A 143,609-nucleotide genomic window follows, 5' to 3' on the forward strand; every position below is an offset into this window, starting at 1 on the left:
GACTACACCTCTGCTCAAGAGCCCTGGAAATTACTGTAAATACAAAATTACTGTGAGGGTGATGTAGAGCTGCTAGGAGTACGAGTGAGACACTGGTTGACTTCTTTCAGCTGCCTCTTGCTGGCTGGAAAACTAATTGTAACAACTGAGATTTTTATATCGCTGGTAAAAATACGTTATCTGGCACATGTTGTTGTTATTCAACTTCTAAATGACTCACTTGTGTGAAGCCGCCTGTTCGTTTTAACAGTCGTCTCTGCATCACAAACGCTGCGGCATTTTATAATTCAAAGGGGACTTCTCAACAAACATATTCCACCCGCAGGAAAACTGCTTGAGTAAAGAGAAGTAGAGCCTCACTAACGGCGACTAAAAAAAACACTCAACTCACACTACAAACCACAGCCTCTGAATGGCCATCCAGCTGAATCAACACTTGACCGCCTGCAGCACAGCTGACCTTATGAGTTTCACCAAATTGTATGTATTTTGTTATTTTGCCCACAGACATGATTTCATTTAGTGCTGCGACTGTACAGCATGTCTGCCATTTCAATCAGTTAATAATTGTGTGGCATTTTTAAAGCATTAAAAATAAGTAATTCTTGCAGTAAATGACATGATATCATTAATGAAACTGTGCTAGAGATAATTATAGCCTCTGTGGCACAGCAGAGAGATATTGTATTGTAAGTGCTGGACAATTATAATCCAGTTTAGGTTACGACCACATTTCCAATAAACCATATTGCTTCCTGTTGCGAAGGAGATGGCCACTGTCCACTCCCCCAGGCATTACCCCGGATTAGTTTGTTAGAGTGGGATAAAGCTGATAATGGATAGAGCAGGTGTTTCATCAGTCTTTCACTCACACCACCATCTGTTGTTGGATGAAACCTTCAGCGGTAGGAATACTGTCCTGTCCATCCTTTGTGCCATCAGTCAACCTCTTTGTGTCATAAACGTAGAGTGAAGTAAAATCCCCTTATACAGTGACTTACATCCAGGGGAAAAGCGTGCAGACGTTTCCACTTCCTTGTTTTCTTTTGTTCGGGTATTACGGTTAATCAATGTCTCAACATATCTTACAGGGTTTTGTTATTTGGTCAAATGTACTGTTCGCTGCCTTAGACTTCCTGTCCCAGTAAACATTGACCTACCGTGGAAATCCTGATCTAAACCACTCTGTGCGATACACAATTACATTCGGCTTGACAAAACTGGCATTGTTTTATCGTACAATAAGCAGTGAGCGTCAAGGAAACAGAGATATGTAGGGAAGAAATATTTCTAGGGTTGACTGGCATGGTGCAAAAACATAAACAGAAGCATGAAAGACATTTTTTGGGTGAGTTGCTACCTTTCGCAGACATGCAATATAGTTGTGATGTCCCATGAAACAGATGTGATAATGGCCCTTACAGCTTAGAGAAGGTAAAAAACAATGAAAAACTGCCTGTAATAATGACTGATAATGACCGATGATTACGGTTATAGTGCAATGAGGCACCTTTACTGTAAATTCAACTCATCAATACTTATAGGTTTTTAAAATACTGATAATTGATAGATAGATTGAGAGATAGATCGATAGATAGTTATATATATAGATAGATGGATGGATAGATCCCTGGACTCTTCCCATGTCAGACCTCTCAAGCTGGTTTCTTATTGCAGGTCTGTTCTGTTGCCAAGTAAATTTTCCTTTATTGAGCTACAGGAGGATTTATCTCAAAGTGGATCTTTTCCATCATTAGTCCCAGTCGAGTCTCCATCAGCAGCAGTGGAGAGTAAATTCTTGATCCTCCAGTAATGGACCTCGACAGCCATGGAATTGCAGTCTTCTTGCCCATTAGTCTTCTATGCAAGCCTGTTGAAAACAGTCTGGCTAATGAACCATATACCAGAAACTTCAAAAAGAAAAAATGTAATCAACAAGAGAAAGAAGAGAAAGAGAGGACATCATGTGTGATATATTTGAGTGGACTAGAGCTAGCATTCAAATCATTCTACATTGACAACGCGGGTGAGATGTGTTGTTCTGTTGTATTATGGAAGAGAGAAAATGGGTATTCAGGGGAAGATGAGTTGTCTTTTATCACAATCAAAGTGAGAAAGATGTAAGTTATATATATGAAGCGATAGCTGTTCAATTTTTCATGAAATAATAAAGTCTGCTGCATCGTGTTTCCTCCAGTCCTGACAAATTCACAAATTGCCTTCCATTTAGGTGTGTGTGTGTGTGTGTGTGTGTGTGTGTGTGTGTGTGTGTGTGTGTGTGTCCTTTTCCACGCATTTTCCACACAAAGACTGAGGAATTTCTGTCAGGTGTGCAGTCAGGAGTTGAGCAATGTTCTGTGGTGAAAATCATAATTAACATCTGAAATCCCATTTGAAGTGTGTGCATTTGAAATTTCCTCCGCTACATGGTTGGAAATTGCTGTGTTTCGCTGTCTCTTAACCGTCCTGCAGAGTGAGCAAATTAAGCCGTGATGTTTAAAAACTGGGTTAAACATGGGGGTCGCTGCATTGTGCGATAAGCACAGATATTGCAAACATTGACACTTTTCTTTGTGCTCTCCCAAAATTAGACAAGCTAGGAATACAGGAGAAGTTACATTGAGACCTCTGAATGGTTGAGAAAATAAGACCTAATGACTTCTGCAGCTTAACACAGGAATTTAAGGCACAATGTGCATTGCAATCATACTCACACACACCCACGCACACACAGACACACGCACAATGAAGGAAGTATTACCTTCCGGGGGTTGCTATTAAGATGGTTAATCCGTGAGCCTCTAGAGGAGCATGGATAAAATATTCCTGAAGGAAGCTTTTCACAACAAGCTCCTAGGATCAAGTGCATGAATAAATTACAGGCATAATTAAAGGAAATGTCAAATGGCTGCTGTATGGAGCATTATTAACGATGCCCTGGCCATGTTGAAGGAACCTGGGTCTGAAATGAAGATGACGAATGTAGGTTTAATGGGGCTCCTAGTAGACTGAGGGACAGCAGGGTCCACGATGATACAGTTAGGTGTCACTAAGGCTCAGTACACATATTGACCTGACTTTGATGTACACATGGAAAACATAACGGTGGTAGTAAAAAAGAGGGATTTAGTGTTTGTGACAAAGAGAAAGAAGAAATGAAGGACAGTTGACATTGAGAGGGAGGGAGCGAGTCGGAAGAGAGCAGTTTCTTTCCAGTCCTGTCATGGGAGATACTGTACATCCTTTCATCATGAACCAAAGCTGTCAGCGGATGCTTATCAAACAGGGAAACGTCAGCACAGGCAATTTTGTCTCCTCGGAATGTGTGCAATAATACAACACACTTTTTTCATACCTATAAACTCCAATTAGATAAGAGCGGGGAAAAAGCTTTAACAAGAAGTAACAGAGAAACCTCAGTAAGAACAATAGAGGATGAAACCCTCTTCCAGGATCAACAGACATGTAATATCTGTATAAAACCCTACATTACAGTTTTAAGAACAAATGGCAATTTTAGGAAAATTACATGATAGTATATCCTGAAGTAAAGTTAAAAAATAAGAAAATATTACGAATGTCCGGCCAAATGTAGAGCGTGTGTTGCTGTGGATATATGCTGCATAATGGTGCAGGTGGTGGCATAAACAGGCTTTTTTCAAAGCAGACATTTTGGTGCGTCGTATCGCATGAAAAGCACAGGTGTTCCGAATAACATTAATGATGGCTCCGTTCCATTCAATACCGGCATCCTGAAACTGAAGCAGCTAGATTTAATTCATTCTATTTTTTCGCATCTGTCTTTCCCCTGCTGTGACACGTCAACATGTCAGTGAAAAGGGCCAATTAAAAAGAGAGAAATGTCAACAGCATTAATACCATCCATTTGTATGTGTGTGTTTTAACCACAGGTCCCAGCTCCATTGCATTTCTGTAACAACCAGGCCTGTTATTTGTGTGTGTGTGTGTGTGTGTGTGTGTGTGTGTGTGTGTGTGTGTGTGTGTGTGTGTGTGTGTGTGTGTGTGTGTGTGTGTGTGTGTGTGTGTGTGTGTGTGTGTGTGTGTGTGTGTGTTTGTGTGTGTGTGTGCAGTGAGTGGCACAGTGGAAAACAGGTTCAGTTGTACCAACGACACTTCAGTCTCCTCCACTCACGAAACTAGTTTGAGTGATGTCACTCAAGCCCACAAGAGTAATGTTAACACCCTACTCTGCAGCTCGATGTATTCAGCCACTTGCAGCTCATCATACTGGTTGCCAACATGTGTGCTTCAGTACCGATGGCTCTCTCTGACCCCACATATTATAACTGGCAGCCATTCCTGACTCATGAGCCGATTGTATATGTTGCCCGACCAGCATAAAGAAGGGAGGTGAGAAAAGCCACCAAGACTAATGTGTTTTAGGAATGAGTTTTGTAAACGGTACGCCCCCTTGTGGTCAGGAATGTCTGCTTGCACTAAATATGCTTCGTGACGATGCTTTTCCTCTATAGGCTGGACAGTTTATGATACGTCTCATTTAGCACCTGAGTTCCTTAGAGACGGGTTCTCCCCTGTCTTTCTCAAGAACTGAAAACATGTTCCTGTCTATATTGTCAGTTGAAAAACACGGTACAGTAAAATGTGAACGTTTTCATTTTAACCAAAACACAATTATCATTTGTTGCGTTAGCATGCGAAGATGTGTCCTAATGGTCCCACAAAAGCTGCATTCTTGTATTTTAAATTACATAACTGATGACGGTTATAGATGGCAAAAAAGAAAGAAAATAAAATCCCGATGATTCAGGTTTTCAGAAAGACTGATTAAAGAACACAAATAATCCAGTTAATCATAATTATTGGTTGGAAGCAGCTACTTATTTTGGAAGTGTTTCCTATTCCGCTGTAAATTCACATAGCCTAATGTGTTTTTTTAAAAGACATTATGCAATGTGTTTTTTTAGATTTTAAAATGGTCTTTAAACTAAAGCGTTGCGGGAAAAGCCTACTAGTGGTCAAATATTGCTTATTGCGCCTTTAATAATCCACTTCCACACCATATCACTGCGATTCAGTTTTATTTTTAGGGAATGTTCTGCATCATTAAGTATAAGTTGCGCTGCATGATTTGGACTCTATCGTCTTTTTGCACCTTCCCTTTGTAGACTAATTATATTTTTCATATTACCAAATATATTCTTTAGAAATGAGCTTTTTTTCATACTTGTGTTGTCTTTCCAACACAAACCACGGAGGCTCGCAGTGTCGTTGCAACGCCGTGGTCTGCCGCAGGGGGGCGCACCTCCCCGCCAGGTGCGTCTTCCTCGCTCCCGCACCTTCCCATCCCGTCGCTGCTGGCTGTGGCTGCTCCGTCGCCTCCTCGCCACCGTGCAGCCCACTTCTTGTTCGCAGGGGATCTGACTTGATGTGCATAATAAATCATCTCTGCGAGATTCCCTCTCAAGCCCAATTTCAGAGCTGCGCGCATTGGATTTGAGAGCGTAAACACAGGCGAGAGTCGAGCCTCTGAACTGGGGATGTTTCTAATGTGATTCAACACCGCAAACAACGTGGGTGTTGTGTGTGCGCGCGCGTGTGTGTGTGTATATGTTTTGCTTCTTTTTTTGGGGTGGGGAGTGGAGGAGAAGTGGGAGCGCGTGTGTGTGTGCCTCCTGCGTTACGCGTTATCTCTGACTGACCACCGGCTCAATTCTTCACCTGTATGAACGACCTTGCGTTTGTGACCGAATTTTTTCCTAAAAAGGTTTCCATGGAGGATCAATCTGTCGCTTTTTCCGCGAGGGCTGCATTTGGTTCCTGCTGGTCTCAAGATATTTCAAGATAAGAGGTAAGACAATCAATATAAATAAATATATTTATATTATCCCCTGAGCTTGGAAATTGTGAACGTGCCCAAATACAGAAAGCTAAATTATTTACAGAGTGATATTTATCTGCTAGAATATGTATTGACTGTAACCGGCTCACATGTCGATCTGTCTTGCCCACTGTCCCGAATTGGCCCATCAATTCCTTTGATAATAATGATTTAGGACGGAGTAACGTGACGTGCCCTCCCAACTGCAGCCAATTCCTCCACACTAGGGCAGTCTGCTTTTGGAGGGGCATGCATTCAGACAGACACGTTGGTGTGTTGTTTACAAAAAATAAAGAGCTCGGCCGTGCCTTTCTTTGTCAAACTGGTGTGTAGACGCTGCTCCATTACTCACGTTGTCTCGCCTCTCACTGCTCCTGAGGTTCCCACCTGGTGTGGTGCAGCCACTTTGACTCGCCCTCTCAAATGTGCTGCTGCAGGCCAACACAAACACGTTTTGTGCACACACACACACACACACACACACATATGGTGCTAGTGTGCACAAAAAGACACCATGCATGTTCAAGTGTTGCCAGAGGACCTGCTTCCACATGTATCAGAGGGAAGCAATACATGCAGCAAGCCTTGAGAAGTGGGACAGCACTGATTGTCTGTGTGCCTACTGGGATACTGTAAGTGTAAAAGGTGCACACACACACACACACACACACACCATGTCTGCTGCAAAATTCACCAGGTAATTGCATACTGGCATGCCACAATGTCAGCTGGAATATCTGTGATGAATGTAGCTAAGGCCTTCAACGTAAGTACACTCCCGCTCTGCCAGCTGGGCTATTTGTTCAAGCAGCGTGTTACTTGGATGCAGGCGGAGTGAGATGGAGGTGGTAGATATCGTGATTATACATGATTTAACCCAGTGGTGTCTTGGTACGGGAAGGATCCCTCTGTAATTGATAGTGATTCACCCTGTAAAGCTTTCTCACCTCCTCCTAACATGTCATCGTTGGCACCATTATTCACGAGTGCAAGCTGCGAGTGGGGGTGTGTGTAAACAATCTCATAAAGTATGTACATGCAAATCACAGAGTGACCTCCTCTTTGTCATATCACTGACAGATATTATTTTGCGTTTGTAAATGATTTATTAGATCTGAATGAAACAAAGGAACTTATTGCATCAGCTGTTAAGCGGTAGCATCCCTGACATAACCCCATTACTGAGGCAAACCATAACATGCATAGTCAACAGTACAGTGTAATACCCACTGTACCTTCTTCCACACACCAATCCTCAGCCCTGAGGTGCCAGCAGTTTGCACACTGTGGACCTATCACTGTGGTTTGGCATGCAGGACTCGTCTTGAGAGGAAGCGTGCCAATCCAATTTAGCAGACTTTGGGTGGAAGAAGAAAGGCCCGAGCACACATGAGAGGTAGGGAGGAACATTCTAGTTGAGACCCCATGTGTCTGATTTGACATCCAGTCAGCTGACAAACAATTAGGCCCTCAATAAGTAGCGCTCTGAACCGGGCTCGCCCCAGGATTAGGCCCCAAATGAGCCGCACATCACGGCTTATGTCTTCTAAATGGGAAGCGTGTGTGTGTGTGTGTGTGTGTGTGTGTGTGTGTGTGTGTGTGTGTGTGTGTGTGTGTGTGTGTGTGTGTGTGTGTGTGTGTGTGTGTGTGTGTGTGTGTGTGTGTGTGTGTGTGTGTGTGTGTGTGTGTGTGTGTGTGTGTGTGTGTGTGTGTGTGTGTGGAGCCAGGGTGTTATACGCGTTGTTCACGCGGTGAGAAAGTGTGTTTGGTGTGTAGGTGTATGTCGACTGTGTGACATTTAGCAGATTGGTGTTATTATCTGTCTTTGCCCTTAATATATCTTGAACACCTCTTGGAGAAGTGTGTGGGGGGGGGGGGGGGGGTTTGCAGACCGGCTCATTCACATGCTTTCATACAGGCGCACATTGTTGTACATCAATCTGCATGTACGCTGCACACGTGAACGTGTGTGTATGTGCTCACTCAGCTGCTGTGTTGTCTATATGTTTGACATTCCATCATTGCATCGTTACTCGCTCAGTCTCCTGCAAGAAGTTGGTGCATCGCAATTTGCAGCACATGTTACAAGCAGACAGACACTTGCCCTTGATTATGGACCTGGATGGAAAGGCTTCCTCATCAGACTGTCTTGATTCACCGCAGCATGTGGGGAGACACATGCTGCGGTGGGTGAATCTAATTGATTGGATGGCACCCAATTCCCAGGTCCAAGTCTCCTCAGGCAGCCAGAGAGGTTCCAAGTGAAGGATGAGCTAAGGCGTTGTTCGCTTCCTTAATAGATTGGCATGGGCTTCTTCCCATATGCCTCTGGTATCCCCCCTCAGGCATCTCTGACAGCAAGTTGGCCAAAGCCCGGCACAACGTGACACTACCTGGTCAGAAATGTGAGAATGGACAGAAGTCATGAGACTTGCAGCAAAACCCGAAATACCATTTTCATCACAGCTGTATTTCCACTACTAAAATGTACACTTCCCCTGTCTTCTACTGATGGATGATTACAAGACATCATGTTGAAAGTGGGACAACAATATTGGGGGTTCGGCGAGTTTAGTGTTTTACAACAAAGTCCTTGTTCCGACAGGTCAAGCGTCCCTCTCTCGGAGAACACGAGTGCCATTTCAAAGCTTATTGGATGAAAGTCCCATTTGCCCCTGGCTGCCAAAGATGATGTTGCCATGGAAACAGCTTCTACTGTTATCAATCATCGACTGTCTGGCAGGTAAACCACCTTTTTTATATGAGTAATGATTCCTTCCCTTTTGGACATTTACAGTTACGGAATGATAGCTGAAGAGGCGAAAATCATGTCAGTGTCAGAGATGATAGGATGGCTCAGGTTTAAAGGGACACTCCTCAGTATTGACTTCCATTTATAACACAGAAACAATACTCTCAATCTTCTTCTTCTTCACTCTACGCTGTGATTGTAACCCGAGAGTTTTCTTCCTTTGTTTTTGATGTTTTCCTTGATTTAATCAACACAGACCACACAGCAAAGAAAAGTATTACAACTCATTGTAATGTGTAGGAATTCACCAATGGACGACAGATCTTTCATCATATGGAAATGCAATTGTTTTAAATGCATAGGAATGGTCTTATCAATATTTTGCATCTGGTTTTCTCTGAAGAATCTGCATGAGGAGACAACTCGAGATATTATGAAACTTACAGTATTTCCTCACTTCCCATTTTCAGTAATGCCAAATCTTCCGTTGTGAGAGAGCCTCTCTATTAGACCTGCACATCCTATTTCCCCCAGAACAACAGAGAATTATGGTGTTGTATTGTTCCACTCAGGCTGTTACTGTTTCTCCGACAGATTGTCTGGACAGTGGACATGGTCCAAGATGGAGGATGGAGCCAGGTGACTTGTTCATTCCCATCGACTCCATCGAAGAAGACGCTACTCTGACCTGTGACGCAAAGGGAACGTCGCCTCCTCAGTACAGGTGAGACCACATTCAAGTTAAAGTGTGTAGAAGCAGTAAGAGTTCCAATTTGTGTTTACTTTAACTATTGAACCAAGTGAAAGTCAATAGTCCTTTATATCTGTCTGACAACTGATTTACAAAAACACAATTTGCACCACAAAAATGCTGCATTTTATTGAGTCGGTCGTAACCATCCCCATCTATTGCTTTTCTTTGTTCAAACTCAGAGGGACTCCAGCACAGAATCAGCAGCACTTTCTTCTCCTTCTCTCTATTCTTCCCTCTCGTCACACTCAGTGTCTTGAGAGAATGTGTTTAATGTAAAGTACTGTGATCAGTAACCTCTTGGTGCATGGGGACATAAAACCCCACTCACATCACCGATGACTAGTTATCGTGTTAGATGTTGTATTCAGTAACACGGCGTGCGGGTTGTCTTTTCCTGGTTTTAAAGGCTGCATTACAGCAAAGAGATGTCATTTTACCAGACTGATCTTACTCTTCTATTATTTGCCTTTATTCACATCGTCATTACTGATGACTATTGATGAAAAAACCCTCATCGTGTCCACTTTACAATAGCGTTGCAATATAGGTATTAATGTTGGTCAAAAGCATTGTGATATTTAAATTTGATCCATAACGCCCCCCATCCCTAAGATATGTGAAGAACAGGCATAGTTAATTTGTTATGCTTTGAGTGGAATGATGAAACATTCTTTCAAGATGCTGTGAATGAGAGAGTATAAAGATGTTTCACATGGAATAGGCAGGTGTTTGCGCTCCTTTGCTTTTTCTCTAAATGAGACGCAGATGCACACAGACACTCATTATGGCTTTGCTAACTCATATTGACTAACGCTCTGCCAATCTGCCTCTCGTCTCGCCAGATATTATCTTTAGCGACACACGTGCAGCATCGTAATGCATCTTTAAATTTCCTGTCATACAACACTGTGAGACCAATGCCGGTTGCTAGACACCAGTTGGCCCGAGCAGACATTGATTACAAGTGTCTTTGGCGGTCTGCAGCGGAGTTACTGCGGCATAGCTACACGACAGACGAGCTGAATGATAGCGGTGTGGAGTATGTACACTCATTATTTCAGTCTTTTCATAATCCCCCGCCTCAGACCAGATATTTCCATGTACTGATTAAAGGTGAGATGAGCATGTTTAACGTGGTGTCTTGTCAAACTGGCTGTGCCGGGCTCCGCAAGTCCTCGACACCTCTCTGGCTCCTCTCTTGAAGTGTAAATAGGCTCACACGGCTCCCTCTCCCCTCCTCTCTTTTCTCCCTTCTTCTTTCCTCTGCCAATCCTGCCACTCACAAAGCGATGAGGCTGTCATAGTTGGCACACCGCAGTGGCATTATAACTCATGGGAGAAAACCACATCTTATTGAAAAGCATCTTCTCCTCAGCGGGTCGTAAAAAAAAAGATGCTTTTTATTTATTTGGGGTGACATGCCTTACCTTTACTTGACCTGCGGTTTGAAGCCTGAGGCAGCAGGATGATACAGAATACCTGAGTCTCAATGCGGTCAGATGGTCCGACATGTGTTCACAAACGAGTCTCAGGCAGGGTCATTTGGTTTTGGAGTTGCTATTCGATCACCTGCCCAGTGCAGGTGAGTCTTTGGTAAAGAGCTGAATGCACTCGAGTGGACACAGACATCTAAACACACATATTAATGGAATACTAGTCGAACCAAATCTAGTATTCATGGAACAGACAGGTCTCTCAAACTGTATGGTTTCAACAAATAGGGTTAACGCCAATACATACAGAAACAAAATAATATCAAGTGTTGATGTCTGGAATATGGCAGCGAGCACTCATCAACATTCAATGGTTTGGATATTCTTTCAGAACATTCTGTTGGAGGTTAGATTTGAAAGCTTCTGGAACGTTGGCCACTATGGCCTCCATGTTTTTCATTTCCACTTAAGTGAAGTAGAATAGCAGAAGGTGACTGAAGGAAATAAATTGATAATTTGTATGCTTTGAGAGCAGCGATGGAACATTTTTGAAAGGTGCTGTGCCCTTGAACCCACCACTGCACCATGCTCCATTTCTGAAGAGCAATTACAAAGAGATGATTGTTGTGGAAGAAAGTGTTTTCTTGCTGAATAATGTGTCTTGTTTCAATCAATTAATTAATCTAATGTTTTTAAGAGTTCTTTTAGGGGCTTCGTTTATCTTCGTTTATTTGATAACACAATCTTAACCTGCTGTGCAAAGTATTTTTGTATAAGGATGGATGTGATGGCAGGTGAAAGGAAGCATAAAAGGTATCCTTTGTCACACAAGCCCAGTATTACCTCTCGCCAAGTGCTAATGTTTTGTCTTAATGAGAAGTCAAAGGTGGAATAATGTCACATTATGTAAATATAATGTGACAGGGAAGAGGTGATTATGGTTAAGACTGATGATAATATCTAGGATGGCTTCTAAAACCTTTATCTCCTACTTCCCCTAAATAGCCAAAGACAGCTTTGTGTGTGATACTCTAAGATTACATTTTAATGATCCCTGTGGGGGAGATGGGATAGCTGCAGCAGCAAATAGTGGTAGAGAAAAATAAAGAAAGATAGAAGAGAAACAGAAATATACAATATAAATAAGAAATGTGCGTTGTAAGAGTTATATAAACAGTTATAAAACCAATAGCACCAGAGTACGTTATAGCATTCTGGACTACAGAACAATTAGATCACAGGGACAAAATAATACGCAACAATCGTGGAACATGTGCAGAATATTATAGGCAAAGCTTGAAATCATCAAGAACTAGGAACAGTTTGTAAAAACGTGAGTCGACAACAATTTAGATAGATAGATAGATAGATATATACTTTATTAATCCCCAAGGGGAAATTTGTCGAGTCAGTAGCAGCAACACACAAGAATAAAAAAACAAAACACAAAATATAAGAAGGGTTAGGGTGATCTGGCAAGAGGTGAACTGTTGTAGAGCCTCATAGCCGACGGCAGGAATGATCTCCTGTATCTCTCCTTGTGGCAGCGGAGCGTGAGGAGACGTCTGGAGAAAGTACTCCTCTGTCCCTGTAGGAGGTGGTGGAGAGGGTGGTCCGGGTTGTCCAATATGGACACCAGTTTCTTCAACGACCTCCTCTCCACCACCTGTTCCAGGTGCTCCAGCTGGCAGCCGATGATGGAGCCAGCCTTCCTAACCAGTTTGTTAAGACGGCTGGTGTCACCGGCTCCGATGCTGCTCCCCCAGCAGACAATGGCAAAGTGCAGCACACTGGCGACAACCGACTGGTAGAATAACTCCAGCATCTTGCTGCACACGTTGAAGGATCGAAGCTTTCTCAGGAAAAGAGTCGACTCATCCCCTTCTTGTACACAGCGTTGATGTTGGCCTTCCAGTTCAGTCGGCTGTCGATGGAGACGCCCAGGTACTTGTACTCCTCCACCATGTCCACGTCCACTCCCAGGACACTCAGAGGTGTAGGAGCTGTCGCCTTCCTCCTGAAGTCCACCACCATCTCTCTGGTCTTGGCCACATTCAGCCGCAGGTGGTTCTCATCGCCCACTTTACAAAGTCACTCACCACTGCCCTGTACTCCTCCTCCCGTCCATCCCTAATACACCCGACCACTGCAGAATCATCAGAGTACTTCTGCAGATGGCATGACTCCGTGTTGTACTGGAAGTCACTGGTGTACAGGGTGAAGAGGAAGGAGACAGAACAGTTCCTGTGGGGCTCAACATCACTGACCACCGTTCCAGACAGCACACGGCCCATTCTGACAAACTGTGGTCTGCCTGTGAGGTAGTCAGTGATCCAGGAGATGGTGGACGCGTCCACACCGGCCACCGCAGCTTCTCACTCAGCAGCAGTGGCTGGATGGTGTTAAATGCACTGGAGAAGTCAAAGAAAGTGACTCTCACAGAGACACCGGTTCCATCCAGGTGCGACTGAGCTCGTTGCAGCAGGTAGATGATGGCGTCGTCCACTCCCACATGAGGCTGGTAAGCAAATTGCAGAGGGTCCAACGATGATTTCACCTGCGGCCGGAGGTGGGCCAAGACCAGCCTCTCCAGCACCTTCATCACATGGGAGGTGAGGCGACCGGTCGGTAGTCGTTGAGGCCAGATGGTGCTGACTTCTTTGGGACAGGGACCAGGCACGACGTCTTCCACAGCACGGGACTTCCCCAGCCTCAGGCTGAGGTTGAAGAGGCGCTGCAGGACACCAGACAGCTGGGTGGCGCAGGTCTTTAGGACCCTGGGGCTGATGCCATCAGGACCTTCAGCTCTGCGCTGGTGTAGTTTCTCCAGCTGTCTTCTCACCTGGTCAGTCGTCACAGAGAGAGGGGAGGGTGGAGGAGCCCATTGTTATTGAGGGCTCGGTGGATGTGCAGCTCAGCAGGGGGACAGAGGGGACGGAGGTGTTTGGGAGGTGTGATGTGTGGAGGAGACGGGGAGGGCTGTGAACTGAACCTATTGAAAAACAGTTCAGCTCGTTGGCCCTCTCCAGGAGCCCCTGGCTGTCTCCTCCCACCTTGAAGCCAGTTATCTGCTTCATGCCAGACCACACCTCCTTGTGTTGTTCAGCTGGAGTTTGGCCTCCAGCTTCCTCCTGTAGGAGTCCTTGCCTCCCTGAGCTTCACCTTCAGGTTGCGCTGGGCTTTCTCAGCTCATCCCTGTCTCCAGACCTGAAAGCAGCTTTCTTCATGTTAAGAAGCGCTTCAGGTCCCTGGTGATCCAGGGCTTGTTGTTGGGGAAGCAGCGCACAGTCCGTGATGGGATGGTGGTGTGTTCACAGAACTTGATGTATTCCGTGATGCAGTCGGTCATACTGTTGATGTCCTCCCGTGCGGTCCACACAGCACATCCCAGTCCGTTGACTCAAGCAGTCCTGTAGAGCGTCGTTAGCCTCCAGAGACCACCTCCTCACAGTCCTGGTGGTCACCGCAGCCTCTTCACCAGAGGAACATACCTGGGTGTCAGCCGGACCAGGTCATGATCAGACCTGCCGAGGGGAAGGGCAGTGGCGCTGTATGCGTCCTTAGTATTAGCATACAGCAAGTCCAGAGTTTTATTGTTCCTTGTTGGGCAGTCTATGTATTGATGGAAGGTTGGCAGAGCTTTTTCCAATGTGGTGTGGTTAAAGTCACCAGTGATAGCCATGAATGCTCCAGGCTGATGATTCAGCAGAGCAGACACAGTGGAGTGGATGGTGTCCACAGCTTCCTCAGCGTCAGCTGATGGCGGCACGTACACGACAACCACAATGGCGGACGTGAACTCTCTCGGCAAATAGTACGGGCGCATCCCCACGGCCAACAGTTCAATGTTCGGCTACAGAAGCGCTCCTTCACGCACACATGGTCCGGATGGCACCACCGTTCATTCACATAAACAGCGATCCCGCCCCCCCTCTTCTTACCGCTCTGTGTAGCGTCTCTGTCAGCCCGAACAGTCCTGAAGCCGGGCAAAGACGCGCTGTGATCCGGATAGTCCGCGTGTAGCCACGTCTCAGTGAAGCACAAGAGACTGCTCTCACGGAAGATCCTCTCGGTCATTACCAGCGCGCCGAGCTCATCCGTCTTATTCGCCAAAGACCTCACGTTCCCCGTTATGATCGACGGTACCGAGGGTTTGTATCTCCTCGTTTTAGCCCTCCGCTTGACACCCGATCTGCAACCGCGAGCCCTCCTCCGTAGCTCCAGCGGGATCACAGGTCTGTCTCCAGGCAGAAGCTTCGGCCTGCACAGCGCGATCAGCTGAGCACGCGAGTAGACGACGGTCCCCGTCATTGTTTAGCTGTGGCTCACCGATACTCACGACAAAGTGAACAAAAGCCACAGTAGAAGTATCGAAAAAAGTAGTTATGGTCCAGTGTCCGACCGTAACTAAGACAAACGTGAAAGAAAAGAAAAAGAAAAAGAGAGGAAAAGTGCAAAAAAGACAATAAAATAAAAGCAAAACGCCACTACTGAAACAAGCAGCCGTTGGCACAGCGCTTCACAGTACTTCACAGTACATCCATAGGACTGAAACAAAAAGACAACAGAGACCATTAACATGCTTATCTTTGTATTTACTTTTCACAGATCTACACACATTTATTTCTGAACTGCCATTTCCAACTTACTCTTTATGACGATGGAAAATACTCGAGAAAATACTTTTGTTTGAAACTTTGTTTGGAAAGTTGAAGCGGTGCAGGAAAAGAACAAAATGAAAAAATTACAACCGTAAAGTTCGTGCTGTTCTCACTTCAACCTGCGAGCCTGAAAATTCTTCGACACCGGCACAAATGTACAGCGTATTATTCTTGCTTCAAGCGAGTTACTTCTGTGAGTTGTGTTCTCCCCTCACCTTCTGTCAGACCACCTCGGTTCGGGAGAAAGAAGGGGACAGCGTGTTTTTCCAGGGACTGATGGTGTCTTTGCCCCCGCAGATGGTCATTGAATGGGACTCTCATAAATCTGGGCCTGGATCGCCGGCGGCGTCTGTCTGGGGGCAACCTCATTATAAGCAGTCTGGACCGCTACCAGGATGTAGGAATGTACCAGTGTATGGCGTTCAACACTGTAGGAGCCATCCTCAGCAGGAGAGCAAGTCTGCAGTTTGCCTGTAAGTTGAAGTCAGCGTTTGTCACTTTTTATGAAGAAATTGTATGGAAGTGTAACTGCACTTAGCAAATAATGCCGACACATGCCGAACTAGGTGGTTGATATTTGCAATATTTATGAGTGCTGCCACTAGATGCTAAAGTAACACGGGGCCAGTTTGAATGTGATGTTCTTTACTCCTGATCGTACATCCAAACTAAGAATGACTACTTCACTTTCCCTTGCTTAGCTGTGTGGTGTTTTATTGGATGCACTCTGGGGTAAAGTAGTCGACCTAATTCCTAAATGTAGTGCATGAAGAATAGCTCAATAAGAGCTGAAAGCATAGTTTACACTGACAACGTTTTAATATGCCTCTTTCTCCCAACATAAGAACGAAGAGTAATGCAAATGATTAAAATAAACTGCAATCATTGCTTTTTAAAACAACTGCATTTCCAAAAAGATAAGACTGTATATACAAACTGTGATTTCTCTCACGTCACATTTAATTGGTGGTGAAACCAGCAAAAATCTCAAATGAATTAAAAAAGAAATACCTACTATTTATGTTTCATCCATTGGCGCCCTTCTATTCATGCACATCTCAACTAAATACAATTCCACAACTTCTCTTGGTGGGATCTGGAATGCAGATATTTCTGCTGGTATTTGACAAGCTTTTAAGAAATGCACTGCGGAGATATAATGACTTTAAAAAAAATCAACCATAATGAGGGCTTGCAAAATAAATGGTCTTACAATGTATTATCTACACGCCTCTCTGATAAAAGTTTTACCTATTTTCACCTTCAAATGAATAAAGTCCAACTGAAAACTTTAAAAATGATTGAAGCAAAGTCTGTGGATTGTACCGAGTGACCAGAAGTTATACCTGCATGGCTAAATACCTGCGTGGCTAAATACCACCGGGCGTAGCTAGGACAAGGTGTGTGCGCCAATTGTGATCCTCATCCTTTCATAAGCCTCTACTGAAAAACATATTAGATAATCTATTATGTGCTTTTTATGTGACCGTATAGAATGATACTAATAAATTACAGCTATACAATACATTATACCATCGCTTTAGCCACCTTGGTCTTGAAGCATTCCTCACTTTTTCAACGTTCTCTTCATGGTCTAGGATTTGCAGCCGATGCCGACATGCTAAGCTTTCTGAGACTTGTACACAACTGGAGTTATAACACATTTTCACTATTCTAGTTCTAATATCGCATCCAGGTCCTGAGCTAAAAATGTGTGCTTTACAAAACCCCTCATGTGAAGAAGCACTTTTCTGTCTCTCGGTGTCTCTCCCTCTCTCAGGCATTCGCCGAAATGCAATTCCTTACGGGCCTGTGCCAGAGTCTTGATGAAAGCTTTTGCTCAGCTCTGTTTCCAGCCAGATATGTGAGATCCTGCGGTGATCTTTCTTCTTTTCCCCCTCAGACTTGGATCATTTCAAAGTCCACACCAGAAGCGCGGTGTCAGTCCGCGAGGGACAAGGAGTGGTGCTTCTTTGCGGAACGCCCACTTCCTCAGGAGGTAAACGCTCGTCTTAATCGCTGTCCGTGCACTTCTCAAAAAGTCTGGCGTCGTCTCGATTAGAGTGCCATCGTGTCCACCTTTTTATAATCTCATCTGATATCACGTCGTATTCTAACCACGGTGGTTTCATTCGTGTCCCTGTTTGTCTTCCAGACCTTACGTATGTGTGGGTCTTCAATGAGTACCCGTACTTTGTTCAACAAGACAACCGGCGTTTCGTCTCCCAGCAGACGGGAAACCTTTACATTGCCAAGGTGGAGCCCTCTGATGTGGGGAACTACACCTGCGTCGTGATGAACAGCATCACAAAGGGCAAAGTTCAGAGCTCACCGACGTCTCTGATCCTCAGGACAGACGGTAAGACACAGCCCACGGCCGTGATGCGCCTCTCGGCCATGCATTGAAGACCTGTCCTTTCAAGATGGCTTTAATCATGGTACTTGCCTGAGTGCTCTTTGTCCTGTCGTGCCTCTTTGTGGTTGAGGCACCAAGCGCTAATGCGTGTAAGTAAATAGTTGCTCCTCAAATGTAGGCCAGCAAACAAAGCACCCAAATCTCTTCTTTGCTGACTTGGCTGTCTTATAATTCGCAGTCCCTTTAAAAGCTTTCCCTGTGCTTTGACTTGCATTCTCAAGCCGGTTCTCTTTGCTCTGTTGTTCTATTCTCTGTTACGCCTTCATAGAAAGAGTGAATAAAGATTGCCTTGGAATGAATTAAACATGAGCCATACGTCACTGGACCATTACATTGAGTGTTTTGGTGGCTCAACCAGTTAGTTGCCACTCAGTGTACTGTACATGCAGCTGAATAGATTTAAATCTCATCGCATCAATTGCTTATCCTGGTCTTAAACACTGATGCAAACAATAAAACACTAGCAGTTGCCCACTCAAGCTTTGAAATAACAGCCAGACTAGCTGAGAAATAAAAACAAGATTTCAAATTCCACTCTGTCTATTCCACCAGGAAGATATTCAAATTATTCCTTGCTGGTATTTCACTGCACTCTTGCGACTGCACATTTAAGTGATGTACTACTTTGAGGTTACCCATGAGAGAATGTTTGCTCATGTGTCTTTTATTTCTCCTCTGTTAGTTGAACAGTGCTGTTGTTTGGTCCGTAATGTAAGCCATATTGCCTGTAAGTCATGAATAATGGGAGACTGAGAAATTCTTGTGCTTGCTCTTCACAGGAGTGATGGGCGAATACGAGCCCAAAATAGAAGTTAATTTCCCAGACAATGTTCCCGCCGCTAAAGGATCAACAGTTACGCTGGAGTGTTTCGCCCTCGGGAAGTAAGCTGAATTCCTTGAAGCATGTTTTCAATCTCCTGCTGTCTTTCATTCCAGACCTCTGGATTTCTATATCCTAAAGTTACCGTGGCAATTATATTCCTTACAATGTGGCGTCAAGACATGATTGGTCTGAAAGCATTGTGAGACAGCTTTTCTTCAGTTCAGATCGGGTTCACTCCAAACCATTCATCAGCGTGGAGAAAAAAAAACGTGAAAAGGCTTTTAAGCTCAATCAAATACTTTATGGCAGTCGGATTATTACACCTGCAACCTGAGTGACAATCTTGAAAAATACTTGAATCAGAATCTCTGCTGAGGTTTTCTTCCTCTGTCTCTTCCAGCCCAGTCCCAGAAATCACCTGGAAGAGGGCTAACGGCGTTCCCTTCCCCAGTAAAGTCAAAATGAAGTACTCTAATGCGGTGCTGGAGATCCCCAGCTTCCAGCAGGACGATACCGGAGGATACGAGTGTGTGGTTGAGAACAAGATGGGCAAGAACATCATCACTGGTCGACTGGCATTCTATGGTACGCAGCTTTTTGTTTGGCTGGATAAGACGATTTAAACATGTTACTGATATGAGGAGTTGTGTTCGATCTTTTTTTGGTTCCATCATCCTCCTGTTGCTGTTAGCGCGTGACACCAAGAAGTGGTTAATGTGGTTGAAGTGTTTGCGAGTTGTAAATATAATAATAGTTATAATCTCAACAGCCGGGGACAAAGGCATTACCTTCTGCTCGGATAATCGTCGTTGTTGGTTTTTAATTTAACAACAGCAGTTACATTTGTGTGTTCCTGGCTCACTTCAGCCACTGTGAATTTGTGAGAGAGGGAAAATGACACCTGTGAAATTGGAACCGACGCTATGTAAAGTGCCTGCGAAGTGAGCTGCGCTTATTATCAGCACAACCCTCCACCCATGAAAATTCCTGAAAAGCTGTAAATATGTGGTAAGACGCTACGGGAGTTGTGTGTGCTGGATGGGAAACAGGCCGGGGTGATCTTTATTACACACACAATAAAGGTGACAGGTTGGGTGGGGTGAGCGCAGGCGTCGGGTGCACTTCAGCCGCCATGAGAGCTTTCTGATTTGTGGCGCAGTGTTTCATGCTAATCTTGAGTTCCCACAGGCTGCTGACACATTTAAGTGATGAAAGTGAGTGATACCCTGCATTCAGTCCTCTCTCCTCTTTAAAGACAAACCCGTTCTCCAAAAGCTTTATGATTTCCACTTATTCGAGGTGTCAATCCCCGCACGCTTTCCTTTGAACTATTCCGGATGAGGAATACGTGGTGAGATAATACTGCTCCTTCAAAATCTGTCCCCCCGGTGATTATATTTCTGTTCCCTCAGCCAAGCCTCAGTGGATGCAGGCCATGAAGGACACGACCCTGGCTATAGAGGAGAGACTATACTGGGAGTGCCGAGCCAATGGCAAGCCAAAACCCTCCTACACATGGCTGAAGAACGGCCAGCAGCTCTTCTCAGAGGTAAACTACTGCCTGTCTTCTGCCACCTACCAATGTTTCATTTTAATGACTTAATCCGCAGCTTGAACTCATCCTTTCATTCGAGAGAGCCCGGCGTCAAACACGCGGCTGTTTTTCAAAGTGCAATTCAGAGCGGGAGGAGAGGAGAGGGTAAACATCTGAGGGGTGCCAGTGATGAGACATGGATGTAACTGTCTCTTATTCCGCTCTACCTTGGCAGATTACACAGTTTTAGAGAGTGGATCAGTGTAGTCCCTGGGAGATCGCTCCATTTCATCTGAATGGAGAGTCGGTGGTTGTTTTTCATTATTCATGGTGCATGTTTTAGCTCCTCCAGATTTAGGGACAATGGGTTTAATCTACTGTGAAATATTCTGTTTACCACTGTATACCTAACCGCGCAGACCACCAGGGAAATACATCACGTTAAACTTGACTTGACCTAAAAAATAATCTTGGTAGCGTTTCAGAATGCTCAGAGCAAGTCAGGTTGTTTCATTAAGATAACTTTATAAAATGCTATCCTTAATTTGATTTTAAGAATATAATTACAGTTGCATGATTTAGAATATGATCAGCATTTGTTTGCTGTTAAAAGAGCAGTGTTGTCTAGTTTTCATGATTTCAGTTTCATATTCACAGTATACGGCTCATGATGAGCATACCGAGCTTAAAACCTCACGCACAAAACCAAAATCATATAAGATTGAGCTGGGATTCGTTGAGCAAAAACCTTACACATAGCACCTCAAACAACATCTGTTCTTTCAATAATGTCTGATGATGCATGCACATGGAAAAATAAATTACTTTTTTAACAGGACCCTTCATTTAGCCATACACAAGTCTAAATGCTCAGTTGTCACTACACGATATAATTACAAGCTATAAAGACTGCTTCGCTAGACGGAGAGAACAAACATGTTCGGGAAACAAAATTGTTGTTTCATTCACTGCAACATAATCCCGTTTTGATCTACGCCAAATGACAATGCTTTGCACCCAATCCGATGCTTATTGTGTGAAGAGCTACCTTTAAGGCTGAAGCAATCATTGCTTTCTTTCATCCTTTTCTTCACAGGACAGAATCCATGTGGAGGATGGAGTCCTGTCGGTGGCGGCGCTGACACTAGCCGACGCTGGCATGTACCAGTGTGTGGCGGAGAATAAACACGGCGTCATATATTTCGTTGCTGAGCTAATGGTTTTAGGTAGGATGGCATTTATCTCTCCTTTAAATCCTCCAATCATTGTTGTCAAAGAATCTTGAAGGTCATTTTACTGTCATTCTTAAAGGTTATCTGGATTAACGGATAATGGGGTCAGCAAAAAGGGTTTTGTGGGGCCAAACACATTAAAAAAATCTTTTCCCCTTCACGATATCCTGATTTACTTTGATGTTAAGGTGAGGTTGGGGTGAATGATACAGAATTCCTAGTTTAACAATAATACACAGTAAAAAACAATCAAAAGATACAATATGTTTTGGACAGATCCTCATGAATCCATTTTATAATAATAATCTCCAGCATTGATTCGATTTTATATATATATATATATATTTTAAAAAATTCACATCACAAATGTTTAAAATGTCTGTCTCCATTACTTTACGATTTGATGATTTTTGCAGATCGAACTGAAGCATGCCTCAAATGCCCGTGAGATTTGCTGCGGTCCTAAAAACAGTTTGCTATTTCCACACAGCGTCTCCTCCAGACTTCACAGGGAACGTCCTCAGAGCTTTGCTCAAAGCCAAGGGAGGAACCACGGTGACTTTAGAGTGTAAACCCAAGGCCTACCCCATCGCCAGCATTTTATGGAAGAAAGGAAACCTGCCTATCCACACCAGTGACAGGTGATGCTCTGACACCACTTCTATGAGGCCATGAGACCGATAAGTCTAATTGGTTCATATTCACTGCACTGACACAAACTGCTCCATGTCTATGACGACGTAGTACATTGACATGTAGACAAATCAAGAATCTGAGTTTATCTCATGATAACAAATATAATTTTTGGGGGGGATATTGGAAGATATTGCAAACTGCTGTCTCTGTTTGCGCCCTCCTTTAGGATCACACTTTCCCCAGATGGAACATTGAGGCTTGCCAACGTGAGCAGGTCTGATGCAGGCAGCTATACGTGCCTCGCTAGGAATAGATTTGGCATGTCGAGCACAACTGGAAGGCTCCTTGTTACCGGTAAGCTCGGCTGTGAAATAGCAGAATGAATGCTTGTGCATCCCACTTAGTAAGCAGAATTTGCCGCTCAGTATGGATTAATGCAGGGGAGAGCTACTGTACCGTGAGGACTTGAGTCAATAACTGGTGGCTCGAAACATAAACAAATTTCAGGTTTTGCTCTGAGGAGTTTGTCAGAACGAGGGAATTCTCTGTCCACGAGGGACTTTACATAATTAAGCAACAGCCTTTAATGTTTTTAGATACATTTTTTTAAATGTCATTTTTGTGTTTTATTCAGTCATCTAAGGGGGGCGTAGTGGTTACACAAAATCAAGTGCAACTTGCTCTTGTCTGTCAGTCAAATGATTTTGAGTTGTTTTGTGCGGCTGCAATATGCTGCGGCTGCTATAATGCACTTGGAAGGTGTTTGAGAAAATACTCTATCATTGTTTTCCACAAAGCATTTGAAACAACCCATTTACTGCAACAAATGTTGTGCCCTGAGTGGATGCAATGAAAGCACGAGTGAGGAGGTGTTACAGATGCTGTTATTGTCGCGCGTGATTCCAGTGGAGTGATAGTTGAGTGTTCTCTTATTGGTTTTATTAATGTGCTGAACGCGTCTGCAGCAGTAACTGCCAAGACCTGTTATTTTTGTAAATAGCTGGGTTATTTTCCAAGGCCTTAATGACACAGAGCGATACAGCGCCATGACCCAGACATTGATTATCACCAGCCGAAGAACCGAGGGGACACTTTATATATGTGGTTCTTGAATCCCTCGGCATTTTAGAAAAGGTAAGATGTACGAGTGCAAACCCTCTTCCTTTGTGCTGCACCTTCGTTTTTTTTATTCCAGCAGATTCATAATCTTGACTTTTGAAGCACGGCAGATTTAGCCCAATGATTACTATTGTAGGCTTTGAAGCAGTGCCCTTCATTTCGCTCGTGGAAGCACAGAGCAGCCCATTACATGATTTTTGTATCTGATCTGCAGTGTATTGTAATTGCTATCAGGCTTTGAGAAGATTATTCTCGCTGTGTCAGCTTGGAGTATTAGGCCGTTTTAGTAGTGGCAGGCTGCGTGTTATCCCATTATTCTACTCAGACTTTCATGAGACCTTCTTTTATGTAGATAATACTGCCTGTGACTCAGTGTATTACAGAGCATGTTCTCCTAAATCTTGGCTCACTGTTGAGCTGCTATTTCAGGAAAAGTCAACAATACGCTGTTCATCTCGTTTCATTTCGCAATTAAATGTCTCATGTTCTGTGTGAGATTGGCAGTCAGAAATGAATCCCTCTCACAATGTTTTTTTTTTCATTTTGTTGGGGGCAGATCCAACCAGAATCACCCAGGGGCCAGTGGACATGGAGATCATTGTGGGCGAGAGCATCGTGCTACCCTGTCAGGTCGCCAGTGACCCCGTCCTTGACGTTTCTTTCTCCTGGGCCTTCAACGGACAACTCATCGCCAAGGGAGACGGTCACTTTGAGCTAGTGGGCGGGGTGAGTGACCCGCAGTCATACTTCTTCAGAATGTGTGAATGGGCAGTTGGCACCTCTTCCCGTCTTGCTTCACTTCATCCGTGCCATTAGTTAAAAGAGGCAGCTTGTGGTTTGACATGAAGATTTACTGGGGGTCGTTTTCCTGCAATGGGTGTGAGACCATCATTTCTGGCAATTCTAAAGTGTTCATGGAGGCATATCAAGCTGTCGGAATATGAACATCCTTCGACTATTGGATCATCCAGCCTCCATTCAGCTTCCAATTGTACTTTTGTGAATAAAAACATAGCTATGCTATGTCAAAATATACTTCCTACATCAACACCATCGTGTAGTTTTCTCTGGCATTGTGACAAGTTATCATCTTTTTGAGCACACTTCTCCTCCTCAAGCTCATCCTTCTGAAATAATCCATTCTTTCAAATCTTGATTCTTGAATTATTCTTAATTCCTACTTTAACATAGCCTGCTGCACAGCTCCTCATAACAGATACACATCATCAGAGGTGTCTTGGCAGAGCCTCGAATAACAAAACACTTTCAGAACACCCTCACACCCTGAGCGATTACCATTCTTCATGTGTGTGTTTGACTGACAGTGTTCCTATCTGAAAAGAGACTTCCCCAGAAATGTCCCCAGTCCAAAGAGATTATCAACTTAACTTTGCTGCTTCAAGGAAATGTAATTTCCATAATTAAAGCATGTTGGCTCTTCTGCCACGTTTCCCTGCCAATACCAAGAGAATGATTTTACCACTCATTTACCGTTTGCTGCTTATGGGTGTCCTCACAGATGAGATTTCAGAAGGCCTTTATTTCTTCTGCAGTCGAGCAAAAAACAGCAGAACTCGATAGTAAAAGCTTATTTGTGTAGTTTCTCACAGGATTTGAAGGTCAGGATGCTGACCTCTGTAAAAAGCAAGGGGAATAGCAATAGCCTTGTCAGACACCAACATCCCATTTGCTGCAGACAATTTTGGCCGTGATCCTTTTCATCCCGGCGCATTTTTTAAGTATGTGACTAAAATGTTGCGTCATATTCCGGATTTTATCGTTATGTTTTCCTTTTACGGCTTTGACTTCAAGAACTGTCAAGACGGGCAGAAATATCCTCGCTGTAAAATGTTTTTTGAAAAACAGGATGGATTTTCCTCTACAAAGTGCTCGCTAAATAACTGCAGGATCTGCTAATGTTTTTTGGTTCCACTATTTACTGTACCTTATATATGCCTCACTAGATTCTTTAATTAGCTGTCAGGAGGTCTGTTATATTTTCTGCTACATAAAGCTTTTTTTCCTCCTTGGTAGAGAACAGCGGGAGATCTGATGATCAGGAACATTCAGCTTTACCATGCCGGCAAATATATCTGTGTGGTGGACACAGATGTGGAGAGCCTGTCAGCCGTGGCTGTATTGATTGTCAAAGGTAAGAAAAACGCCTCTTCGCTCCGCAGGCACTAATTAAAACTGGGCACACAGCCAGGATTATTTTTGGGTTCCTCTTTTTTTTTAATGAATAAATTGGAGGTAAAGTGTACTCTGCATAGATCTAAGTATGTTGATATGTCTTCTATCAGTTCAAAAGAAAGGGGAGATTGTTAAATCTTCACTAAACTATAATAGGTAGACGGTAAATGGACTGCACTTTTTTACCCTACCGAGCGCTTTACAACTGGCCTCTCAGTCACAGGCGGACTCACACATGGAGGCAGAGCCGCCTCGCCAGGCGCCAGCCGGCCCTTTGGGAGCGACTTGTGGTTCAGTGTCTTGCTCGAGGACACATAGATATGTAATAGTTATAAAGTGGGTAATAGCTGTAGCCAACAACAAGCAATAAAAACATGTCTGTACTCTGTGAGGGTTAACAAACAAAGCTCTGTTTATAATGAATATCTTTGGTGAAATTATATGAATATGCATTTCTGAGAATATGAAGAATGCTGGACTGTCAGGGCATGTAACGTTCACTCTGGGTTTTAAACTCAAATGGGTTCGGACCAAAATACTACTTATTATACATCCTCACAAAAATGATTACCTTCGCATTGAAAATGCCGGAAGGTTATGTTTTGATCGCCGTGTATTTATTTATTTATTTATTTATTTATTTGTATGCGTGTTATTCGCAAAACTCAAAAAGTATTGAACCGAATCGCATGAAATTTGGTGGGATGATTGTTTATTATCCGGGGACCAGTTGATTAGATTTTGGGATCGATCGGGTCAAAGGTCAAAGGTCATGAACAGGTCAAAATCTTTCGCAGAACTCAAAAGTATTGAACCGAATCGCATGAAATTTGGTGGGATGATTGTTTATTATCCGGGGACCAGTTGACTAGATTTTGGGATCGATCGGGTCAAAGGTCAAGGTCAAAGGTCATGAACAGGTCAAAATGTTCTTGAATCGCATGAAATTTGGTGGGATGATTGGTTATTATCCGGGGACCATTTGATTAGTTTTTGGGATCAATCGGGTCAAAGGTCAAGGTCAAGGTTATGGAAAGGTCAAACTCTTTTTTTACCATAGCACGATACATTTTTGTCCAATTGGCATGCAACTAATGCCAAAATGTTCATAATTCAATGCCCAATCTTGTGATATGCGAAGGTATGCGCTCTACCGAGTGCCCATTCTAGTTGTAGATGTCTTCTGACAGTCCACAGTTTTATGCCCTGCTTATTTTTAGTAGCAGCCGCTTGATTACTTCAATTAGAGGAGGTTGGCTCTCCTTTTGTATTGCATTCAGGGATATTTGTGGAAGATAACTTGACAGAGTCGTGTAAAAGCGTTCTCTCTTTTTTTTTGAATGACCAATTTTCATCATTGTGGCAATGCACTTGGCAGAGGAATGTTTAGATGCCTGTCTGTGCTCACTCATGCAGTCTGTATAACTCCAGAGAGACACGATTGTCAAGAGCTACATCGGGCAGAAGTAAATAGAACAACTTTTGTCTTGTGTTTCGAGTCGAGGCAGATTGTTTGTGGTGTGCAGAGTGAGAGGAGGGAGGGATATGGCTTTGATCAATACGTCAAGTAGCCCAGCAAATTGAGATAACGCAAATGTCTTAAATGTCAGATGAGGTGAGGGATGCTTTTGGTGTCTGTATTTGCAGTGGTTGGATCCATATCTTTTATCGTATAAGGATGCCCACCAGAGATTCAGCTTGGCATGTTAAAGAGCTTCAAGGCAAATGCCATTAATAAGCACTTCTTTAGCTGAGGACTAAGTGGAAATCCGGCTGTTTCTCAAGTAGAAGCAATATCAAGGTCATGGAAATGGATTGGCCCTGTATCGACTGGAGATAAACTTCTCTGGGATTCAGATTAGGCATTATTTACACTTCCTGCTCATGGCAGCTTTATACGTACGACCCATAAAGGAAATTCAAATGGGGAACACGTTCAATGTGCAACACCAATTAAATTCTTGCAGTATATGAACCACCCAAGATACAAGGCTTTGGTGGCCCACTTTACAAAGATGAAAACATGTTTCTCACCTCCAGTGTTATCTAACCATAAATGTACTTTTTTATTTGCCCAGGTTGTGTCACATTCAATTTTGAGAATGCAACACCTTAATATAATGGATCATAGCCCGTGGTCGAAGAAGTAAGCCGACTCAGATACTTAACTCCAATACAACAATCTATAAATAATTATTTACAAGTAAGAGTTCTGCATAAAATGTCTGGCCTACTGTAGCTTTAACTATTTTAGGTAGTTGTTCCCAACCCTGAGGTTGGGCCTCACAAAAGAGTCACATATCTGAGGGGAATATGAAATTTTTGATCGGTTGGAGAAGAAGGAAAAAAAACAGTTATCAACAAGATAAATAGTTTACATTTGTTATTACATTTTTGCTTTTTATGTAATATTGGGGCGACTGCTAAACAACTCATGAATAGCTGAAAAAAGCACGGATTGCACAATGTATTTACATTACACACATGTATTTACATTAAGTCTGTGGAATAATAACTATAAGGAACTAGAATGGGCACTCGGTAGAGCGCATACCTACGCATATCACAAGATTGGGCATTGAATTATGAACATTTTGGCATTAGTTGCATGCCAATTGGATACAAATTGATCGTGCTATGGTAAAAAGAAGATTTTGACCTATCCATAACTTTGACCTGATTGATCCCAAAATCTAATCAAATGGTCCCCGGATAATAACCAATCATCCCACCAAATTTCATGCGATTTAAGAAGATGTTGACCGTTTCATGACCTTGACCTTGACCTTTGACCCGATCAATCCCAAAATCGAATCAAATGGTCCCCGGATAATAACCAATCATCCTACCAAATTTCATGCGATTCGGTTTAAAACTTTTTTTGTTATGCGAATAACACGCATACAAATAAATACATAAATACACGGCGATCAAAACATAACCTTCCGCATTTTCAATGCGAAGGTAATAAGAACTATGAGATAAATGCAGTTGAGGGGGGAAAAGCACACTGTATCCATCTTATATGTAGTAAAGTACAGCATTAGTACATGAGTACATATATAAAATTGAAGGTTACATCTCTAAGAAACACTTTGATGCCCCTCTCCCCAATTGGAACTACCAGAAACAAATCCTTTGTTGTGTGGAAAAGCAATGTGGACACTGCATCTGGACAGAGATGTTGCTGTTACTTTTTTTTAAATGTATTTCTTCATGTTAAAAAAAATCCATTGACGCTCTTTTCAGAGGCAGATGGCTCAAAACTGTGACAAACTAGAATGGGCACTCGGTAGAGCGCATACCTTCGCATATCACAAAATTGGGCATTGAATTATGAACATTTTGGCATTAGTTGCATGCCAATTGGACAAAATGTATCGTGCTATGGTAAAAAAAAGAGTTTGACCTTTCCATGACCTTGACCTTGACCTTTGACCCGATTGATCCCAAAATCTAATCAAATGGTCCCCGGATAAGAACCAATCATCCCACCAAATTTCATGCGATTCAAGAACATTTTGACCTTTCCATGACCTTGACCTTGACCCGATCGATCCCAAAATCTAGTCAACTGGTCCCCGGATAATAAACAATCATCCCACCAAATTTCATGCGATTCGGTTCAATACTTTTTGAGTTCTGCGAAAGATTTTGACCTGTTCATGACCTTTGAGCTTTGACCCGATCGATCCCAAAATCTAATCAACTGGTCCCCGGATAATAAACAATCATCCCACCAAATTTCATGCGATTCGGTTCAATACTTTTTGAGTTCTGCGAAAGATTTTGACCTATTCATGACCTTTGACCTTTGACCCGATCGATCCCAAAATCTAATCAACTGGTCCCCGGATAATAAACAATCATCCCACCAAATGTCATGCGATTCGGTTCAATACTTTTTGAGTTCTGCGAAAGATTTTGACCTGTTCATGACCTTTGAGCTTTGACCCGATCGATCCCAAAATCTAATCAACTGGTCCCCGGATAATAAACAATCATCCCACCAAATTTCATGCGATTCGGTTCAATACTTTTTGAGTTTTGCGAATAACACGCATACAAATAAATAAATAAATAAATAAATACACGGCGATCAAAACATAACCTTCCGGCATTTTCAATGCGAAGGTAATTAAACCAAAACGTTCTGCGTGGCTATAAGGAGAAAACACTCTTCCCTCAAGTGGCTGATGTTTACATGGGCTCAAAAAAGTCAACAATGTGAATATCGCAGCACTCATTTGACTGTGATAACGAGTGTGTCAATGTGTTTCCGCTTTAGAGCGAGTGTGAGCGCAGCAACATATACAGACTAGACCAGGGGTGCTCAATACGTCGCCGCGATCGACCGGTCGATCGCGGCGACCTGCCAGTCGATCGCGGCGTAGTATTGGTAGATCGCATGACATTTAAAAAAATTGGCCCGCCCCCCCGTCACTTTCTCTATAGCGCCACATTACAGCAGAAGCATGTCATTTCTGTCTCTACGTGTTGCGTTGACAGTCCTCTGCCCGCCGTCTCGTGCGCCGCGGAGCTCCCGGCACCGGTTTGCGCGCATCGGGACGGACGGAGCAAAGAAAAAGTCACTAGCACCCCCCCCCCCCCCCGTCAACAACTCTTCTCGGGTCGCGCGCGGTAGGTGAGCACACTTACTAGCACCCCCACCGTCCCGTCCCGTCGGTCGATCGCCTTGACTTGGTCACATAATAAGTAGCTCGCATGCTGAAAAAGTGTGAGCACCCCTGGACTAGACGATAATGCTGGTTATTGGTGTAACTGGCAATGCATGCATTATTGCAATCATGTCATATATCAGCCAGTGAAAGCAGCTCTGTCAATTTTCAGGGTGCTATTCCCGACCCTGTCTCGCTCCCCTCGTCTCGCGGCACTGAAGGTCAATGATAATCGCTCCTGACACAAAGACTCTTGAGTGATCATCTGGGTGCTTGTTTTTCACAATGGCAGTGTAACATTCAAGATTCAAGATGTTTTATTTGTCACATACACACACAGGGTGTGCAGTGAAATGAAAGTGGCAATGCTCAGCAGGAATGTGCAAGGGCAACAAGTACACACTATTTACAATAAAAAACAACACAATATTTACAGTACAATATTTACACTAAGTGTGTGTGTGTGTGTGTGTGTGTGTGTGCCTAAGAGTGGCAGTTGTGTGGGTCTATGTGGGGGTCCTGGTGAGGTCGGAGTTCACAATCCTGATGGCCTGAGGAAAGAAACTCCGTCTCAGTCTCTCTGTTCTTGCATGACTACGGAGGCGCCTGCCTGACCGCAGCAGCTGAAACAGTCTGTTGTTGGGGTGGTGAGGATCCTTCATGATCCTGCCGGCTCTGGTTCTGCACCTCCTGGTGTACAAGTCCTGCAGGGTGGGGAGTGTAGTTCCAATAGTGCGCTCAGCCGAACGCACTACTCTCTGCAGAGCCTTCCTGTCCTGAGCGGAGCAGTTGCCAAACCAGGCTGTGATGCTTCCTGTCAGGACGCTCTCTACAGCTCCAGAGTAGAAGGACTGAAGGATCCTCTGGGAAACTTTAAATTTCCTCAGCTGCCTGAGGTGGTAGAGGCGCTGCCTTGCCTTTCTCACCAGAGTGTCTGTGTTCGTTGACCATGTCAGATCCTCGGTGATGTGGACTCCCAGGTATTTATACCCGCTCACCCTCTCCACAGTAGTCCCGTTAATCCCCAGTGGTGAGTACGTCCTCTGTTGTTGTACCCTCCTAAAGTCCACAATCAGCTCCTTAGTTTTGGTGACATTCATGAGGAGGCTGTTGTCCTGGCACCAGAGTGACAGATCAGCAACTTCCTCCAGGTAGGCCTTCTCGTCGTTGTCGGAGATCAGGCCCACCACCACTGTGTCATCCGCAAACTTGATGATGGTGTTGGAGCTGAACCTGGCCACACAGTCATGTGTGTACAGGGAGTACAGTAGGGGGCTGAGGATGCAACCCTGGGGGGATCCTGTGTTCAGGGTGAGGGGGTTGGAGGTGTGTCTGTCCACCCTGACCACCTGTGGCCTGGCGGTCAGGAAGTCCAGGATCCAAGCACACAGGGGGGTGTTCAGTCCCAGCTCAATCAGCTTGCCGGCCAGTCTGGAGGGGACTATGGTGTTGAAAGCTGAACTATAATCAATGAACAGCAGTCTCACATAGCCCCCCTCTGGCTGTCCAGATGAGAGAGTGTGGTGTGCAGTACCTGGGAGACAGCATCATCCGTGGATCTGTTTGGGCGATAAGCAAACTGCAGCGGGTCCATGGAGGAAGGGAGGAAGGCGCAGATGTAGTCCTTTATCAGCCTCTCAAAGCATTTCATGACCACCGAGGTGAGGGCCACGGTCGGTAGTCATTCATACATGCTGGAGAAGCATTCTTGGGCACAGGGACAATAGTGGATCTCTTGAAGCAGGCGGGGACCACGGACTCAGCCAGGAGAGGTTGAATATTGTGGTGAACACTGGAGCTAGCTGGTTAGCACAGGTCTTCAGTACTCGCCCAGATATGCCATCTGGACCTGCAGCTTTCCTGGTGTTCACCCTCAACAGAGCCCTCCTCACACTGTGCTCGGTCACAGAGAGTGTGTGTTCATCCCCAGCGGTAGAACTCACCTCGGCTACGCTTAACGGTGTTGTTGTTAGCGGCGAGCTAGCGCTGTTGTTGCTAGCCTCAAACCATGCGTAAAATGAGTTCAGGTCGTCCGCTAGGGATGCGTCGGCGCTCACCATTGCGCGGGGACTGCTCTGGTAGTCTGTGATAGTCCGTAGCCCCTGCCATAGGCGCCTGGTGTCGCTGCTCCATCTGTGATTCCACTCTGTCTCGGTACCTCCTCTTGGCCTCCTTCACCGCCCTCCTCAGTCCATAGACCGCTGCCTTGTACTCGTCCATGTTGCGGATACAAGACCGGAGTTATAGGCAGCAATGCAGGCGTTCACAGCTTCACGGATGGATCTATCAACCCACGGCTTTTGGTTAGGAAAGACCCTAACTTTTACCGTGGGGACGATGGTGTCCGCTAAGCGTTGCTATGAGGCTCATTGCTACGTCCGCAAACTCGCTGACGTCACTGGAACTGGATTGGATCATGTCCCAGTCGACGACACGCAGAGCGTCCTGTAGCTCAGCCTCTGATTGGTCAGACCACCGCTTTACGTCCCTCGTCACTACCGCTTCCCGTGCTATCCTTTGTTGGTACTCCGGTAGCAGGAAAATGGCGGTTTTAGATGCCACTCCACGAGGCCTCACACACACTCCACTGGGTGGTGGTGGTTATGGAGAAGGTCATGTCGTACAGATAACATCATAGTCATTAGCATACAAACCACTCAACGAGCACTTGTGCTTGTTTGACGGTTGCATCATCATCATCATCATTGTCCTCCTGGATGACAGTACAAAGGCAAACATGCCAACTATTTAGTATTTAGTCTGGTTTTGTATCACTTGTATAACATACTATTATTCAGATTCCCATCTGACGATTGTTACGCAGTATCACACACAAATGGGTAATATTCAGTCCACAGCAACATGTCTGTAAGTATTCACAATATAGCCAGATATTAATGTTCCCTGTGCCAAGTTCACAATAAAAACCAGACAGCCTGTCCATATTAATAACAGATTATTTGAACAGCCTCAAGACACTGACAGCACCCTTTTGCCTCAGCCAATGAAATATAATTAAGAGGATAAGGAATTGATCCTCGATTGTGTGCCCCATTAATATGTATTACTGAAGCCAGTGTATTAAAGTTGTTGTTTTTAATCAGGAGCTGCTAATGAGTTTTACAAGAATCAATATCACTAAAGGCGAAATGTATGTTGGCTGCATGGTCAAGGCTTCTGTAAACAGTTACTTGTTTAGCACACATGCATTTATAGATGGGCACGTGCATGCTGCATAAACCATTGATTGTGTATTAAAATAGTAATTTAACGTATCAATAATTATAATATTTTGCCTCAGATTAGAAACCTCTTCTGAGCGGTAAGGAGTGTGCGCGGAGCTACGGGCGTTAATATCCTCTCTAGTGGTCTATTATTTCTGATGAGCCGACACGTTCATTAGGACAGGAAACAGAAGATGGGGCTAAAGTAAAACATCACATCACTTAATTGGTAGGATAATGAAAATATATGATAAAACTCTGGTGCTCCAGGGCTATGAGGTCCTTTTTCATCTTTTACCTTTTAATTTGACTCCCTGCATCTCCTTACTGGGAGGGCCACGAAAAGGGAAGGAATACAAGTTGGTTGAATCTTGGAGGATAAATCTTGAATTAACTCTTCATTCCTTGAGAAGGGCATAAACTTCTCCTCAAACTCAAAGCTATAAAAAATAACACGTCTCTCTTTCTTTCTTTCAATCATTTTATTTTAAGTTTTTACAAGTTACACCAGAGAACCAAAAACAACAATGAATAGATAAAAATTACATAACAACCAACTATACGAACAATCAAACAAGGACAAAAATAAAAAGACAAACATAAATCATCATCTTCCATAGTGAACCTACTATAACCATCATTCACAGAGTCACTCGGCTCCCAAGATTGCAAAGCCTCTTCTTATGGTTTCGGCATAGTCCTCGCCAATAAAATCCATTCTCTTTCTAATGTTGATTTCAAGCTCTAAAGGCATCGTAACCCTCTTGAAAGCGATGTAGTTTCGGCGGAGGTGTTTTTTCTGCAAAAGTGTTTCGCTGTTCGTGTTTTGTGAGCGCACACGTCCGCGTTCTGCAGACGGGTCTGTGCGTCTGCGTGTGCGAGTCCCTCACTGTGTCGCTTCCTGTGATCGAGCCAGGCCCGCCCGGTCCTCCAGACTCTGTGACGGTGGAGGAGGTGACAGACAGCACAGCCCAGCTGGCCTGGAGTCCCGGCAGAGACAACGGCAGCCCAATCACCAGTTACCTCATCCAGACGAGGACGTTCTTCACCGTGGGCTGGCAGAGGGTTAATACAGGTTGGCAACGCTTCCATCTTATTTCACAGCAGATAATTCATGGGTCCCCAAAGAGAAATTGTCGTATTTCTTTTCCCGTCAGCGGGAAAGTGAGCGTCGGGTCAGCGACAGAACAAAGGCTCAGGTGATGGTCGGGATTCAGTGTCTAACTCAAGAGAACGAGCGGAGGTCATCGTTGCTGCTTTTACATGAGCTCATCCAAACCACTTAAATGACCTTTACATCCTCCTCAATCAATACCAAAACCTTTTTCATCCGCTGTCGCCAGTGTGTCTCCTTGAGCTCTTGATGCTGTGGAGCTTGAATCGCAAGTTGCTGTGGACAAACGTGTCTGCCAAACAAATGTAAATAAATGAAATAGATTCTATTAGTTTATTTGACAGAGGCAGTGCTCATTGTTCAACAGTAAAGTGTAAATGAGCCAGAGTTATGAGCCTAAAAGGTTCATTTTTATTTGTTGTCTTTTGCTAAATGTTGAAAAGGCCCCCATTAAATTGTCTCTGATACAATTAATATACAAACCATTAACAAAACCCATCCACCAATAAGTAATACAAATATATAACACACAGTAGTTCGCTACAATCCTTGCTAAATAAGCAAAGAAGAGGAGAACAAAGTTTTAAATGCTATAATAGATTATTGTTATTCTAACAAGGGATCACGTGACAACGGGTACTGGTTCACCTGACTGCAGCTCCCCTCAGTTCTCTAAACCTTTTTGCTTCACTCTCACCATCAGGCTATTTCAGAGAAGAATGTAGAAACTAACAGGATGGAGCATTGAGCAGATACAGAGCCAGACACTTCTCTCAGGGGACAGCTCACCTTTGTCGTCCGCCTTTCGCTCTTCCTTAGTATTAAGGAGCCGTGAGCTCGCAGCGTCCTCCTCTGAGCTTTCAGCATTTTAACACTTGCACGTCAGTTATTTTAGGGTTTCCCTGCACAACACCGGGTAAGGAAAACAAGACAGTGTCCATGGCAGACCTTTTACAGACTCCAAACCAAAGCTCACCTCGCATTCATCACAAAGTAAAAGGATTTTTAATTTAAATATTTTGGAATTGTGTATAGATTTGTATGTTTCTATTTACATAGCATATGTGTTGTGTTTCATTCCAGTCCCAGAGCTAATTGTTGGGAACACGTTAACAGCCACTGTGGTGGACCTCAATGCCTGGGTGGAGTATGATTTTCGGGTTTTGGCCAAAAACAGCGTTGGTGTTGGAGAACCCAGCCCTGTGTCGGTCAAGACCAGGACAGAGGACGCAGGTACAGTAAAACTGATTCACTTTTCACCCTCAAATAGTAAGTGATCTTCAAAAATAAAAATAAGTTTTTTAGGATTGCTATCCAATCTCGTTTCATTCAACTTTTGCAAGCCTCAAGTGTTTCTCATACGGAGGTCTGCGTTATGTAGTTCCTGATGCAGCACCGGGTGACGTGGGGGGAGGAGGTGGAAGCAGATCGGAACTGGTCATCACATGGGAGGTAAGCCATCAGTCTTATGCTCTAGTCTGTTACACAAAGTGCCCGCAGTTAATCACTTTTATCTTGAGTGAGGTGCTTAATATTTCTCGCTCAGTCCAACCCCCTGCACTGGTTGGCTTGGAGCCGTCATACATTTTGGGGGCAATTGAAGTCTAGCGCTGCAGTCGTTGTAACTTCTTCGTTAAAGAGTCTGCATGCAAGGCAGCAACAATATACTGGATACAGTACACCAGCAGAACACTTAATCTGGCAGTTATTGTCATTAATGAGTATCTGTGGTGAATTACTGTTCAGCCAAATCTGCAATGCTCAAGTCTAGTTAACGAGTAGGGTAGTAAAAAAATAATAGAATAGTGTGAATACTAAAGAAGTCATTAGTTGGCTAAATCTATCTCATTATTTGAGTTTTCTCATTTAATTTAATGCGGGAATAACATTTAATTTGAAAGCTGCACGGACATTTTCTAATGAGATTAGATTTTTTTTCAAATGGCATTTTACTGCTCATTTTATTTCGTCAGGTGGGTCACAAAAGCAATTTGTGGGTCACGCAGTTCCTTTGGCGTCATGAGAGTGGGCGGTGATTGTGTCAGCCCAGCGCCGGGATGAACGTGATTGGCTTGTATATGTTTTAATATCACTATAGTTTTGTGTTCCACTCTCAGCCTGTCCCAGAAGAACTACAGAATGGTGAGAGCTTTGGTTACATCATTGCTTTCCGCGCCTTTGGAGAAGTTAGCTGGACTCACGTGGCCACCTCTGCTCCTGGAGCGTCGCGCTACGTGTATCGCAACGACAGCATCGCGCCCTTCTCTCCGTTTCATGTGAAGGTTGGCACTTACAACAGCAAAGGTCAAGGTCCCTTCAGCCCCGTGGTCACCATCTACTCTGCAGAGACTGGTGAGGGAATGGCCGTGAGTTGGGGTTTTGCAAAGCTACAAAGCTTTCTCTGTCTCTGAAAAGGACAAAGATCGTGAAAATGGTTGCATTGCATTTACTGGGCTGAAAAAGCGCTGGAGAGATAACAAGACTTGCCTGAAAAATGAATTTGTAGAAGAAGAAAAGGACAGAAAAAATGTGCAACACGTATATGTAAGGATAGGAAAATAATCTCCAAATCTCGCCACTGTTGAATGGCTATTGTGATGTGAAAAACAGTTGGCATTTAGATCTATGCTACCTCAGTCTGAAGTGTAGTGTTGGACTATTTACCAGCAGCACCTGTGTGTGTGTGTGTGTGTGATGAATCCTCCAAGTAGAGATCAACGAGAACATCATAAATGTACAAATTCAAGAGATGTGTTCTGCCTGTCTCTGTTGGAAGAAGGCAACAATGCTCAGCCTCTTGTCGTCTGTTTTCAGAGCCAAGCGGGACGCCAGCGGGAGTTTGGGCCAGAAGTGTCTCCGCCTCGGAGATTGAGGTGAATTGGCAGGCTCTCCCCTTCTCCCCTGAAAGGGTTCTGGGCTATGAGGTACATTTTACCCTTTTAAATGGAAATAGAAATCTCACACACACACATACACGCACACAACACTATTACAATGCTTGTCATCACCACTGTTGTACCTCAATGCCATCACTTCCAAACTCTGAGTCGCTATGGAAATGGCTGTTTCAGTTGGGCGACTGTTATAGCCAAAATGAAACGGTGCTTTGTACCGACGCGACAGAAGAAAACATGTCGGAGCGTTTTTAAGAGAACAAAAGGAAATTGCTTGTCCACATGCCTTTTCAAGTGGCTGTCAATTATGGGTTATGGGTAACAAGCTACAGAACTCATGATAGTCTGTGCTGCAATCAGACCTTGTCGCAGAATACCAAGAAATGCCCCCGCACCAAAAACTCCATAATTATTCCAAAAGCAGCCTTCTGTTGTTTGTTTTTACAGTCTAACAAAGCAGCACCCTGGGAGTGAAGTCTTTTCATTGTTCACTAAATAGAATAGGAATTAATTAAATTACATGTTCAACCCAAAGCAGTTGCATTCTTTTTTACCTTCAAAAAGTGGGACAGCCTGATTGCCTCACCTGCATACTTGTGGCTGAATCATCAGGCTGATCAAAGAGCTTTATTATAAGATGTTGTTGTTATTCATTTTTTCCATTTCCCATCTGAACTACCCCCGCGATGTCGACATCAGCTAACATTGAATAATGATGACAGAAAGGGAGATCAGGATACTATATCTTTAATTTTATGGTAATAAAAGTCACTTATTTTATGTTTGGTAACTTAAGTTGGTAATCGATCTGTATTATTTTAATTGAAATGCATATCACATCCTAATTTTGATGAGTGAAAAAATAAATATTCAATTCCGTAATACGCAACACGGATTGATAGATTCATTGTAGCACTGAAACGATTACACAATCAATCCGTCAGTCGAGTGACAAAGAACTCTTGATTGTTAACTTTGATAATTGAAATATCGTTTGTCATCAAGCAAAAATGAAAAAACGGTCCTCCATCTCGAGCATAGGATGCTTTGTAAATTAAATACCTTTGTGTGTTCAAGTGCTGGTTGGACAAAATCAAGAAAAGATGATGATGTCATCTTGGGCTTTGGGACGTTATCATGGAATTATTTTTTTAATGATTAAATAATATATCAAAATCCATTAAAAAAAAGAATATTTCACTCCCTATTGTCACTCTCTTAGTTGTATCAGAACTGTTGTAAAAGTCCATGAACAAAGGATTTCATGATGTCAGATCAAATATCCTGCTGGAAATGTGAAAGAAAATTGTGATCTCTTCGAAGAGGATACACCCAGTCAACCATTTATCAACACCACATTTCTCCCAAGACATCAGACACAACTACTCGTGCTGTATGTCACATTTTGCTCCAATCCCAAACAATATATCACTGTTAAATCCCCAATGACACGCTCTTTGTCTTGAACAGGTGGTATACTGGGAAGATGACACGAAACCAGAGACCATGGGGAAGGTGAGGGTGCCCTGGAACCAAACGTCCGTCACAGTGAGCGGCTTGGCAGCAGACACGCAGTACTTCTTAACGGTCAGCGCCTTCAACACAGCGGGCACCGGCCCCTTCCTCCCTGCAATCAACGTCACCACCAAAAAGCCACGTAGGTCGCAGCACCCGCGATGCCCTTCTGCTCGGGCGTTTGATTTTGTGTTCACATGGTAGAAACAATATCTTCTTCTCATGTCATCCTTTGAAATAGTATAATTCCAAAAAGAGAAGAAATTATTATGTCCTGTCAAATGAAGTGAAAGCCGTGTGTTTTTGTGCTGACATTGAGAAAATAATTATTTCTAAATCGTGCAGCACCAGCCCAACCGCCGCTGAATGTCGAATGGACCCTAATTGGCTTTCAGCTGTCTCTTTACTGGGAACCTGTGGTGGCAACGGAGTCAGAGTCAGAAGTTACAGGCTACCAAGTGAGTTTTACTTTCTCAATATGCTCCGCAGTAGCATGTTTATTCCTATTACCAGTGAAAGCACGGACCGTGCCTGTGGTGGCTGGCTCGAAGCTGTCGGACTGTAAGTACATTGCACTATGTGTCAACCATCTTGTTTCTCCCCAACGTTCAGCTGTCATACAGGAGGCAGAGGCACAAAGAGGTAAACACACTCACAACCGCCAATTCAACCGCAGAGCTGACCCTCCCCGAGGAAGATGACGACTACGTCATCCACATTCAGGCGCTAAGTGAAGGAGGGCTGGGCCCGGCCTCGGATCCCATACGAATCCACCAACTGAGTAAGTGCGTTGTTCACAGGTGCGGTGGCTGAAACAGGAAAGTTAATGTGCTAGTTCAAGTTTGGCTTGCCTCTCAGATGGAATACAAACAATATATATTTGCAGTATTGAGTTGTAGATCGGAAATATGCTGACATCCCCATGTTCTAGAGCAGCGGTTCTCAACCTTTTTTCAGATTTATTTGATGGACCCCATGTTTAAATATTTTTAATTACCCCCTAACCAGCGCAAAGAATCTTATTTTGAAAAAAAATTGTTATACACAGCACTATGCTATCAATGATTGATTTAATATATAATATAGAAAATTCAGTTTATAAACATACACTTATATTGTATTGAATATTTATTGAATACATTTTTTTAAAGGATTTTTGAATTGATTATCATTTTAAATATGTTTTTATTTTATTTATTTATCTCACGTACCCCATGGAGTGCCATCACATACCCACAGGGGTACACGTACCCCCGTTTGAGAACCACTTTTTCTCGAGAAACACAACAGCACGGCAACATTTGACATATTGATTCACCGGGACCTCAATTGCTCACAACTTCTCTATTGTATTATTTGCCCGCTCTTGTAAATGAATTCACTTAGCACTTTTTAAACCTGACAGGGGCATTTTGTTCTCCGTTGAGTCACCATTACTCGTGTCCCCAGCCGCCCTCATCGGGCTCTTCCATCCTCATATTTTGCAGAAATATGCAGCGCAATCCATCTGTGTCGCAGAGGTTGACTTCCTCTTTTACTCGATGCTATTACTGTCCTGTGGGACTCCAGGGGGGCTCCTCTTCTGCTCTAAATGCTAATTTGCATTGTTGATATTCTGTGTTGAATTCCTGGAAATGGAATTTGAGAGAGATTGAATTCCACACTGGCTTTTCTTTTACATTTTATTTGAAAAATAGGCAACTTTCTTTCCCAGAAACTCTTTGGATTCCGCAAAGAAAAAGATGTGGGGAAAACACATTAGCAGGCAAAACAAAGTGCTGTGTATATATAAACTAGGAGCTCTGAAACATCAGAAGTGGTTCAGGAGGTTTCTTTTGCATAAATAATATATCTTTTTTTCCAGGAAAAGGTTGTATATGGATGTCATTACAGGAAAATATTCAGTGATCCATAGGAGCTAATTGACTCAGTTAAATCATACATGAGAAACTAGTGATTAGAGCAAACTGCACCGGGCTCCGTTACACCCAACTCCCTTATTACACATTTTACCATAAGCTAGGACATGAATACGTTTTTACCACATTTGAAGTTCCCCTGTGAAACATCAGTATGTTTGATTTATGATTTGGAGATATAAGTATATACTTTTCAGCTAGAATGCTAATCTGTTTTCAGCTCCAATTTAAGATAAGGAATACTATCCGCTTCCTCCAGCAGGTTTCACATTAGTTTATCGTGTTTCTTTTGTGTTCCAGGTATGAGTGCCCGCGGCTCCAGAGCCTGGAGTGCGTACATCTCCCCGGTCACCCTGCTCATCGCCATCGCAATATCGACGTTCGGGTCAACGTCGTGACACCATGACAAACTCTGCTCTGTTTTTTAACCTTCTTATTGCTATTTCTTTTTCTCTAAATTTGTGAAAGTTGCTGAGTTCTTATCACATTTTTGGAGGTCACCACATACTATTTTGAGGTGTTTGATTGCGTGTAAGAGGCAGCACAAGAGTGGAGTGTGCTGTCAGGCACTTGATTATTAGGGAATGCTTTTTCTTTTTCTTTATGTAGGTCTGACATTTGTTCTGGCTGGAACAATGTTCCATTTCAACTCTATTTTTTGTTCAACTCTAGATTGATACAGATGCCTTACTTCCATCCATGTGCCAAAGTAGTTTCAGCCTTCTTGTTGTTGCTAAGACAGCTGGTTTCCTCAACATTATATTCCTCACCGTTTCTTATGATTGAAGGTCTCAGTGTACCCCACGGAGGGCCGTGAGGAGATGAAGTATTTTGTATTTTTGAATATTTTCAGTTTTCTTCTCCACATCTGAATTGGCGAGCAGGAACATGTTTATTCACCCGTGCCCGTGCCTTTGGAGATTCTTGTAACGCCGCCAATCATCTACGCTAGTCAGTGTTCCAGAACGTTCTGCCACCGCCTTCATCTTAACCTGCTCCATTAAAGTCGTCCCAGATGAAACTCATAAAACAGCTCACAGTGCCAGAGTCGCCATTTACCTTTCATCATGTGATTGTGGAGAGCTGAATGTGTACCCTGAGGTTTTAATGGCTCAGGCCAGCTATTGTTATGGCCCACTGATTGAAGGATTGGACTTAACTCTGCATTCACAAAGATTACATCTGCCTGTATACAGCAGTAGGTAGATGACCGCCAGTGTGTTTCCTTCAACACTAATGCTGAAACAATCAGTCATTCACCAGAAAATAATCAACAACAAGTCATTTTGGTCATTTATCAAGAATTAGATGACAAACAACCCCAATAAGTGTGCGTACTATTGAAATCCATTTGCCACCACAGGATCCTTTTTGGCGGGTATTATTACACTTTATAACAAACTGTTATATGTCATCAGCTTTGAAATATCATTCAAACATTCAGTTACTTATATCCCAATTTTATAGAACTTTTCTGTTTTGACTGTAACAGCAGTATCCCCATAATGAAACAAGTATTGCATTTTACCCCCGGCTTTAACATCTTTCTGACACTTTCGCCTTACGACTTAAACATATTTCCCAAAATGTCGAACCGTTCCTTTCGAGAATACTCTCACTGATTGCACTCAAATCATGAATGAAGCAAACTTCAATAACATAACGGTGTAATACTTTCTGAGCAATCTTAAACTCTGAAACTACAGTTTCATAAAATAATCTCACTTTAAGATGTGTTAAATAGATTTTAAGCTCATCAATATCAGCATCACATGGCCAAAAGTTTCAAACTTCAGTCAGGAGACTAGTAAACTCCATGTGCTGATGAAAACTGAGACCTGGTTAAAAGATGATTTAAGAATAATAAATGTACCTTAAGTGAGGATTATTTTGTAAAATCAATTGGATACTGGTGCATTCGTTTATGATAGCAAACAAACACCTGTGTCAGAAGTGTCTGGTTATACTGTCCCTTCACCAGGCATAAAGGGACACCTGGCAGCCAATCAGGAATCCAGAATGCTCAGCGGCCATGGTATCCATGGTACGGTGTCTTGGGGTTTTGGACTTGGTCAGACAAAACAAGACGAATATTTGAAAACAGCACCGTGGGCTCTGGGAAATTGTGATTAAGAATTGTTTTTCTTAAATTTCTGACATTTTACAGACCGACTGATAAATAATCATTAGTTGGCGCCAACACATGGGAGTTGTGCCAGTGCATAACATCAATAATCAGCCATTGAAGTCGAGACGAGGGGTTTGAAGTGCTGCCAAATGTGCCAGTCTGATAATTGAAATCTAGCCACCAGTTTAGACATTATTTGACAAAATGTATGGTCAGCTGTGCTTTAATACTTTGTGAATCTGTCTAGCTTGTCAGTTGTATTGGCTTTTTTAATGTGGTATACAATACTGTTATTGTTTAGTCATATACTGTATTTCAGCCGAACCCCACTGCTCAGGTGTTCAGACCTGCTTCATGCTACGTTTCAATAGCCCTAAAGTGGCAAGAGCAGATATACCAGTAATCTGTCAGCACACAACACAAGGGTCTATTTAAATGTCTGACTTGAAGAATGGAAAGCCTGGTATGTGCCATGATTTAGCAGACATTAAAACATCGTAATGAATTAGAGCAGGCCTGAGGGGCTTCTGTGAGAAAGGGCATAGGAGTAATGGTACTAATGACACCCACACAAGACTGATGTATCAGGATTTAGGGAGAGCTAAATCAGGACAATCCCATCAAGATGACACCAGGAAGATTATGTGTGTGTGTGTGCGTGTTTGCACGTCTGTATGTGCGTGCGCGTGTGTGTGTGTGTGTGTGTGGGGGGGGGGGTTATTACCTTCCCCTCGGGTGTGTTTTTTTAGAGGACCATTCTGCTGTTTAGGGCAAGAAATGGTTCAAACTCATTACATCTATTTAAGCATTAATTAATTTGAAGCATTGTGGACATTCAAATAGAGTAATACAAGAACAATATGGAAGGTTGAAAAAAATGAGTTTCACCCACGAAGGAGTTGAAATGCCGGTTTTTCAACACAATTACCATGAAGCAGGTGCAAAGAAACAAGTAGAAAAACAGATCCAGAATCCAAGGCCATGTCAGGTAAAAGTGTGTATTACATGTGAAGACATTAAGGCTTTATGCCCACGATGAGTGTTTCTGAATGCAGTCTTTGAATCCTGTTTTGTTGTTTTGGTGGCTTTATGTGGTTAATCTGTAAACATTCATTCATTACCGAATGTCATCGTTAAGCTAACAAATGTTTACACAGGAAATGCATCTTTCTGTCTGATTAATTGATTATATGAACTTAAAAAAAGGTCAACATTACGCCGTTTTTTAACTTGTGTCTTGGGTACATTGGGCATTGCCAACCTCTTTGTTTTTGTGGCGTATCAGTACTGTGGAGATGTTTTGAGTTTGACTTTGATTTTCCTTTTTTTATGTATGGTTCCTAATTGTTCATTTTGTTTTATTTCTAACAAAAAAATCTGCGCAAAGGTCAAGTGTTGCTTTAAAATAACGGCCAAGACTCGGTTGCAATGAGATCCCTTGTGACTTCATATAGTAAAATATACTGTATGTATGTTGTTGTGATTTGAAGCGACGCCCCCGACAGGGAGACTGAACTGTGGTGCCCTACTTCCAATTGCAATTATGTGTCAAACCCAGAATCTGAAAAATACATGAGCAGAGCGAAACATTTCTTCGCAGTTGCACAAACACTACCTGTTACAAGGTACTCGACCAGTGCACAGTAGATAATACCAGTATCTAGTCTACTTGCACTTTTTATACCAATACAACATCAACATTTTCTTGCTACTCTTAAGATCAGAAAAGGAAATAATTGAGTGTAATTTCAAAAATATTGATGAAGAAATGCAATTAGAGCTCTGGGTGACAACACTTGGCCTTTCTGTTGTGCCTCCTCAGTATTTTGATGTGTGGGTGATCTCCGTGAGATCGTGGCCGTAACATTTTCACATTGAAAAGACATCAGCAGATCTGGATATGCTGAAGCTGTGCATGTACAATATTGTTTGGTGCATTTGTGTTTTCTAAACGAGGGAGTTAATAAAAACAATTCACTGAGGATTTTCTCTTGGATTTCTTTGAATTATGTGTGGCACGGTGTCATTTTCAGCATCAGCAGTTTTAGTGTCTTTTACTGCAGGAAGAATGTGAGTGGTGCCTTGAGGCACCATCAAAGCTATAAAGTATATAATATTATGAAAAGGCATTTAGATGAGAGTAAATGACAGCAGTAATATCCTATTCAGTGGATAAAGAACATATTTGAAAAGCTTTTTGCTGCATAGCCTATAATATAGAATATAGTTTTAATATAGAATAAGAACTATCATCACGTTTTTAATCCATCCAAAAGAAATACCCTTTCGGAAGTAGCTTTTACAAAGAATACTGATTCTTGTTTTATTTATTAGAGCATATATCTGCTAAAGTTTAGATGCCTTCCACTAAAACAAGGGCATGACATGAAAATCTATACTGTGAAATATTGATTGAGCCAGTGTTGCAGAGATGCTTTTAAGATAATAACAGGGAGAGGACCCCGTGAAGAGATCAATAAGAAGAGGAAGTGAAGAAAAGAGAGGTTTCTCCCTGCACACCACAGATCATCCATAATGAGCTGGTGTGACCATAATGAGCTGGTGTGACATTACTTCGGCAATGGCTCTTCACATGCTATTGGCCGCTGAATCACAACACTATGCTACTGTAAAGACACTGAAGATAGATGATTAGTATACGAATAGCATCACCTATATTGCTGAACACTTCAGCGTGCAAATATTCAGATACGGATTAGATAGCTCTTCCACAGATATTGGCTAAGACATGATTAGTGTATGTGACTTTCCCCTGTAGCACACATATACAGTGCAGCTGCTGTCGTTAAGTCTAAATTTTGCAAATGGCAATACTGCCCCCTCATGGTACCAGCATCCCGATGCAACACTGTGGTCAGATAGGATGGGTGAGCCAATACAAGGGAGGCAGTGTCTGCAGTGACACTGCATTGGATGAACGGGTACATGAAGGACCAGAGCCTGGCTATGCAGTGGAGTAATGACAAGATTCATGACCAATCCTTTTTTGGATCTCAATCTAAGTGGTGGTAATCAGCACAACATTAAAATAAAGACAATCTAAAATGTTGCAGATATGTGGAATACACTTTATAAATTGCATGTATGAGTTTAAATGCAAACGCAAATATTTTATATGTGATCATGTCGTAATATTTCTCTTAAATTCTCAATAACGTGTGGATCGTCTGTCGTTTGGCGGCCCGTCCCCTCCACGCCGCCAGGGGGCGCTGTCACGCTCTCTGTATCAACTTCCTTCCTGGCAGCGCAGAAGAAAACATGAGCCGGAGCTGCTTCCTGTGGCTCACATGTACACAGCACCCAACAAGATGATGGATTCATCGAAGAGTAATGACTCCACGAACAGTGGCCTTCGAGACGCAACATCACAAAACAACGACGAGGAACAAGACGAGCTATGTCCCGGTTTTAGAAACGCGGATGCTTTTGTGAAAGTGAGTGAACAAACCAAGTTGAGCCTCGCAGTCAAGTGGGCAACGTGGATGTACGCTATGAGTTAGCTCGCTAACGTTAGCTGCTGGTGGAAGACGTGCACGGCTATCCATTATCAGTTGCCGAAATATGTGATATATATATTTATATATATAAATAAATAACGGAGTAACTGGTAGTGGTCGACGACAGTTGGTGCGCTAAATTGGCGACTAAGATATGTCTGTCAAGGTAACGAGACATGTTTTCATGTCATGTTAAAGCGAGACCATAAACATGGTCGTTTAATCTCTTTATTGTGTCGGTTAATGGTGTTGACTCTAATCAAAGTGATGTGGTTAAGCGTACTGACTCATGGAGCATTGTGAGTTTAGTCGAACTCCAGCTAAAGTGATGACGTAAGCTATTAAAAAGGAAACTCATATCCAAATTTGAAAAGGTCCTAATACAATTACTAAAGCAAGACATTCATAAATGTTCTGTCATTCCAGTAAATTACATCCCTCAAGCGCTGTGTTCATGTCAATTTAACAGACATTGTATTGTTTCTCTGATGTTACTCTACTTTATTATATTGGCATTGACTAAAAGCTCAGCCTGTTTCTCCTCCGCAGTATGGATTTGGGGCCGTAGTATCTGCCACCAAAGCATCCGCCGGCTTGCCTCAGACTGGAGCCGAGGATGATTTCTATCGGAGTTTCCCGGGATTCCGGGAGTTCTGTGAAAGTCAAGGTGACAAGCTCTTGCAATGGTGAGTGTGAATATGTGTGTTGCTTCATTCTCCGTCAGGCTTGTGTTGTGTCGCTCCAGTTTGTTGCACACTACCAGACGACACACTGGAACATTGCTCTCTAGGGCTGTCCTTGACGAAAGAAAGTCTGTCAACTAAGACTTGTCTTGTATGATTTTTTTCAACTAATCAATTTCTTTGATTGACTGATCAGTTGAACTGAGTATTCCCTCAAAGATCACACAAAGCACCACTTTAAATCTTGAGAGCCGTATCAGTCTCATAGTTAATTTACAGCCACTCAACATTTCCTCATGTTTCTCCAATCAAAGACGTCACACCGTTTCGATGCTGATGCTGCGTTCACACCAAAAACGCAGCAAATTTTTCGCGCAAGTAGCTTCCATGCAAAGTCAACGTACAGGCGGGACTGGTTGCGGTAGACGCGGAGTGCACGGCGCAAAAAATTGCCTCTTTCGCTTCAAGTTAAAATATATCAACTTTGGCGAAAACTTTGCCTGACACAGAGTTGCGAAAGCCAATCAGGGGTGAAATGCCTGCGGGTGATGAACCCAGACATGAGGGCGTTAGATGTTCCGACGTTTGTGGGTTGTCCACAACAAGTATAAAGCACAACTTGTAGTTAGTTCTTCCATGGTGGATGGCAGAATTGATAACGGTTTCCACGGAGTAAAGCCACAGAGATAAGGCCCGCCCCCTCTAAGGCGCGAGTGAAGCGAAAAGCCACAAATTGTCAAGCGAGTAAACCAACGCGAGTAAAGCGTTGCGAGTATTCACAGCGCTTTTTATGTGAACCAAACATAACTGTTCCAATGTTGCCACACTGAAAGCTAGCCGCAGACACAATACATGTTCTCATCTGTGTTCCTGTGTTAGCATGAGTCAGATAATGCAGCACCACGGCTGCAGATCTCACTTGAGAGACCGGAACAAGCTGACGCAGCTCGAGGAGCGGTTTGACCTGGTTGTGGACTCGAATGACGTCATTCTGGAAAGAGTGGTATGGCCTACAGCTTTTGGTGTTTTTACAAGTTTCTTCATGGAAAAAGTTTATTCCAACCAACCAAGTTCTTGTATCTGATTTGCAGGGGATTCTTCTTGATGAAGCTGATGGGGTGAACAGGACCCAGCAGCCTGTCCTGCCTGCAGGATTTCAGCCTCCCAAGATTGTAGTTTCCAGCTGGAATCGCATGGTTGGTTACCTAACCTCTCGCCTCTAATACTAACGATGCATTAAGGTTTACACTTTATGTGCCAATCCTGACATTAAAGCAATGGAAAGGTTGTTTTGAACACTTGATGATTCATTCTGACCCGATACACCTTTTTGTAAACGATGCTTTTTTCGATCAGGGTTCAGGCTCCAAAAGTCGTTCTGAGACGTTCCGCCTTCTCCACGCGAAGAATGTTGCGAGGCCTCAGCTGAAATTCAAGGAAAAAGTTGACAACAGCAACACACCATTTATTCCCAAGATCTTCATCAAGCCCAATGCAAAAAAGGCTCTTTCTTCTTGTAAGTAAAAGCCTCTTCCTCACATCTGTTGGTGCCGTGACGTCATCAACACATGTGACATATCCGTTCTCTTGCTCTCCAATCGTAGATTTCACCAACAAACTAATTCGTAAACAGAGACCTGAGGACCTTGATGTCCCAGCTGCCCTGGCTGACTTAATTCATCAACAGAGGACTCAGGAACACGTTGAAGACATGTGAGACTCGTCTCTTTTGTAGTGATAACATTTGGTCTTCTATGTCTTTGTCCCTCTTAACTTGTGATTGTGTTCCACGTAGGTTTGCACACCCATACCAATATGAGCTGGATCATTTCACAGTACCAGAAGACCTTCTGTCTAAGCGAGAACCGCAGGTTAGTTATATACCTATAACACTTTGATCATTTCATTCTTGGGTGGGCTTCTACTAAATCTGTCAGATTATCTTTTTAGATGTACAAGCCAATAACGGAGACCAAGTGCTCCTTCATTGACTCACTGGAGGACCTGGTGGCTCTGAATGAGAAGCTTTGCAAAGTGTCTGAATTTGCAGTGGACCTTGAGGTACGGGATGATGAAACAGTTCTTAGATATACAGGAAATAATGTCGTGTGATCCAGTACAACAGCCAAGCAACAGAGTGTGTCTCTGAGTGTCATAATGCTGATGTGTTGTGTCCGGAGGGCATTGATCACAAATCCTGTAGGTTATTGTGTATACATTTTTTATTAAAACTCTGTTCTCCATCGCAGCACCACTCCTACAGGAGTTTCCTCGGCCTCACCTGCCTGATGCAGATCTCGACCAGAGAGGAGGACTTCATCATCGACCCCATTGAGCTCCGCAGCGAGTTGTACATCCTCAACGAGGCATTTACTGACCCGGCAATTGTCAAGGTAATGGAACCGCTCCACAAATTGATTCTTCCTGTCTCCCGTTCTATGAATAAAATTGTCTACAGGCAAAATGAGATTGCACGTCTGATTAGAAAAAAAATTTAAATCGGAAACTGCACACGTTTTTTTGTTTTTAAGAATTACATTTTGATATGCGACAACCATCAAGTGAAGATCAGAGAAAGCAAGAGAAATAACGACATTGAATATAGCCGTTGCATAATTGAATATCTATCTAATATATTGACATGTGTTATTGTGGACTTGTGAGGACCGTTATTGCCAACCAATATTGTGTTGAACAATAACCTCGGTGCCCAAGCCGTGTGTGAGAGAGACTCGCACACTGTAGGATAACTGTGAGCAAGAGTGTTGCGTAGGCTTGAACCGCAGAGAGATCTGTGAAAATAATCCAAATGGGAAAATGTCACATGGCGTCACCCCCCACCGCCACCCCACCACACGCACACACATTTTTTGGTTTGAATACGTGTATTTTTTTCCCTAAAAAACAAGTTGGTAGTTATCCAGAGAGGTCTCAGCTGAATATGTGCTCTCTCCTGTTCTCAGGTATTTCACGGCGCTGACTCCGACATTGAATGGCTGCAGAGGGACTTGGGCTTGTACGTCGTGAACCTTTTTGACACGCATCAGGCCAGCAGAGCTCTGAATCTGGCCAGACATTCCCTCGACCACCTGCTCAAACACTTCTGCACTGTGGACACAGACAAACGCTACCAGCTGGCTGACTGGAGAATTCGGTATGACGTTTTCTGGTTATTCTATTTGTTTAGTTGAGGGATAGAGTTCATTTTTATCTCGAGACCTGAAAATCTAAGATTGTTTGTAGTATCGCTCTTTAAAATCTGTTATTATTATTGACCTCTAAGACATGTCCCATCACTTGGCCGTGTAGCCCCTTGCCAGAGGAGATGCTGCAGTATGCCCGGACAGACACCCACTACCTTCCCTACATCTACGACTGTGTGAGGGCGCAGCTGCTGGACTTCAACCACGGGCAGCCAGGTCTGCTGCAGAGCGTCTGGAACAAGAGCAGAGACATTTCTCTGAAGGTGAGCACAGATCTCACTTCATACAGCATTTGGATTAAACCGACGTGCACTAGAAAAATGCTGCACCTTTCTTTTCCTGTGTATTTTTAATCCGTGCTGGTGGTTAACATAGTCCAGTGAAGCAATACATTCCTCAAAGCCCGCTATAGTGACAGAGAAAGCTGATTTCTCCTTTTCCACAAGGCTGTGACGGGATGCGTTGTGTGCAAGTTACTGAAAACATGGTGTTCCAGAGTTGCATGAAAACTTGGAGGCTCCGTAGTCCGAACCAATGTAATAGAAGACGGCAACAGTTCTTCACTTCTTTGTTTAGTTTTCATACAAAAAAATCTAACTTTCATATAACAAGCAGAGAAAAGGCTATTCAGAATTTCATTATTTTTTTTATTCAATTTAATACTGATGACCGACATAAGAAAACAAGAACCTAAGTAAGAGTATTGGCTATTTCTATACAGTTATTCTTGATGTTCGTCATTGATGCCACCGGGTTGCAAAATCGGATGGCATAATGCAGGTTCACCAGAAACTCCCTCGGCTCAGACTGGTGGTGTCGCCGGCGTTGACCAGGTGGACAGCTTGGAGAGAGCTGGCATGGAGTGTGCATCAGGAAATGTTTACCAGACAGACGCAGACCATTAATTATAGTTTGACTAGATCCGACCACAACCGGTACACGTGTGCAGCTTTCCACGGAACAGAGAAAATATATCCGAGGCTTGATTTTGAACGAGTTTCACCCTTACGTTGCGAGAACCGTAATCTAAAGCAAACTCACTGTATTCAAGCGAGCATGTAAAAATGTCGCAGCACTGCAAATCCAACCTTCTTGCACGTGTGGAGAATCCGACTGCCTGTCGATCGTAAACACATGAACATGAAGTCTCACAAACGCACGCAAATCTGGACTGAATTTTACAAAAGGCGGATCCTTCCTTTCCCCATACTGACTAGACAGAGTAGTGCGAGCTGAAATAAGCTGTCGTTCTTCTCGGACATGCGTTGCTTCGCATTAAGCTGCTGGATGCTGGAAGTACATGACCAGGGTTTTTCCTGCAGAGAGAAAATGTGGGCGAGCGCCTAAGCCGTTTTCCCGAACGCCTATGTCAAATCCCGAGCGCCTAAGGCAAAAAAAAGTCTGCGATGAAAAAAAAACCTGTGTTCATCACGTGCACGTCAGCGAATATGTTCTCAATAGTATGTTTCAAGTCGGCTACAGCCGAACCCTCGTTCTGTTTTGATCAATAGTAATCGAGTTGATAAGCGTGTCTTCTTGTCTGATCAATACGCAACTGTGAGGTGAATGGACAGAGCGGCCAGCTGCTGATCACTCAACAGCCCGACGTGCACGAACACACCTGGACTATTGTCAATAGGGATGCACCGATCTGATCGGCCGATATTCCCATTATCGGTTTTGATCGGCGTTCTCAAAATGGCCGATCAAACGGCCGATCAGATGACGTAACATCTGCGAGAACTATCAAACGTTTCAATCGCGGTGAACCGCAACGGAGAGTGCAGAGGACCACGAGGGGATCCTCACCACCGAGCGGCGTCCCCGTCCCCCGAGTTGAATCTCTGGGTCGACTCAGCCGACTCTCACATGTCTGAGCCCCTAGAGACTGATGTTGACGGTAAACACATTCGATCGGGAGCGCGCGAGGGTTTTGATAAAGTTAGCGGAAGGATTTAAGTGACAACATCCGGTTTTGCAAAGTTAGCGGAAAGAACGTGAAACAACATCCGTGAATCAAAATAGGATTTTGACAAATCATACACTAACATATCCAAGTAAACAATGAACTGATTTTGTATCTTTAGAGATCGTTTCTGAGATTTAGCTTAAATTATGCTAACATTAAAACAGTTTTACTGTACCAAGGCAGAGTTTATAAAAATAAGTCAGACTTTTGTATGTTAAGAAAAGTCCTGTATATAGATTTCCCCAAGAGTTCCAGGAAATGAATGATGCAGATGTGTTCCATACATATCTGAAATCCCCATCACTGGCAATCAATCAATTTTAATGTATCAATTAGGACATTTTTCAAAGTAAAAGTCCTAAATGTTCAAAGAAATCGGTAATTTATTTAATGCTTGAGGTGCTTTATATATGTATTTCCTCATATTCCTAGGCAATAATGCTACACAATAAATAGAATGCTTCAATCGACACCGTGATCGGTCTTATCGGATCGGCAGATACTGATTTCAGTGATCGGTGATCGGCACCCAAAAACCTGATCGCTGCATCTCTAATTGTCAATCTATTAGCCGATCTATTTTAATCTAAAGTGGAAGCAAAATGATTTCCTCAAGCACTGCCTCCATTATTTATGTGAAAAAAAGAAAAAGAAATACATAGATGTCTGCTAATTACAGTGACATGGTAATATAGACCAAGACATTTTTTTTGGGAGCACCGAAGACCCATTTTGACCCAGGAAAAACCCTGATGACATTTTGTGTTTTAATAACTGAGCTTTCTCAGTTATTAAAACACACTCCATCAACACTGATTGGACATCCACATAGAAAGTGGGAAAATTGTCTTTAAAATTCTGTAATATACTTTGCTGAGGGATGTTTCTCCTGGCTGTAACAATTCCAAGGAGAAGTCAGCATAACTTGAACTTTTTGCGTCGTCATTTAGACTGAGGGCGTTAATGACTGGCTGTACTTAAATATCATACCTCATTATTGGTTATCACTCAGACAGTGGTAATCTTTATTATGGAGGTCTTCTGCTAAGTTGGGCATCAGAGTTAAAGACCTTAAAGGGATGCCAACTATGTAGTTTAATCTTCACTCATCAGGGCATTACTATAAGAGATCTTATTGTAACTTTTGTTTTCAATGTTTTTTTCATTTACGCTTATAGAAAGACATCGACTCACCGTCCACGTTTACATTGACAGAATTGACTCTGTCCAATAGTGGTGTGGTTTCTGTATTTCTGTCATATTTGTATCTATTTCTCTGATATTTGTCATGATTCACAAGGTGCCTTCCCTCCGTACAGAAATATGTGAAGCCCATATTCACAGAGGAGTCCTATTTGGAGCTGCAGAGGAAGCAGAAGCGGTCTTTAAACACCCAGCAGCTCACTGCCTTCAGACTGCTGTTTGCTTGGAGGGACAAGCTGGCCAGGCAGGAAGATGAAAGCACCGGGTAGGCTGTTTGGAAATGGATGGACTCGCTGTCCTGGAAATCCTCTCGAGCCGTTTTCCTATTTATAGTCTGTGCCCGTTGCCCAGCCAGAATTGGCAACCCACATTTCTGTGGCAATTGCGTTTAGAATCATTCAATCTGTCTACATCTGTCTCAACATGGAGTTATTTGTGTGTTTTCAGATTCACCCTGCCAACTCACATGATGAACAAGATATCTGAAGAGCTCCCAAGGTAAAGTGAATAGATTTCCCAGTTAAATTCTGAATAATTTTTTGTAATGTTCTCCCACTTTTAGAACAGATGAGTTTAGTGTTATTATTCACACCCGCCAACCAAGTATTTTGTCTTTATCGACCTAGGGAGCCTCAGGGCATCATTGCCTGCTGTAACCCTGTACCTCCACTGGTGAGGCAGCAAGTCAATGAGCTGCATCTGTTAGTGCAGCAGGCCAGAGAAATGCCTCTCCTCAAGGTAAGAGAAGACGGCTGGCAGCAATGTTTCTTGTGGTGTAATATTAATGTGATGTCACTTGTCAATGAAGGTACCTAAATCAATCAAACATGACATTGTTTTCTAAACTTCACACAGGCGGAATTTGTAGTTCCAGTGACAAAAGGACTCACAACTATAAAAAAGGTTGGCTCAAAACTGATAAAACCAGATGGAATCTTTTTATTTTGCATTTGGAATTTTAAAAATAAAACATGCCTGGAATCAAAGTAATGGGATTTTGTATAATTTTGCAGCCAGAGGTCACAATGTTTGGTCCTCATGATACATCCAGGGTCTCTGAGAGCGATCTTCACCAGTGTTCCCGTGATGGTAAGCTAAACTTGCATGTTCAGCATTGTATTTGGGATTTTAATATTCTAGCCCATTAGGTCAAACAAAATGCTATACTCTTTTGTGTTGCTTTTTTTCAGAAATGCCTGTCAAACCAGGGATGCTCTTCTCAGAGGAAGAGGAAGAGATGGATGTCAGTGTCAAGAATACCAGTGGTCTCGTGGCAACAGCTAAAATCACACTGTTTGAGGTAGATGTCGACTTCTAGTTTTAATTAATCCGGTCGATTTGCATGCAGCTGTTTTACCTCATGTGATAACTGCGTTCTTTTTGAAGGAGCTGGAAACACAGACTGACCCAGACTCCCCCTCTGTGGCTCAAATGAAAGCCAGACGTATCGTTGAGTCTTTTGAAAACCCTTTCAGAATGGTAAGACATGGTTAAACCTCAGCGTTGTCTGCATTGCATGTTATTTAACGGGACACAGCATTCAACAACATCTTCCTTGCCTTTTCAGTACTTGCCCTCCAGTCATGTGCACATCAGCAAGAATGCCAAGTTTGACCCGTCTTCGAAAATATTTGAGGTAATCAAAAAGCGCCATACATCCAGACTTATCTGTGTTAACTTAACTACGAAGTTTGGATTTTGTTTGATGTAAAGTCATGCTTTTAAATGGAAAGAACACGCTCTACATAATATGATCTTTCTACAGAACAATCATACATTGTTGTTTACTTTATCCTCGGGGTGGAGCCGTCCTGTTATATACACATCAGCCTTGTGTAAACAAATAAACCTAAACATTTTATAATTTGCATCCGATGTAGTCGCATAAATGTGAAGTTATTTGGTGATTTGAGGATTCATCAATATAAAATAGTTTCTTTCATCCACACTCACTTGTGGTTTTTTAAAAATTCATGTTTGGACAAGATTTGATCTCTTGCATGTTAACGTCACCTTCAAAAACTAAGCTGGGGGAAAGGAGTAGCTCGATGTTTGTACAATCTGCTGTAAACAGTCAAACATAGACGAGCAAACCATGCAGAGACGGACACTTCTAGACTTGGCCTTTAAATGTCTAAGAGTGAGGGTTTCTTTTGTTGGTAAAATATTCATAATATTAGAGAAGGCTGTACGTTAAAATAACCAACCATCTCACATTTACAGATTAGTAACAAATGGAAACTGCAGAGTATTGAACAGCAGCAGAAGGAGTTGGAGGCCAAGAAAGAGGCCAAGAAGAAATCCAAGGAAGAAGCAAAGGAACATTCAAAGAAAGTGACAGGTAGTCAAAAGTTGCTCTAAATTTACAATTTTTCTTAGTAACGTCCCTTATTGCATTTCATTGTATTACATTTTGTATCGTTTATTTCCGCAGAGGAAAGGAAGCAGGCCACGCAGAGCTACCAGGAGTCTCTCCAGAACGTTGCCACTGTTCGCCAGCAAGCAGCGGTGAGTTATTTGCTCTCTTGGTCGTCCATTTCCCCGATGCTACTTCAGATAGGCTTTGCACTCTGTCAACTTTGCTGTGGATGTCCCTGTTGGGAAGCTACGCATCCATAAAAACACAAGTGTTATCTTCAACCAGGAGCCTATCAAATATCGTGGCGTAATAGGCAGTGTAACCTCTGCAATGCCCCCCATTTTCTGAAGACGTGGCTGAGATTTCGTCACGGCAATATGGTGTCTCGCAAGCGAGCAAACCACTGCTGCCAGACTGCATCTCGGGCATGTCGGTGGCCTTTTAATATTTATATCCGTCACATGACGTGCCTGGGGAAAATAAATACGCAGCGTGGGATTGCAGCATTAAAGATATGCCCCCTTACTCATCAAATGCTTTTCTTCTCTCCTGGGGAACGCCAATAGCTTATTTCTGCCCACTTCCTGTTCGCTCCATCTGTCTGGGCTATGTAAATGCACACAACTCTGTTTTAAAATGCTCAGTTAGACAAAAGTCTTGGTTCTTCATCTTCAGTTCTCGGTGCCGGGAGGCAGAAAGAAACGTCTCCAGTCTGACACACACAGTGGTGACATGCTCCACAGCAATCCATTGTGTGATGATGGATTAAGTGAAAAGTTAGTTTGAAGCTGAAATGGCGGCTTCAAATAAACATGTTGGTGGCATGCATTATAGTCAGAACTGTTGGCAGCAGAACTTGAGAGTAGCGCTATTCAACCTGCCAACTGTGGGCAAATATTGGCTCTCGGCTAACTCTGTTCCAGCCGATGCTTTGGCAGTGAAGTCTTCTAGTCTCAGTTCAGTTTGAAAGAAAGGTTTCCAAAGCTTCTACTGCACTGACATAAGCATTGATCATAGGTTTGAACATCACAGATTTAATCTTTTACCTGAGTCCTGTTCATGAGCAGTTGCCTCAATTAAAATAACAATTAAAAATAATAATTTAAAAGCATGTTGGAGAAATAAATCAGAAATAATCCCAAAGAGAACAAATGATATGTGAAGACTCACAAGTTTGATGCCCGACCATAAATATGACTTAACTACACGTATAAAGAAGATCGGTAGATTATTGAGATATTGACATGAAGCTGCAACCACCATATTCTATCTAGTTGGTACATTACAGAGAGTGTAATTTAACTCTAATCTTGAACACTGGTTGCACATCTTCTAAGGCAAAAGAGTATTGTTTCACTAATTCCTATCGGTTCAAAGTTGACATAGTTTCTGTGCCTACATGTCCACAAACATTACAAAGTGATGCTGCAGAGCACGGCACAAAGTGAGTGTCAACCTTTAGATGGCAGCAAAAGCTGGATATTCGAATGAGTCAATATAATGTTGACTTTAGCAGGTCACTGCAATACCATTGTGTCATCCAGATGTTATACACTGTGACATTTTTCTGTGGGGAACAAAAAATTAAACAGTTTGGCAAAAGATGCCAGTTAATATTAATCTCTTTTTTAATCCCTCTTTTAAGATTTCAGTTGTGCATGTTATGCAATTTAATAATGCACAGTAAATGGATAAACTCCAGAATTTTAAAACGTCACGCAAAATGTAAAAAGAGAAAGTTGTTCTCGAGCTGGGAACACTTAGGGCTCCATCACACCAGACAGACTCTCAAAAACACGTCGCTAGCAAAACCATTGATTCCCGATGGTTCGGCGCGCCTTTCAGACATGCCTTTTAAATGCCACATGCCTTTTAAATGCCGCGCGGCGTGTTTTTCTAGTGTTGTTCAGGCGCGCTTAAAAGTTAAAATACTCTCAACTTTAAGTGCGAGGCGCACCGCTCATCAATGTCACACTGGGCCAAGGCAGCCAATCGGATCAAGCAGGAGGCTTTCCTTCCTGTTTTCCCGACGAGAACCTCATATTAGTGGTATTTAATTACGAAGAGCTTTATAATTCTAAATCGAAACAGAACTCCAACTGACTCCTGCTCAGTCGCAAGTGCAACTGAAAGCGCTCGTCATCGAGATACGATTCGCGGAATAGATGGTGGTATTCCCCGCACTCTTGTCTTTCTTTTTTTCTTTTTTTATATCGTGAACCCAAAATCAACGGTTGGTTGTGCACGCAGGTCCGCTCCACAGGCGCACCGCACTGTTTTGCCCGGCGCGTTTTTGCCACGGTGTTTTCGGAGCGGCTGCGCTTTTAAAAGTCGGGTCTGGTGTCCTCACGCCCTTATTCAACAGTGATCATTGTCTTGTTGTTTTACTGAAATACATCCATTAGAACTAAGTACACATTTATTTTAATGGTTGTTCTAAGAGTTGCTCAGAATATAATGCTGCTGACAAATTTCACTAGGAATTTGCAAAAGGCGACGGAAAGAAACGTGAGAGGGTTGACGGTGAGATTGGAGAGTTAACTCCCAAACCGAGTAAGAAGCTGCTGAAATCTGCAGAGAAGCCCGAGAAGAAGGAACCGCCCCCCCAAGACGACTTCAATCCCTTCGACTACAGTCAGTCGAACCTCAAAGTCTTTGCTGGTAGGCATCATGTCTTATACTTATTTTGCATTCAGCTCTGTGTAAAATATATTGTATTATTACACCGTGCACCTGCTTTGTTATTACAGGTACGAAACCAAAGGACAACACACAGTTTGATCCAAATCGGCAAGCAGGTTTTAAGAGAAAGGTATTTGTTTATTAATAAAATAAGAACTGTTTCAATACATATTTTAACTGTGCATGACTAATTTAAATCTTTAATTCAATAGAAAAATGCCAAAGGACAAAAATCCAGTTCTGGACCTGGAAACCGAAGTATGTCGTACATAGCTGGAAAATCCGAGAGGTAAATATGTACTATACACAGCCGCTTCTTTGCCTCTGCATATTCAAACATCTCAGAATGTAAACCATTCTGTATTTTTCTTATTTACAGCGGATTCCGGCAGAACTGGCCCAAAAGATAATCTCTCGTTCCAGCTTTTTTTTTTTCGGTCCTATTTTTAAAGTGTTTTTTTCCATTCTGCAAAAAGTGTTTCCATTTTTGTTCCCTTCAGACTGAAATTCGGTTATTTCAATATTAAATCAATTTCAAAGTGTATTTTCGTCCATCTGTGGAACAGTTTACTCTGTAAATATGTGGAAGCACAGTCCTCTTTATAAAGATGATTTTAGACGAAAAAAGTTATTGTCTCCATTTTTTTTTTTCAATCAAACTTTTGGTTGGGGCAGTATCATAATTATATGGAGCTTTTTTCTTATCTTCTTTCTTCAAGAGCATGGCTTTTCAATTTGAGGGCATGAGCTATTGATTTCACTCAACCCTGTCCTTGCAGTCAAATATCCCCTGCATGTGCTTTTGATTTGCTCTGCTCGAACGGTACATTCTCAGAGATATTATACATTATATTGGGCCTCATGCGAGAACCACTCCTCCAAATGGATTCATTCGTAAAAGGCTTGTCGAGTGGTTTAGGAGAACTTTGAATTTCCTCTGAGGTAGGAGGCCTATTTATAAGTGGTCCAGACCTGTCGTAGGAGTCATGCAATTAGTCTGCTAATATTCATACAAACTAATGTCGTCAATGGCATGTATACATCATTAAAATGTTGCTTTAGAAAAACCTTTAGATATATCCTCTTTGACTGCAGTTGGAAATATAATATAAAGTGTCTATTGATGCTATTGTAAAAAAACATCAATATTAACCTCTCAAGCTGCAAAACGACTAACGTTCTGCAGTAATTGAAGATTAATTTGTCTGTGTATATAATAAGGTCAGTGGAAAGTGTCGATGGGCGCTTCATGCCGAGACAGTGCAGAGACAGGGGTGGTTCTTTCATGCAGGTTAATGCTCGTGGCTGTACAGGAGAACATCCTCTATGTCTGACCGGTTGTGCGCCTATTCTTTCGTCCATCCATCATTAAGACTACCCTGTGACCTGTTGCCGTAGCCACTTGCTTGGCTGTTACGAGATGTATTCTCAAGCCGTTATCACATCTAACCATTTCTCCTCCGGTGACGTAGCATTAGCAGCACTGTCTGGCCCTCTTTCACTTGGCTTTTGCATTATTTTTGTGCACTTCAATAACCCTCAGAGGAGAAATCTGAGAGCGAGGCCAATGACTGAAGCTGGAGCACAGTAACTGCAAGCAACACTATATATATATATATATATATATATATATATATACAGGACTGTCTCAGAAAATTAGAATATTGTGATGAAGTTCTTTATTTTCTGTAATGCAATTAAAAAAACAAAAATGTCATGCATTCTGGATTCATTACAAATCAACTGAAATATTGCAAGCCTTTTATTCTGATTTATTGCTGATTATGGCTTACAGCTTAAGAAAACTCAAATATCCTATCTCTAAATATTAGAATATCATGAAAAAGTATACTAGTAGGGTATTAAACAAATCACTTGAATTGTCTAATTAACTCGAAACACCTGCAAGGGTTTCCTGAGCCTTGACAAACACTCAGCTGTTATAAATCTTTTTTTTTACTTGGTCTGAGGAAATATTAAAATTTTATGAGATAGGATTTTAGAGTTTTCTTAAGCTGTAAGCCATAATCAGCAATATTAAAAGAATAAAAGGCTTGCAATATTTCAGTTGATTTGTAATGAATCCAGAATGCATGACATTTTTGTTTTTTTAATTGCATTACAGAACATAAAGAACTTTATCACAATATTCTAATTTTCTGAGACAGTCCTGTATATGCACACGCACGCACTCAGTTTGAGCAAAAACAAAGCAAGTTGGGGATATTCTGGTTTTACGGAAAGGTTTATGTTTTAAATATAATGTAAAGTCTGAGTCAGTCACAAATTAAAAGAACAGACACTATATCATAAGACCTTTCTGCATAACACATACATTTGTGTTTTCTTTATCCTCTGGGTCTCACCGTCCTCTGTTATATACACCTCAGCCTTGTGAAAACATACATTTAAACATGTTTACTTGCATCTGCTGTTTGCGCTTTGCATTAAAACTCAGACTTGAAATCTAACGTCAATATAATATGTGATATCAGACATTACAAATAACATGTGTGAGACATATTTACAACATGGTCCTGTCCTTAGATGTGTTCCAGACCAAACTAAATGCAATCTTGAAATACAAATAAATACATCACGACACCACATATCTATTAAGAGACACCCTCATCAATACATGTTAGTGCATTCATAATTTTGGGTTTTTAGCTATTTCATTGTTTTCTTTCACACTTAACTCGTGTTCCTCGTTGTCCTTCAGAAACTAATCTGAAAGCTGTGTTTGTTCGTTTGTTCTGGGGGAAAGGAGTAGCTCGATGTGTGTACAATCTGCTGCTATACAGTCAAACATAGACAAGCGCGCCATTCAAAGACGGACACTTTTAGACTTGGCCTTTACATGTTTAAGAACGTTTTTTTGTTAAAGTATTTATAACTTTAGTGGAGGTGGTACGTTAAAAACACAATAAACGAACGGTCGTCATCCCTTGTTTTCTAGTCCGCGCATGCGCGGTGGTTCCTCTTCACGTGAGTTTACAGCCTTCGGGCGTCGCTGCCGGTGTTACGGTTCAACCTGAGACCCTGTTAACTGGCGACCTTCGGTCGAATGCGTCTGTTGTTGTCGTGGTTACGGCAGATGTTGATCATAGCGAGAGAACACGCAGCTGTCCTCGCGAATGCCGCATTGTTTAGTTCTACAATTCAATGAGAAACCTTCTCGTGTCGTGTCTGGTCTGAACATACCGGAGGAGACGATGTAGAAGAGAAAGCGTCCCAGCGACTTGAAGCGTCGCGTGTTGTTTATGGGTTGAAACAGGAAGTTAGCAAACTGCCCTTCCTTTGAAATACATTTGGTCAAATAAATAAACACTTAATCAACATACAATTGGGAGTCTGTTTTGTGCAAACATGTATCACGTCGCATAACTCTGTAGTACAAAAACAACAACAAGAAAAATATATATAAGGATGTTACGGGATTCGAACTCATGTCTTTGGGAGGAAAAAAGGTTATTAGGCAAGATCGACACGATTTACTCTCTTCGCACAATTAAATAACCTGCACTGCGGTCACTGGTCACCACGAAAGGCAGAGAACCTCCAGATCAACTTAATTGTGACCAAGCACACTGCCGACCACCATGGAGCATGTTGACGTGAACGAAGGAGCACTCTACAATAGTGATGGCTTCTCAAACAAATATTCAGCTGTTTCAATTCAAAACGGGTGTAATGTTTGGATATTCATACATGTATGACCATTTCTGGCCTTATTGTCCAGATTGTGTATGTTTACCTCATGACAACAACACAAACATGTTCCTCATTAATGTGCAGCCCTTTAAAGACGTTTTGAATCCCGTAACATCCTTATATATATGTTTGTTGTTGTTGTTTTTGTACTACAGAGTTATGCTACGTGATACATGTTTGCTCAAAACAGACTCCCAATTGTATGTTGATTAAGTGTTTATTTATTTGACCAAATGTATTTCAAAGGAAGGGCAGTTTGCTAACTTCCTGTTTCAACCCATAAACAACACGCGACGCTTCAAGTCGCTGGACGCTTTCTCTTCTACATCGTCTCCTCCGGTATGTTCAGACCAGACACGACACGAGAAGGTTTCTCATTGAATTGTAGAACTAAACAATGCGGCATTCGCGAGGACAGCTGCGTGTTCGCTTGCTATTATCAACATCTGCCGTAACTACGACAACAACAGACGCATTCGACCGAAGGTCGCCAGTTAACAGGGTCTCAGGTTGAACCGTAACACCGGTGTGAAAGTCAAACAAACTATACGCGAAACGGGCCGTCCTGGCGTCCCATTGGCTCACGTACCGGTATGTCACTGACGTCAGCGGCATCCCATTCGCTATAAGACGAGGCGTTACGTTTAGCCAGACAACCAGCATGTGTCGCTTGTTCACATTGCCACACTTTCAAACACGTTAGTGTTATTTGTGGCCGTAGAAAACTGCCATGGAGCACATAAAAGATGGGTGGTTTACAGAGTCGTGCGCGCTGTGGCCAGGCCAGGCGATGAGCCTCCAGGTGGAGGAGGTCCTGCACCAAAAGAAATCAGAGTTTCAAGACATTATGGTTTTCAAGAGGTGAGTACTTAGAGCTGCAAAACTTTGCTAACCGCGCTAGCTCTTAGCACCCGCCAGCAGTGAATGAGCATCCCGGAGCTCGTTTTTTCTGTAGTGTTTTAATCCGCTGGTGACGTTAGTTTACCTGCGAGTTGTTTCCTTTTGTCCCCGAACAGGGTTGAGCTCGCGAACGAACTAACGCTAGTTAGCTCACGTTAGCTAGGTTGAGAAATGAGCACAGGGGGATCGCGAGGGTGGTGGGATAACTCTGAGTCGATGGGGAGAAACGTTCACGGTATCCGATATACTGACAGGAGAGTCCTCAAGCACGTCAGCCATCCTGCGCGAGACATCTGCAATTCAATGTGGCTTTATTGCCACGAAGAAGAACAAACTAAGAAAAAGCATTCATATTGTTATGATTGTGTACTTTTTCATTTGTATGCGTTGGGAACACTAGTATGTGCTCCTCTTGCTCAAGTTATGTGAACATATAGGTTTTCAAATGTGACGCTCATACTTTGCTGTGATGTCACTTTTCAGTAAAACCTATGGGAATGTGTTGGTGCTGGACGGAGTGATCCAGTGCACAGAGAGAGACGAGTTCGCCTACCAGGAGATGATTGCAAACCTGCCACTGTGCAGTCACCCGTGCCCCAAGAAGGTATGTCTCAATGGTATTGTTTGGGTAATGAAAGCCACCGCAGTAGGGTGTGACCCAGGCGGACTTGCTTTTCTTGTATTGACAAATTGTCTTCCCCCCCCCCCCTTTACATTACATGTCATTTAGCAGACTCTTTTATCCAAAGCGACTTATAAGTGCATTCAACCTAGAGTACAAACTAAGAACAACAGGAATACTGGAAGTAACATTTCCTCAACAGTCGAACGACAAAAGTACCATAATAAGAGCTATTTAAGTGCCACTGAACACTAATCTGTGTTTTAATCCAGGTGCTGATTATTGGCGGTGGAGATGGCGGAGTGCTGAGAGAAGTGGTGAAGAGTCCACTCGTGGAGTCGGTGGTTCTGTGTGAGATCGACAAGGTAGAAGCGGCAACGCTGCGGAGCTTTTCTCTCTCGCACAGTTTCATCTCCATTCCTTTGTTTTCTTTGCCATTCGTTTTATTACGCCTGAGCCATGCCTGATCGTATTGGGGCGACTGTGGCTCCGGGTCGTGAGTGGTTCGATCCCCACTCGCCCATGTCGATGTGTCCGTGTGCAAGACACTTGACCCCCAAATTGCTTTAGTGTTGGTTAGTCCCGATGGTCCTTCAATTAGTTTATGAATGGATGTAAATGATGTCATGTCGTGTTAAAGTGCGTTGAGTGGTCGGAACACCGGTACAGTTCCATTTACCATGTTGTCTCCTGTGTAGGAAGTTATTAATGCATCAAAGAAGTTCCTCCCAGGGATGGCCAAAGGGTTTTACAGTCCCAAGCTCATCCTCCATATTGGAGACGGCTTTGAATTCATGAAGAAGAACCAGGATGCCTTCGACATCATTATAACGGATTCCTCCGACCCCGTTGGTGAGTGTCACTTTCTTTGGCAGCTGTTCACGAAGGCAGTCCATTTCTGAGTTCTACTTTTTGTTGCAGGACCTGCTGAGAGTTTGTTCAAGGAGTCTTACTATCAGCTGATGAAGACGGCGTTGAGAAACGGTGGACTTCTATGTTCCCAGGGTAACGTCCATCCTTTACTTGTACTTGATATTTTTCACTTTTGTGTTAACATTTGGAGACAGGCTGGCGAGTAATTTTAGAGAAATGCTGGCTTCATAGAGATCATAATGCTATGCTACATTTTTATGTCTACTAAAAAAAAAGACTACTCATTAACTCACCTGGAGCTGTTATGTTTTTAGTCTAACCTCAACTCCCTCAAGATGGAATGATGCTTTAAAAGTGCAGGAAATGAACATGCCCTTCCTTCTGCTCTCGCGTCGACTTCACAGGAGAGTGTCAGTGGCTCCATCTGGAGCTGATAAAGGAGATGCGAACCTTCTGCAAGACCCTATTCCCTGTGGTGGACTACGCCTACAGCACCATCCCAACTTATCCCAGTGGCCAAATTGGATTCATGCTCTGTAGTAAAAATCCCGTAAGTGTGCCGTCACTCCGTCTCCCATCCGCCACCTGCATGATTCCCCTTTGAGTGCCTCTGCCATTTCTTATCATAGAACCTTTCAGTAGCTTAATAAACGTGTCCGTTGTTTCTCATGATGTCTGTTGAATGACTGAGGTGCCCCCTTCACTTTTGAATAAGGAAACAAATTTCTTGGATCCAATGAGAGCGCTGTCAAAAGAAGAAATGGAATGTATGAACCTTAAATATTACAACCCCGAAATTCACAAAGCATCATTCGTCCTGCCTGAGTTTGCAAAGAAGGTAAATGTTGTTACAATCACGTTCATATTACATATCGGTGCACAAACTGTTGACACATATTTGCTTCCTTTCACAAAGTGTCTTCTTGACCATTGACAGGTACTCAATGAAGCATGACCAGCAATGAATGCCCATGTTCATCCTCTACCTGGCCCTCAGACCACAGAAGTACAACCTTCGAAGGCTTCTTCGCCTCCTCAACACGGGTCAGCACCACTGACGAGGGTCGCCTCCTTAACATTTTATGGATGGGGCACCTCATGTGAAAATACTAATAGTCAGTGGGCAGGAATTTGTTGAGTTGCACAGGGAGAAGTGTTAGTTGTTTCCTTCCTGTCTTACACGCTCTTGGTGTTTTTATTTATTTTACTGACGTATTTGTTTTTTTTTACTCTTAAATGTTTTATCAGCATTTCGTGACGGGCAATTTCACGGCTCTGATAACTGGGGAGAGCGTTGCCGTCAAACCTGACCTCAATCCGAAACCGTGTACTGCATCGGATTCACTGCAGCCACACCTTATGTAACGCATTACCTTACCACACAGTACATCGATGAACTTTTATTTGTAATGTTTATTATCAGTTTGTGCTCATAGGAAGATGCACTGTCGCCATCTATCAAGATATTCACAATGCTAATGTGTCCTCAACACTAAAACCCTATAGTGCCTGAAATTGGTCGTTTGTTGTTTGTCGGGGGGAAAGACTTGCTCTGTATCGAAGTGTACCGGGCACATCGTGGCCTAGAAGAAAGCTCACGTGTCCCTTATCACCAACACTGTAATATTATTTACATTTGCTCAGCTTTGACCTTCAATTATAACAGTGTTAAAATGAAAATTGTCAACATAAATTAGATATGGCATTGGAGTTTTGAGATGTGACATTTTTTTAATTGAGGTGTAAGTTAATTATGCAATTCGAAACTTGCAGTATTATAGGAGGGCTTGTATTGTAGTAAGCCGGAGTCATTGGGTGGTCAAACATTTCAGTCAAATGTATAAGTTTAAGTCCACATGAAATCTGTTGGAAATATCTGAGCAATGAATTTGTAATCTTTTTTTTTTTTTTTAAGTATTGGAATAAATTGTGAACATAAAATGGTTCTTTGTGTTCTGTGTTCATTCGGGCAGATGCTTTGTTTGCATCAGCACTATAAACAGGGCAAATTGTAGTTTATAGATTTCAGATGTCTCTAAAAGGTGTTTGGAAATGATTCTGTCGGTTTCAGGGAAATATGTGGAAGTAATGATCTGTTCCAGGTCTCGATCGGCCAAACAATCTGCACAGCAATGGCACTGGGCAGTAGTTCGGCATATTAAATATTTATTATGAAATGTTCACTTCTTAAATAACTTGCAATAGTTTACCAGAGTTGCTACAAATGTGTTCAAGGCCAAAGCTGCTAATGTTTACCAATTGCAGCATCACTTTCCAGATGTGTGCAGATTAATAAGTAATGTTTCGGCTGGGCTGCAAAGCTCATGAATAACCTTCCACGTATCCTCAGGTTCTGGTGGGATCAGTGTTGTAGCGCCAGTGAGGAGAAGTTCTGCTCTGCAGGCACTAGATGGCATCCTTTAATCTTGTATACAAGCTGGTTCACGATGAAGGAATGCATTGAAATGATACTGTTCAAATTAATCAAATGCATATTGCGAGAATGCAATGAATTTGAGGTGTCTGAATATTAAGGAAAGCCCCTTGGCCCCTTTCAGTTGTTCACATCAGTCTGTGTTGTGCGATGTGAGGCGCCACTGTTGCCTTCAGTTGCATCAACTGATGATTGTGTAACACCTCAGCCCTCGCTGGTTTTCTATTAAAAAGTGTCCAACCTGTGACAGTGCAGGACATTATTATTCTACTGCCTTTACTCATGCGTTATGGTGGCTGTGGCGAAGGTGGTTTGTGCCCATAAGTGTTCTCCTACTGTAATATAGGAAATGAATCATACCCACTGTCTTCCCATACATATTTAATACAAAGTGTATTTGCTTGAATGATAATATATGTACTGCAGGAACATAACTTTGAGGACTGTGTCTCTTCTCCACCAAATGTTGATGTTTCCACATCCAGATGTACCTGTTTCATGGAAAACACTCAACACATAATCCTGGAATGATCTTTGAGTCGGTGTTCCTTCGTGGTCCCTCTCAGAGAGCGGTTGTTGTTGTTTGAGGCCATACGTAAAGGGGATTTAGGGGAAATGGAGGCTTCCACGCACTTTCATGAGACCTGGGAGCCCCCAGACCTGTCGTCGTGATGAGGTTTTTCACGCTGTGAAGTCTCATTCAGCTCAGACTGCATTTGTAAGGAGACAGTTTGTTGTAGATTCTTCAAACAGGCTGGATATACAGGACTGTCTCAGAAAATTAGAATATTGTGATAAAGTTCTTTATTTTCTGTAATGCAATTTAAAAAACAAAAATGTCATGCATTCTGGATTCATTACAAATCAACTGAAATATTGCAAGCCTTTTATTCTTTTAATATTGCTGATTATGGCTTACAGCTTAAGAAAACTCTAAAATCCTATCTCATAAAATTTGAATATTTCCTCAGACCAAGTTAAAAAAAAGATTTATAACAGCAAAACAAAATCAAACATTTGAAAATGTGTTTCCAGGTGTTTCGAGTTAGACGATTCAAGTGATTTGTTTAATACCCTTCTAGTATACTTTTTCATGATATTCTAATATTTAGAAATAGGATATTTGAGTTTTCTTAAGCTGTAAGCCATAATCAGCAATATTAAAAGAATAAAAGGATTGCAATATTTCAGTTGATTTGTAATGAATCCAGAATGCATGACATTTTTTTTTTAATTGCATTACAGAAAATAAAGAACTTTATCACAATATTCTAATTTTCTGAGACAGTCCTGTATACAGGCGTTTCAACAGTCAGCTAATCTCTGCATTGGCTCCGGGCCTTCTTGATATCAGCAGTGTATGAAGAAAATACCTTAAACACTGTTTTGAAAGCACGACAAATCCATTTAAAGATATAAATCCAGCTGTACTGGAGTAGAAGTATTGTATGTTGCCTGCCGGTCGCGAGAAAAAGACGTCACATCAGTAAACCCTGTTAATTGTGCTATTTCAGCGATATATCCTGGAGGGCAGCTTCTCAAACACATGAAACTATTTTCTTTCTCAGACCACAGCGTATGTTTTATGCTGTAATCAACTCTCTATAATCAGTTCTGGTGAGGCGTTAAGCTCCTATTGACCAGTGTAATTGGGTTTTGCAGAAGTTTAGAAGTAGCACACACAAATGTATTTTCTATACTTTTAACTACATTTAGTGATTCTGTTTAAGTATATACAATATTTATAAATAGATATGTCTTTATGTAAGCTGCAACTTATATGTCAGACAAATTCATACTAAACGTAACCATCGGTTGCCACTCTAGTGTAACGAATAAAGACGAGCACAAACCGCATTGTGCTTCATTAATATTTCAGCGGATGCTAAATAAATCATACCGTCCAGGGCAAAGCTCCAAAAAATATTAACTTGGCTGGGGATTTTTTTATTTATTTACTCATTTTGATGATGCACTGGTAGCCGGAAGCCATTTGTCACTTGTTTAATCCACAGCTTAGTCTGAATTAAATGAACCGCAGCTACAGCCTATCGTGTATTCAACCGGGAAGTATTGTTCCCTCACAGTCACTGCTACTCGCAGATTGAGAGTTGTTGTCTTACTAATTGGGATATAGTTTGTATTTGGTGGTACATTGATGACATCACTCTGCAGTCTTTTCCCAAAACCTGTCTATGTTATCCTGACCCGAAGGCCGATTGTTGTGTCTGTACGTCAGACAACAAAAACAAATCCATCTCATTTGATGCACTTAACTGCTCGTGTAGAACAAGGTGAACCATAAACTCCATTGTACTCCCAGCACTAAATTACCGAAGAAGGATCACCTCATCTTTTACTGGCTGTGTTTCCTCCACTAGAGATGGGTGATGAGCGTTTCCTCAAGGCACTTCCTGCAGTCATGGTCAGTGTCAGACCGCTCAATTGTAATCTGCAGGTGTCAGAGTGACACATAGAGGCACCGCGACAGCAATCAGATGTTGGCTGAAAGAAACACGGGCACAAATAACAACAATCAGGCAGTTTATATTTCTTTTAGATATTTTGATTACCGCGACAGGAAAATGCGACCAATGCACTCCTGATTGTTCAAGACGTCTGGAGCACATGACCCAGCTGATGAGTTGTGGGATTGTCCGTGTAGCTGCCTGATGAGGTGTTGCCTGTGACTGTCAGTCACAGTCGTCTTTACATTCGTTACATGTTGATGCTAAAACATGGTTTCAGCCCAGTGACGTCGTCGCCCTCTGCAGATGTTTCCAATGAGTCAAAAAGGTGAAGTGTTCAGTGGTTCCATTTGTTCTGTCCTGAATCCTTCATCTACCCCCTCCTCTTCCACGCTCACATATATACGCCCCCCTCCTACACCCCGTAGCACCCTCCACCCTCCGTCATACACCCACCACCCTGTACGTCAGTGGCAGAGCGGGGTAGAGGCGTATAAAAGAGTGAAGGACTTTGGAGGTAGAGCAGAAGAAACATCAGTGGATTCCAGATCTTGTGACCAGCTGCCACCAACTGCACTGCACATCCTCCACCACTCTCCTCTGGATCTCTGAGCTGCTCCGACTCTTCCTCTCTCTCTCCTCCTCAAACACACACACTCCTCTCTGTGGTCCGTCACCTGCACTCCTGTCACAGCATGCAGCTCCTGGTGGTGTTAGCGACTCTCATGGGGGTTGTGTTCAGCATTAGAGCAGCCGCCCTGCTTCCCGTGGAGGACCGGGGCTCCATCCATGTGAGCAGGGTGAGGAGATTTGTATTGTTCCTTTGTAGTTCATGGGAAATTGTCCTTATAATTAGCATGAGTCATTAAAGAGATTTTCTTTTTCTGGGTTAAAGAAAATGTTTAATAATAGTTATTATTAGTATTATTATAAATCAGATTATAATAAAAAGAATGATTTTGAAAAAAAGATTGCTTGTGAAATCAACACAACTGTGTCAATTCAATTCAATTAATTTAGTATAGCCCAAAATCTCAAATGTACAATTTGCCTCAGAGGACTTCTGTACACGTACGACATAGCTTGTGATATTTCTAATGTACGTTTAAAAAAACTTTTACATTTAAAATGAATACATCCTTTCATTCAGCCTGTTTGTCGTACTATTTTAAATGTGAAAAGTTAATTATTATGATACTTTAGAATTGAGCGTTCCAGCCAGATAGCTGTAAGATGTAAAATATTCACATTCTCCATCATCTCTCTCACAATGTGTTTAATAATAATAATAATAATAATAATAATAATGTATATATATTTGACTTATGGTCAGGAGCTGAGCAAAGAGCGCAAGGAGTTGATCCTGAAGCTGGTGTCCGGCTTGTTGGATGGAGCTCTGGACACCAACATGCTGCCGGGGGAAGCATCACCTCTGGACCTTGAGGAGCCGATGGAGTCTCGTCTGGAGGAGCGGGCGGTCTACAACAGGCTTTCACTGCCTCAGCGGGACCGCAAAGCCCCCTGTAAAAACTTCTTCTGGAAAACATTCACCTCCTGCTAACAGCGCTCTGCCTGTCGACTGCCCTCCTCCCCGGCCAGCTCCTCATGAACTGTCGTAGACCTCAGCTGTACATACCGTCTCCACCCGTCAGACATCGATGGACTTCACTGACACAATGTGTCTGTTTAAGCATAAATTACTTATGTATCTTTTTATCTATACGATATATGTATTTATGTATGTAGCCGTTTCTTTAAGGGTCAACAATAAAGCATGGATGTAACGTTTGAGATGGTTCCCACAGTTAAGTGCTTTTGTAAATTGTTCAAAAAAGAAAAGGTCATATTTTCCACCTGCTTCAACAATATAAATGCAAAGTCCAAGTTCAAGAAAAATGGCTGCTGTATTTTCATTGTGGATGAGAGCCTTTACTACACTAACATTGTGGAAATATATTACGTATTTCTATATCTGCAAAAAAAAATGATGCAATACATATTTAGTGCAGTTAATATTGGTATCTTACTTATTCTGCTTTTTACTTGTTGCCGTATAATTATCTTTTTAGTTTATAGGAAAAGAAAATTCTAAATAAACTATGAAACTATAAATGAAGGATATAAAGAAATAAATATTGTGGCAGAAATCATTTAAAATTCCAATTTAGGTAAAAAAAATCCTATAAATGTGCTACAACTAGATCCTTAAATTAAATTCATAAACTTGTTTTCAAAATTAAAACTATACAATAATTGGGCAGGTAGGCTGGGCACCATATGCTGCACCGTGTGCTCTCTCCATCTGTCTGTAATTAGATAGAAATACTTTTAAAATCATTTTATAAATCTAAATATACATGTAAAAAACAACAGTTTAGTGTTGAGAGTCTGCAATGTCAAATCAATTGCACATGTTTTATTCGAAGCCACGGACAGAGGTCCTCATCAATTCCTCGGCACGAGTTGAGGGCGACGTTACGGTGACTTATCACTGGCCGTTAAATATGTCGGTGAGACTGTCGCAGCCGTGAAAAAACACGCAGCCTGCCGAACACTAAAACAGTGAACACAAATCTCAATCGAAAAAGATGTGTGTAGTGTTGATACCAATCTGACATCACAGGTTGACAGTGAAAGCACACTTTGTGCACACATGTCGAGATAATCAAATGTTCCCCGAGTGACCTTTCGACCTGGTATTCGACCCTCGCTGCAGACGAGACCCTGCGTCGGGCTGCGGGCGGCTCGACCTTCGATAAGTCACAACACAATTACCACACGTTCTCCCAGCCCTTAGCCGGTGGTATGTACGTCTTTCTACCCTGCTGAGGAGGGGAGTGCTGGCCACAAACAAATATTGACTTTCAAGTCGGGCCCAGAGTCGCCATTAAAACTGATGGGAAATGACATGCAGGGGAATATCCTGCCTGTTGAGCCAAATCAAATGAGTACGGTTTATTTCTTTTTTTTATGCACAAACTAACTAACAAAACTAACAAAACTCTTTCCACATTAAATAGAGGACTGCTGAATAATAGCTGACAATTACAAGAGCACTTTCAGTACATTATCGAGAAATATGTATTAAAGGCACTTATTTCTTGAACACTTTGCTGCCTCTGAGAATTCAAATTCATTTATTTTTGCCTCAGTGCTCCGGTGTTGATTAGGTCAAGCTGTGTGTGGGATGAATGCCAAAAGTGGCGAAGCAAAACTGAATCCAGATTGAGTCTCAGAGCAAACAGCAAATATTCACCTCGGCTCAAAGATAATTATTTTCATTCTTTTTATTGAGCTCTTGTTAATACTTGACAAGTTACTGTTGTTCTTGTAAACGTCGACGAGCAGCTGCAGTTTACTGCCAGCTGCAATTTATACACATTGCTGTGCAGATGTTTGACACCGGGCAATAGTCAAATTAAATACGTATTATGAAATGTTGAATTCTTAAATAACTTACAATAGTTTACCAGAGGCTCTACAAAAGCCTGAGTAGAGGCAAAGCTCAGAGTAGTTTAGTAGGTTACTGTCTCATTTTATTCCCGAACAGGCTGAATAAGAGATAATAGCTCATGAGTGTGCTTGTTTCACAGGTGCACAGATGCCAGTTGACACAAGTTCACAGAACGGATTCAGTTACAGGTGGAAGATTAAATACCACCTTTTTATTGACAGATAAGAAGAAAAGCTACTGAACGATCCCTCCCAGTCTTCATTGAAGACGGCTGCATAATCCTATGAAAGCATCATTTGATGGTGAGTTACATTTCAACACATTTCAAAGCAATGTAATTGCATGGTTTTGGCAAGCGCTCGCTTTAGCGATGTTGAATAGACAAAGGCTCCTGGGAGCTTACTTGATTACAGTTCATCAGAGAGCATCTTTCATTCCCATGTGCGGTGAAAAGCGTCATACCAAATGACACATATTCAGGTGTACAGTTTGTGGGAGAGTCACCGGACTGGAAAACACTAATTTTCAGAATAAAAGAGATGTCAAACACAAAAAGATGTCTACTCAATAAAAATAAAAAGGCTGCTTCGGATGCCAATCAGTATTTTGTGGGTTTGAGATGATAACCACACAACAATTTGATGTCGGTGGAGGTGCCGTCCACGTCTGGCTTCGTGGCCCTGGGCTCAAATGAGCACCAGAGGAGCGACATCAAAGCTGATGCCTGCAAGCAAAGCATTTCATTGGCTTTCCTTTTGATCTGAAGGAGGAGGTGCTCAGGCCTAACTGGGATTACAATTCGAATGTGACTTCATATGTGTTTAAAAATAACAAAGACTTAGGTTTTGTTGGTGCTTCTCATAAGAGGAAAAAAACAACTTCAAAGTGAACCCACCGCGGTTACATAAATGCAGAGATTAGTTTGAAACTTTATGGGATGTGACGGTGTGATATGGTATATACCTGTATATACAACTCCACATATACATGGTACAATACTGCTGGACATCTAGTCGTACAGAAAACTATTCCATGAATCACTGTGTTCACGTCGACATCTCAAGGTGTCGTAAAGGATCGCTTGTAGAGACACAAACGTATTATACCTGATGATTTCACCTTCACTCTAAGCTCCGCCTCACTGAATGCTACATGAGCACCGTTTGTCTCTGTGCTTCACGGATGTGTCAGGACTCATTTTCATGCCCCAGTGAGAATTTAGCAACGGTTAACATCAAACGGTCCGCTTCCCTGGTCAAGACAGGCCAAATTAACACCCAGCGCACGGTGCTCACTGGCAGGTTGTGTGGAGGCGGCTGGTTCCCTTTTACGACAAACACTATCAACAGAGAGTTGTGCTGAAAGAAATTGGTTTATATGAAAGGAGCTGGAATGATCTTTAAAATGAATGTTTTACACATTCAGGTGGCTGCGGCCGACACGTTGTTAATAGCTTGGTTCTGTGTACTCAAAGCATATTGATTCAGTAAATTGGGAAAAGAAAACCACATGACCACGTTAATTTGACATCTTAGCGAAGAAAAACAAAAACTAAAATACTCATCAAACCGGTTCCTGGATTTTATTCTATACATTATACAACTGTTTTGTTTCAGAAATGGAGATGGAAGTTGTGTGCAGTCGATAAACGTGTGCTTTATTAACCCGGTGCCTGTGGACACAGCGCCTGCAGCAGCCTTATTCATCTCTGTCAGCCGGGCTCAACTTGTTTAGTTGTGACATCTGAGATGTTGAATCCAGAGCACAGGATGGTTGACCAGCAGAGGCATTTTGAAGTCAAATAAATACATCAGTTTCCAATTTCTAAAAAAATGTTCTCGGGGAAAGGAAGTGCCCAGGACCAATCATGGACCTGCTTTGGGGTCTATGCAGCAGGTTTGCATCACTCTGGTGAAAGATCGTTAGTAGCTTTTTTAGGAACTCTCATCAGTTGAAAGTCTGACGACGTCTTCCTGTGTTTGATTCGTTGCACACTATTTTTCGTTTTTTTAATCAGGTTTATAGCAAGTAAGTGTTAACAGATACATTAACAACACGACGTCTCAGATTGAATGTTCAAAGGCATCATAAAGAGCGGCATCATTGGGAGACGCTTAATGATGCCCTCGCACACACACACGCACACACACACACACGCAAATACACACACACGCGCCAAAGTGTGCTCTGATGTATTTCTCTCAAAGAGTTCTCCTGTTTGGGAGCACCGATGGGAATGGAGAGATTGTTTTCCCCAGCAGGGTCTAATGATGCCTGATGGCTTACTCAGCCACCCGGTGCCAGCGCTAAAAGCTCATCATTATAGGGTCCTCTGCTCTTTCGGTGCTAAAGCCGTGGCTCCGAAAATGAGCGTGAGGAAGGCATGCAGCACGCCGGTCACTAAAGTGATCCCGTTCATTGTGAGTGCCTCTGCTTTGGCTAGCGGGGCAGGTCTGTGGTGAGAGAGACAACAACACACAGTTTCAAAGATTTGGGTAACAGAGACCTTTAAGTGCTCCATGGACACATTTATTGTTGCAAAAAGTATCACACTTATCATTTTAATGTGATATTTCTTTAACTACAGCTCATTAGAAGAAATGTACACTTGTTCAGATCCCCATGGGGATAGTCTTCTCCGCATTTGACCCATCCTTAGTTATTAAGGAGCTAATCAATTAGACTAAAAACTGAAAACTTTTTGACTACATCATCCCAGATGTTAAAACAAGAGTCTTGTTTCTTCTCGGCACACCGAGCTAAACGCTAACATCAGCATGCTATACTAGTAACATGCCGATGTTTAGAAGCAGGTGTAATGTTTACCATCTTATTTTAGGTACAGCTGTCATTAGTTGTGCAGATATGTGGTTACAAACCAAAGTATTGGACAATGTATTATGTGACCTGATAATGGCGCTATGTGAAAATACAGGACATTATTAAATTAATAATAATTTACTCTGTAATTTGACCGTACTATTCAGGCTACAAATTTAAAACAGCAACACAAAAGCACATTGGCAAGTGTTCATTTATGAAACCTAATGCTTTATATCTGTGATATCCTTGACATCATTCACTTTTATATTCAGATTGTCCATGTAAGGCCAATTTTATACTTACCAGACCTACCAAAACAAAGGGGTTCAGTTTATAGTAAACTATTTCTCTGTAGTGTGTGCAATGCCATACATACAATGTTGCATGTAAACAGTTATTTGCATGTTTTGATAGTTAAAAAACATTTCCTCTCAATATTTCAAACCACAAACCATTACATTTGAGTCAAGTTTAGCAGCACGACAGTAGACTGTTGTACAAGCAGTGGAGCAGAGGCATTGGTGCAATGATGTGGGGGGTGGGGGTGTACTTTAGGTGCCAGTACAAAACATGGAAAGATTAATTGTTTTGTGCTTCGTTGACCAGCTGAATGACTCTCTACACTGGGAACTAATCTCATCACTTTATCTGTTTTGACTCAGTGAGAATGTGTGAAAACCCAAACTTCAGATCCTTAACCAGGCTGTGAGCCTCAAGAAACAATCCCCCCTGGGGTTGTTAAGGCCAATAATAACTACCAAGGCCAATCCCTTCCCTATTAGTTATGTTCAGAGGTGGTAAAATGTTGATGAGGGAAGCTTATTGGATAGAAAAATAACAACCGTGTGTCATTTGCTATCACCGAGGGCTGCTTTTTTATAGTCAGTAAACTTCTATCGGAGTATCCATGTGACGCAGCCAAGGAAGTCACCATCGCAGTTCATTTGTTTGGCTTTTACACGGAGCCTCAGACTCAGGACCAGGAGTCCCCCATGCTAATAGTGTCATCAGAAAAATGGGAGTGCACAGAGGGAGAAAAGCGCCACAAGATGATATTGACTGTCTTGTTTAAGCACTCCAGTGTCCCATATGCTGTGTCCACTACAGGCCTCTAATCACAAGGGTGACAATCCCGTGATTAGCTACCAGAATACTCCTGCTTTTCTCAGCCTTTGCACCTGTTATAGATTGATTGCCACAGCAGGAGATGATGATCTCAAGTCATGTTATTTTCAGGACAATTGGGCCCTTGTGGGATAGCAAGACACCTGATTGCAGTTGCTTTAACAACACGACATCCTGGCGTGTCAGATGGTCTGACCGATACAGAGACACACGCACACGTGCACACAAACACCCACATCCTAAATGTTACCACATTATTACGGTTGACAGTGATGGTTGCCATTTATTAATAGCACGTGAAGTCCTCGCTGCCGCCGACGAGAGTCTTGCCATTACTCATATTGGAAATCCATGTTTAATGTTCAGGCTGACCATCATTTTTCTCAAGCCTAACAGACCCGAAAATGTTTAATCAATTATCCAAGAAATACCCCCACCATTAATATACCTACTGGAGCTATCGAGTCATGGCATGTCAGCAGTATTATATAGTTTCATATCAGTGACATGCGTGTGTTCACAATGAGTCAATGAGTTATGATATTAAATTAAATATAGTTATTTTCTTTCTTGGAGGCATTTTCTAACTTGTGAAAGTTATGCTGGGGGGCAGGCAGGTGCACAGACATTTTGGGGGGCAGGTGCTCAAACCAAAAAAAAGGGCACCCATCGGCAAAGTGATTTTTATATTGATCGCTGTAACTTGAAGTTAGCAAGTAATTAAAACACATTGTGTTGTGAGAAGACATGAGAGCGAAACAAAATGAAATGTTTTCTGTTAACAATTACAATTAGTTTTTATTTACAAAATGATAGCAGCGAAAAATGCCATATATTAAACAACTTACTAACCTCGACCGCTCGGTCATGCCGTGAAATATCAAACCTCTGTAAAAAAGTTATAAAGCCTCAGTCTGATATTTCCCGGTATGACCTCACTCTGGGTTAGTTATTACAAGTGTTGTTTTTTCTTGCGTTTACTCTTTTCAGCCTCTGCAATGTTCATACAAGATCGATCTTTGTAAAACTGGAACAGACAAAACAAAGAGAAGCATACCACATAGAACAATGTGGTACAAGCATGTCGGGGCGAAATTCTCACAAGAACTCAAATAAATGCCCCGTCGGATATCAAAACACATTTGGGGGGACTTGATGACAGAGAGTCATTTTTATTCTTAAATGCTGATGAATGAAAAAAAAGGGGCTCCAGCAAAAAGGGCACTTTACTCATCCAGGGCAAAAGGGCTGGTGCTTGAGCACCACTAGGGCTCTATCTGTGCACGTGCCTGCCGGGGGGGCGAGTTACTCATTCACTCCTCGATTTAAATTGTAATTCAGTAGTTTAGTGAAAGAGAGCTGTTTGAAACATGATTAAGGAAAAAGCACGGTGGCGTCAAGCCCCCTAATGAAGGAAAGGATTCCGGAGCGAGAGCAGCACCTGTGTGCCATTTCTCATCATCGCTTGCTCCCGCCGACGTCACTGAATGCTTTACTGCCTGATGGCGGCGCATTCAATTGCTAAAGCCGGGGTCTGTTTGAATTAGCAGAGAAATGACCGTATTTGTTATCTGTGAAAAAGAGCCAAATCTGAAGAGTAATGGGGCTTGACGTCAGGAATGAAATCCAGCACCAAAAGGCTCAACAGGAATTCATCAGGAGCCGTTCTTTGCCATCAGCATCCGGCGATGCTGGTTACCGGGAGGAGCAATAAACTATACACCGAACATGTGGGTGTAGCGTTTGGGACACTTTGTCGTAAATGTCACGTATACGCTATGACTGCATTCGTCACAATACAACTTGTGTTCAAATATTGTTGTGGATTTCAAGGATAATTGATTATCAAATGCTGTCTTTTAACCTTGATGTTGTATGTTTTGCATCCATTATTTATTGATGAATTCAGGTGAATTGGGACAGTATGTCTATGGGCATAAACTTCATACAATAACTTGCATAACAACAAAATGAACCACATTTACTGAAAAGTTCAGGTTTTTGTGTCCAAACCAAAACAACACTAACTAAGATGTTCAGCGTCAGTAAACAGAGTTAATTATTCGAAAATAACAATATATTGTATATTCACAGTCAAGTGCATTTAGCAAATTATTTTTACAAGACAAACACATTAACTGGATTTATTAAGATGTAATATTTGTTAACGTTTATATTGATCTAAAACCCTCCTCCCCCCTCCCCCCGTGTCTTCACTTCATTCTTTGCATTAATTTGCAAGTCCTTTGTTAACTTTAATCATTTTCTCTGAAACCATGCCTCAGGGAAACTGTAGGGAGTGTTAAGCAAGAAATTGCTACAAGACATTTCCAGGTGTTTTTGTTGTTTGTTCCCATGTACTCTCCGTGCCCACGCACAATAAGCATCAACAATGGCCGTGTTCATGGAAGCATTAGACTGAACCTGCTGCTCCCCACAGAACAAAGAGAATTGTTAATATATATTGACGCCATTCAATCAAGTCTGTTTCTCTGGCTCGTGAACATCTGGCCCGGAGGCGGCAACGCGGTGAGTCCCCGGAACGGCAAGAAGACACACAATTCTAAACCTATTTTCATTTGTTCCACGAATTAAATGTGTATGCTCCTGCCAGCAACATTTTTACATTTCTGCATTGACAGTTGAGACGCTGACAGCCGGTGAATTAACATCTGATAAGAGACACTTGGCCCATGCTGCTTCTAAACTGTCTTTTATTTGCAGTTTATTTGCGCTGTGGAAGCCTAAATCTTATCTGTGTCTGCATAATTACAGCGGAAGAAAAAATTACAGTGGATTAACTCTACATTGTTTCACGGTGTTCAGCCAAAGTGACACATCCCCACTTATTCAAGTCCTTAATTACAGTTTACAGCATGTGGGTGGTTGAGACTACTGTGAGTGCAGCCAATGAAGGACGAAGAGGATAAGAATGAGAATGGCAGAAGGATGTATTTACACTCATAAAGTGTGCTAGCATCACTTTTTATCCAGCTCAAAATGTCCACAGGGATGTGTAAATCGCACAAAATGAGAACAAAAATGACAAAATCTCTCACATGTTCTTCCTTGCAGCATCTTGGTCACATTGATTTGAAGCGCTCTCTCTTCCTGCATCTCTATCTCTGCCTTTTCTGACTCTCCAGATGCACAAACAACCACTGTCCTTTTTTCTTTTCACTTGATCTCAGGTGGCCTATTCTTCATTTCATGACTGACTGACTTCCTATGAGGAAGTGCTTCATTAATGTTCGGTACAGCAAGCATGAGAAACCGCTCTGTGCGGACAGCGTCTGTCTTGGATATTACGTGGACGTTCTAGATCTGATCATGCTGAAATCAAAACAGCCTGTGCCTTGTGTCTCTGCATGTTGTGCATGCTCCGTGTGTGTGTGAGAAGATTATTTTTGGTACATGCACAAACACACCACTGAGTTTAGTCTTGCAGATGTACTTTGGTCATGACGCACACGTTCAACACTTAGCCCAATATTCATATGCAGCTTGAAGCCTTTATATTGAATGTGTGTGCTCTGAGGATGGGATTCAGAGTTGCTCGAGTCACATAAAAGCTCTTCAGATGACACAGGACACAGCTACATGAAGCTTTTCACATACAGAGAAGAAATATAAAACAAACAAAAACAACAAACACACAGCAGTCAATGCAGTTCTCTGGGTAACATCTTCTCTGAGTAACACACTTTTTTAAAGGGAAAATCCATCACACATCATTCTCCTCATTTTGGATGGAATAGCAGATATCTACCAAAAAACGTTCCTCGTCCGTCGGAGCTGCGAAGCGAAGCCCCGAGGCTTGAATTGATGGTGCCACCAGGTGATGATTTTTGGAGACATTTCTTGAAAGTGAATTAGGGAACAGGCATTTTTCTAAAGGCATTTCATCATTTCATCCATCCCAGTGACTTTCATTTGAGTAAAAGGCTCCCAGCTGCGAATCAGAAAATGTCCCCATATCACAGTACCATCCCCATGGCTGATGTCGTGATGTCGCAGTTGTTCCATTAGCAGCTCCAGGTTGGTCCAAACAGGCAATGATGACAAACGGCGTACAGGCTGACTTCCCGTGAAGAAGTTCAAACTGAGCGGCACAATATTATTCTGAAATATAATTTTGTATTGTGTATTTTTTTCTGTTTTTTAATGTGTGTCTATTAGTACTTTTTTATTTTTCCATTTTGGTAAACTAGAATATTGCCTCAAGCACCTCAGACATTACACTGCTACCCACAATTCAGGATTCAACTTTAAGCTTTAATATGCTAATTGTGTCATTATCCCCTTTATTATCACCTGTATTATTGAACGCTGTCAGACCAAAGAGCAACAGTACAATCTAAGGATGTGAAAGATTTGACCTCGGAAAGAGTCTGAAAAGGTTATAAAGCCGGGCAGCTGAGCATACAATGGAAAAGGTGCTGTTGTCAGTAGCTGCAGCATTTGGAGGGATAGCTTAGGTTTTCCATTTTAGAACAGATGGCAGAGCAGAAAACAGACCTTAACCCACCCAAAGAAATTTGTTCCAGTCAATAAAGCAAACAAGTACAACATTATGAAGGATCAGCTGCATTGCAACTTAAAATAGCAACAGAGTTGACGTTTCAAAGACATTTAGGGATAGGCTCACCTTGAAACACTTCTTTCAGACAGGGACATTCTTCTGAACGACACTTGCAGTGAGTCATTTTGCGACAAACCATTTTTGGGGTTTTCAGAAAGCTATATACCCCTATAGCCTTACAGAGATCATTTTGTGTTTACACAGTAGGATTTTTGGCCCATTTATCATCGATGATGCTTTAAAATAAAGAAGCGTTTCAAACCAACACATGTTTTACACAAGGACCCACTCTAGGCCCTTCCCCCATCGCAGTGCTTCTTCAGCAACGCAAGGTATGGCCAGCAACATGAGCGGAGTGGCTCGCAGTGCATATAGGAAGAGCGAGATCAAATCTCCCCAATCAACCGTCAACGTCACGGTATCGGTGCCCGAGGGGTGGCAGAGGAAGTACTCCTGACTGTGTTGGTCCATCCAGTCGAAGTGAGATGACCAGAGGGTTACAACAACATGCCATTCGATTTATAAAACAGGACATAGAGAAGATCTCTCTTTACCCAGTAGTTATACTGCAAGATATATGTTGAAAGAAATGGTGCAAAATGCACTTGAGGCCAAAAGGAAGGAGTTCATCAGGCGGTTTCGTGTAATGAGGGGGGATGCAGCCCCTTGAAGGGTAAGGTTGAAAAAGCCCTGGATCATTCTCTATTCTCATCTCTAAGATCCCACTGAGTTCCATGGAAATACAGCCTCACAGCTCCCACTCCCAGAGGCAACGGAAATGAGATACCGGGTCTGAACGACGCATAGAACATAAACGGCGTAATCATGATCAACAGTTCTTTTTTTATGACGAAGTAAGCGTTTCCAGGAATGCTTTGTCTCGTGTCAGAGGGTGTAATTTATGCTGGAGCATCAATACCTGAGTGGCAGCTGGATGATATCCAAGAGGAGAACATCTGCCGTCAGACTCCACAGTGGCTCAACGTCCCGCCAGCTCACAATCAGGCAAAAAGGAAAAGGTTATGGCACCATTTATCGAGAGTTCCATCATTCAATTGCGAAGAGATAAAACACGTGCTTATGTGAATAATTATTGTAATTCACTTCAAATACTAGCCATTAGTGCTTTATCGTAGGGAAAATAAGTGTTGGTCATTACGAGCTTATTATGTTGCTGAAATGGCCACATCACTATAGAATACCATCAAAATGAATATTCCATCAAAACAGGCAACATGATTACTCTGCAATTCCCTCACTGTGAAAGCCTTTACAATGAAGTCTAACCATACATTTGCCATTTGACAGACTTGTAGAAATAACAAATAAAAAACAACATGATGCAATCTGGTTTGCTTCACTCTGTTGTTGATGTACCATCGGCTGACCCTGTTGCAGTAATTATGGTTAATGAACAGCATTTATATAGCGCCTTTACTTTTTTACTTTTACTTTTATTGTTCTTCACAGTTGAAAGAGCTGCACTTCAAGGTGCTGGCCTGCCCATAGGGAGCAACTTAGGGTCGATATCTTGCCCAAGGACACTTCTACAGGAACTGAGGGTCCTTGCCCCCAGGCCCGGTCCTCTCGCTCCGCAGACCGACCATCCGCAGAACCTCATAACATCCTCGAGATGCCCTCAGACGTTCTTGCAAGTTCTGTTCACTTGACACACCGCCTATCTACACACCCGTTCCCACTTTCATCATCGGCCATGCAGCTGACCTACCCTTGCTATCCTCTAACCTGTTCCCACTTTCATCATCGGTCAAGTTGCCATGTGCATCATCATCTTCAACCCTTTTCTTGTGACGGCTTTGTTCTGTTTGTGACTCTTGCTGGCCTTGTGACCATGAAATCATTGAACTGATCTTGTCTGTAGCGTTTGGGTCTTCTTCACTCTCCTCATGCTAAATGTTGTGGGTATAGTCAGTGTATTATTTTTCCGGAATAATCATGACAGCGGGTCTGTAATAATTAGTAGCATGAGTCTAATCTGACCAGCATCCCTTTCCAAAGTTTCACAGCACAATAAAGTCTGAAACAGGTCCATCTGTGTTTTGTTTGTAATTCTTCAATTAAAAATCTAAATTCTAAAATCCAAATCAATACATTAAACCAGGGGTACTCAACTTCGGAGGCCAAGAGGGCCACATTTAAACCACAACAGGTGCAAAGGGCCACACATTATTATTAACATATATTTGTACCATTTTATTCACTGTATTTACTACTGCTGTTTAATATGCTGTCTTGCTAGTCATTTTTAATGCATTCCAAAGCATCATGGAATATTTAACAAATATTCTCAATTTCGGTAACAAATGTAGTGTAGCGACTGCTTTTCCAAAGGATGACAAGTGTTGGTCAAGCTGATGTTTTATTAACACTGGAATGAATAGCTTTGCATTGATGACATTGATAAAGTTTACAATTGCTACTTTTCCTATTGAGAGCTCTGAGTCTGCATTTCACAAATATTAATAACAATAACAATATAACAAACAACTGTTTACTTATTCCTAGTGAGAGCTCTGAGTGTGCATTCTTTTCACAAGTCCTTTCAGATCCGGTTGTTTCTCAGTTGTAGCTGCTCTGAGATAGTCTGCCAAATGTCTGTCAGTTAGACGGGAACGCTGCTTTGATTTTATTATTCCCATGGCAGAGAAGGAGCTTTCACACATAAGTAGATCCAAAGCAGGTCAGGATTTTCTGAGCACACAGGATTAATGCAGGGTATGTGTTCCTCAGAACACAGGATATCCAGAATGTGTCAATGCTCTCCTCCTTGTGTCTTTCTTTGAGGATGTTGTTGTGCTGCAGCTCTATGAGTTGTTCCTCAAACGCAGCCCTTTCGACTCCAAATTGCCCAGATGTGACTGAGACTGAAGTAGCCTGTACGTCACAAGCAAAGGGATTCTCTGTGAATGCCAGCACGGGTTCCAAGGATTTAACGTCCGCGAACCGGGAGGAAAACTCCTCTTTCAATTCCATGAGGTAGGCGCAGTAAGGGGTGGGTGAAAATGAACCTGGTTGTGACACTTGGGCCTGTAGAACAGGAAAGTGTGTGAAATTTCCTACCTCAAGCTGCTGCGCAAACAGGCTCAGTTTGGTTTCAAATGCAGCCACATCATTCATCATCATCGGCAGAACCTTTTGTTTTCCTTGAAGCTTAAGATTGAGTGAATTCAAGTGACGCGTTATATCAGTCAGAAAAGCGGTGTTGTGCATGAATGTGTCATCTTCCAGGGGTGCCAGTAAATCACGTCGGCCACTCTCTTCCAAAAATATGCGCACAGCTGGTAGCAGCTCCATGAAGCGATCGAGGACCTTTCCGCGACTAAGCCACCTGACCTCCGCATGCATCGCCAAGTCAGTGTGTGCACTTTCAAACTCTTGGACCAAGGAACGGAACTGTCTGTGTTTCAATGCGTGTGCAAGAATAAAATTGACTGTTCGTGTCACAGAGTCCATTGTCACTTTGAGCTCTCCACCTCTCAGCTTGCTGCACAATTGCTCTTGATGCAAAATGCAGTGATATGAGAAGAAGTCCGGCGTTTCAGGATCTTTTCTGAGCAAAGCAATTAATCCTTTCTCCTTTCCTACCATGGAAGGAGCCCCATCAGTAGTCAGAGAAACCAGCTTTTTTAAGTTGATGTTTTTGCCTGGTCTATGAAAAAAGCTCATCATTGCAGAATACATATCCTCTCCCCGTGTTTGCCCTATTAGCGGTAGCAAAGCCAGCATTTCCTCGGCAAATGTGTCCCCTTTGAGAAAGCGCACCCAGACTAGAAGCTGCGCGATGTCTGTGCGGTCGGTGGATTCATCGAATGCTAGACTAAAGTACTCGGCACTTTCAATGTCTTTTAGCAACTTTGATAAAAGATCGTCTGAAATGACTTCCACTCTCCTGGTCACGGTAGAATCAGACAACTGCAGCTTTGAGATTTGTCTGATGATGTCGTCCTTGTTGTTAAATTCCGAAAACAGTGATTCCGCACAGTCTGCAAATGTATTTTTAAGAAATTCTCCCTCTGTAGCTGGCTTCTTGGCTTTCGCAATATTCCAGGCGATGTTGAGCGAGGCCTCTGTAACGTTGTCGCTGCTTTTAACAATGCTGCGGAACATGGATTGCTGGGCTTGAAACCCACTGAGCAACGTTTGTATTTTGTTTCTCCTCAGGTCACTGCCAGGTGGATAGGCATCTTTAAACTCCGGGTGAAGCTGTTCGTGATGGCGTTGTAAATTCGCTCGCTTTGAGACACATTGGTTTCCCGTGTATCTCCGCAAAAGCAAATTCACTTTTCCATGCAGAGTTGAAAACCCTGTTTTCGTCATCCACTTTCCTTTTCTTTGTCGCCATCATTAATTAAGGTGCAAAATATTTTAACAGATGAGCTGGCGCGATAAAAAGGCGGGAACTTAAATTAAAGGCGCACTACAATAATTTTCACACGATTTTGGTTGGCTAATTATAATTATTATGCATTTATTTTGGGGCGGCTGTAGCTCAGTGGGGTAAGAGGGCCGTCCTTCAACCGCAAGGTTGTCGGTTCGATCACCGCTCTCCCCATTAGTTGCAAGTCGAAGTGTCCTTGAGCAAGGCACTGAACCCCCAGTTGCTTCCCGGGCGCTTCACCGCAGCCCACCGCTCCTTAATAACTAAGGATGGGTTAAATGCAGAGAACTAATTTCCCCTTGGGGATTAATAAAAATGTATAACAAAAATAACAAAAATTGTTAAAATTTTTTATTTTTTTATTTTAAAAAACAGGCATGTCGGGGGCCACAAAATAAGCGTCCGCCACCTGTTGAGTACCTCTGCAGTAAACCAATCAAAGGTGAGAAAAACTATAGAAAGGGATGCTAAATTATGCATGTGTTTTCTCAGATTTCATTTAGACATCCATCTCATGTCGGTTTCCTCCCTGTTTTTGGTGAATACAATTAATCTCAAGGGAATAGTATAGTTGTCATATGCATATAAATAATATTTTATCATGTGAAAAAAACTGATATAAGGTGATATTTATATTGAAACAGAATAAAATTGATATAAATTATTCTGGCACTCATCAGTTTGATAGCTTTCAGCGGCCGTGGGGGGAACGAGGACAAACTGATCATGTGCTTGTCTCCCTTTGTTTACCTAAATGTCGGCAGCAGAGTTCACTTACCTTCGGATCACTGGAGGTTTGAACCGTTCCAAAACGAGCAAAATACCTGGGGACTGTGAAGCCAACATGACCAGGTGAGTGTCAGTTAGCATTTAATTTATGCAGAATAATCCGTAAAACTGCTGCCATCACACCTAATTTTGCCCAGTGGGTGCTGTGTACTTGCCCTATTTTCCCTCCTCCACGTCTCACTGAGTGTGGAAATGACAGGGCTATATGGCAGCTTCACCTCCCCCAACTACCCCCAGCCATACCCTGACAACCAGCTCAGAGTGTGGAACATCACCGTCCCGGATGGCCACAGGGTCAAACTCTACTTCAGCCACTTCAGCATGGAACCCTCAAACCAGTGTGACTATGACTACATCCAGGTAACATGCTGGAGAAACTCCAACTCCCAGGATCTGCACTGGAGTCCGTAGCTTACTAACTAAAAGGCCTCTGACCTTGTCAGGTGTTGGCTGAGGGGAATGAAACCGTGCGGTTCTGTGGCGAGGAAGAGAAGCACCATGACAGCACCCCGAGGAACACCATCATCCTCTCAGCCGGGAACCTCATGTCAGTGATCTTTAGGAGCGACTACTCTAACGAGGGACGATTCACAGGCTTCCGAGCATTTTACAAGGCGGAAGGTGACGAATATTGACATGTGTTGCCAAAAGGCAGACATTGTTTTTGGTGGCTGTAATTGCATGAAGCAGTGTCTAAGGGAGTTCAGAGCAAAATAAGAGCAGGGTTATATAATCACAGGTATACACACTAATGTTTTACATTCACACACCACCTGGTACTCGCCTCCCAGATGATTTTCATGTCATTTTCATCAATCAGTTACTTTTGGGATTTAAGAGTTCATGCCTGTTTTCATGCAAATAATACCTCAAACTTTTCTTTCAAAAAGTAAAAGTTGTTTACGTTGTTTACATTGAACCAGACTCCTCCAGGCTCCTTCTTGCTTGACTTGTAAGCGCTGTGATGACACACACTCTTGAAAGGTGCAAAGTAGAGTTGAGGCACATTTAGGATTTACAACAAAATTTCAAAGTTGAAACATACCAATCTACTGTATGGAGATTAATTCTGTAACCTCTCTGTCTCTAACAGACATCGACGAGTGTCTGTCCAAGATAGATGGGGAAAGTGTGTGTGATCATTTTTGCCACAATTACATCGGCAGATATTACTGCACGTGCAGACAAGGATACCTTCTCCATGACAACAGAAGATCCTGCACAGGTAAGAAGAGCCATGCAGGCCAACGCTCAAGAGGCCTGTCCATAGGAGCACAATGTGAATCAAGAGAGTTGTGTATCGAGGTTCAGTGTGAAGTGCTTGGCACACAGCTTTTGACTATATATTGATCTCTGTCAATACGTCTGTGGTGTTTCTCAAGCTGCAGCTCAGCTCCACATATAGTGAAGCAAATAGATTAATGCGCATTGCCTTCTGTTTGATGTATTTGGCTTCGACATACTTTAGTTTAATTCCACAGCAATGAGGTATTGGGGTGTTGAAAGTGCTTCTAAAAATGCTACGTGTGAATGCAAATACGCTTAAATGGCTGTGTTGTAAACATATAATAACACTTATTGGAAACCAAGGCTGTTTGCATTTGTATTGCGGAACAATTTTGGGATATTTCACAAAAGGCACACAGTTGATTTAGTATTAGATTGGATTTCCTTCTATCATAGCTGGCCTCTGAAAAATAGTTTCAGACTGAAAAGGCGCACTGATGCATCAAGTAGTTGATCTTTGCCAGCTGGTGTGAGGCAAGGTTAATTACTGTCGATTCCGAAGGGAAAATCAACTTCAAAGTGGCATAAAAAATGTATACCTGTGAAGCATAAATAGTGTACTGACATCAGGTAATTAATCACAATTACCATTTGGTGTGCCTTAAATTATTATTCTTTGCCAGAGGAAAATGGGGTGACAAAACAAATCATGCAATGAATAGTCAAAAATGATTACCTGTCAAAAGATTGTACTAATTATATGAATTACAGGAGCAGGAACTCAGCCTCTTTGCAATACTCATTTGTTTTTGTCCGTAACAGCGGTCTGCACACTGACACTCCAAATGTATCCCATCATTTATGATGCCAGGAAATCTCTCAATTGACAGGACATGGATTCTTCTCCATCAAAAACGTTTTCATAGCCACTACCTCATTGTTGCAGGTAGATCATTGAACAAAATCATTTAAATGAACATGTGAGAGCAGTCCTGAGGACCGAAACAAGATTTCTAAAACATGCTGTCGTGTAATTTCCATTACACAAGATGTCAGGTATCAAAATCTGTAGGTCGGAGGAAGTGCTGAGCCCAGAGGGTCACACGGTTTCTGTGGTGAGGGGCTGTTGTGTGGAATGTGATCATGTGGGGCTGGGGCTAGAAGCCCACTCAAAGCCCTCCCAACTGAGGTGGCTGGCCTATAGATTTTAACATTAACGCCTCTTTTTTTTCTCGTATATAACATGTAGCAAAATGCCATATCGTTAGATTTTCTTAATTCGGCTCCTGAAAGTCTCCAGTCGTTCTAGGCGTCTGTTTTTGACCTGTATTTTTAAGAATGAACTTTATGTTCTTATTAAGTGCCGAGTCTCTCGAAGTTCCATCTTCATCATCATTTTCTTCAACATACTCCGGTCGACGAGAAGATACGACAATGCCTCAAAATGTTCACGTGGGATTCCAATCAGTGTGTGAGTCTTCCCCACAGTGCCGTGCCACAGCCAGCTGTTGACCTCGCCATCGGGGGTCCTGACCAGTCCGGGCTACCCGAGGCCCTACCCACCCATGAGCCAGTGTGACCACACCATCCGTCTGCAGGAGGGCTCCAGAATAATTCTGCACTTCCTGGAACCCTTTGACATCGAGGGACACTCAGATGTCCCTTGTCCATATGACATGTTGAAGGTAAGTCATGTGACGAGCAATGTATTCCTCCTCATGCCTGAAGAGGCAGTTTATTACAGACTTGTCCTCCTCGGGTGACATACTATATACGGCCATGCCGTTTCCTGCATAATTTTGTCTAGACATAAATCAGTTAGGCATTTAATGAATTGTCTTATTTGATCTTCTCCTTTTACAAGATTTCAACATCTGGACAAGAGTATGGGCCCTTCTGTGGATCAGTGCCACCAGGTCGCATCGACACAGCAAGTTACCAAGTGCATGTTGCGTTTAGATCCGACCCTAGTGGGAAAAACAAGGGATGGAAAATCATGTACACCAGTATCGAGGCTGAATCCTGATGGCTTGTTGACGTGAGCATTGTTTGTGTACTAATACGCTATCTGAACATTTGACATAGTGGCTTTTTACGTAGCAATTTAACACAACCACGAGGAAGATTGGATATTATATTTGGGCACGAGGCTTGCAGAATAATTATTGTAATGCTACCTTGTTATGACATTACAAAATTATTCATTGGTTGCATTTCATTTCTAATCTAGTTTTTATCTGATTGTTTTTTTTCTTTGTCTGGTGATGCTGCCATAATCTCAGAAAAAAAGCACGATCCCCTTTTAATCACTTTTTGTATTCGGTGTTTCATTGTTTTGTTATGTGTGAATTAAAGCATAACTCAAAGGACACTTTAACTTATTATTTTACACAAGACAAAAATAAAAAGTCCATTATGTGACCATAACATAGAACCTGAAGCCATATCTTTCAGAAGAGTATTTTAATTAAACCAAGAGTGGGTATTCCTCAAAGCAGGGTAGCTTAATGCAAACTGTTCTGCTTCTTTAATGCTCTGGCAGATTAATTCTCTGCAGTATTCTGGAAGTCAGTCAGACTGGTCTAAGAAATGGTGAATGTTTGTTGTTTAACCTTCATACATTATGCAGCTTGTTCTCCGCAATCCCAGCTCTGCTCCACTATCAAAACAGTCATTACAGGGTTCTACAGCATGAAATTGCCTCTCATTTGACACCTTTGCCTTCACTCACTAATATTTCCTCCATCTGTGGCCCACAAGTGGGGCCAAAGAGCGAATGTGTGGACGTGAGAAACAAACACACCGGTGTTGATTTATATCCAGCGTTACATCCAGGGATCTTTTGTTTTTTCCTGTTTCGTGGAATAAGTCCATTTTTTTATTTTTTTTAAACCTCATTAAATTAACTTTGACTGAACTGCTCCATGCGTTGTACTTTGAAAGCCAACACAATTTAGCAAGGCAAGGTACGACCTAACACATACATCACCTTGGCATTTGCAACCCCACAAGGCCTCCGGTGGACATGTGTTCTCTGAAAGTCATCTGACCGGTGGGATGTGTGTTTCCAGCATGACGGAGCCAGAAAGTCCTCAGGGCAACTCGGTGCTTACAGAGCAAACCTGCAGTTGTTGCCTGAGCAGTCAACTGATAATCTAATCTAATCCACCAAGACAGTGTGACAAATGCTCAATAGCCCACTCACTTTCAACTGTTCAGCTAGTTGGATCCAACTCCAAAAGAATTCACGCACACCCTGAAACCCATTAACCAACTGTTAACCAGCATGCAGCCATAGGCTTAGATTATGTGTGAGGAGAGATGTAAAGGGAAGAACAATTCATATTTCTTAATCAGTATTTTTTGGAATCTAAATGTTATTCTTCCAAAAAACATCTCCTATCTTTGAGCCCAACACTTAATGTGGCTTTAAATGAAGTCTAATGAAAAATCCATCATAATAATAAAAGGACAAGAGAACTGGCACTAGCTTGAGGGCTCGTTGAATTTAGAAAATTCTTCCGACCACCATTCAACATGTTTAGAAAAGGCACCGTAAATTAATCAATGTACGCTCGTATATAAATTCCTTTTCAACATATGGCGTGCGTGTTTAAATTAAATAGAGTGTGAATGCACTGGAGAAGTGACACGTGGCAATTCTGACAGGGTTATGCAACGCCAAAGGGACTGCTCACTTTAGGTGAAACCACGTAAAGACGAAGCCAAACGGAGTAAATAGGAGACCTCGATGAATATTAAATACGAGTACAAGCCAGTGGTGTCATCTCAATCTCACGGCAACACAGGAATCGGATCCCTCTGCAAATTCATCCATCATTCGCGATCACTGCCCAACAGACCGATGATGAGACGACAGGCACGACAAAGGTTCTCTTCGACGTGACCTTTGAGTCACAGACCTGCACACATTGGACACACCATCTTACATCACACAACCACAACACTGACACATAACCCTTTATAATAGATGGCCTGAAATGAGCTCTCATCCAGAAATATTGGGTCATTGCAACTCAAAGATTAAGCTGTCATTCTTTCCCATAACGTGCTCAGTGAAGCTTCCCTGTGTGAAGCTAAGATACATCTTATCCTGTCATACCCGTTATTGTTAGAATGATAAATTAGTCCGCGCACCCCATTAAAATCAAGTTTTTACACAAATATATTTGGTTGAGTAATACATTTCTCGACCAAAGTTCCTGTCTGCACGTCAGTCTACCGCAGTGTAGTTCCTCTAGTGTCGGTCGAGTGGAGAGTTCCTGTGCTCATCATATTTGGTATTTCTAGCATTCTTTGTATTGTATGCAGAGATTTGTTCACACATCAGGTAACGATGACATTTCACAGCAAGGCGCACATGCATGACGACTGGTGGTACAACATGGATAAGGATCATGCCACATATAGGCTAGTGTAGTTTATTTACAAAAGAACATGTTGATGCTCCCTGAAGGGGGACCGGTTTATTTTCATCACAAATTAGTGGCCCTTAAAACTGACAAAGAAAACGGTAAAATCTGCCAGCTAATAACACAACGCTACTGTAAACTTCCCAAAATATCCCATATAAAAGTAATTTCTGTGAAAGCACGTACATTCTTTTCAGACATAAAGCAATACATTCAGCCCCTCCAGCAAGTTTAAAGCATATTTCTTAACTAATAATTATATTTACTCGACAATAAAATACAGTGCACAATTTCTGTCTAAAATCAGCAGTGAATAGGGTCGGGGGGGGGGGGGGGGGGGAATGTAAACAATACCACTGGGAAGTTCATTCAACCGTAGCAATATATAAAACCTTAAAGCAATAATTCCACATCTTTGGACGAGCGCTTTGATACCACGGTCATGCAGATCAACTAGAGAAGCTGCCGTCAGCAGAGCAAACAGACTGGGAACAGTGGGAAACAACGAGCCCGGCTCTGAAGGCAACAGACGCCAAGGGCCCTTCATCTCATCGTTTTAAAAATCACACAAATGATGTCCAAAACCCACCAGTCGGGGTATAATGAGCTGCAGTCTGGTCATCGAGTTGACCCGGGGCCTGGTTCTAGCTAGCCGTTTCCCAGTGTCCAGATGTTACGCTGAACTAAGCGATCTGGCATTCGGAGAGTGATGGTGTCGACCGCCTGAGCCAACTCTCCACATGAAAGCGAAACGGGCCTGTTTCCCAAAATGTGTTGCTTTTCACAGGAATGTGTTTATCTGCGATTATTTCCACAGCGTGACACTCTCCAAAATACGATACCAGATAGGAAGTTGATGCCAGTGGTTTACGCCAGCTTGTCTTTGATAAACAGAACTTGAGCACATGACTCCGCTTCCTCTGGGAGGCAAACAGCAAGTGGTTCCCGGGTTCTACAAAATTATGCAAACGGCAACATCATAAACATTCATGCATTCCAGCATTATGGATACTATTATTAACACAAGGTGAATCCCATTCCTCTGACCCTGAGGCAGGCGGTGAGAATTCTTATCAGTCTCTTCTCAGGTGAAGCCTCGGGGGGATGGCGGTTCTAGGCCCTCCTCCGCGCTCTGCTAACTGGACTGCCGGCTGCTGTCCAGCTGCGTGTTGCTCCTGATGGACTGCACGGCCTGAACCTGCTGGAGACGTCCGGTCAGCTCGGCTTCGCAGGCCTTCAGCAGCGCAGAAGTCCTCATTCGGTCCCAGCCCAGCACACGCTCCATAGCTTCCACTCCTCTGGTCACAACCAGCTGTAGAGACAGGGAAGAGGCGTCATTTCAAAACAGTGCAATGTGAACAGGCAGGACTTTATACGGACCTATCATTTTAGATTGTTGGGTTTTAGACGGACGTACAAAACCAATCCAATCAGACAGCCCTGACATAAATTGATCTCTTTGTGCATGCAAAGGCAGGTGAGCAAAATCTAACACTTTATTGCCCTTTGGATTACACAACAGAGTCACTCAAAAAAACTACACATGTGCCGTGTCGGGACTTGCAGTTTTCCATAATTGCGTTATCATTTTCTCAGCTGCTTATTAGACTCGATGGGGTATGTTATAGCGTTAACTGCAGAAGTGCTGAGGTGTGAGTGGGTTACCTGCAGATCCTCAGTGGAGAGTCTTGTCTCTGGGCTTGTTTTGCCTTTAAGGACCATCAGTGTCCGGGACATGAATCCGGATGCAGAGTCCACCTCCACTCCATCAACCTCCTCTTTTCCAGCCCCTGACACATTAAAATGGATTCTCCTTCAGGATCATTTGTTGTACAAGGGTAGTTACAACAGATCTCAACAAGAGGTGGGACTACTCAGCAGCAACAATGTTTCCACCTAGTGGCCAAAAGGCACAAGCACCACTCTTCCCCTATGAGAAGAGATTTTATAAAGCACCCAAGGGAATAGACAGAAAGATAACACGGTAAGAACAATAAACTACAATTGAGTGTTGTTTATAATTTAAATCATTATCTTGTCATGACTACATGCACAATGCAAATACAGAAACTAAAGGATGTGAACATCGATGTAGATCACGAATACAAATAGCGCCCTTAAAAATAATACATATATAAAGAATTTAAACAATTTCTTTATTCTGCTTACGGGTTGGCCAGCTATTGCCCTGAGCATTGTCTGCAAGAAGTTATTACCTTTCTGCTTGTTCGGCCCACAATTAAAGGTTAATATTGATTATTTGTTGCTGAATGTTGAACTCATAGGATAGACTTAAAGACTTTTAACGTCAAACATTAGCAAATACCCTCCAAGCAATACAATAAAGATCTAAAACAATTCGCGAAAAAAAGGGAGGGTAAACCAAGAAAGAAGTGTCCAATATTATTTAGAACCGTTTCTAAATAAAAAATAAAAAAACACCACACCATGCCATACCTTCCTTTCCGGGCGGGCTTGTGTCTTCCTGCTGTGCGTCGTCTTTCTCTGCAGCTTTGAGGTAGAGCTGGAGCAACTCCTTGGACTGCCTCTCCTCCTCTCGCCTGTCCAAAACCCTCTGCAGGGTCTCCTGCAGGTCCTCGGCCCTCTTCTTCTGGAAGCCCAGAGCGGAGGCCAGCTCGAGGCACGGGGCATCCACCAAGGTCTGGAACAGCAACAATACGCTCTCTTTGAACACTACACTATGTGGTGCCTAACAGCAACAACTAAATACTGGGAGCAAACGGGGAGGGAATCAACTTCGAAGCTAAAAGATTGTTATATTTTCCATTAGAGATTGCTCGCGTTTGCCTTTTGCTTTTTCAAAGCCCGAATAAACTTGAATGACATGTATAAGTAATTAAGATGCCCAAAAGGTAAACCGCGCCTATTTTAGCTTTAGGCTGTCGTCACTAAATGTGTTTCTTATTGTCAACCAATCCTATTAAAAAGGACCAAAACCACGAATGTGTTTGTCCTTCTCTCGGTACTTTGTGTGACTTCCCTCCACCGTCTGTGACCAAATATGTTCTCATCTTTAAAATGAGTGATATAATTTTCAAAAGCATCGATAATTCCCCCGTGCCCCGTAGAAATGTTGAGTGTCCTGCCGCACTGGCAGCTGAGAAAACGACTTCATTTCAGACCCCAATGGAGTGTATTTACGGGCAGTAACCCTTTTGTTTCCTTCGCATTGAAAATACGGAAGGTAATGTTTTGATCGCCGTGTATTTGTATGCGTGCGTGAGTGTTATTTGCATAAGTCAAAAAGTATTAAACCGAATCGCATGAAATTTGGTGGGATGATTGGTTATTATCGGGGGACCATTTGATTAGATTTTGGGATCGATCGGGTCAACGTCATGAAAAGGTCAAAATCTTCTTTTTACCAATTTATATCCAATTGGCATGCAACTAATGCCAAAATGTTCATAGTTCAATGCCCAATCTTGTTATATGCGAAGGTATGCGCTCTACCGAGTGCCCGTTCTAGTTTAAAATGTTATGGTCAATAGCTGTGCATGTAGCTGGGGAAGATAGTCCTATTAGAGTTTGTAGAAGCCATGCATCACCTTTGGAGGCTGAAAGTGCTTCATCGCCACAGGAAACCAACCCGGTTGTGGTTTTCACTTGGAGTGTTGGTAAACATTGGTGAGGACATCTCTTTGGTGCCTTTCCTTGGTTTCCAGAGGATTGCCAGTTTTGTGTTTGTTTCGCCTTTTTTGTTCTGGTGGAATATTCGCATGAACACCAACAACCAGTATCTGTCTGAAGGCCGCGGTTGAGACTACTTAGCCAGTAAGTGTTGTTCCAGGGCTCTGTGGTGGCTCTTTGAGTTCCCCATTACACGTGTTTAGTACATGTATTTGTGTGTTCTTTCGTCTTATTGGCTTGTAACTGGAAACATACTGTCGCGTGGCTTTGAGAATGAAATAAAGCTGTGCTTTGTCTGGTCGTTAACTTGCTGCGGGCATGGCATATGTGAAGATGCTTATGTTGATGGTATAATTTAGGTTGGTAGGGGAGGAACTAGATTATGGGCTGTAAGGAGGTTGTCTTCAATGCCTGCAATTTGGCAGCTTTGGTAAGTGCTACAGACATGCTGTGTTTTGTTGATATATTCGTCTGGGGATGATTTGGTTGGCTAGTTAGCTTTTCTTTTATAGAGACCTTTGGGAATGCCATTTAGGTTGGCACATGGACATTCCAGGTGCTAACCAAAGCACTATTGTTATTGCTGGCCTCTGTGCTCGTACTCCTTTCACCCAGAATAATTGTTCCTCTGGTTTTTTACCTTCAACACCTCCACAGTACACATGACAAGACATCCATGCACCGCTTTCAATGCTGATCTTCACACACTTATTTTGTGTTGATCTTTTTTTTATACATTTTATTTAAAATAAATCTCGTGCACAGACTCCCTCCATGTCACAGTGCTTGGGTTTGTTTGATGATGGCAAAAAGGAATTTGCTATATTAGCCATTCATCACACAGATAATAGATCTTAGCAAGAGCAATCTGGAGTATTTGTCCATGACGTTGGCCGACGATAAGGATGCAGAATGTTGCCAGGCTTATCCTTTTAAAAGGACACAGATTAAAAAGCTGATGGTAACCACTGAGGAAAGTGTTTTTTCCAAGTACTATTATCCTGTTTTCTTCAAAGTGCATGCTGGGATAAACACAACCGCAAACAAAGTTGTTGAACCGAAGGAAAGGTACTAGTACCTGTAAGTCTGCATCCGACATGAGGATGATGCTGGTCAGGTCCTGCTTCAGCTGCTGAGCCAGGTTCAGCCAGGGTGCTGCAGCACTGGAGGAGTCCACAGTATCAGCCTCCAGCACCAGAGAATCTCTGGCCAACCAGGCCGTGCCACCATCCACTACAGTGACAAGTAAATTACTACCTGAACATGGACCTGCCTTTCATTGTACAATGAGAAATGGACTGGAGAAAAATCTCAGTACAACTTCTTACCCCTGCGAACTGGTGACCATGTCTCTTTTTCATGCAACAACATGAACTTTGTGTTTAGAGGTAAACACAAAAAGTAGGCTTGATCGTCTACTATCGTTCCATCATTCTCCAGGACCACTGTGACGGGCTGACTCGGACTGAACCCAAAAAACTCACTTCCTGTAGGAAGAATAGAGAAATGACAGATTTGTTCAGATATTTGGTAAATATCCTTTGCTCATAAGTACCACAGAACACTTTGATACTCTTTCGCCATATATTCATAGCAACAATCCGGGCAATCAGTCCCCAAGTTGTATACGCTTATAACCACGCGATCATTCCTGCAAAGAGTTCTGTGATGGCTATCCATCCGGGCCATCACCTCGTTCATTACAGTGGTTTCTACTGGTCAATGCTGTCGAGTGGTTATGCTGCTAAGTCCCTCTGTCATCCGTACCATTCTGTGTCAATGACAAACCCATAATGTGTCTGGTGGATCCCCACTGAACCTTTACTGTCAATCCATATGTGAAGCATCCTGGTGATAGAAATTAAAGCTTTTTATGGATTCAACTTGGTGGTTTTGATAACCACCAAGTTGAAATCAACACTGTAGGATTTATGGGGAAACTAAGAGCTGTTGTGTTTTCCTGAGCATGCAATGAGCCTCATATACACATAGGGGACGGATCTTCTTCACAGAGTGCTGGCATTACATTTTTGTTTTTATTGTATTTATGTACTGGTCTGTGACCATTTTAAATGGACATATATAAATATGTAATTCAGTACTGCCTATAACACATGTGGTTCTAATGTATAACTTTGTATAAAAAGGTGAATTAAACAATTTAAGTTTTAAAGGTGTTGCGTCATCTGCAGTTTCATGACTTAATCCAGACCAAAACTCAATCTACACGTCAGAGATGTGATGGTTTGTGTGTTATAGGTTCCCTAAGAGTTCATACAGTGAGCGTTGATCCGGGCAACGCCTGCTGACGAGCATGCTCGGTATGAGCGGGGCAGGAGGAGATCTGTCCCGACCGCTCAGGTGAAGCTCCTGCAAGTTGGAACACGGTGGAAACGTTGCTCGGCTCGTGAGCGTGATTTTTAAGCCGGGAGGAAAAACCCCGAACGGCGGCGACGATAGCGGCTGACAACGGCGATAAACATCCCTGTTCATCATGACGTCTGCGTTTCACCAGCTGCCTTAATTAACGCCTTTTAAAAACACGCAGACCAAAGCAAGCCGCGCGAGACGCACGAACACAGTGTCAGATAGATCTTACATTTAGACATGTTTACGAGTTAAAGTTGTTCGAATACAACTCACCTTTCATCTTCAGATCAGCTAAGGAGGGAACTGCCAACCCGTACGATTTCTGTCGTGTGAAGTTGCACACCTTACACGGTTTCCTGACTGTCATTCTCGGCTTTATGTGGATGAACGGCTATGTTTACCTCGTTTCTCTTAACTTTACACTGGCAAGCCCCGAAACTGTAGTTCTCACCGACCAGCAGACTCAACGCGGAACCGCCGGGCAGGGTTGCCAGGTCTGTGTGACAAAACCAGCCCAATGGCCAATAAAACCAACCCAAAAACCAGCCCAATATCAGAACTCAAAATATGCCCGTGCCAAACCATATACACTGCTTTTAAAGTGTGTGTATGTGGGCGTGTCCCATGTCCATGTGTGTACGTGCTGATCTGGAGTCAGTTTGGTAGGATTTGGGTATAAATAAATTATTTCATTTAAAATATGGATTTTTATTTAAAGATATTCATGTATTTGCATGCAAAATAGGTCTACCCGAACCAGCGGACAAAAAAATTCAACCCGCGGCAACACTTCAAAAGTAGCCCAATTCCGCGGGGAAATCGCGGACCTGGCAACACTGCCGCCGGGGTCGCTTCTTTTTCGTCTTCTTCGTCTTCTACTCCTTCTTCTTCTTCTTCTTCTTGGAGCTTTACGGGCATTTTGCATTCCCATTGCATTACTGCCATCTCCTGGAGGAACTTAACCTAAACAGTCCGCATGCCAGCTTTTGTATTTATTTATTACTCCAGTCTTCTCTCTCAATTTCTGAATATTTCTCGCAACTAACAGTAGGCCTTGTACCTGGTACTTGTGTTCACAGAGACTGGGACGTGTACCACTCAGATTAGGACACTGTGTCCTACCTTACCTACCTTCTCTTGTTCTATTTCCTTTCCTATTTCTCACAATACCCACTTAGTTTGAATATAAATGTCCAGGAACCCACATGAATGTGCTGCGCCTTGTTTTATTAATGGGATGTATTGCCATTATTTGGGACAGATCCTGACAGTTACTGGAGGCACCTGACTTAAGACTTGACTCACAAGAGACTGAGTCACTACAGACTAGAATTTAGTTTGGTTAGCATTTGTTCCACCCATACCACAGCCATCAAAACAACTCAGCAGTTTACATACCGAAAACGTTTAAGTGTGTTTGCATATCACAGCTCTGTGACGAGAAACAGCAGCTGCAGAATCTGTATCATCTGTTATTGGATGTTTTGATCAAAGCTGCATTAATTCATTAAATATAAATTAAAAAAAATGTTATATATATATATATATCTCAATATTTGTTCTTTATTTTTTTCTTGACTTCATTGGAGGTCATTCTGAACAGTACCTGTGGTGCACTATATAATAGCTAGTCATATTTGACACAGCCTTTGTCTCAAATGGAGTCTTTAAATGTGTCTGTCAACTTCTCTTGGGAAATATAAAGACAGCATTGTCTTTCCACCAGACATAATGGCCACAGTAGCTTATTTCACTTTTTGTAATGTGTCACTTGGTGGCAATTATGAAGAGTAATGTTCCATTAATATTACAGCTTTTACAGGGATATATCAGTCATACTTGCCTTGATTGACATGATTGTCTTGGAGCAGTCAGACTGCGAGGCCAGACCGGATTAGCAAACAGACATTGGGGACAGCTGCTTCGGCCCCAGACTAGACTAGATGGCCTCATTTTCACTGTTTTTTCTGTAATTGAGATTCATTTAAGTAAGAAAATTATAGCACAATATCTTCTCAAACAATACGCATCTTAAGGCTCTTCCTACATTATTAATCTGGACACCATCTTGTAGAGGGGCCAACATGTTGTTTTACATTTGTATTGTAGTATGGCATATTGCACATAGCCTACTTGTTCAATAAAGCTGAATTTAGTATGTGTGTATCAACTAATGTGATATTGCACTTGCTTGTAAACACTAGGGGCTCTTGACACATTACAATTAAACTTTCACGCGACCCGTGCTGTGTTGACTGAGTGTAACAGTTTAACTTGTTTCGTGGTGAACGTGGACGGCTGACATCCTCCAGGAAAAGCAATCGAGCGCGACTCCCTCGAGCAGCCTGTCCTGAGAGCAGACGAGGGGCAGGAAGATGGCATCCTCCGACCAGCCTGGTCCTCCAACACAGGTCGACATTCACGCAACTAAAACATGTACCTCTCGTTGTCCAGATGCGACAGTGGACTTGTATAACGTGCTTTGGACGTCGTGGAGTGTCTTCACGATACGTTTATAACCGCTCTGCTAGCTAAAGTTAGCTCGCTCGCTAGGTAGCATGCTGGCTAGCTCCTGTAACGCTTCAAAAGTTGCCCCCCCGACATGCTGATTTTGACAAGTTGACACGAAAGGGCCAAGCTGACGTTCTTGCACCGCATCACAAGTTGCCAACACCCCGCGTTGCTTGCTAAACACAGGCGTCCCTTCCACCTAAACACGAAGGCATTTCTCAGGCTTACTGACCGCATTTCAGAAAAGGTCACCGTCAGTCAAACAGGTCTGCTGGACTTTACGCGGCTCTTCGCTCGCACCGTTTAAACTGACCAGAAGGGACCATTACGACAAACCCCCCGTTTTACTAAGTTTAGTACGGGAGAGCTTGTTCGACACTTTTCCTCTACGTTTACAGCCTCTTTAAGTTCAGCAAGCAGATCAGATTCTGAATGTAGAATACTTTTATCCAGAGTGAAATGCGCTTCGTTCAAAGGTCGACTTGCATGTTGATTTACCCAGAGACTGATGAAACAGGGGAGACAGTTCATTAAGTAAGGGACTGAATTCATAATTGTCATGCATGCTTACATTTACAAAAACAATTACTCAGTTTCTGAATGAATAATAAACTGTCACAGAGCACATATATTGTTATAACCCTGTTATGCAACATGTGATTGATCACTGCTATCCATGGGGCACGAAGGAAGTATACGTACTGTGGTGATTAAACATTCTGTAGCCCCAGCGTTCACAGTTTTAGTAATAGTAATACGTTATAGGACAAAATGATTAGCATTAAAATGTATTTAAAGTAAAAGTACTCATTATTCAGAGTGGCCCATTTCAGAATTGTATATCATATTAATATAAATAGGAATACAGTAATGTGTAAATTACTCTACTGTTGCAGCTGGTAAAATTTGGGACTAATTTGCGTATGACTTCCCCCTAGGAAAAATAATCTTAACCGATGACAGTGCATTATAATGTATTTGTTGATTGTGTAATTTGTCTGAATTTGCAAAGTAACTAGAACTGAATATATTAAATGAATGTGCTGGAGCAAAAAGTACAATATTTGTTTCACTACTTAAGTATCTGAAATGTTTTTTTTTAATAAACATACCTGAAAATTCTGTACTTCGGTACTGTACTTAAGTAAATGACCAGTGTACTTCAGACCAATGCTGCTATCCAAACGTTGCTGTTTTAAACCAACAACACCTCAGTCCTCCAATAGATGGCAGTCTTATACAAGTGTTTGTTTATGTTCTCAGCCTGGCCTTCCGCCTGGAGGTGATGCGGCTGCTCCCCCCAGAGAAGCACTGGTAAGGACTCACTCAATATACGTTACTTGACTCATATGGCATTGGTGACTAATTTAACAAACTGATTTCAATAAGCCTATTTGATGTAAGGGGTTATTATATAGATAAAGCAGGTAAGTGTATTTCATGTTAAAGAAAAAACTAACCAGTGAAATCAGCAGCTGTGGTGTTTAGTGAGAATTAAACTCTGCAATCTCTTGGCAACTGATGACGCATTTGAGAAACTCAGAATTGTTGTTGGCTATGATCGAGTGACTTAAAGAAGTTTGTTTCAATCAACACACTACTTTTCCTTTGCTGATGTGATGATATTACACATTCCTCAGTGAGATCAAGTTTGTAAGGCTTCCAATTAGCGGCCAGTCACTTCAGCACTCCACTGATGTCCCCAAGCCCATAATGAGAGTGTACTTTATGTTCCTTGACTTTAGAGAGTGAAAATGCATGTAGTTCTGTTTGAGAAGTGGTTTCTCATTTGCTTTGATCATGTTTTACCATAAAGTTGTACCACACATCTTTGGGGTTTTTTTTCTTCGCCCATCGTTTTTTTAGTTTGAGTCCCAAAAGTAGGTCCTTTTGTCAAGAGACTGTTTAAGACACACATCATGCGTTTAGTTTCCCTGCGCTGGCAAAAAAAAATAAAATTCCTTAGTTACTCTTGGAGATGGGGTAGAAAAGTAAAATTATTTGAATGCCACTCCACTTTGAGTATTGCTTCATTTCCGCATCACAGTAACATAGTCAGAATGTGGCGGGGCCTACAACACGGCCAACAATGCCACCTGGGGAATTACACCTCAGGAAATATAAGCTTAACCACCGCAAGATATGTTTTTAGAATTAATAAGGCACACGGATTTGCTACAGATTTGAGACCGAGACCATTTTTCTTCATATAAATAAACCAAAGGTTTTCTATAAAGGAATCAAAGAAAATAATCAAGACGAATAAACGAAAGCAAAAACAGGCAAAACAGAGGCAATACATTTTCAGCGAAAAGCTAAAGAAACAATATCAAAATAAATGTTTTTGTTCCTCCTTCATTCATTGTCTCCAAAGTCCTCTGTCAAAATTGGGAATACATGCAAAGCCAGTAACATTTAATGACAATAAACATCAGTTGTTTCCCAATAATGTGTGAAGGAAAGTGTTCATTAGACATTACTCGGCTCAAGTGATGACAACGATTATAGCCATACGTTCCTGCCAAGTGGGATGGAATACATCACAGGTACATTCACTGTCCTTGTATGGGCACCGCATCCTAGTTAGAGGAGTGCTGTATTGTTCAGCCTACATGTCTCAATGTCATTCACCGCCATTCACTCTTCATCCTCCCCCCATCATCCCTTCATGCCAAGGCTAATTTAATCCTGGGGTTATTGATTGTGGGAGCATTCTCCCAGGCTTTCTTTCAATTTACTTCAATTTCATCATCCCAGTGCGCTTCAAGACTGGGTCCTGATTCGAGACTGGTTGACAAGTCTCCCCGTACCACCACCCTCACTTCCAACCCCTTTCCTCCTTTCTCTTTTTGATGAGCTGCTCTTTCCCAGTTAAGTGGATTATTACAGTAGGGATAATTCTTGTCACATGGCATTATTTGGATGAGGTGAATAATTGAAATTTATGTCTGAAAGGATTTTATCTGGATGAGAGGAAAGGGAGTGCTGGCAGGGTTGGGAGGGCAGAGAGAGAGGGAGAGAGAGAGAGAGAGTGTGTGTGTGTGTGGGGGGGTTTGTATAACATTTATGTGCACATGTGTATGTCAGACAAGCCAGTGTGTGTCAGGCTGGGGACGCCAGTCATGTTAACAGGTTCTGACTTACCTCGCCCAGATTAGCCGGCCCTGGCACCGGGCACAGCGTGGGCTTTCCTCGGTGGTAAGAGGGCCCGGCTCAGGGGCCGGTGCCACCGTCCAGGCCAGAGGGAGAGGTCTGGACCCGCAGTTGCAGAGGAGAACGTGTGTGGGAGAGACAGTGTGCTCCGTGGTTGACTGGTATACCGGTCGCTGCCAGCCGCTGCTGTTGCCTCTGGCGCTGCTCTTCGCTTGCACTCACCCCGGCTCGCTTGGTCTCCGTCTACAACCCCCCCCCCCCCCTCCTTCCACTCATCACAGCCCCTGTCTGTCTCTTGCCGGTGTCTCCCCAGTCTTTGTACTCTCCCCCCCGCAGTGACGCTCTGTGCTCGCCCCTCGTCTCACCCCTCGTCTCCTCCTATCACTCTGTACTCGTCGCTTTCACATCCACACAAACGCGTCACAACAATAATTGTGTGCGTACAAATCCCTTTGATCACATCATTTAGAAAACAGGGTCAGTTCTGAAACAGTTCAGGAAGTACGTCAACATGATATCCAGAAGCGAAGGGGAACATTTTTAGACTAAATATTTTAGGAGCATGAATTTAAATGTATTTTCCTCATTATGACACTTGCATTTAAGTCAAGAGTTGTATTTATTTGACTTCTCACAACCAAATGTAAATTAACTGCTTGGCCATCGTATCCACATTCCTAACAGATATTTATTTCTCGGAAACTAGTTTGGTTAAAAAATGTAAAAAACAACACATGAAAAAAACATTAATAGTCAAAGTATTTTGTGAGTGTCGATATGGAGATTTGCAGTTTACAAATAATTTCACTACCGATTATGTTTACGCTAATTTTTTTGTGTCTATAATATGCCAGCTAATATGTTCTTCAAAACCGTTGTTATATCTGACGATGAATCCAAAAGCCAAAGACTTTCTGTTTTACAAAAAATATATGACAAAGAAAAGCAGCAACTCATCAAACCCCAGTCACTGTGTCCCTGATTTTAATTGTGAATTCTAATGCCTCTAATTCTCCACACTGAAAAATCACAGGCCTCAAATGAAAAGGTCTGCATTTGTGTGTCCTGGTGCGAGCGTGTGGATTACTTATGCAGGAGGTGTGTCTTTAACACCTCTGTGTGCACATAGTGTTAACTGTGTGCACGTGCGACCTCGTGCGCGCGCGCGTGTATTTAGGTTTGGGGGTTTGAGTCCAGCAGAGAGAGGGTGGTAATGGGAGGGGAAAAGGAATTGGAAGAAGAACATCCCCGGTCGCACAGCAACTTCAAAAGCTCCCCTTCCCCGGGATATTAAGCGACTGTGATGAAAAATTTAGCAAGCGTTAAATAAGCCGCTTTGAAGTGATCTGTTTTGGCTCGGCAGTCTCCAAATTTGCGTAGCCCCTCTGCAATAGCCATCACACTATCGAGGAAGGGGAAAGGGACCAGTGTTAAGTGCAGGAGTTGTGGGCGACCTGGCAGGATGGCTGAGGACCTGCCAACCGTAATTGGTCCAGCCAGCGACTTGAATGCAGTCGCGCTCCGTCTGTCCCCTGTTGTCTTCTTCTGGCTCTCTTTCTCCTCGTTTCACCTCCCTCTCCCTGGCGGCTCCTCTGCTGAGCCCCACGAGTTGCAGGCAGACAGATGTTCCTCACTTATGCGTGGGAGTAACACAAATGTGACACTGCGGTGATACCAGGAAGTCTCGGCTCTCGGCTCGACTATTTCTTGTCCATAATGACTTTCCCCGTGGAACATGCGTTTGTGTTTCTTTTTAACACCACTCTATCCTCTGCGTGTGTGTTTTCGTGACTGGATTATATGACTTGCAAAATTATGAAAAAAACGAAAATACTGTGCATTTAGAGTGATTTGGAACCTTTTTACAGTTCCACCGCCATGAAACAAAAATAACAAGAAGTTAACCTCCTTTTTGATAATTCATATTTCAATTAATTTCACATTCATCACTTTCAAAACCATTATGTTAATTTTTGAGTACTGCAGGTTTCAACACGCCCCAAATTAATTATTGGGGCAGAATAAGAAATGGGAGCCAGTAATGAGTCGGGTATGCTAACTCCATTCTGTCAAGAAACTAGCCTACCATTTAGTTAGTCAGGGGAACCTTCTCTGAAATTTTCCTTTTTTCCTCTTTGCTCATTACTTTAATTGTAATTGTAATCCTTTATTGGAGCTGTCTGCAGTAAAGGAGAGTTATGGTCCGAGTGGGGGCGCGAGCCATAGAGATATTTCATGATTATTGGAGAAGACGGTCACTAGGTGGCAGCCACTAGTTCGGCCTCGCTGTAATTACTGTGTGTGTGTGTCTGTGTGTGTGTGTGTGTGTGTGTGTGTGAGGAGAGATTTTTCAGATTGTAACACACTCCGTGAAAGAGAAAAGTCAAATAAATCTGATCACCTGCCATCTCGCAGTCCATAGATTCAGTATCCTGTCAGGTTGACTGTAAACATGCTGAATGCTCTTGCAAAGGCACAGAACAAAGGCGTGTGTGGAAGGCATCAATCTTCATATTTTTATGTTTAATTTCACATAAGTAAACTGACCATGAATGTGATCTGAAGGCTGTATTTCACAGCGTGCGCTATAACGTAGAGTGATGTGGGGTACAGGGATGACACGACGACAATCGTGCGTTATTTCCCGCGCCCGCAGGTTTGCTTGTGAAACATCTGCACGCCGCCGCTTGTTTCGGTGGTCGTGGCGGAGTTTTCTCTTTTGAAAAGCTCAATTTGCTGTTTCTCAGCGCGACGCTCGTTGTGCATCATGCGCTGTTTGTTTCGGTGGTTAATGATACAGGAAGGGCCCTCCATTTTATTGTTGCTGTGTTGCACTTTTTCCCCTCCTCGCCCAACCCGACAGCCAACCTCCTTAGAGGACTCTGTATGAATTCTCACTGTCATGTCCAAGGACGAGTGGCGCAGGGTCAGCTAATTGCTTTTATGATTATGATTTCACGTCAGATTTATCGTGCATGCTCGGAGCACATCTTCCAGGTCCTGCCGACGTTGCTGGCTCGGATGGGGAAAATGAGTTTACAGCTTCTGGCTGTGACTTCTTGTTTAAGTGCAGGTCACACTTTTTGACTCATTACAGTTGAACACAGAGGGTGAATCACAAAGGCTTTCCCTGTAGAAGCCTGTTTTTCTACGGTTGGAAATGTCGTTTTCTCCCCATGTTTGGCCGAGCAGCATTTATTTACTTTGTCCTCGACATGTGCTAAAGTTTGGAGGTCACGACTGAGGAGTAACACAGACAAGGATTATTTTGGTTTTTCTGTCGTTTGAACTTTTTACGAGCCATAAATCTCCCATCTTCAGAGATTTCCGTTGATTCCCGTTTGAAGTTGGGGACTTTTCTTCTTCTTCTTCTTCTTCTTCTGATGATTCCTCCCACCTCTTTGAAAATGATGAGCCCAGATGAGTCCAACCCATTTTATACATACATTTTTTTTTGTGGTTTCTGCCTCATGTGCTGGATTCGATCTGAATCGCTCGCCCCGACAATAGCATCCTTTATCTTTGGGTTTTGATGAGCGCATTGGAAATCCTTTAATTCACTGTAAAGTTCATGGCAAATGAAGAAGAAGCTGTTGTCACTGTGTGTCATTAATACGCATATTTTATGTAGATACCAGACCCTCGTGTTGTGTTCCGTGGCTCTTTGATTTGTTTCAGTCATCTGACCTCGCTGTGACCTTCCTGGCGAGGCCGCAGTGTGACAGATGCAGCCTGGGAATATGGTTTGGATAGTTTTCCGATGCTCAGAGGAATGTTCACGCTAGTTTTACCCAAAGTTCATTCTGGAGACGCATCCTGTGATTAAGCCAAATTCAATGAACTATAATAATAATTACTTGGGGCTTTATTTGAAGTGTTTTCGTCTGAGCAAGTGCATTAATGTAAACAGCATGGTAACTGAGCTGTAATTTCCTATTCTCCCACAATTTTGTGAGCTGTCATAATATGTTCAATTAAGGAATGATAGAAATACGACACCAGTTTAATTACAGCGCAGTCATTTTTCCTCGATATACTTGGGAAAGTGGCCTTATTGAGCCGGGCTTCCTTTTATACTCTCGATTCCGCTTTGTAATTACTTCAGCTTGATTTACCGTCTTTTCTTTGTGTTTATGGTTGTAAACTGCTCGAGTGAGTAACTTGGTCTGAGAGTGGCTTGTCTCCTCGCAGCGAGGCTGGAAATCTCCCGATGAATCTGAGATGTCTCCGCTGTCAAGACTGCTCACATCGCTCTCAGCCTCCAATGTCACTTTCAAGGCATAATTACACAAGTTGTGTTGATTAGTATGAGAAGCAATTACGCTGGCTTTCCGCCGCAAATGGAGAATGTGATGGCTCTTGATTGACAGGAAGCATCCTGGCTTTAATAAGTAAATGACTATGGTAATTCAGGTACTGAGACCTTTTGATTTGTCAGCATCTTTCTAATTTTTGTGATGTCCTCTGATTTTAATGAACATGAATTTGATTGAATCCCCCGTCATTTCCCCGTGCCTGCACCCATCCGTCTGTCTCTCTCCTCTCTGACCAGCAAGTGCTCTCACAAGGGGGCCATATGCCTTCGCTTTCAGAGCCACCCTAAACAATCCTGCTGCCGCTGCTGAATCATTTCTCTCTGAATGAATCCAGTGTGTAAAAATACGCCACGATTAAATGAACAGCATGCAGTTTTGGCACACTATTCAAAACGCTTTTTAGCACATCACGCATTCACAAGTGTGGGAAATCAGAGGAAAAATTATTTGTAATTGACACTTTGGGGAACATTTTTTTCTCTTTATCTGGCTTCCCAGTAAGTTATTAGCTGTTAATTTGTCGGCAAGCTCCCCGACAGCGCCAGATATTTGCTCAAATGCTCGGATCCCCTCAGTGCATTTGTAACTACACTTCTGAAAATGCTGCCCTGTCTAATTATGTAATGTAATACTGCCTTTTAGGCAAGTTTCTTTTAATTGAATAATATTAGTTCTAGCTCAGCGTAAGCGATTGGAACAGCAATACTTGAAAAAGCTCTTTATTCTCTATACAATACACAGTAGTCTACTGTGAAACGTAGCTAAAACAGAGGGCCGTTTTCAAATTTGTATAGATCCAAAAGCCTTTTCAATGTTAAGCATTTACACCGTGATCTGTGTGTTTTTAGATTTTTTGAATTGAGGCCAAACGTTTAAACAATGCTGAGATTTGATTGGCTCACCCCTCAGTCTCATATTTCTTTTTTTCTTAACCACAGTTGGCCTAATCAAGTAATTCCCTGTTTGTCTTAGTAACCCCCTATAGAGTCATACATGCATAAATATAATAAAATAATTTGCTCTTGCACTCCCTAGCCCAGCTATAATTTTTATGGATTGAATGAGTGCTGCATTGTGGAAAAGCACGAGTGGACCAAATGCTCGTTTGTCACCTCTAATAAATGTTGGAATGTAAATTATGAAGTTATGCTTCAGATGTAAATGCACTTTATTTCAGTCCTTTAATGTAAACAGCCCACTCCAATACATTAAGGGGGGCAGGCGGAGGGGGATATGACTTGGAATTTTGGCTGTTTTCTTAATCAATAATAAACACAATAGAGCCTAGATGGGGAACATTATAACATATCTGAAGTCTAGTTAATAAATTATTGCATGAAAGCAGGCTTGTACACCAAAAATGTAAATACATTAATGTTATTAATAATGTAGTGACTAATAGTTCTATCAAGACTGTAATAGCAGTTTAATGGAATATGACAGCAAGAATGTATTGCACTTCTTACATTTAGATGGGACCTTACATGACATTTATCAGGGATTTCTGAAACAATTTTTTTGATTATTTTGTTAAGTTAATTGCTTCTCCCCCCTCCCCTGGACGTCTTCTCTGGGAGAGGGGCAAAAACTGGTAATGGATATTAATTAATATGTGTCAGTTTTCTAGGTTTGATTAAAAATAATGAAAGCAAAATGCTAATGTGATTTTAGAGTTTCTCTGTGTGTGGCGCCCTGAGATTGTGGCTTTATCTGGGGAATCTGAAAAAAAGAGATAGTGGGCTACTCTCCGGGCTAAAATGAAAGTGACAGAATACAGAAACTGAGATAAATGATCTTAAAATAACCAAATAGAGCACTTACGTGAAAACGTTTCACTCTAATTAGCCTAACTTTAGATGTGTGATACAGAGGTGCGTTGTCTGTAAAGTTTTCAGTGTGTCATAATGAAAAGTTAAGACTGGTGTGCAAATCCACTGCTCTTCTCAGAATGATGTTGTCCTCTCCCGCCGATGAGGGACTTTCATTTCTGGAGCACGTGAACATTTCTGTCCTGGCAAGTGTTTTTGGGCCTTTCATATAAATGAGACTCTCCCCCAATGCTTCTTTCAAATTGAGCTGCACTTCTCTTGGCACTGACTATAGCGGAACGTCTCAGCCTTCTTCCGTCGTCCACTAGAGTCAGCATGGAAAAACCTGGCCAAGACTTCTTTGTGTCTGCATGCAGTCTTCAGCCGAAAGAGGACTTTTAAAAGCTATCATTAAGGTGGGGCACAAGTGTAGACCAGCAGTGAAACAGAGGCTGGCACAGTAAAAAAAAAAAAAAAAGCAACCGTAGCCACTTGCACAACTGACAATTATCCAACACCTGGACTGGCTCCCCTCCCTGGCATGTGCGTCCACACTGTCGACTTCTTGTTAATGCAGTGATTAACAGGAAGATTGCGTTTGTTTTCCTGTGCAGCCCTCCTGGCAGCCGTGCTTTGCTTTCTCTTTGATTAAAATAGTGGATGAATGAATGCATTGTGGCTCTTGTCATGAACTTCAAAAGAAATTGAGAGCATGAGATGATAGAAAACGGACAAAAAATTGAAGAAAGGCTGAGGGCTCTTTGTCACTTCCACATTGTGGGATGTTAAGGGAGGTATGGCCCCGAAATCCTGTGGAAAAAACAAACACTCTTTAGTTTTCCCCAAATATTACTCCGTATCAGATATTCAGTTATTTACTGTAACTACGTGACTTGCCCTCTGTTCTCCCCCCTCGCTTCTATAAGACCACATGTGCTTTTCCTTCCATACGGTGTGAAAAGTTGTTTTAGGTGTCATGGGGACGACAAAAGGGGGAAGTGAAGTGGCTTCTTCAAACAGCCTGTACTTTTGAAATGCAGAGAGCGGCTTTGTCATGTGTTCTCTGTGTCAAGGTCGACAGAAAATGTCAGAACAGGTGCGCGTCGGCTGCTGAGCTGCTTGCCAACTCAGCCCCTTTGCTGTAACTCGCCACCCTGTGTGACATTATAGTGGTTCACTGTGGGTTGTCTCTTCTCCTCTTTCTTTTGGCAAAACATGTATTTTCCCTCGTCACCATGTGAGTTGATGAAGAGTTCACGCGCCTAAACTCTGACCACTGCCTCCGATTGTCACGTGGTCACTAAAAGTACGGGTGCTGTGCGGGAGTGACGTGCAACATTCCTTTCTGATTACTCCTTTTTCTCCTGCTGTTATGATCTGATTAAGTCTTCCCTTTTTAGGAGACATTCTTTTAAAGGAGAGGGAACCCTGGGTTTTTTGTGGTTAATTATTGTGCTTGGCTTACTTAGGAAGGAGATAGTACAATGAGTGCTTCTTTAGAAATGCAGTGTCAGAGAGAAATCAAATACATTAAATATTGAAAGATCAGAGGTTAGAAAAGAATGCATGAATGTACTGAACGTTGCATGACATCCATGATTTAAGACAGAATGGCTGAAGTAGTGTAGCAGTCGTGCTGATTTATATCATAACGTTATAATCTGCTTAAGCCAACTATGTTGCAAAACCTGAAATTTCCGTCTGAACTTCTCAAGAGGTGGATTATGTTTAGGTGTGTCACAACAAAGCGTGTTGCCTTCCTGTGCTCAGAAAGGTTGAAATGAAGCGTTATTATTCTGACGAGCTGCCGTGTTTGTCTCCTCTCTGGCATCAGGCGAAATGAGAAGAAAGAGAACCGCTCCTTCCGCGACCCCGATGAGTTTGGCTTTCTGACACTGTCGGCGCCGCACTCTTTTTACGCTTGTCCTGTTCTCAAGGTTAGATTCTTACTGGCAGCTGGAAGCCTCCAGAAAAGGAGAATTAGCCGACATTTTTCGGTGTCACTTTGTGTGATCGGGAACAGACGCTGCCTGCTCTCGTTCTCCAAACCCAAATGCAGACGTGCTGCCCTGAGTTTTCTCCCTCATTTGATGGTGACTTATCTGCTGCTGTATACGTGTGGCCCAGCGGTTTGGCAAGTGTGTCTAAATGTTCCTGACGGGTCTCAGTGAAAGACAGGCCGCTGCCATGCTTTCCTGCCCCCTTTGACTCCACCCGTACCACCCCTGAACAGTAGATGGCGATGTTAATCTGCCTCTGCCTTGATGCGTCTCCCTTAACGCCACCCTTCTCCTCTCCTCTCTGTGGCACTCTCTGAGGGAAGAGGGGTCTCACCCCGTGTGGAGGGTCATGCCACCAATTCCTGGCCTCCTTTGAAGACCATGAAATCGCTGATCCAAGACGCACGATTAGTGCATTCAGCCTATTGACTGGAGACGGTTTGACGCGCGATTATAATGTCACTGGAATGTCACAATCTGCCTTGTTGTCTTTGTGAGCATGCTCTCATCCGGTGGCACAGTGTACCCAAGAAGGAATCATTTGATTAATAAAAGGACACCGCTCTGTATTGTCCCTGGCCTCTCTATTCTGGTTTTATTAGTCAATTTGGCAGACTGAAAGGACTGCACACACGACCGATGCCAACCCGCTGCATCTTCAGCCCGGCTCCCTGGTCCATTCACCTAACGCAGGGCTTCATTTCAAGTTGCTTTGCTGTGTGTGTGTGTGTGTGTGTGTCTTTGGGTGGGTGCTGCCTCAGTGAGAGCAGCAGTTTGGATCAACAGAGGAGGATAGGCTTGTCACTGTAAGTTGCTCGTGATGGAGGCGGCTCTTCTTCCGACACCACAACACAACTTCTGTGGTGTGTCGCTCGGACACAAGCTTCACGTTGTTTGCTGCTGGTGCCGCTTGTGCTTTGCCTCAATCAACTAATTGAATGTGAAAGGCCTCGGTGATATGAGGGACAACACAAAGAGCGTGGCGGTTTTAAGAAAAGCCTTTGTGTTCGTTTATGTGACTGCGGCCGCTTACTTTGACCATTTCTGTTCACAAAGAACTTTTCAACTCTCTTAAGTTGATGCTCAAAACTATTATTATAATGTTAATGTTTGAATATTTCTATTGATTGCTGTGCAGTTTTTAAATAAGTGTATTCCATTATCTTATGCTATGATTTTAAATGTGTAATTTGTCATGTTTTTAAGAAATTCAAACAAGCAACCAATGATGATGTTTCTTGTATTTTATGTATGAATTTTGGAACATAGAATCTACTTTCTGAGCAAATGTTTTCGTTATTCCACTGTTTGTTAACTATTGGGATCAAATATATAAAGGCACACGCCGCTGTTCGCCACAGAAGGATCTCATTGACGAGCACCTCACTACAGTTTGAGTATTTCTGTATGTAAAATAACCCAAATATTATTTTAATTGGGAGAAAATTTAATTCAGCGAGCAAAGATCAGTTACCAACATTTATATGGATATTTAGATTTTTATTGTATAACATTTTTGTGCAACATGTACTCTATTTTTATTTTTCAACAAAACTTTTCATGCGCTTGACATTTCTAAACCAAAATGTACCCTCTTTATGAAACACATTCTTGGTCTATAGTTGCTATCCTTGTGTTAAGTAACAACGCTCCCCATACTAAAAAGCACTGCTTGTCACAGAATGTCATCATTGACTGTAAAAGAAAAAAGAAAAAGAAAAGCTTCGAATTACAGGAAAGAGGCACTGCATTAAAGAACAAAGGAGATCGATGGCAGTACATTACATTTCATGCGAATGAAAAAAAAAATCAACTAATTAAAATTGATTACTCCTGCTTTGTAAATGTGTTTCTGAATTAAATTATTGTATGAAAACATTTTGACCAATCGAGGAGCTGAGGAAGTATCCATTACTGGATTGCAGCTGAGAAGGCGCTTGAATGTTTTGTGGTGGCTAAGTAGTTTGTTGTGCTCCACTGCGACTCCCCTTTTGCACCCCCACTGCTAAAGTGCCATGGGTTAATCTCTGATGACCCTCATCTCTCAGAGCAGCTCCAGGCTCATGGTTTGGGCCTTTTACCTGAATTAAAAGGAATTTGTGGACTATAAAAGTATTTTTGTCCAAAGTGGCTGAAAGTGAGGTGTCACTGGCGGAGTCGCTGCTCTTTAGTCATCGGGGCTCGCGGGGGCTCGCGGGGCCTCGCCGGGGACGTCCTTATCTAACAGTCATCTGTCTCGCTAGTTTAGCAAGGGCAACCCCAGGCAGCACGACTGACGGTTACGCATTAAGAAATGTCAGACTCGACTTTATACCGTATTTCTCAAGCTCGTTTTGAATTGACTGGATGCCACATGTTTCCCCTTCAGTTTAGATCTGTCAGGAATTTAATGAATGCTTTTACTTTGTTGTTGCATCATTTTATTTTCTGAACACTTTGCTGTTTGCATGGTCCCCTGTTTCTTCATCCTGCACTAAAATGTCTTTGTTTTTTAAATTGAGTTTGTCAAGATCTTGAAAGAGGCTGAATTATTATTTCTAAACTTTTTTTAAAACACATTTATTTTAGTTTTTAGACGTATCATAACTTAAGTTTACAACATGAAGATGGTGAAGGAATCACATACCCAACATATTGGATCATAAAACATGTCGCTACAGTTTTTAAATATCATTTTACACCATAGAATTTTTTTCTTTCTTTTTTAAAGTCCAAATGAGAACAGAGGAATGAAAAGTTATTACAGATTAAATGCACTTTAGCCCCCAGTTTTCTTACCGCTGAACTTACTCAACCTTTCCATGTGTGTGACGACTGAGCTGTGATAGGGAAATACTGCTGAATGGAAAGTTTAGTCTGTACATGCAGTGGACTTGGAAAAAAAACTTGATTTCAGTCCACCAACACCCCCAACCCCTTTACAAAAATTGCATAATGCGCTTTTGATGTCATGATCGTAGCCTTGCCCATGGCTCTCTCACTGACACAGATACAACGCTGTCTGTTATTTTTAAACAATTGCAAAGCAGATGTCAATGAAGTTTTCCATGACCCTTTTTCATCTATGTTGACTCTGATCTTTTAAGTTTCAAAAGTTACAAGCATTCGATAAAGATTATCCACATTCACAGAAGAGAATAAGACACACAAAAACAAACTACCCTTCGACCTATTGTACTGTTTCAACAGATGTCAACGTCGCTTTTAATGACCTCATAGTTTGTCAGGAGAAGAAGAAAAAAGCCCATGTCTTACCCATACTCCTTTTATCAGATTTGACTGAAGTTGAGTTTCGGTCGTGGTTGTTCATTTAGTTTTTCCTCACATTGTAGCTGCTTTGAAAAAGCACTGCCCCAAAGAGAAGAAGACACAAAGACACAAAAAGCTCCTTTTGTACAGTCATTGTCAGAATGGTTCAGCTCCAGCGGAGCCGTTGAAGCGCTTGCAGTGTCTGAACCAGAGTGGATGTGGAAGTTAGCTAAATGGTCGGGTCTACACCTCACTTCCTGATGTCTCTCAGGGTCAATAATCCTGTATTGCTGCTCCCATGAGGCCTTACTTCCTCTGCTAAAGGTCACATCAAGGCGGGAAAGATGTCACAATTAGAAGGGCATTTAAAGCTGCTCTTTTAAAAAGATTAAAAAGCACTGCTGGCCACATCAAGCAGTCAAGCGACGAACGGAAACAAAATAATTGCATTAAAACTTCATTCCTTTCTGGTCGGGCTCTGGTATCAGAAAGGTATTGGGTTAAGTCATTTAAGACAGCTGCCCCTGATAGCAAATCATCCATGAAAGCACCAAATTAATATAGAGCTTCATTTTTTGCCGTCTCTCACTTTCTCTCGCTTTTGGTCTTCCAAACGTGTGTTTGGGGGGGTGGGAATTTGAGACCAGCCTAACACAATTTTTGTTCGTGTCTATCAGTCTGTTATTATATCAGGGGCACTTCCCCACAAATGTACAGGCCGGGGCAATTTGGAATGAATTGATTCACACTGAGACTGAATCCTATACTTGCTAATGATTTCCTTTTAGCCCCTCCATGGTACCCCCCCACCCAACTTCCAGTTGAATGTCTCCATTGTTGCAGACAACATGTGTTTGTACATCTTTTTGTGGATTAGATGATATGGATAAAGGTGTTGTTTAGAGCATGGGAATTTATTATTCTGTAAAAAAGGAAAAAAGGTGAAGTTTAGGGGATTCTGAGAGATTAAGAAGCTCAGTCATTCTTAGTTAACTGGGGGTTTAGGTTGGCCCAAGGAATTTTGATTGAAAACAAAAGTCTTCAATCTTTTCTGAAGAGACATCTTTTAAATCTCTTGTGGTTCGAAAGTTAATCTCACTCACTGAAACTCACTGGAACTTCAAACACTGAAACCCCCCATGAGAACCAATCATAAGGCGTACAGTGTGCTGCGGTTTCGTTATCGCAAAGTCTGAATTTCCCAATTGCTCAGATCCTGAAATCTCTTTAATGCACACCTGCACAATATCCATAGGCCTGACTGTATATTATAGTTAAATGTTATTACTAGTTAAAAATATACAACTGGTTACATGGATTCCCTCAGGCGTCCAACCATGTGGCTCGAACATAATTGGATTTCATCCTCATTTCTCACAATTTAAGTTTTCACAATTGTAATTTTCAGACAAGTGCAGAGCAAAGTCTTGTCCAATTCAAACTCAATAACATTGCTTTAATCTTGTCCGTTCATCAACTTCACTCTCTTTAAGTGTGTTGGTTAATGTTATCTCTTCCTATGATTGAGTTTCCCCTCTTTTTCGGCTTTACCTGACACTACTGGTTATCTGGTTTGTAAAGATTATTGCTCTTAACATGGAGCACTTTGGTGCATTAGCAGTCAAAGCTGTACAACAAGCTTTACAAAAGAGTCGTTGATTTAACCAAAAATGATTCACTACCGGTAGTTTAAAAAAAAATGTTTTTATTAAAGAAAAAAAAGTTGTGTTATTTACACTGCCGGCTTAAATGTGTCCTCTACTGTTATCCATAGCACCCCTCTAAAAGCCCAGTTGTGTGCTACCCAACACTATAACTGGGATGATCCATAAGTCAATAACAAGACAAGACTGAAATCTCTGCAATGTGGTTATAATTGATTGAGATGTCTGGGTGGAACTTGTGCAAAGCATCTATGTCATCTGCTAAGAAGTGCACTTTTCCTCTCCCTGAAGATCTACCACTACAGTTTTAACCAAATGGACAGTCGGCTCATTAGTTTGCCGCTGAGCTAGCTGCGGTCCTTACTAAGATGTCATACTTATGCCTATTAACATTGACACACTTTTCCTGTCAATGTTGTGCTATTGAAATTTTAAGAGAATGTAAACAAGGTTTGCTCATTCAGCATATTCTTCCTCTATTAGGCCATTACCCCTCTCAAGGCCTACATCACTCTGTTATTTACTGGAATAAATATTAGAATATTAGATTTCAGTGTGTTTATTATCTTCGGTTTCTGCCTTTACCTCAAGTCGTCTCATTGGCTCACTTACTTGAGCAGTAAAGAGCTTTGCCGAGAATGATTTTGTCTTGTTATCAAAGTGGATATTTTCTCCGTGTTTTGACTATCTTTTGGCCCAGAACATCAGTCGGGCTTCACCATGCAAATGGTTTAATCTGCTTGTCACAACGAAGGTTCCGGGTGACTGACTTTAATAAGCCCTCAGCATATAGAGATGCAGGAAATTCCATACCCCTTGCGTAACCAATATGTACATCAAGGTCACGGTCGTGTCACAGTGCAATGGTAGATTAGTGTCTAAATAAATTGTGCCGGCATCTCTTGGGAGGAATTTTTGGTCAAATTCACTGTTGAAGTTCCATTATTGCATTTATCTTAAAGTAGACCCTCAGAATAGTAGTATACGTCTCTGGCTACTGCATGGTGTTTCCATGTGTTTACTTTCGAGAGAATAAAAGTATTAATAAGTTGCTTTTGAGCTTATTCATAGTCTTCTTAAGTCGGGTCAAATATATTTTCAGGAGTTCCGTAAAGTTGCCCGTGCCGTGATCTTCTACTGTACTGTCTGCTTGTCACAGAAATCTAGCTCTTAATGCAGCTTCCCTGCCACACCTATCCCTTGGACAAGTTTAAACTGCAATTATTTTGGATTGAAACTGGTTCATAGTATATGCAATGCATTACCCAAAACGAATTACCACTGGCAGGGCGCTCAATCACTTTGTATCTTTCAACACTAAGAGAAAAGAAGAGTAATCAAAACCTTTCAACCTATTAGAGGGATGACTTTTACAATTGAATCACGGGGACCACAGGTGCGATGATAAGTCATCTAAACCGCCCCTCCAGTGTCTTTCCCCTTTCTCTGTGTTCTTACATATTTATCTATTTTAGGAGGCGCCACTTCATGGCGCCCACTCCAAATTTATGTTTTAATGCCATTTAAGGATGATTTTTTTTCTCCCTCCAATTCTTGGAAATGCATACTGGGGTGGAAAATTAAGGTGCATCTCGAAGGAAAACATAATAGAATCGATGAACGCAGTGCACTTAAAACTACTGATGTTCTGATGCTATTTAACGTTCTAGTGCATTAACGTTTCAAGTCATTACAACATTCAGGCTGGGTGATTTGATCATGGCAGGTTTTTAACTGGAAGAATTACAGAAGTTTTCAGCCTAGGATTCTCAAGTTATTAGATACAAATGATCACCTCTGCATTAAGTATAGATTTTCTTCCTCTGCGCACTTAAGAATGGAAGTTTGTCTTTAAGAGGGTAATAGCAAATTAAGCTCCATACTCCATTTGTCCAGCACTCTTGATGGGCTAATTTTATAACTGCTGATTTGGTCATTCCCCACATTTAGCTGGAAAGTGGTCAGGTGGTCTTTCTCCTCACGGCTGGGTGTCTTAGAAGCAACTATCAACGTGAATCCATTTAGGATTTTGTCTGGATTTATAATGAACCGTTTTCTTAAGGAAGGGCGAGACTGTTGTTTGCACTGTTGAAAGCATCACTTTCCTGAAGACCATATCCTCTTCCGCTCGCATTATCTCATTGTTAGGAATTACATCTACACTTGTCTCTTTCCAGATTACCACTGCTGTCAAATTTCTTCAGAACCCAAAAGTATCTCAGAGTCCCTTGGCCACCAGAAAAAGCTTCTTGAAGAAAAAAGGTAAGAGACATTTGATTTGCTCTTGCTTTATGTTGCAGGAAGCCGAGAAAAATACAATATATATTTGTCCCAATATTGTATAAACATTATAATCCATATGTGTTTGTTTATAAAATGTGGTTGGCCCGGGATGCACAATGTTTTTTTGTTTTTTTGTTGGCAAGATTAGTCTATAAGGGTCAAAGGTTGTGGCCGTAGCCCTTTGCCCTCGGGGTCTAAAGGGGGTCGATTTAGCTTCAGAGTGCATGATTCAGGCCCTGGGAATAAATGACACACCAGTTGGGATGCTCCTTTGGGTTCAGGAAAATTTATATCGACAAACTCCCTCTGCATTTTCAATGGAATTATCAATATTGCCTCCCAGCATTTTAACCCTTTTACTTAATTTAACTGTTATCGTAAATTTGAGGCCTGACACGGGGAGGTTTCTAAGCAGGGGTGGTGGAATTGTTTGCTGGCTCTTCTGTTTCTTTGCAATTCATTGCGATTATTTCTGACGCATTGTTTGTGCAGTAAAACTTGCAAATAGCTTTATTACTTTGAACTCATTTAAGTCAGTTCAATATATCGCGGCGGTGGAAATGTGCAGCGCTGCGCCCTGTTCTTCTCACGTCGGCCTGTGTGTGGCTGAGCAGAACAGAGAGTTTGTGGCTTTTTCTCGGATGAGCTCTTTGCGGTGAGCATTTTTGACTTCAGTTCTTTGCAGTTTGCAGTTGTGTACTTGGGGGACTGTGCCTCTGCAGTGCTGGGGGACTTTGCCTCCAGCATTAGAGCAGCCAAACAGTGAAAAGTGAGCCTAAAAGCTCCATGACAGGGGAAGTAACCTGAAACCAAATCCATGGTTGCCGGCTGCTACTACACACATCTCATGTGGCTCTAATGACTCTTGATATCTTTTGAAATTTCTTCGTCTTTGTGTCTCATTATTGGCAACTAAGGCATGTTCATAATCTACTGTTGGATATCTCAAATGTAATAAGGCCTCATCCATACCAAATGATGTCATACTAGGCCACATTTTCTTCTTACTTTCTTCTGTGTTGTAAACTCCGCGGTGATCCAAAATGGTTTGCTCTTACTGCACTTTAAAGCCATGAAATATGTATGACTCTTTAATGCAGATATATTTTGGAAAGTATGTTCCACTGTACATCTAAACAAGAACCCTCAATTTGCATAAGGGCATTGATCTCGGGGAGAGGGTAAATAATGAGAGACAATAGAGCAATGAAACATTAAGCACAAACTATATTTGAGTAGCACTCTGCAGGATGCATAGGATAACTCTCGACTTGCATGTACAGTCACAAAGTGAACTTGGAAATGTTGTACGTTAATATTGAGCTTTCCTTGAGATGCTTCAGGAAAGTGTTTCGACACACTAATTTCAATGTGAGAGCAGAATGTATAAATTCTTTATGGTACAGGAAATTATATCAGTAAAAGGTTCACCGTGATCATTTCTGTTGTAATTATATAACTGAGTGTAATTTAGTAAACAAATAGTTTTAATAGTCACGTTTTAAAATGACCACTTTTTCTCCATAAGAATATCCATATGTTGATAATATAAGATAGTTATAGAACGTGACCTGACATGATGATTGCCGATTAGTTGCTTCCTTTTCTGTCTCACTTGAGCCAAATTAGATTTTTGCAAAGAGCCATAGCAGCGGGCCAGAACTCACAGTTCCCCTGTTTCTGTACCCAGCGTGGATTGTCCTCTCAACCCTTTGACCTAGAAACTCAATCATCCACAGTCACCACAGCAAATACGTCAGTCTTAATTTCTAATACAGTTTAATGTCATATTTATGTAAATACTTCTGGATTTTACTCTATATTATCAGCCAGAAATGTCAAAGCACACATAAAATGAAACAATACCATCTCCCGGTAGAGTGGATTTTAAATTGGATTCCTCTTGCTGCCAGTACTTACGCTGGACAGCTGATGAAGGGGAAAATAGGGCCCACTTTGATTGCATGTTGCAGAATCTTTACACAATAATCCCGCTCCTGCATATTATTTCCCTGCACATTTGAGCCCTAATCTGCACTGAAGGATGCCTCTCTAGTTACATCTTGTTTTTTTCTTAAGAGATCCTAATAGTGTGGTTTATTTCAATATTTATTGAAACATATAATTTTCTGTTTTCCTTCAACTGTCAATTTGAGGGTATGAATTGGCAATTATGGAGTCCAATATTTCTCGCTGCCCTTCTTGAGTCCTTGTTGAATAAACTGGCTGAAATATTGAAACTTTGTCACTTAGATCTAATATTAATCAAGATTTAAACCAGGATGTTTTTCTTCTTTCTTTTGTAGAGGAGACGGGAAATGAGTTTCATTTAAATTGTCTTGCAGCCATCTTGAAACAATTTTGCTTCACTTGTTCCTTGCCAACATCGAGCACATTTTATTGTGTTTGAGTGAAATATAATGTGCTCCAGTCTCATCTCGTGAATTGTGCCATCTATGTCCTCTACAATTAACACATGTAACAACTAAAAAGCGTTGGGCCCCATTTTGGCACCATCATTTAGCCCAGACAATTAGCAGTTCCACACATAATTACCCAAAAAAATCAAATTCACAGGACAGTCAACAACATTTTCCACCTTTCAACATGTCACTTTGACCGTGTCCCCTAAACTGACATCACTCAGCCGCCCTCACTTTACCAAACCGAGAGCTGTTTGTATGGGGAAGTAAAGCACAGGCAGTACACATGGCGTACTTTGTTGCATTACAGTTTAATACAATATTAAATGTATTACAGGCACAGTACATTCTCTGTCAGTTCAACATAAATGATGGCTTGACTTATTTCTCTTACATGCCATCCCAATTGTTATTGAGTTGAATAAATAATCCGAATAGATTTCACCCTGAGTAGAGGGCCGGTGATCGAGGGTCACAGGGAACATAGGTAGGCTGTTGGGCTATTACCATAGCTGGTTTGAAGGTAAGGGTAAGGTTCATCATCCCAGATATTAATAGGATGCGGTTTGTAAGTGGGGTTATGCGACTCACCTCTCGGACAAAAATGACAATGACCAAGGCCTGCATAGAAGGTGAAGGGATTGATGTGGTTATAAATTACTCCACGGCGCCACCTAGCCTAGGCCTTGCCTACTTTGTCATCAGTGCAAGGCGATAAAGAAGGGAAATGAGAGCAGAGTCACCCTTTTTAATACATAAATGAATACTGAGATGAGAGTGGTCATTATTTAGGGCAGGCTGTTTTCAAGCAGTTGTACGAAACCAAATGACATGTAGAATCTCCCTCGCCAGCACAGAGCGAGAAGTTGAACTTGACTTCTTAATAACCCGTTGACCTCCATCTATTTATGAACCCTGCCGTGCCATTTTTTTCTAAATACGATATCCAAAATGAAAGTAATCTTCACTCAAGGACGACTTCATAATTCAGGTCTTGGGACAACAGTGACAAAGGCATTCACCTTTTACCACCCAAAATATTTTAGTAAGCAATTTCTATAATTGGCTGTCCGGCCGAGGTGTTGACCCATAAAGTCCAGAAGTGCCAGAATTGGAGAAATGGATTTAATGTAAGAGCCTTGCTGCCTCTTTGCCCTTTAAAAATACCCAGAGAATATGAGCCACTGAAAATAGAGCTGTAAATAACCCGACGAGCAATGGGTTTTCCTTTAAATAAATACCGATCAGGTTTATGTTGAAAGACAATAGAAAACGTAGCCCAGATATGCAGTTTACAGTATTTATAGCTGTAATATCGAGGTGCCAGCACCGTAATTTCATGCCCCAATGAGAATGGCAAGGTCAAAGCAAATGCTTTGGCTGAGCATCTGCTAATACGGTGACTCATAAACAGGCACTGCTTGTATCAGGTGCACCAAATAACACAGTATAATGAAATACAGAATAGCTTTCCATTATTGTTCTTTTTTTATGGTGTCGTCATTAGGTGTAATTTATGTCTTAAAAAATTCATCTCCCCACACGTCGATCTGAAATGGGGGTCCAAGGGTCATTCCACAGGTTTTGCAACTCATAATAAATTTCACAATCCCTTTTTTGTCTTTTCCTTTTATATGTAAAACTCACTTTCACCTCGTTCCCTTTTCTTTTGGATCTAAGGGCTCTTTCATTTGCTGTGGTCCTTCAGATCAGAGCATACAACACAATTTAGCAAGCTGTAATTTGACTAGTAAACAGCGATAAGAATTTCCATGTATTTTATTTTGAAGCAAGGTACACAAACCTTTCATTTGCTGCACAAACAACATCAAAGATGGGAACAGCCATTAAGGTGTACTTGCATTAATGCTCGATAGCAGCATAAATGTGGATTAAAAAAAGAAAAAAAGATTTCAAGGTGAAAGGAGAAAACCTGAAGCGTGTTTTTATTTCTTCTCATTCAGTGAAACTGAGATCTTTGCATGGCTCACTCAATAGTCTGCCACCATGTAGTCTGCTGTGGTCAGATGAATCAGGAGTCCAGGGACACATTATTGCTTATTTGACAGTGCAGTCTGACTGCACAAACTCAGCACATGGCGCTCACCACTTCCTGGCACTCAGGACCTGCTGTAGACTACAGGCCGGCCAATATTTGCCTTCAATTATTCAACCATTTTCATGGCCATTTGAAGTCCTCCGAGCATTTAAATAGGTGACAGGACGGACCTCCTCTTGGCAAATACTGTGTGGTAGATTATCAAAGGATTTCTTCCTGCTTTTTGGCTTCTAGGATAGGTTAGAACTGTATTTCTGATCAAGGCTCAACCAGCTATTCGGATTCTTCAATTGGAAGGAGTCATTTGATTTGGTTCTGGTATCTTATCCACCTTATGAAATGGAAAGTTCTGTTTTTCATGGTGACAGTTTATCTTATCAATACTCCACAAGGGTGTGATTGTGTGTGTCTCTTGTGAAGACCACACTGGAGGTCAGTGTCAGAGACATCAGGATCTGGCTCTGTGCTCTTACTCTTAATGAAAACGTTGAGTCATCTCCTGAAACACTGCAACGGAACCTTTTCCAATTGCTCGATTTCTCTCAAAGGATGGAGGAAGCGTGTAAACTCTCTAGATCCCCAGGGAATAGTTCAAGTAAAAGGCTATCTTTCAAAGAGAATTTTCTGTCAATAAGCAAGGGAAATGGATAAAGCAAGTAATGGTGAGATGTTAGGCGGAGACAGATTGATAGTCCACAATGAGCAAAGACAACATAATGATCCTGACTTTTCAGGTTTTTCATCACAAGGTAAATCATGCTCATCGGTGTTGAAGAACTACTGTATTTAACAGTTTGAGTTGTTTGTCTTCAGCTTTCTCTTAATTGTTTTTCTTTGAATTGGCTAATGTTGTTTTAGAATGTAGTTCATCAAAAGTTGTAATTATTTCCCTTTGTTTAGACCGAGTCGCTCATTAAAAGATGAAACCCACAGCGATGGCAGCATATGACGCCTGAAATAAAATCCTTTCTTGCCACAAAAGGAGATGTTCATATTAGATTTTTTTTTCCTCCTCCCATCAGATTCTCCATCAGGGAGCCCTTTGCAATTTAATCATCACTAAAATCATTAAAAAGATCTGAAGATTAAATTATATTGGCATTTGCAAAATTATGTAATACATTTACATTACAATGAAGAAATTAAAATAATGCATTTTCGCTGTCTGGGGTGTATGAAATCTCCACATGGGAAATATAACTGGAGAAGTGGACAGACTCTTATTTTCTTTGCCTTTGGTGGCAGTTAATAGGCTAGCAGAGTTTCAGATTTCATTGTGTGATCCTTTCCACACTATCTTCCTTTGATGGATGTCCCTGAAACAGTAACTCTCAGTGGAATTTCTGAATTAGGAAATGAAAATGTATTTTTGAGAAGAGGGCAAGTAAAATTGAATGTAGATTTGTCATACTTTCTCTAAATTGTACTTAAAAGATTTGTGGGCAGCTTGGGAAGTATTTAAACATACGTTATGATAGCCGAGGAGCCATTAACACGCAGTCACTACACCCCCACTACGCCCACTCTGAATGTCCTAAATGTGTGTGTCTTGATTCCAGGGCTGACGGATGAGGAGGTTGAGTTGGCCATCCAGCGCTCCGGCAGCACAGAAGAAGTCCTGCCTCTGAGCCCTGTGGGGCCCCCACATCCACTCCAGGCAAATCAGCTGGCTCTTGTACCACATAGTGAGTGCACACACCCTTTTGTTTAATTTAAAATGGAAAGACTCGTTTAGGTTTACCTAGAGAGCGGGATCTTCCCTTTTTTGTGTTTATGAATTTAAAGCCATTAAACAGGATTATCGGCAGCTCACCAAATAGCAGGATCTTTACAAGCATTATAGACGCGCATGCCATTCAACATTTGCCTGGATGGTGAATTCAGATACAGGGATGTGACATTGCACGGCACAAGCTCGTGAAGACTCTTGCCATTCTGTTTCAAGAGGTTCTCCACCAGCAAGACCCCACACCGCAACCTGTATCGTTCTTACCTCAGGAGGTTATGAGTGCTGTCCACTGATTTACCAATGCAGAATGAAGTCCGCGTAATGCTTAACCCATATGACAATGATTCCAGATGTATTCCACCCTCATTTATTACCACACTGTCCTTGACTCCCCTGGCATCTCATGTTTTGTAATGAAAGTGATGTTGATGGGATGGCCATGTAGTTAGGGAGACTCGCCGCTCTCCGTCCATAGCGGGGGGTTTTATATCAAAATGGCTGTAAGAGAGCTGCATAATGAGGAGAGAGCGGGGAGTCTTGTATGGGGGGTCATGCTGAAAAGAGGGGGCTACCTCTCCTTGATGTCCTTGTTATGGGGACGGTGCACAGAGACCCGTATCCATCTCTGTCGAAGTAATGGATACTCTGATCTCTATTTCCACGCGGTAGAAGGACAGGAAGGCCTCCACTGAACCCAATAAATTTGAGAGGAGATTGGAAAAACGGGGGATGGATACCACAGTTCCACAGCTTAAGTGACCAAATAAAAAGAGGAAGATGGCAGAGTGGAAGTGGTAGAGGAAAAAGAGGGAGAGAGAGGAAGAATGAAAGGTCCAAACAGGGGGGAAAAGAGCAAGTGAAGACCCCTGCATCCCATGCAGTCAGGCTTGTTCAGGGTCAGCCACCTATCCCAAGGACTCCCAGGCCTTTCAGAAGCATGGCATTCTGGGATAGGTGACAGTCTGTCGCAGCTATAATGTTGATGAAGACCCACATTTATGTGGTTACCATATGGATGCTGGAGAATGACTCAAAATTTTTCGATCGGAAAGGTTACAGGTTCATCCCTGAATGCTGCAGCAGCAATGAAACACGGCCTTGAGTGAGGAGAATAGAATGGCATTCACCTTGAATCTATACCATGTAGTCAATATGACAGCGGGTCTCATTTTATCTGCATGTCCAATCACACAAGTGGTAACGCACAAGATCAATCTGGTTTACTTACTTCAAGCAAGTAAACATGTACCACATAATCCATTAGGTGAAATCAGACCTGTAATAGAATATCAGTGGCGTACTTTAGTGGCCTAGCCGCTAATAATTTAATATTCATTTGGGCCCCATCAACAGTAAATGGGAGAAAAACTCACACAGTATATTTCCTCTAGACTTGTTTGTTGTTTAGTGACATTTTCAGTTGAATGCCTCTCTTATGTGGGGAGTTTCCACTTTGACAGACAGTTGGCCTACCCAGATGACAGCTTGCACAATGACACACTTTCACATCATCTGTCACTCAGCAACAGCCAACTTCTAAACACACACACCAACACACCAACACACACAAACACTTACCTTTCAGCCTGCTTTAGCTGTTCAAAAGGTTTATATGCAAACTCTATTCGGCCCAACGTCAAAAAAATGGAAGACAATGGTGTTCTTTCTGGAAGAGCTGAATGAAGTGCTTGTTTACCCTTTATAGTTCAGACATTTTGCGCAAACGGAGGGATAAATAGATGAAATTTGGAACGTCACAAATTTACATTGTATTCTATGGTGCTCATTAAGTGTACGAGTAAATTGCAAAAAGATTGTACAATTTCTTTATCGTAGAGGACCACACCAGGGATTTTCCATTTACTGCAAATTGTGTATACTTGACATTGAATCTAATCATTCTGGATACCACATTTCTGGGTTTTTGACTAAATGGTGAATGCATTTTTTTCAATTGTTTAGGGCAGACCGGCATCTATTCATTAGGGGACACTCATAACTTGGTTGTGGTGTCTGATCTACGACAAAGAACATTAACACTATTAGGACAGCAATATATTTCATTATCACAGTGAGGTAATGAAGTGCTTTTATATTAATCTGCAGCTAAAGTATACAACCATGCGTTATGTAACATCGAGAAAAATCAAAGAGTGACATCAAATGAAACAACATTCAAGTGTGTTCAGTAAACATGTATGAAGTGTCGTGTACATGATGAATAGAGCTAAAACTTCAACTCCACATTAGGTTCAAGTGACGTATCCTCCTCTCCAGGTCCAGCAGGTTACAGATGGAGAGACTATGGTGCCCTCACCTTCATCACGGTGGGCATCGCCTTTGGCTTTCATCAGCTCTACAGAGTAAGTCACACCCTGCTTCTCTTTGGGCTACGTTTCCTCACTGACTTTGTTTTCACAGTTAATCTTTCTTAAATTTGTTATACAAATTATCCTTTGCATCCTGAGATCTGTCAGTACTGTCTATCTGATATTACATTAAAATTGGTGGGCTTAGCAAGTATATCATTTATGATGAATGAGGGTGCTAGAATAGAAGGCGCCTCTGCAGTATGCAACATCACTCTGGGCTTGTTATTAAAGCTACCCTGCTTTACGTCAAAGCATGATCTCATTTGGACCCCTTCTTTTTAACTTAACATTCCCTCCTCCTCAAATATTTTTTTTCCTTTTCAAAATATAGTTGCTAACACAGCACACAACCATTTTGTTTGACGTCCCACCGTCTAAAAATAATCACCCTGGTTTTTATCGGGCTTAGCAGCCCTTGAACATGAGCTCATGAGGCCCCTTGTCCCCGGTGACATTAATCCCATAGTGGTTGTTAGTCGTAGTCTGAGTGGCATGTGGAAGCCATTACTCTCGTTTTAGAGGAGGACAGGAGCTTTAGCAGTAGCTCTCGGCCCGGATGACAGGCCATTCTCCTCTGTGTGTGCAAGAGAGAGGAAGGGAGAGCGCATCATGTACTTGCATATGCCTACCTGACCCTGTCGGACATATGGCTTCTCTTTAGATCCTGTTATTTCATCTTTCTTTACACTGCCTTTCATAAGGCTGCGCATGCACATTCACGGTCTCCTGTCATTTCTTCCGATGTCCCTGCGGTCTTTCGCTGATGAAAACACGCGCTGTACCAGTCCACTGTTCCCTGCGTGCAGCAGGGCTCGCCAGCCACTGGTCGTCTGGGAGGTGGGATCCCCTGGCGGGACGGCACAGGTTGCTGTCATGTCGCCGGAGCGTAGCGCCAGTCGCACCATATGTCCAGGCTTCTGCCCATACTCTATTTATGTTATGGCACACCTTGTAAACACCACACTCCCAGCAACCCACTTATTAATTACTACGTGTTGACACTCATTTAATCTTTTTCTCTTAAAAGTGTTTATTACTTGCACTGGTGTGGCTGCTTGCCACCTGAGTTGGAGGGAAAACCTGGCTCAGGCAGCAGAGGGCTGCAGACCGGCTGCCAGGGATAAGGGATCCTCATTCAGCCACAAAGCAAGACGACACATGACATGTATGCCATTCAGTGGGCTCCCACAGGGTCACATGGACATTCACTTTATCTGGAGAGCTCTGCTCCACACACACGGGAGTGAGACACTCGCATGCCGTTAATCTGGGTAACACAATAGATAACAAACATTTGAATGTCAGACATACATATAACATGATATAAATGCTAACTATAACAAACAGTTATGTTATAGATTAGTCTGATCATTTAGATTACCAAAGTCTGTCTTAAAAAAAACTGAAGAATTTCTCAGAACCCAGGGCTGCATCTTTACTGAACATCTTTAACTTTACCGGTTGTCTTAACTGTTTTTAATGTGTTGTACGGCGATCTTGAGTGCCTTGAAAGGCGCCTTATAAAATAAATTTATTATTATTATTATTATTATCTTCAAATTGCTTCAAATTTGAGTTTAAAACTCAAAGATATTTAATTTACTAATTGTTTAGAAAATAAATCAACATTTTTGATAATGGACTCATGGGTTGAACACCAGATGTGTGTGAATGCTTGTATCGGTTGCTTGGATACTCTTCATGTTCCTAATCAGGCAGTTGAGACAATGGGGTACTAGTCCAATAAAACAATGCCGTTGACCCTCTGCTGCCAAGTCGAGGTAGCTCTGTCTTTTCTTCGTCTCCTGCCAATTGCCACCAGAGCAAAGTGTGATATTGTGCCGTGCTTTTAATTGCAGAAATACATCCTTCCCCTCATTATGGGCAGCCGAGAGGACAAGAAGCATCTGCAGAGGATGGAGAGCAACATTGCAGCAATGAGTGGCACGCTGACACAGACAGGTGAAGATTAATATCTTCATCACTTTCTCCCTCCTTAACATTTTCCCTCATTTATCTGTCGCCAAAATCGGGGGCCCCCGCACGTTTTTAACAAATGACGCCGCTGTCATTTCGCTTTAATTTGAAATTGCTTGTTTACTGTCAGGCTCGGGCTCAATTAATTACGTTTCGCTGAAAAGCTCTTAACCTCGGAATATTAATGAGCAGTTGGGAAATGACAACTTTTCTCCCCCCCCCACCCCCCCCCACTTCCCCCGCCCACCCTCTCTCCTTCCCCCCCCTTCCATCCGTCTCCCCCCGCACCAACCTCACTCCCATCCAAACCTCCATTACTATCATCAACAGCCACCCTCTTCCCCGTAGGTTGCGAGAAAGTTCATTTTAATTTTCTGTGCGTGCGTGCGTGTGTGCGTGCGTGTGTGCAGGGTGTGCGTGCGGCATGGCACTGTGTGGCGTCTGGGCTCAGCACTGGCCCGAGTGTGATTAAGTGCACAGTGACAGGTGCGGCTCCCATGTTGGACAGGTGAGGAATCTCAACCTGGCTGTCAGACATGGAGAGACAGAGGGACGCAAGGAGAGAGATGCTTTCCGAGCGCTTCGTCAGTATAATTAAAAATCCAGGGAGGCGTAAATGAGAGAGGCACTCAGAAAAAGTTTGGTTTCGTTAGCCCTACTGTTGAACTCGAGTGTGTTTTCACCTGAAAGGAAACAATTTCCATTGAGATAAGAAATAAACAGTATGCAAATATTAATAGGACAATAATAATTTTCATGATACTCAGACAGTTTACACGACAGGTTAACAAAAGAACCGGAGACGAAGTAACATGACATTAAATCAAACATTAAATCGGTTTTGAAAAGGTGAGTTTTTATTTAATTTGATCTAATTGAAGAGGGTTGATGGCATATTACATAATTTTTGCTTGAATTATGAAATAATGAATAAAAATGTGTTTTTTCAATCAAATTAATTCCCCTTTTAAACATTCAAGTGTACACGATCTGTGTGCACCTGTGTCTATATGAGATATCAAGTGCAGTTTAAGGAGGTTTGTATGCCCAAAGAGTTCCAGGTCTGGTGAAAAAAACCCTGCATGAATTACCAGCGTTCATGTGTTTGCAGGGTTTTGATCCTGCAGGGAGACAAAGAGGAGCCAAACAAATGTTTCTACCACAGGCGGTATTCTTGACTTGAATCATAAATACGACTGTCAGTTTCAATACAAGCACCCTTTGTTTGATTTTCCCTTCATCTCCAAATTAAAACAAATTAAGTGTGTTTGAGTTGAGAGCTCCCGTCACGGACCGACATATAACATATGGCTGTTATCATTGTACCCAGTCACACCCATGCTATTGTTTTCTGTCTCGCTGAGGTAGTTGGAGGGCAGCGTTTGTGTGAGATCGCGTGCGAGGTGTGTCACCCTGAATCTGATTAACAAATATCGGCTCTTTTATGGTCATTTTCTCCCAACTATGCAAACACATTTCCTCCGTCTATTTCTCTGCCCGTTCTTGATCTGCTTATCACTCCCTGGAGATGTGCCAAGCTACAAACCCTGTTTTGCTTGTCGGTATAGACCGGATTTCGCAGTAAGAGTCCGCCTGTGCTTTGCAGGTGAGACTCCAGTGGGTCGGGAAAAGAGAAAAAAACATGGGTCCTTTCTTCAGCCAGTGTGGCGAACTAATTTGCTATGACTGCAGTAGCCAAGCTGCTATTGTAGTTAATGACTGTTGTAGTTAACAGTTGGGGAGAGGGGTTGCAATTACACTGAGAGTTTTCTCCCTCTGCTTTCCCTTTGTCTTCCTCTCCGTCTCGCTCCCTCTCTCCTCGCTGCACTGAGTAATAGCGACCGACTGCCTCGCTGCTGCCAATTGCTTGAACCCCCTTTTGTTAAAGTTCATGTATTTCTCTATTGCCAGGCGCAATGAGGTGATGTATCCTTTTGAATGGGGACCACATTAGTCTCTCTTGCCAGCCTCAGCTCGAGAGTAGGGGCCTTGACTCCCATTATGATTTGCCTACAACTTCACACAGACAATTAATGAATGGATCTTGGAACTACTTCAGCGCACCCGGGCTGTAATGGAATTGTGCGGCTGTTTGGCCACTCTTTGTCGGTGGGAGCCATATTGGTGACCAGCTGGCCATTAAAAACGGAGACAGGCCTGGACATATGTAGTGTACATTATATCGCGGTATTTACTGAATAATTTACTGAATACACAATGTGCACCCTCCTCGCAGCAGCTGCAAGCCTCACACATCATCTTGTCTCCTATTCTCTCTCAGACACGCACGCACACGCACACACACACACACACACACACACACAGCAGCTACATCCTCCTTCTGATTCATGCCCGGCCAAAGTCATTGACTTCATTATTCTTGGCTTCATATCTATGATAACTGGGGATATGAAGTTATGCATTTTTGTCAAGTCTCTGAACAGTACAAAGGAGTCAACTTTGTGGAGAGACATGAAAAGAATTGGACTTTTTGGATGAAATGCGGTGCCAGTGGTAATTCAGGAGGCACACGACACACACATCTGGATAAGCTGTTTTGCGGTGAGGTGGAATTGGAGACTAATAGTGCAGCTCTTGGTTTAGCGTGCACACCCAGTCATAGTAACACCTTTTTTAAACGGGGATGGCCGCGGTATTTTAGTTTTATTGCCGTTTTCAGAAAGGCTGGTGCAGCTCAGACTCGGTAACTCACTCAAATTGTTTGCACAATGTTTTTTGGCCCAAACCAACGATCCTGCTCAAACTCGTATTCCATAGGATTCCGCACGCATGGAAAGATCAAACGTTTCTGCACCCCACCTATATTGATACAACCCCACCCATTTAAACACAGGTGTCACTGCGAGATATTAGCTTCTTTGAAAGATCAAATATTTTGTCTGTGTTGTTTTTTCAAAAGAAACACAGCCTCCGAGCCGGGCTCTGTGTTTTGTCCTGGCCCGGGCTAATCTGAGAGGAGGATTCTTTACATCCCGTCCAGCCGGCTGCAGCTCAGGCTTTTAACCATTGGCCTGACAACCTCAGCAGTGGACCGCCACAATATCTGTTGATGTTAATCCCATTAGGCTTGATTTAACACTTTACACGCCCATGATTTATATGAATGTTTATTGGTTTTCTGTAATATAATCAGCTCGGGGAAACTTAATGCATTGTTTGGTAATACACGCGTGACTGGAAGCAGGGGGCAACAAACTGTGCCCAGTGTTATTTGAAATCATACACCCTCGTCCAACACCAACACTTGAACTAATTCAATCTTCAAAGTCAATGGAAAAAGAACAATATTTATTAGGATTAGGGGGGACATTTTGTCTGGCAGCCTCCTCCCAAATGAGAGCCTTGTTTTTTCCTTTGTTGATCGTTTGAGGATTTAAGATGCATTAGAAGGCAGTGTCTGGGTGGATAATGGACGGTTAGAGACTGTTATTTGATTTAAGTTCAGGCACTAGAGATTAATATCTCCATCCTATGTTCCCCCCCCCCACCCTCTACCCCGGCACCGTGGACCAAAAAGCTGCGACTTAAGTTACCGGATATTAGCTTTGATTACAATTCTTAGAGGACGCCTTTGATCAGTGACAGTTGAGTCTCATCAGTTCTCTCATCAAAGAAAATGTTCACTTCTGTGGCAACGCAGCCATTCTATTGCCACGTAATCAAACTTCCTTTTTCATTGTATAAAAGTTTGCTGAAATGACTTTCTTGTTCCCACAGTCGGCCAGCTGCAGCAGACCCTGGGCTCCGTCCAGGAGCTCCTGATCCAGCAGCAGCAGAGAATCCAGGAGCTCTCACAGGAACTGGTGGCAGCAGAGGTAGCTACTGGCTCATCAGCAGCGACGCGCCCGTCACTTACCACCACACACACTTTGCAACTTGATGGATTATCAGTGAATTCAGTCAAACCTCTGAGATTCAACTTACGTTTTATTGCATCACATTATCCTACTCCAGCATTTAGTTAATAGATGTTGCAAATATTGGCACATTTGTTGCTGTTGGCCCTAAATGGTTTGAAAACACTTCCACCATCTGACTTAATCCGTCCAATAAATGACATATTTGTGACATTCCATATTTTCATAAAACAAACAATGAGAGGAAATTACTTTACAAAGATAGCAGGAAGTTTATCTTTAGTGTAGTTTGAACATGAAAGTCACGCTTCAAGGTCCGTTATGTATGATTGAATGTTTTTGGGAAAAGCTCGACAGGCACTAACTCTGAAATAGCAGAAGAGCTCAGTAAAAGTAAAGTTGCCAGTTGAAATCTTCAGATTGATGAGGAGAGAGAAACGTTTTTTCGAGGCCTTTGAGTACTAAAATGTCTCTCACTGCCCTGAGTCATAACTACCTAAGACGGACAGCCTTATTATACTGTATATCATCAGAACACAAGCAGCAACAAAGTATGGTGCATCTCATCATGGGACCATAATCTTTAACCATATTGTCGTTCCTTCTCAGCTTAATGTTTATAGTCCGTTTTCATAATCTTCTCTGTTTCGGTGAATCGGTTTGAGTGATTGGTCGAAAAACAAATGTGCAAGGATGAAATGTTGCTTGCTTTTTATCACACCGCTCATAAATCGCTTTATGATCTGGGCTTTAAAAAAATGCCTTGGAAGAGACCATCTTAGACAATGTTTTATGCCCACAGCTTGTTAAGCACATGGATGTTTCTCTGTAGCATCTGGATATCGCAGGAAAACATATGCGGACACATCTGCTTCCGCACAAATGGGAAAGAAAAATATGAATCTCTTCCCTGGACGAAAAAAAACAGACGACTCATAGCTCATTTTGTGCTGTTTCAACTTCTAAGCCACACGGTCTCTGTGAGCACTGTGGGAAGCAGCAGCGGCGTCTTAAATCAGCATCTGTGAGGTCCGATCTGGATTGACCCCACGCTGGTCGGAAATCAGAAAATTATAAAAGGTTTTCTGTCAGCCAGGCTGTCGGCTGCCTTCAAACAATGAGTTCCCTCCAGCAAAGGACAAGGGATGTTTTCTCTTTTCATTTGTCATTTCCAAATCACAGATTGGATTAAAAAGTATCTACTTCATTTGCTACGAGTGCCTTGTTGGACAGCGGTAGTGTATAAAAAGTATAATTCACATCAAAACACCCATTAAACAAATCATAAACTCTAAATATTCCCCGCGAGTCGGCACAAGGCCCTCTGTTGTCGCAGGCCACAGGGGAAATTGGGAAATTGTTTTCAGGTCCATGATGTTTGATGAGAAACACATGTTGGAGCTGGCGAGCTACTTATCATTCACCGTTTGCGGCTTTCGGGGGTTTGCCTCACCGCGCTGCTCGAAGTGCGCCACGCTTACTAATTATACCTCTCAACGCGGAAATGTGCCTTTAACCCGAAACACATGGAGCCTCCTTGTTCCTCAGCTGCTACCAAAACATTTGCTCCGAGGTTTGAAACCGCTCAATTGCAGAGTGCGTTGACTGTCCCTAAACTGTGGAGCTCATTATGAAAGTGAGTTCAGACGGACTGACTCATGACACACACACACACACACACACACACACACACACACACACATGCATAGAAAAAGAACATGCGCTGACGCCGTGCATTTGCATACGTCAGATTCTGAGCAATTCGTCTTTTTTTTTCACCCTTTTCTGAGCTATCTCAACTCTTTAACCCTCCTGTTGCCTTAGGGTCAATTTGACCCCATTCAATGTTTAACCCTCCTGTTACCTTTATATTTTCTGACATATTTTACCCTTGGGGTCAATTTGACCCCAGCAATTAAAACCTCCAGAAAATTATTAGAATTAATATTGTTTTCCAAGTTTAAGTGTGAGGTACTTTATGTTTGTTTGTTGACTACCTAAATAGCCCTTTAAATATATAAAAAAGTTGATATTTCTTAGATGTTTGACACAGTGAAAAACAGCCTGGGGTCAAATTGACCCGAAAGAACACCGACATTAAACATTGAATGGGGTCAAATTGACCCTAAGGTAATAACAGGAGGGTTAAAGACACGCTGCTGCGTTCTGACGCTGGCCTCAAGGATAGATTTGCCCGAGGATGATTCAGCCCTGATGTTAAGCAGCCTAGTTTATTCCGGCTCCATTATCATTACAGATCTGCCTGTTAGCTGTGTTTTCCCTGCTGTCTCAACTCACTGATCGTTCTCTTTATTAGTGGATACTACATAGAAGATTAGAAACCGCCTCCGTGCTAGCATGAGACAAACTGCCAGTGGGAAAGTGCATAAATAGAGTGAAATCAATTGCACTGTACCAGTGTTTCCACTCAAAAACACTCCTCTAGGGACTTCCTTTTGAAACTAATTCCATCATAAATATACATGCGTTACACGAAAACACACTGTCTGCCGGCAGAGTAACTGTGAATTAATTTGCCTTCAGACACTCTTAAACAAGCCTTGTTAAAGATCTTATCTTGTTGCTAATGGTCCACAGGCATTTATCTTCATTTAGCGAGATGCGTTGCCGTCCTTGGGTGCTGCTAGAGTTGATAGTGTTTTCTCTTTTTTTCTGCTTGAATTTTTTTTTCTTCTTTTCTTGAAGCACTTAGTTAACCAGCGGAAAGAGGCCGACCCCTATCACACCCAGGCACCCACCCTAGAAATATTACTGGCAGGATTTCTAAACTGGTTAGAGTAAATCCTTAATATGTACAGTATTTACACACTTAAAAAAGAAGAAGAAAAAAAAACACATCCAGCCAGCGCTGTGGTGGTTGATAATGTAATACAGGCCACCTCTCTTCCAGGTTGAGTTGTTATTTTGGTTTCTGGTTGGATGGTTCATTTGTTTGTGTATTTGTTCATGCATGAGGCTTTTTGCTATGTTTGGTGCCAGGCGCAGAATTATGTTCTCCAGTGTTAAGGCCACACCGAGCCCTGCATCTGTACATCGGGGAGGAAGTAGGAGGGAAGTCAAACACCGGAGCGATGTGCACTCATACCTCTGAGTCTTTTTACTTTAAAATCTAAATTCAGTTTTGCACATATTGCCTTAAGGGTAAACTTGTTCCATGTAGTCTATAGAAGTGGTGGGTTGAATTATTGTAGTTAAAGGACATGAACATAGAGTAATACATCGTCTATCAAGAAGTCTAACATGTACTACATGTCCACATCCTCGTAACCAGCAGGAGAACCACAGGGTTAACATTTATATTTATGTATTTAGCTAAAGTCTCCAAGGAAATACAAAATGCGTTCCAGTTATACATGCAATATTTAAGGATAGTTCCACATTTTAATGTACGTTTTAAATATCTTTTAATTAAATTCCTAGATAAAGATACAAATTTAAACAATACAAACCATTTTGGATGCAATAATTATATACATTTGCAAAATAGCATACAAAAACAAGAATCTTTGTTATGGTTGTTAAATTAATAGTACTCCGCTCGGCAACAGCCAACCGACTTGTGACTCCTGCACTTCGAGCTAATCACTCGAAATCCAGACTGTTTGCTGTCCTGGCTCCTCAGTGGTGGAATGAGCTCCCCGCTGACATCAGGACAGCAGGAAGTCTCTACATCTTCCGACGGAGACTGAAAACACATATTTTCCAACTATATCTGGATTAAAACACAGATTTGCACTTCAGTGGCACTTAAATAGCTCTTATTATGGTACTTTTGTAGTTCGACTATGTTGAGGAAATGTTACTTTCTGTATTCTTGTTGTTCTTAGTTTGTACTCTAGGTTGAAATGCACTTATTGTAAGTCGCTTTGGATAAAAGCGTCTGCTAAATGACATGTAATGTAATGTAAAGTACTAATAGTAATACAGAGGTCTTATTCTGTGTTGCAAAGTCAAACATTAACTGTTGTATAGCCACAGACCTGGAAGTATCTTCTTGATGACGGTGCCTTTGTAATCAAAACCGCTAAATCTTTGCAGAAGTTAAATATTTTGATCAGCAGTTTGGTAAAACATCACATTGCACACACGCCGGTCTATTGGATATGTGTCAACACTTCAGGTGGGGCTTTTAAAGTCAGCGGCGTTTCTTTCAATCTTTCCAGTCATTGATACCCCTCCACTCAGCCTCCACCCAAGCAGCTAGTGCACTTAACACAAGATCCTTACACAACGCGTGTGTGCGTGTGTGCGTGTGTGTGTGTGTGTATACACACTCACATAATCTATCTCAAAGCTGAAATCCAGTCCTGGTCCACCATTTAATTAGGTTTCTTCAGACTTAATAAGACATATGTCAGCGGTAGTGTTGTTGTCTTGATGTGAGGTATTATAGGGTGCTGCTCAGTAGAGAATGCACATTATGCAGCTGGCGCTTTAACAATTCTACTCTAAAGCCTTTTTTTTCTCATGTTAAGTGATATAATAATTTTCTGTTATTTGGAGCAATTTGCACATATCTTAAGTTGATTCTGTGCCTTGGAAGTCTTTTAGCCCATACAGCAATTCATTTTTTTAAAATGTAAAATGAGAGAGAAGCAGAATCCAGCCTTATTATACTGGTGCCTTGGGGAGGCGAGGGATTAAGATGGTTCTAATGAGGTGACGGCTGTAATATGAGCGTCTTCAGCAGGCCTCCGTGCAGGACTCCTTATCCGAGGTTTAGGAGTCGATAAGAGCCCAAAAAGCTTCATTTTCTGTCTCCCTTCACTTCTCCTCCTCTGCGTCCCTCCTTCCACTGTAAATGAGTCTGATCCCTTTCAGATGTGATTCAATTAATTTCTTTTAGATTTAATTACAAGCGAAAGAGTCCAAGATATCCCTCTCCCCTCGATAGGGGGTCCACACTTCCCAACAAGCTTCCTCTGATGAGTCGGGAGAGTCTTAATTAGAGTCTTTACTTTTCTTTCTCCCACTTTCTTCCTTGACTTCTCCCTCTGCTCTCATCAGTCTATCCCCTTGTTCTTGCACATGTTTGTATTTTTATTCAGGAATGGATTGTGCATGGGGAACAATTATCTCCATCACTGGTTCCCAATCTTTTGGGTTGAGACGCTTTACAGCCAAGCAATGCCTTCTAATGATGCCCGGTCACAAGTTACATTTGTCTCTGAGCAGTTCAATTTGATTGTTTTTATTTGGATTGCTTTGATCGCCCTGGGGAGGCACAACTTCCAATGTTTTTATGAGGCAGAAACTTTCATCTTTTTAATAATCTTACAAACTCAGATTTATCTTGACCTCCATGTTGAGCCTTTACTGTCTTCCCAAACATTTAGCAGTAACTCAAAAGTCTACAAAGCTCTGCAACATCGATAGTGTTCTGTTGTATCATTGCATTTGACTTTGTGATTGTCTTTTCTTCTCCTCAGGGCCTTTTAAAGACAATCGTAATTTCATAGCTCCCTCTGTCAAAGTTCCGCCTATCCCTAAAAAAACGTACTTTTGACAGCAATTTGCCATTCAAATACTTGCCCTTAAACCCCTGTATAATTGTGTGTGTGTGTGTGCGTGTGCGTGTGTCTGTGCGTGTGTGTGCCTTTACTAAAAGACAAAAAGAACTAAACAAACTGCTCTCTACATGAATGTGGCCATTGTTCAAGATAAAGTAATTATCCAAAACACTGGACTCTGGCCTAATCTTTTCTAGATATTATGGAAAACTATGTAAAAACAGCATGATTCACCCTCAATGGACTTTCTGAGCAGTCGAGACCATAAAGGTGTCTGCAGTACATATGTTCTCTTTTCTGTCATCACCAGCGGTAGGCCGTTGGCCGAGGTTGTTATGGTAACGAATGACCTGACTACACAAAAACATGTGGCTTTTAGTATTTGCATTTACCATATTTGTTTACCTGGAACACAATGTCCTTTTTTTCCAGACAAAGCTTCATTTTTTTTATTATTTCATGTTGTTGAAACTAAGCACAGAGGAGTTGTCGAAAGATGTATATTGACTTTGTCCTCCAACCTGTGTGTATGTGCGTCTGTGTGTGTGTGTGTGTGTGTGTGTTGTGTTCCAAAAGGCATCGTCTTCAACCAACCGCGTCCTGGACAACCAAACAGTTGGAGAGCTGAAGGCTGAGATCGTCTCTTTGAAGGGCTTACTGCTCGGCAGGTAAGTTATCAAGATCCCCGTCACACAATAAAACACATGAAACAGTGCAGGTGTGTGTGTGTGTGTGTGTGTGTTTGTTTAAGGGCCAGACTATCACTGTTTTAATGCACTTTCAGATTCAGTCCATTTCAACCATTTGACAGTGTGAAACAGAAACAAAGCTTTATGTATTCGCTACACTTTGGCCACATTACATTTAAATCTAACATTAAAATACTTTTTGACTATCGACATAATATCATGTTTCTCTTTTCGGTTATTCATACTTTATTTTTGGGGATTTGCAGACGTAAGAACTGGGTAAAGACAGATTCAAGATTCAGTAGGTAGTAACCTTGATTAAAATAATATGTGTTGGCATAGTTGCTCAAACTGTCACTATATCCAGACAGTCGTACAGTAGACAGATAATCTGTGAATAAATCAGGTTCCTCTGGCTCTTCTTAGTGCTCCTAATGGCATTAGAAAGATTCCCCTGCGCCTGAAGGAAAACAACCAATCAGAACTGAGGAGTCTCTAACGCAGCTGTCATTCACTGCTCCTGAATCTGCTCACGATTCATCATTTCTCAGAAACGATGTTTACGTAGTTGCTCCAAAACAATCGTCACACAACCGCGTCTACTGTGCCGGACTCTGCTGCTGGTGCCCTCAAAGTTTGTGCTTCTGTCGAAATAAAGAAAAGAAAAGAACACCGAATGTCACATTGCTCTTCCAAATTACTTGCACACTGAAAACATAATCGTTAATCTCAAATATGTTTAATCTCACAGGCACTGGAGGTTATAATTCTGATTGCACCATTTATTTTACTTCACAACTTGCTGCGGTCGATTAGCATACTGCAGGCATCAGCTGGTCTTCGGTGTTTTAATGCCGTTATTGGTAAGCAAAATAACCACATGTGCATAATTGCCCCGATACAACCTCAGTCGTTTTATGGGTGCCCAATGACACCACACAGACATGACTTGGAGGAGAATTAGCTGGGTGAATTAGCTTTCAATCAATCAAATTTGTAAAATCCTATCGACCCACCTGCCACATGTTTATGAAAGGTGTGCAATATGTTGTGTTGTTAAAGGTGTTATTGTCCATTGCCAGACATCCCCTCGCTCTTCCCATCTTTGTTCCTCCATCTCGTCAGGCCCAGTCAGTCAGGGCCATTAGCCAGCATGATTATGTATCGGTGTCCATAATGAAGCCTGAAGTAAGAGAGGACATAAGAAAACCGGCAAGGACGGACATTTCCTCAGAACTGTCTAGTTGAGGATGTTTTGATCTCCTCGTACTTTCTAATCAGCAATAATATCCTCTCGTCATTTGCGTTCCTGACTTCATCCTGACTCTCACAATGAGTTTTCTGGCAAAGGCTTGAATCACAAGCTAAAGGCTCGGCATCACCATCTGTCTTCAGGCGCGTTCCCTTCCTGTTCAAATGATCCAAATCATCTCCAAACTGTTGTTGTGGTTTTTAAACACTAAGAAGGGCTTATCCCATTTCGATGCAACGGTGTGTTTTTGATCTTAAAAGCTGCAGATGGATGTAATAAAAATAAAAAATCGAAGCACATCTTTACCAGGTGTGACAAACATCTGGTGGGTAGGGGGGGGGGGGAGAGACATTTTCTGTGCTGTTATTACGAGAATTTCACTGTGGCTGCGTGCTACAATGTAGACTAGTGTTGGAGATATGTTCTCATTCAACACCTCACATGTTGATCACGGTGACGTTTCTGATCTTCCTCTCTTGTTTGCCCCCCCCGCCCTCCACAGGAAACAATTCCCATCCACTCCCACTATTCCTAAAATCCCCGCATGGCAGATCCCCCTGAAGTCCCCCTCGGCGCCCGGCTCGGCGCCCGGCTCGGCGCCAGTCAACCACACCAGCAGCAGCAGCGACATCTCCCCGCTCAGCAACGAGTCTGCTAGCTCCTCCCCCATCAAAGACCGCAGCCTCCAGGATGCACTGGGAGGGCCTGATGGAGTGAATGGTATCGACAGAGAGGACGGCACTGTGGGCGTGGGCAACACCCTGGTCCTGGACCTGAAGGATCGCATGGACGTACAGGGGGAGGAGGAGGAGAAGGATAAGAAGAAGGAAGAGCAGCAAGAAGAAGAAGAAGAGGAGGATCTTAGCCACGTAGAGGAGGAGGACGGTGTAAGCATAGAGACAGTGGATCGTCGAGGTGGGGATGGACAGATTAACGAACAGGTGGACAAGCTGAGGAAGCCCGAGGGGGCCAGCACTGAGAGTGAGGTGGATTAGATGGCAGTGGGAAGCACCAAGACACTCTCCACACACCGCTCGGTTTCACCCTGCTCCTCTCTGCTCACGCTTGTTTTTATTTTATTTTTCTATCTTCCCTGTCTGTTTCCACTTGGTTCCCCAACATCCTAATCTTGAGCAAAGTGAGGAGTAGGCGTGAGAAGACGCAAAACTGACAAATATTGGAGTGTCTAGTTGACACACGGCTTACCTCCATTTACTTTTCATCACGCAGACTAAATGACTGCACGCTGAGCCCAATACCACGGCGCACCGTTTCTTTGGGCTGACGAGCAGCAGTCCAATCAGAATGACTTTAAAAGGCCGTATGCCGTACTAACCGTGTGTGACTGACTGCTTTTAATGTTCTGATCTGATCAGATAATTCACGGCTTCGCCTCGGCGTGCTTGTAATAGGACTACGGTTCTCATTTAGACCAAAGAGGCAGCGCTGCACGGAATATCTCTGGCGTGTCGTGCAGCTGCAGGTCAGGAGTCATATGTTGACACTTCAGTCTCAAAGTTACCGTGAGCTCCCAGAGAAGCATTGGCAGAGTTTGTCCCCCTGTTGACGGCAATCCGAGAGGACAAGCTCTTCCAGGGCTGGAGCTTTTAGCCTCTTTTATGTGTCCTTTCGCGTTGGTGTCAATCTGTCAATAATTCACAAGGCCGGCAGGGTGGCATTTGGGTGAAATAAAAGCCCTGAAATTCGAGATTAGAATGTGATGACGGGCTTTGTTCCATACCGGTGTCAGAGTGCTCATATGCTCAAAGGAGGAAGATAAATGTCTTTCCCCCGCTTCCCCTTTTCACTGTGGGGCTGCATTGTGCAGCGTTTGAGAGCGTGGCAGGCGAGGAAATCCAGACTGTCTGCTGAGTTGCTTCTGCATCTCCAGCAGGGCAGCTGATTTGGTTTGTGAAGTATGTTAATAATCAAATGATCAACAAATAACAGATGTATTAGTTCATGCAGCTTGAAATGTCAAGGAGGCTAAAAGCGGAAATCTAATACAGAAAGCCCAGTTGCATTGTATTATTTTCCGTGACAAACCCTGCGGTCCAAATTATGTCGGGCCTCCTACAGTGAGTAATCTTTCCAGAAAACGGCAGCAATATTTTATAATTAAGCTGCAGTAAGACAACAAGGGCTGCCACTGATGGAAGTTGCACAACTTGTATCACTTTTCTCAGTGTGGAGGTGGATGGGGGAAGTTAGAAAAAAAACACGGCCCCATGATTGAAACGGAAAGTAATAAATGAATATTTGACTTATTGAATTGCTCACTCTGTACTCACTGTCTCCAGCTAACAAGAAGAGCCCGTGAGTGAGAAGAAGGGATATCGGCTCTGGTG

The 143,609-nt window shown here is 42.4% G+C and overlaps 7 protein-coding genes across 8 annotated transcripts in view; 6 read left to right on the plus strand and 1 right to left on the minus strand.

Annotated features, from left to right (window-relative positions):
- Positions 1-8,539: 8,539 nt before the first annotated feature.
- LOC130199459 (contactin-3-like) lies at positions 8,540-41,156 on the plus strand. The gene is made up of 22 exons (XM_056422961.1): positions 8,540-8,603; positions 9,207-9,336; positions 15,758-15,933; positions 17,364-17,459; positions 17,616-17,819; positions 18,656-18,758; positions 19,100-19,284; positions 20,112-20,248; positions 21,330-21,459; positions 21,956-22,106; positions 22,328-22,455; positions 23,777-23,946; positions 25,255-25,372; positions 34,233-34,391; positions 35,514-35,663; positions 35,812-35,882; positions 36,548-36,782; positions 37,245-37,354; positions 38,795-38,981; positions 39,185-39,297; positions 39,452-39,620; positions 41,059-41,156. Exons 1-22 carry the CDS (start codon positions 8,549-8,551, stop codon positions 41,154-41,156), a joined length of 3,075 nt encoding a protein of 1,024 aa, XP_056278936.1. The 5' UTR covers positions 8,540-8,548.
- Positions 41,157-46,195: 5,039 nt separating this feature from the next.
- exosc10 (exosome component 10) lies at positions 46,196-60,220 on the plus strand. The gene is made up of 25 exons (XM_056422963.1): positions 46,196-46,341; positions 46,954-47,090; positions 47,967-48,090; positions 48,179-48,283; positions 48,444-48,603; positions 48,692-48,800; positions 48,883-48,958; positions 49,038-49,148; positions 49,337-49,480; positions 50,051-50,241; positions 50,397-50,553; positions 53,579-53,727; positions 53,910-53,960; positions 54,089-54,200; positions 54,318-54,365; positions 54,476-54,551; positions 54,653-54,762; positions 54,849-54,941; positions 55,030-55,098; positions 55,686-55,803; positions 55,897-55,970; positions 58,302-58,482; positions 58,572-58,633; positions 58,716-58,792; positions 58,883-60,220. The coding sequence occupies exons 1-25, from the start codon at positions 46,216-46,218 to the stop codon at positions 58,911-58,913; spliced, it is 2,691 nt and encodes an 896-aa protein (XP_056278938.1). The 5' UTR covers positions 46,196-46,215; the 3' UTR covers positions 58,914-60,220.
- A 2,500-nt stretch (positions 60,221-62,720) lies between these two features.
- Positions 62,721-66,558, plus strand: srm (spermidine synthase). The gene is made up of 8 exons (XM_056422968.1): positions 62,721-63,078; positions 63,601-63,721; positions 64,012-64,104; positions 64,438-64,591; positions 64,661-64,744; positions 65,017-65,162; positions 65,328-65,450; positions 65,550-66,558. The coding sequence occupies exons 1-8, from the start codon at positions 62,948-62,950 to the stop codon at positions 65,565-65,567; spliced, it is 870 nt and encodes a 289-aa protein (XP_056278943.1). The 5' UTR covers positions 62,721-62,947; the 3' UTR covers positions 65,568-66,558.
- A 3,499-nt stretch (positions 66,559-70,057) lies between these two features.
- On the plus strand, positions 70,058-71,360 carry sst7 (somatostatin family member 7). The gene is made up of 2 exons (XM_056422969.1): positions 70,058-70,314; positions 70,848-71,360. The coding sequence occupies exons 1-2, from the start codon at positions 70,210-70,212 to the stop codon at positions 71,073-71,075; spliced, it is 333 nt and encodes a 110-aa protein (XP_056278944.1). The 5' UTR covers positions 70,058-70,209; the 3' UTR covers positions 71,076-71,360.
- A 15,304-nt stretch (positions 71,361-86,664) lies between these two features.
- Positions 86,665-90,284, plus strand: masp2 (MBL associated serine protease 2). Of its 2 annotated transcripts, none has more exons than XM_056422966.1 (6): positions 86,665-86,749; positions 86,824-87,046; positions 87,130-87,307; positions 87,780-87,911; positions 89,402-89,598; positions 89,778-90,284. In XM_056422966.1, the coding sequence occupies exons 1-6, from the start codon at positions 86,742-86,744 to the stop codon at positions 89,937-89,939; spliced, it is 900 nt and encodes a 299-aa protein (XP_056278941.1). In that variant the 5' UTR covers positions 86,665-86,741; the 3' UTR covers positions 89,940-90,284. The 2 variants fall into 2 exon arrangements, with proteins under 2 accessions (XP_056278941.1, XP_056278942.1); XM_056422967.1 differs by having other exon boundaries at positions 87,130-87,233; positions 87,853-87,911.
- A 2,055-nt stretch (positions 90,285-92,339) lies between these two features.
- dffa (DNA fragmentation factor, alpha polypeptide) lies at positions 92,340-99,226 on the minus strand. The gene is made up of 6 exons (XM_056422965.1): positions 98,641-99,226; positions 97,326-97,484; positions 97,076-97,230; positions 94,804-95,008; positions 94,012-94,136; positions 92,340-93,658 (listed from the first exon to the last, which is right to left on the minus strand). The coding sequence occupies exons 1-6, from the start codon at positions 98,732-98,734 to the stop codon at positions 93,482-93,484; spliced, it is 915 nt and encodes a 304-aa protein (XP_056278940.1). The 5' UTR covers positions 98,735-99,226; the 3' UTR covers positions 92,340-93,481.
- A 1,302-nt stretch (positions 99,227-100,528) lies between these two features.
- Positions 100,529-143,609, plus strand: part of pex14 (peroxisomal biogenesis factor 14) — a 43,405-nt gene continuing 324 nt past the window's right edge. Inside the window, exons 1-9 of the mRNA XM_056422964.1 lie at positions 100,529-100,778; positions 102,142-102,192; positions 119,246-119,330; positions 125,393-125,518; positions 127,840-127,925; positions 129,794-129,896; positions 133,650-133,747; positions 139,897-139,988; positions 141,764-143,609. The exon at positions 141,764-143,609 is cut by the window's right edge and continues 324 nt beyond it. Coding sequence (XP_056278939.1) covers positions 100,743-100,778; positions 102,142-102,192; positions 119,246-119,330; positions 125,393-125,518; positions 127,840-127,925; positions 129,794-129,896; positions 133,650-133,747; positions 139,897-139,988; positions 141,764-142,256 — 1,170 coding nt within the window. The 5' untranslated portion in view covers positions 100,529-100,742 and the 3' untranslated portion in view covers positions 142,257-143,609. The remainder of the gene's footprint in view (positions 100,779-102,141; positions 102,193-119,245; positions 119,331-125,392; positions 125,519-127,839; positions 127,926-129,793; positions 129,897-133,649; positions 133,748-139,896; positions 139,989-141,763) is intronic.

Source organism: Pseudoliparis swirei, chromosome 9 (genome assembly GCF_029220125.1).
Source record: "Pseudoliparis swirei isolate HS2019 ecotype Mariana Trench chromosome 9, NWPU_hadal_v1, whole genome shotgun sequence".
In the NCBI taxonomy this organism is placed as follows: domain Eukaryota; kingdom Metazoa; phylum Chordata; class Actinopteri; order Perciformes; family Liparidae; genus Pseudoliparis; species Pseudoliparis swirei.

Coding starts and splice junctions, on each gene's coding strand:
- LOC130199459 (XM_056422961.1), top strand. CDS start 8,549: ATGATGTTGCCATGGAAACAGCTTCTACTGTTATCAATCATCGACTGT. Junction 17,460..17,615: donor AACGCCCACTTCCTCAGGAG/GTAAACGCTCGT, acceptor TTTGTCTTCCAG/ACCTTACGTATGTGTGGGTC. Junction 22,107..22,327: donor CCTATCCACACCAGTGACAG/GTGATGCTCTGA, acceptor GCCCTCCTTTAG/GATCACACTTTCCCCAGATG.
- exosc10 (XM_056422963.1), top strand. CDS start 46,216: ATGATGGATTCATCGAAGAGTAATGACTCCACGAACAGTGGCCTTCGA. Junction 46,342..46,953: donor ACGCGGATGCTTTTGTGAAA/GTGAGTGAACAA, acceptor TCTCCTCCGCAG/TATGGATTTGGGGCCGTAGT. Junction 50,242..50,396: donor CTGGCTGACTGGAGAATTCG/GTATGACGTTTT, acceptor TTGGCCGTGTAG/CCCCTTGCCAGAGGAGATGC.
- srm (XM_056422968.1), top strand. CDS start 62,948: ATGGAGCACATAAAAGATGGGTGGTTTACAGAGTCGTGCGCGCTGTGG. Junction 63,079..63,600: donor GACATTATGGTTTTCAAGAG/GTGAGTACTTAG, acceptor GTCACTTTTCAG/TAAAACCTATGGGAATGTGT. Junction 65,163..65,327: donor TGCTCTGTAGTAAAAATCCC/GTAAGTGTGCCG, acceptor CTTTTGAATAAG/GAAACAAATTTCTTGGATCC.
- sst7 (XM_056422969.1), top strand. CDS start 70,210: ATGCAGCTCCTGGTGGTGTTAGCGACTCTCATGGGGGTTGTGTTCAGC. Junction 70,315..70,847: donor GCTCCATCCATGTGAGCAGG/GTGAGGAGATTT, acceptor ACTTATGGTCAG/GAGCTGAGCAAAGAGCGCAA.
- masp2 (XM_056422966.1), top strand. Junction 87,308..87,779: donor AGCATTTTACAAGGCGGAAG/GTGACGAATATT, acceptor TGTCTCTAACAG/ACATCGACGAGTGTCTGTCC. Junction 87,912..89,401: donor CAACAGAAGATCCTGCACAG/GTAAGAAGAGCC, acceptor TCTTCCCCACAG/TGCCGTGCCACAGCCAGCTG.
- dffa (XM_056422965.1), bottom strand. CDS start 98,734: ATGACAGTCAGGAAACCGTGTAAGGTGTGCAACTTCACACGACAGAAA. Junction 97,485..98,640: donor AGCTGATCTGAAGATGAAAG/GTGAGTTGTATT, acceptor TTCTTCCTACAG/GAAGTGAGTTTTTTGGGTTC. Junction 94,137..94,803: donor AAGCCCGCCCGGAAAGGAAG/GTATGGCATGGT, acceptor TTAATGTGTCAG/GGGCTGGAAAAGAGGAGGTT.